Source organism: Anthonomus grandis, chromosome 22, assembly GCF_022605725.1.
Source record: "Anthonomus grandis grandis chromosome 22, icAntGran1.3, whole genome shotgun sequence".
In the NCBI taxonomy this organism is placed as follows: Eukaryota; Metazoa; Arthropoda; class Insecta; order Coleoptera; family Curculionidae; genus Anthonomus; species Anthonomus grandis.
In genome coordinates, this window is record NC_065567.1 from 9,282,487 (window position 1) to 9,416,161 (window position 133,675).

Consider the following 133,675-nt stretch of genomic DNA (forward strand, 5'->3'; position numbering starts at 1 on the left):
ACCTCTTGAAGTTTGTCAGTATATTTTTGGGACACCCTGTATAATATATAACATAATATACAGGGTGTTTCAGAACTATGGGATCAAACTTCTAGGGGTTGTTCAGTGCAGTACAGTAGAATCCATTTGAGTATAGGAACCCATGTCCGGAACAGTGTCACTACGCCACTACGGCCCTAAGACGCGTTTAAATTCAGATATAATTTAGGATCTGATGCATTTATTTTTACCTTTTGTATATGATACCATCACAACAAGTGTTCAAAATGTCTTCCTCCAACCTCAATACACCAATTTAAACGCCGCACATGATTTCGGCGGACTACACTAAAAATTTGATGCTCGTTTTGAATGATTTCAAATTCTGCTGTTATTCGTCCAATTAAGTCTAGCTCTGATTCTACTGGAGTTTCGTAGACTAAAGACTTTACATGTCACCACAAGAAAAAATCGAGCGACGTTAAATCAAGTGACCTAGGAGGCCAAGAAACTGCTCCACCTCTGGCAATCCAACGGTGCCCAAACCGCTGAGCCAAATACTCGCGTATATACTTGTACAGCAAAATGAGCTGGCGCTCCATCATGCTGAAACCACATTTGCTGTCTAACGTTTAGTGGAACATTTTTAAGGAGTTCTGGGAGAACTTCCTCCAAGAAACGCAGATAAATAGGTCCTTTTAACCGTTCCGGTAGAAGGCATGGCCCAATTAAATAATCATCAACAATGCCTGCCCATACGTTGACAGACCAACGATTCTGATGTTTTCTTGGAAAAATTGCATAAGGATTTTCTTCGTCCCAAACATGGCTATTCCTACTATTAAAAATACCGTCTTTTGTGAAAGAGGCTTCATCGGTCCACAAAACATATCGTAAAAAATTTGGTTGTGCAATGATGTGATCCAGAAGCCATTGACAAAATTGAACTCTAGGATGATAATCGGCTGCAGTCATACCTTGAACTTTCTGGAAGTGGTAAGGATGGAGTTGTTGCTCGTGTAGTACCCGCCAGACAGAAGCGTTACTCGTATTCATATTCTTAGCGACGTCACGTGTGCTATTTGATGGTTCATCGGCAACTCGCTGAAGCACCTCTTCTTCAAATTCGACCGTTCTTACGGTTCGAGCAACACCAGTATCATGCATCTTGGTCTTAAACATGCCTGTCTCAGCGAGCCGCCGATGAACCGCAATAAACTTTTTGTATGCAGGATGGCAGGATGCTATCGTTCGGGATAACGTTCATGATACAACCGCGATGCTGCTCGTGCATTGCAGTTTGTTGCTCCGTATGCCAATTGCATATCCGCCAATTCTTGTTTAAAAATTGTAAGCTATAAAATTTTTAAACATGACATTGAGAATTGACATTGATAAGCGTTGATTTTAAACAATTGTTGTTATGGTATCATGTACGAAAGGTAAAAATAAATGCAGCAGATTCTATTTAGGTAATTAATGTTTTTTATAAATTTTAACGCGTCTTAGGGCCCTAGTGGCGTTGTGACGCATTTCCGGACATGGGTTTCTATACTCAAATGGATTCTTCTGTTGCACTGAACAACCCCCAGAAGTTTGATCCCATAGTTCTGAAACACCCTGTATAACTCGACATTTTACGGTTAACTTCTCTAGTCTGGATGTTGATACATAGGATCGGTTTCTCTATAAGTTATAGATATCCTAAGATAGTATGATTTGCAATTTTAAAGGTAAAAAAATATGAACAATATGAATTAAAATGTTACTTAAAAACTGGATTAGACCAGTTGTGTGGATTTTACTTAAAATATATCTCCTATTTAAATGTCATTTTTATCACAAATTTTAAGATCTCAAAACCAATGGTAACTATATGTTTATGAATATAACATATAAAAAAGCTGCCACCCAAAGCATTTAAGCAAAACATAATTAGACCAAAATTTGCCCGTTTTTATTTTTATACCTGCTAGGTGGCGCCACTTATATTTGAACTAACATAAAGATGACCTGCAGCTCTTTTCTTTCATCTCAGTGGTTGACCGGACGATCTATGAAAAGCACACACTTTTTTACTTTTTAAGATAAACAAATGAAATTTTTTTGTTTAGATAGAATGGCTATAAGCGCATCTTCTGATATATTTAGTTGTTTACCGGTTTAACCGGAAGTGACACTAACTTTGAAATTGTAAATGAGACACTTGGTGTATTATGACGTAGTTCGATTGAAAATAATAAAGACTGCGAATTGGCTACTTTTTGTTTTATAATCATAGAAAAAAATTTTTTTTTTCATTTTTAAACAGGGTGCCATGACTGTGTTAAAGTTTTTAATTTTCAATGAAGTAATTACTAAAATATAGTTTTCATAGTATTTTATTGCTTATATGTTGTATATTACGCCCCTATTTAAAATCTCCAAACCAGTATTTTTGGCTTTTACTTTATTTTTGTAATTAGCGAGTTATTGAGAAAAATCTCCTTTGAAATCCAGTTTTTGTTCCACAATAACTTGATGATTCTTTTTTAAATTAGTTAATGATTATGAAGAGAAAAAGTAAGTCACGTACATAATCGCATTTAATTAATAGAATAAGTTTAATAATCATAGCATAGAAGGCTTTGATTTCTTGAATAGGAGGCTGTATTTTCGAGCCCTCGGTAATTATTTTTTAATTGACATAATACATTTTTTCAAGCACAATTAATATTTGTTATTAAAACAAATTTACTGCAGTTTTTTAACAGCTTTTTAGTGTTCACTAAAATTTAAAATATTTACCTTTCTATCGAAGTATGTAATAATATACGTAAGTGTCCCATTTAAAATAATAAAATTAATATCGGTGACGGAAAACAACTAAAAATGTGAGAAGATAAACGTATGACCATTTTAATAATATACCAAATTACATTTCTTTTTCTTGTGTCAGCCGGTATATGTCCATGTCCATGACTCTTCAAATATTAACGAACCCATAAACCAATGAAATTTTCTAAAATATTTCATGAAACTGAAGATCATTTTTTTCAGATTGGTAAAAAAACAGATGAAAAGGTAAATCTGGTGGATGAATTTGCATCCTTTGGAGGAAACTATTTGCCTAGAAATTTATGAAAAGTTATGAAGTTGAATAACATGCATAATTATTCTTGAATAATTCTGTCTAAAAAAAAGTATGTAAACAAAAATATAATGCAATGAAGCCGCATGTAGATTACGTTGATATCTACTTTAGATCTACCCCAAAGTACTATTATTTTAAAATCTTTTGAACATGTCTTTTGGACATCTTAACATAGTTCCACAATTTAAATTGTAATATTAGGGTAAAGAGAAACTAATAATAAGTTCCTCTTTACTTTAATTTATAAGTAGTTGCAGTATATTAGTGTAATATTATTTAATTTAAATTAAAATAGACGAAATGTATACATGTGAAAATGTTGGACTTCTTCGATAAATTGTCTAAATTATTAAGATCAAATTAAAAAAATTAATAAATTTAAAAAATCAAAGACTCGGTCGGGATAAATGTCGATGTTAACCATCAAGCCAGAAAACCAGCGTTTAGCCTCCACCCCTTCACCTTATTTAATGACCCTACTTTAACCATCAATAACACAATACCATTATATGCCACTTTTTGTAGTAAAAAATATTTGCTGAAGACAATAAGTTTTGTTTAGCATTTTTAACATGTCTGTTTAGGCCTGTTGGGTCTCATATATTATTTTTTGTTTCAATACCCTTTTAAATTTAGATAGATAGAGGCGGGGCCCGGCATATTAAAGCTTAATAGGAAAAATATTACTTTTTATGATATGATTGGAGGAGATGTGTTTTTCAATTTTTTTAATACAAGTTGCATTAAAAATTGGTAAAAACTAAACCAAATTTGTACAGAGCGAAGAAAATATATACATATTATTTTAAAAATTATGTATTATTTTGCTCCAACCCTTTCTAAGAAGATTCAAAAAAAATGTTTAAAAAAAAGCCCTACTGAAAATAGGTTTTTCTTTAACAAATTTTGAAAATACTAGATTTAACTTAACTGAATTTTTTAAACATGTTTCTTTAAAATAAACTTATCAAAACATATTTGCCATATTTTGTTTGCCAGGAACAAACTACGTTTTGCACATTAATGACACTTTTCTCTTCTAGGTAGAACATAATTAATCACTTTAAATAGCTTAAAATCTTAACTAAACAATAATAGTACTTCATTATCAATATTGATAAAATCACCCTTTTTCGAGAGAAACTTCAAAAACATAGTGGTTTTTAATATTTTTTTATATATGTACCAATTGTAGTTTTAAGTTCGTATGGGATTAGTTTATAACGTACATACAATATAGGGTGTAACATAAGTGATGACTTTAATTTTAAGGGGTGATTCCTTGTGATATTTTAAGTAAAAAAGTTCATATAAACATATGTCCGGAAATGCTTCGTTTTCGAGATACAGGGTGTTAAACTTTTTTTTTTAAATCGTTTTTTTATTAATATCTCATAAACGCATTTACCGAATTTTTTGAAATCTTTACATTTTGTTAGTCACTTTATAAGGTACCTTTTGGAATTCTCACATCTGGCCTAGAAATGTCAGGAGCGTGCCCACGGGCTAAGTCGGATGATTTTTTTGTGAAAAAAATATCGCCCGGTACATTTTTTGTAAGTATGATATTTCTTTTGAATAAAGCATCTAAAAATTAAACTTTTTTTTTGTCTCTTAAATTTTTTACGTATAACATAGAATTTTTTGTTTCGTTTAGAAATAAATAATTAAAAATAATATCTCAGCACGTGTCGGGCCTCCATAAAAAAAATGCTTTAAAATTAACTGACAAATTACCAGCATGTTTATTATTTAACAACTAAGAAAAAACCTTAAATAAATTTTTTGCAAAACACATACTTGACCGAAAACAAAAATTAATAAGATGCTATTTTTGATGTTTAAGTTTTAATGCAATGGCGTCGCAAATGGTTACCTATTTAAAATTTATTTGTTGTTTGTGTACGCCACCATTTTTTTTGTGCGAGATATTTGTACAAATTTAAGCAATTAAAAATACGATCGCTTAATTTTTGTGAAAAATAATAACTTACTTTAGTTTTAAATATCATCAAAATTTTATTAAATCAAATGCTTGAAATGAGAACCACGACTGTCAATACAAGCACGCAATCTTCTTCCCATCGACTGACGCACACGTTCGAAAATTTCTGGTGTGTTGCGTATGACATTAGAACAGTTTCCAATCCGGTTTCTTAAATCGTTTTCATCCACAACTGGCGTCGCATAAACAAGCAATTTCAGATATCCCCAAAAGAAATAGTCCAGAGGATTCAGGTCTGGAGATCGTGCCGGCCATAGCTGAGGTCCCCCCCGACCTATCCATTGCTGAAAAGTATCATTTAGATAGTTTCGAGCGACAAGACTAAAATGAGCGGGTGCACCGTCGTGCATAAACCACATGGTATTTCTTGTTGCTAGTGGTACGTCTTCTAATAAATCTGGCAATATTTCTTCTAAAAAGTATCACCATTCAGCCTAGGAGGGAGAAAGTGCGGTCCGATAAGATGATCACCGATAATTCCGGCCCAAACATTCACGGAAAACTGCTGTTGAAATCCACCTTCTTCAATGGCATGGGGATTTTCAAAGTCCCAAAGATGGTTATTGTGGAAGTTTCTGATGGCTTCCCATAAAAAACAGGCCTCATCTGTGAAAAGAATTTTAGCCGTAAAATTTGGATTCTGGGCAGTTTTTTGAAGAAACCACTAGCAAAACTCTAATCGTGCAGGAAAATATGTTGGCAACAGTGCTTGCACCAGCTGAATGTGGAATGGATAAAGTAAATTTGTGTGCAAAACCCTCCAAACACTTTCGTGGCTGATATTAAACTGTAACGATAATCTTCGGCTGCTAGTTGACGGATCGTCTTCCACTGCTTGCAGAATTGCTTCCTCTAGTTGTGGCGTCATTTTGTTACCCTCGGTCTACCAACGCGCTCAGCATGAGCATTGACAGATCCAGTCTCACACAGACGGGCATGGAGTCTTATGAAAGTTCTTTCTGCTGGAATTGGTCTATCGGGAAAGCGTTCATGATAAATTCGACGGGCTTCTGCACCATTTCCATCTGCAAGGCCATAAATGAAATGCATTTGAGCTAATTCGGCGTTATTCATAGTTATCTGCACAGTAAAACACATTCAACTAACAGTACCTAGTACCTGGTAAATGTTAATGTAAGACATAGGAATGTTCTTATCAGAGAAATTTTTATACATACCTGCATAAATAAGTATTATTCCCAATAAAATCAATTTCGAAGCATCTTAGGTTTTTTTTTATGGAGGCCCGAGACGTGCTAAAATATGGTTTTTTCAATTTATTTCTAAACGAAGCAAGATACGATTTTTAGATGCTTTATTTAAAAGAAATATCATACTTACAAAAAATGTACCGGGCGATATTTTTTTTACAAAAAAATAATCCGACTTAGCCCGTGGGCACGCCCCTGAAATTTCTAGGCCAGATGTGAGAATTCCAAAAGGTACCTTATAAAGTGACTAACAAAATGTAAAGATTTCAACAAATTTGGTAAATGCGTTTATGAGATGAAAAAATCGATTTAAAAAAAAAAATTTAACACTTTGTATCTCGAAAACGAAGCGTTTCCGGACATATGTTTATATGAACTTTTTTACTTAAAAAATGACAAGGAATCACCCCTTAAAATTAAAGTCATCACTTATGTTACACCCTGTATAGATGAAAAAACATATAACTTCAGCGGCCGTCACCCTACTGATGCGAGCCTACAGAAAATACCAAAAAAATAAGGGAAACAGAGATGTAGCGATTGAAATAAGTATTTTAAAATCTCTAGTTCAGTTACATTGATCCTTTTACGATATTATTTCTGTTCTAAACTAAGTTAACTTACTTTTATCACTCACTTTCTTTTGTTTGTATCTTGTCTTTTATATCTGAGGATATAAAAAATTAATAAAATTGTTCAAAGAAATATCAATATCACATAGCAAGGCTTGCAATAATAACAAAACTAAATGATATATAATTGATTGCATATCAGACATAACATACCTTAAAAAGAACAAAGTATATGTAAGAGACTATTTTATTTTTTTTTATATACCTCCTAAGAAACACTATATTATAGTATGTTTTATAAGGTCATTTATTAGAACAATGCAGTATACACACAAACACGCCTTAAATTTGTGTTTTACATGTGAAAAATAATGATGTACCACTGATGCCCTATAAAATGACAAAAGAAACGGTGTTGATATTGCGGGCGTGTTTTGTTCACTGTTCACTCAATAAACAACGTAGTAGGTATTGGCCAGGTGTACCCAATCATAAATTAAATAAGCCGGAGCTACCGGTTACTGCAAATTCGTACCATAAGGCTATCCCCATAATGTTGTAGAATGGCATCTAGACACTTGGAAGGATACGTATTAAATATTAAACATAATATTAAACATATTAAATATTTATGAAGACATTTATGATTCCCTATTCTCTTTAAATGTTTAGAAAAGCGAAAAGCATACATATAAATATAATCAGTGATATTCGCTTATGTTCCAATTCAAAGAAAAATAAAAAGTTTTTCAAAGGGTATTTTATGAATTCTACGCCTAAAAATATGTTGCTAGCGTTCATAAGGTTTTAAGTCTTAATCGATTTAAATAAATTTATCCATTATAAAATATTATAAAACTTCTTAAGCAGTTAATTTAAGGACATCGTATGAAGCTAAAAGGTTTTATTCAAATTTAAAGTCAATTAACGCGGAGTTCAGTACAGGCTGTGTAGGATTAACCAATAATATACCTAAGATATTTTCAATAAACAATGCCTAACCGATAAAAGGGAGAAAGGTTACATATTAAATATTTTATTTAACAAAGAAATAAACCCTAATTCTAATAAAATAAAGAAAAAAATTCTTGAAAAATGCTTTAAACTCAAGATAAACTGATGCTTTCATAAAATATATACTAAGGTTTTTTTTTTAAAGTTTGTTTGTTACCATAATATATTTCGATAGAAGTTTATATAAATAAAACTAGAAAGGTTGGTATATGGGCATTAAAAACAGCACAAGATGACACTATTAGCAAGATAGCTACGCGTCGGCTCCTCTCAGAACCGGTGTGAGCAAAAACTAATTTATACACAGACAAGGAACTATATGAGAGTATATTATACTATGTAAGAAAGAAGTAAAACGCATATTTTAGTTTATTTTTTTTCTAATTAGTTTCATAGTTTTACTGTACTAATTTCAGTTCTAGTTTGTGTCAACTATTTTTAAGAAATGAAAAAAGGATAATCTCTTATCTGTTAACACGAATAACAGCCCAAAGATTCAGTGAGCTTTGGCTTAGTGTTGATGACTAATATAAATTTGATTCCGTACTACGATAACATCGACGTCTACCATAACATAAATCTATAATATTAGTAATATGAGCCCCAATATAAAAACAGACCAGTATAAGCAGTCTAACCTTTTTTTTTGGAGACTATTTTTCTTAATCCACTTATCTTTTCTAAATTCTCGTAAATTTAGAAACTTTAGACTCTCGAGACTTATAATCTTAATTTATTAGTTTGGTGTTATAAAAATTATCCACAATTTCAAGTTTAGTAAATTTTTTGAAAGAAACAAGGAGTTTCCTAGCATAAATTTGACGCGAATAGCATATACAGTACTTTCATTTTAAAACGTACCACCCTTAATAACTTTCTTAAAAAAAAGTACGTTAATTTTTATATTCACAATTTATTTAGTTCATAAAAGTTATTTTGTTAAATGGTCTTAAATGATCGAAAAGTGAGTCATTATTTGCGAGACAATAATAAAGCCTATTTTGAAATTCCTTATGAACATTGGCAAGGCTTGCGTGGTAACACCTCTATATTTCAATATTTTCAGATGGGGTTTTATAAACGTTGCTTTTTAAATATTCAAAACCTAGTGCACCCAATCAGAAGTCTAGTGGAGTTCCTGGAAAACATGCGAGCCATTCAACACCCACGTCTCCGTCCCTGGAAGGCGCCTATTTAGCAATTTCTGTGCTGAAGAGCTCCATCCTACTGAAAATGCACATTACTTTCATGTTGTATTATAACCCTACTTACATCCCCTTGACTTCCTAAAAATTGACTGATGGAAAGGCATATCATAAAAAAAAATCGTAATCCTGTAATGTGTGTCCTGAAGGAAAAAAACGTATCTGTAGGTATCACCTTTTTTTTCTGCTTTCCGTCCTACAAAGTATCTCGACCAATCTATTATTTTATTATTTAGCTTTGTGCTATTATTCATTTTATTAAATATAATTTGTAAAATTTTCTTTTGTATAATCTACACTTACAGTATGTAGCAGTCAGAAATATAGCTTTAGAATAATCACTCTAAGTAATTTTCATAGTTCATTCATTCGACCAGATAAAAATCGATATTTTTTAGCTTTGATATGCTTAATATTTCCTTAATTTTTCTAAAATTATAGATTTATCCTTGTGGAATAGAAATTTACCACTTTACATTACAACATTTAACGTGAAAATCTTACATTAAATAAATGTCTAAAATAAGCTCTAAAGACTTATAATTATTGTAATTTTGACTGTTATATCTTATATACATTATTCGGGGTAGTATGTATATTAATAAGTCTATAATCCGGTAGATTTATAATATACATAAATATAAGCGAAGGATCTTTATTAAACCGAACAATTACCTTTTAAATTCGTTCTTGTTTTTTTGCAAACCTAATAAGTATTTATAACTTACGTAATAGACTAGTACTTAGGAAAAATTAGATTTTTTTAATCCATATTTTACTGAGACCCAAATAATATTTAACGTTTTAAGTTTTAATTAGCGTAAAAGCTTTAAACAAAGACCTTACGACAGGCGGTAGTAATGGAAATATTTAAAAAATAGATTTTTTTTTTGTAAAAGCAACATATTGATACTAAGTAGCTATATAAAGTTTTACCAGGAACTTCAGAGTAAAATTTGAAAGTATAATAAAATTACTATATGACGTACTGATTAAAATCTTACACTAAACTTACTTTGCCACATTTTTCATGATTACTTTATTATTTATCTAAATGCAAATACAATTTGATAAGCCGGCATCTTTATAACTTCTGTTCTCTAAAGTGTTTTAAATGTTAACTTTATTATTGTTTTAAGCCTTATTATTTACATTTTGTATTTAAAAATCCATCATATAAACACCGCGACAAATGACTTATTGCGCTTGTTTTATACGTTGTGCCGCAAAATCCTGAAACACCGTGTATACATAAAATAACCACAAGATTTATAAAAATTGATTTTTTTTCTTTATGGGCAATAACTACATATAAATATTTTCTTCCTCGAAAGTTATGACTTATTTTATGTTAACAAAATGCATATTTTTATGTTTTAGATTCTTATGCAGCTAATGGAGAGAGAATTGATGTAATCAGTTTGGACAAAGTATTGAATAACAGCAAAATTGGTGGGCCTGCAAAATTAACATTTAACCTCAAGCTTTTTAATAAAAATCCAATAATAGAGGATGTAAGCTGTTTTGATTTCAAAAATTCAAAGAGAGTATATGGAGGTCAACAATCATGCTACGCATCTATTATAATAGCATATTTATAGCAATATTTCTTCTACTGTACTTCGAAACGGTGCAAAAATTGTACGACTTTTATATTCTGCTGTTTTATATTTAACTTAAAAAAATATGATAGGATTCCACATAGAGTCAATGAAATTTAGTGGCTAAGTATGTCAAATAGAGGGCTCCTTTACCTGGGTATATCTTGTATTAAAATTATGAATTGTGAAAACAATATTGCTTCATCTGTTAAAATAAAGATTATAACCACCTCAAATATCCCTTCTATAAATACCAGAAATAAGGATAAGTTTTTAAGCATTTTTCAAAAAAAGCTTTTTATATATAGTGCTATAAAGCTATACAATTCTCTACCTTCTAATATACGGCAATTTAAACCAAGCAAATTTAAGTATGCATTAAAGTCATTAAAGTAAAACACAAGTAGAGAATTATGATTTGACCCCTCACTAGCTCTTTTGCTGAGCCAAGGATTGAAATATATAAAGAAGTTTATACGGGATAATTAAAGACTTTATTACTATTTTTATTATTATGTAGTTTCTATTATAGAACTGCTAAGTTATAGTGTTTTTCTACATGCATGTTTTTAGCGCAACATAGCTTTTTTTTGCAATTTAGATTGAAATAATCTATTGGAGGTTGAGTTTGAGTAGCCATTGGCTAGACTTCGCCTTCTTGGAATATTATTATAATCAATTTATAAAATTTTATAATGTTTAATTTGATTTAATAAAAAACAATTATTACTATTTTTTTTTTTTTTGAAATTGTAAACACAAGCACAAGAGGAAAGTCCTATGTCACTCTTGGAGTGGTGCTTGCGCGAAGATATTTGTGGGCATTTATTTTGAATCGCTGTAGGTTGTATGGGTCGGGAAATATGTGAGATGGAAGCCCATTCCACAAAGAAGATGTTCTCCAGATGAATGAGTCCCGATACAGCGACGTCCTTGGGGTAGGCAGGTGGACTCGATGTTGATGAGCCGCAACTGCTAGACGGGTCCTTCTTGCCGGAACAGCCCTGGGTGGAATCAGGCCTGCCAGCTCAGAGGAGTACTTACCGTGATAATAACGGTAGAATAAACAGAGATCATCCACCTTTCTCCTGTGCTCCAGACTATCCAGACTCTTAGTCAGTTCTGGTTTGTCGATAAGATGAATAGCTCTCTTCTGTATAGAATCCAGCAGGTTTAAACTATGCTTGGGTGCAGAGCTCCAGACATGCGAGCAATACTCGAGGGAAGGGCGTATTTGAGCCTTATAAAGAGTCAGTAGCTGTTCTGGTGTTATTATTATTATTAAAAATTCAGTTTTTGGTTTACCGTGTATGCTGTTTGCAAAGGATCGTGAAGAGTCTGTTAAAAAAATTATAATAATAATAATATATTTGGAAAAATCCTAATAGAATTGAAAAGCACAAAGCTTATCAAACCTTAGGCTAAATAGATACAGAAATGGAATAACTTTTAGAAGAAAAAATTCTACCGGAATAAAATTAGTCATAAAGTAGTAATAGGTGTTTTTTTTAGAGGCGGAGAAATTTAAATTGAAATTAAACACAAAATATTTTATTGATATGGACGAATTTGCTTTTATATTAAAGAATTTTTTTTGGCATTAATATTTAAAAATGATTTCGGGCATGTGATCCCCACGGCTGGCACGTACGTGGCGTAATCTTGAGGTCCAATTTTCACACACTCTTTCCAGTACTGCAGGCCGTATTTTGGCAATCACGCGTCGTATGTTAGCTTCTAAGTGCTCAAGTGTTTCGGGTTTATCAGCGTAGACATGCGACTTAACATAGCCCCAAAGAAAATAATCTTATGGCGTCAAGTCGTACGAACGAGCTAGCCAGTTTATACAGGTCCATTTCGTGAAATTATATTCGTTGCTCGAATGTCTCTTGGAGTAAATTAATTGTTTGGCGCGCTGTATGGCACGTGGCACCGTCCTGCTGAAACCACATTTCTGCAACGCCTGCAACGGCTTCCAATTAAGGCACAAAAAAGTTGGTTATGATGTTTCTGTATCGCTCACCGTTTACTGTAACGTTCTGACCATCAGCATTTCTGAAGACATAAGGACCAATGATTCCACCGGCCCATAAAGCGCACCAAATGGTTAGTTTTTCTGGATGTAACGGTTTTTCGCCAATAGCTCGTGGATTCTCATCCCCCCCAAATTCGGCAATTCTGCTTGCTTACATAGCCATTTAACCAAAAGTGTGCTTCATCACTGAACAAAATTTTCATATGAAATCGTGGATCAACAGCAATCTTTCATTCCGTCCATTCAGCTAATGTACGGCGCAAAAAATGATCCTGGGGTTTCAACTCCTGGACAAGTTGAATTTTATATGCTCGCAATCCGAGATCTTTGCGCAAAATTTTCCATAAAGTGGATAGACATAAGTTCACTTGTTGAGAACGACGACGAATTGACACATTTGGATCATTATCAACACTATGCTGCACAGCAGCTATCGCTTGTTGCGTGCGCACTGTACGGCGTCTTACGGGATGCGAATTGTCGACTAGAGTAAAAGTATTGCGAAAACGATCAACAGTTTCTCGAATTAATCTCTCTGAAGGACGATTATGAGCACCATAAAACTCACGAAAGTTCTCCGCCTCTAAAAAACACACCCTTTATATACACAAGAAACAAAAAATAAGAGAAAAGACAATAGCAATTGTTTAGGAATATGATCCATTTTTGAACAATCACATTCAAAAATATAGAAGACCAGAACTTAATTTTTTTATATTTCTAGAAGAAAAATACAATTTTTGTTCGACTTCTACAAATAAGTCCAATATTCCCAATGCTGTCGTTCCGTAAAAATGATCTGGAACACAATGGTCTGCTCACGTGGATTAGATAAGGCAATTATTTTAGTATTTTCAGCATTTAGAAAAGCATTAGAAGTGGTACGACAAAAATTATATACGACACAAGCGAACAGTACAAAAATTGAGGCAATTTTTTCTATCATATAAATGCGATACGACGAATTAGAATTTGGGATTTTGATAAAATTTCGGACAATATTATAAATGGGTTTAATAAAGTAAGCAAGTCATTACAATGGATATTTTCTTGGTAGTCTCTTTGAATAATTCACCAATTAAGTTGATGATACAACAACGAAAACGTTTCGTGTATTGAGAAGAATGTGGTCAAAAACTTACAAACTATTCTAAATTTAAATTAGATAATAAAAAAAAAAAGAAAAACCTTAATTTGACGAAAATAAAAAGATAATGAAGTTATTTTCAGTGGAAAAGATAATATGCTTATAAATACTTTCTACGTTTTAATTAATATCACTATAGTTGAACTTAAAAAGTGTCAAAATGCTTATCATCTTAAATATGATTGGATTTTTATAATTAGAAATGTATTCTGATGGGGATATTTTACTTTTGCATTATCCATATAACTTTGACCAAAGTTGAGGCTGAATGTATTCGCTTTAAATATATTAGCTGGAAATGAAATTCGAAAATATAATTCCAAGGGAAACGTTAAGGTTTATAGGGCAAAAAAGTAATGTCTAGTTCCCCAAATGTTGATATTTCTCATTAATGTTGATATTATCCATAGCAGGTATAAACTGTAGCGGAGAAATATCTTTTTTTAGATTTCAAAGGGTTAAAACTTATACGAGAAATTCATTAGGTGTTCAAAAATCAAAAGTCTTTATTTATTTTGTTTTTTTTTGCATTTTCCTTTAAATATTATATGTATTGTTCATCTATTCTTTGATTTTTAGTGCTTTTTTTAACTCGAAATATTTTTTTATGATAGGTACCTAAATTAAAAATAATAATTATGTGTCTTTAAAGAGTGCAGCTTTTTTATTACAAAATTCATATTAGGGTTCAAAAAAATTTTTAGCGTAGGGCCTCTTGAATTGCTAATCAGTCTCACTAATATCAATAATAGTTAATTATTGTATTAAATATTATGTTATATATAGTTATTTAATTGATATATTGCAAAATCAATAAAATATCTCAAAAAGGGTTAATCGTAGCAAGATTTTTGAAGTGTATCTTTTTAAAGCCAAACTGTTTATTTGCACAATGTTTATTTTAAATAAAAAATTAAATTATGCCAAGCCTATGAAAGTTACAGAGTTAAAAAAAATAAAAATGTTGCTGGTGGCGACTCCTATCACATAATTGTAAAAAAGGTTAATTTTAGACTAGCAAAATTTAATTTAACCCAATTCTTTTTTTTAAGAGGAAGCTGCTATTGAATTATTTACCATTACTTATGGGACACCCTGAATATATCCTTAAGCGATTTTACAATCATATTTTTGTGTTTCATATTTTCTTTTTTTTTTTAAATATACCTGTACTCACATTCTCATATCCTTTATAGGTGACATTTTTTGTTTTTTTTTTTTTGGTGATAGAATTCTCTTACTGTCAGAGTCTTTCCTGATCTTATATATATATATATCTATAATAAAATCATAAACTCTTTAAACAATGACTTAAGAACCTCTTAAGCTGAAATACAAAGTTTTATATTTTGTATAATACCTGACTCAAAAAAAACACAATACCTAAAAAAAATCCGTTAGAAATCTATTATATTCTAGAGACCCTTATGAGGCTCACAAAAATAAAACCTGCTTCTCGTTTTCTACTGTATAGTGCATACGTGTTCAGTGGCTCTCCTACAGTACAGTAACCTGTCTTGAAATTTTATATTTAACTTGGCAGATGTTTTTATATGCCAAATCAAGCGATTAAAAAATTATATTTTTAATATCTTTGTAGATCAATAAACACAAATTTTATTTTATTAATATTCTAAAGATATGTAAGGCAAATGGTGTTTTTTGATTTAGAGATGAAAAATATTTAGATGTAGTTTTAAATAAAACACCTCTCGAAATTTTAATCTTTCAGTATTATAAACAAATGTTTTAACCAAAAAAACTGCAATATTTTTAAAAGAACAACAAGTCTTAATTATGACTAACAAGTACAATATAAAAATGTTCTAAAACCTATAAAGTATTATTATAAAAATTAAAATGGTAATTATTTTTATAGCTCTATTGTTTTAATCAATTTTTGTCGTTTAGATTTACTAGTTAAGAGTATTTTGAGCTCTATTGACATTTAATTTACCAGTTTCACCTAAAGGAACTACTTTCTAATAGTTCATGTAGTCTAAGGGCATAGGCGTTCAAAAAGAACCAAGCTTTGTGATATCTGATTTTTTTATTTTTTATCTTAATAATTTAAATGTTCATAGATAGTCACGCGAGATGAAAGTTTTGTAAATTGAAGTTACGTGTTAATAATATAAAAAGTTTCTGATAGAAGAGTGTTTTTTTAGTCGTTTTAGATTTAATTATTCTACATCAAAAAAACTTTTAATAGATTATCCTTCCATAAGATCATCGTTTTTTAGATACCGTTTTAAAAAAAATCACCTAAATGTTTATTGAATATGTTTAGAGGATTTAGTTTAAAAATAGATAATATATTGTAGCTGTTTCTCTGGGTATACGTATACCAAAGAAACATGAGAATTATTATTTTTTCCAAAATTTTTCACATTCACCTTAAAAAGGATATTTTTTTTTAACCAAAAAACACATTTTAAAACGTAAATTCATCAAATATAATTTTTAAGCTATAAATATAAAATTAGTACTCTTAAGAATAAATATTTTCAATAATTTACTTAAATTATTTTATCTTTTTTACCTAATATTATTGTTTTTTTGGTTTAAATGTCTTAAGCTGTAAATTTTCACCATTTAAGTTTTTAAAGTACTATAATAACATATAATTTATTTTAATTTCTTATTATTTTTTTTTGTCATTTTAAGTAACTTTAATAGTATATCAAGTATATTTAGCCTACTTAAAATTTTTGTCTTGTATTTTGTCTGTTTGTATTTGTCTCATTTAGGTGCCAATTTCGCTTGTTTACTTTTCAATGTTTCAGTTGTTTATATTATTCATACATTTTGGAATTGTTTTGCCTGAAATTTTAGATATTGATTTAGTTTTTAGTTTTAGATACCTATATTATACTACAAAGGTATAATATTTGAATAAGCTCGTACTAGTCCTTAAACCTCAGGGATTCTCCGTTTATTTCGTTTTATTTTCCAAAAGCTATAGGATTAGATTCTTATATACATATGTATACCGGGGGGGGGCGTCGCCGAGCGGAACATAGGAAAACCCATGTAAATTTTAAGGGGGTCAATTATTGACTTTTATTGACCCTCTACATTTTATAGAAAAAATGTAACATAACTTTTTGAAGAGACCAATCTGGCAAACCCTTGTGCAAAGTTTCAAAAAATTTTAATAAGGGAATCTGGAATTATTCAATTAAATGTAATTGCAAAATAACCAAATTTTCGGTTCAGGTAAAACCAAACGGGCACCAGTAAAACGAATATTGTCACTGACGTGAGGAAAAGTGTCAATAAATCAGTGACAGTCAAATTTGAAACAGTGATATTTGAAAACAAGTACGAATTATTCAATCGACGAAAAAATAGCCATAATTAAGTGGCATTATGCGGGAATTATATTAAATAAAAGTTTAGATAAAAAAGTAATGTTAACGTGTCTTACTTTGAATGTATGGTTGTGAGATTGATAAAACAAAAAAAACATTTCTTGTATTCGGCTGTACGTCAGATTTAACAAAGCCTTATAACAAATTGTTTGCTGGTGGCTGGTGTCTGGTTTTACCTGAACCGAAAATTTGGTAATTTTGCAATTACATTTAATTGAATAATTCAAGATTCGCTTATTAAAATTTTTTGAAACTTTGCCCAAGGGTTTGCCATGGTACTAAACCCGGTATAAACTTTTTGCATTATTAGTTATAGGCTGATCAATATAAAAGATAAAAATCTAAATAAAGATTATGTTATGTTATATTTATAAAAGACGTTTATTATTATTATTTATTGGGTATGTATACGAGATATTATTAATTCTCTGAAACTATAACACTAAAGAAAAATATGTTTTAAGAGTAGATGTTTATTTATTTTTACTTTTATTTTATTTAATTTTTGTTTACTATTTCGTCTAAACTTATTTTAAGTTGCCTTTAGGACGGTTTAAAATAATAATTATGCATATTTTAAAGCTTGCAAAAAAAAGTGTTACGAACTGTCAAATGCTTGCGAATTTGTATTGTATTAAATACTCTTGAAGGAGCTTATCCAAAGAGGTATTATATTAGCCCCAGCCTGCTTAAATTAGTGAAACATGTTTCAATGCTAATTTTCGCACGTTTCAGAACCTCAACAAATTACACAATGCTATTACGTTCAAAAATCTTGAGAACTTTATCTTTTTGAAACTTTTACCTACAAAAATAGTAATTTATGGTTACTTGGACTTAAACCTGTTATTTATTGATATTTTATAAATAAATAGCAATGTTATACCTTCACTAGGGGGTCAAAACCTTTTTGTTTGTAATTTTAATTTTGGCTTCACTAAGAATTTAGAGAAACACGAGTAATAAATTTGGTTTATAATTTGGAAATTAACCTCAAATGTCATTTTATATTTGAATAATAAACGAACAAATTCTTTTTAAAATATCTTTTACAAAAATAAAATAAATAAGTAACTCTAAACCCCTCTGATAGGCAATTAAAATATATCAGTTCCCCTGCCGCAAAAATCGTTCAAAAATAAAAAAAATAATACAATAATAGTTTTTATTAAAGAATGGCCATATTTCTTACATCATTATATTATTATTTAAATAGTGTAAGATATTTTCACCTTAAGGAGAATTAAAGTTATGTTCTTGCAAAGAATAACTTACTTATGTGTGTGCATTATTTCGATCGATTTTTTTTTCCTGATTACAATCGACTCGAGTAGTGACATCATGAATACTTGCCCACGGGTCGGCATTTCGATGGATAAGGTCCAGATATTTCTTAAGCACATTGTGTTTTAGTAGTACCTTATCTTTTCTGCAAAACTTGACCTTACTGTAATATTTACCGAGAGTAAAAAAATTTTAAGTATGTAGAAACTACAATTATCTCTAATGGCAGTTTTTTCTTTGTTAGTAAGAAAAAATATATATAGAAATTTCTATTTTATAAGTTAAAAAGTCAATCTTTGTCTGTGATTTTAAAATAAATTTGTCATTAAATAAGTAAGAAATTTTATTTTTAAAGTATCTACCAAGTTTCTATGCATGTAATTTCATAGTTGTTTTTTTTGTCAATATGAGGTTTATTTATTTTTATATAGTTTCCTCAATATCTTACTGCATAAAATTATTTTGAGATTTACTGCATATTTCTGATAATATAAAAAATATTTTTAAAAACAAGCTTAAAGAGATTTAAATTATTTTACTTAAATTTATTTAATTTATGTAAGTCTTGCTTAAATAAAACTTGCTTAATTTTTTTCGATAATAAACAAAGACCCAATAATAGTCATATGTCCCAAAGATCAGACAGTCATATAATATATCAAAAGAATATATACTTACCCAGTAGTACTTACCCACTTTAGTAAAAAATAGCCTATATATATTATTTTATAGTGTTATATGTAAGTACATTTTTCTATATCTGAAAAAAATATAGAAAAATGTACTTAGGTAGTGTACATATATTTTTCTACTGCCGTGAAAATATGTAAAAAAAAATTAAACTATTACTACGTTATTTACTACAATTAAATGTTAAAAGACCTCTTAAAAATCCCAGAATTCTAATTACTTATAAGATTTGTGCATAATCTAAATGGATTATGTACTCTTTTTTATAAGGTTAAATTTTAGCATGAATTAATTTTTAATAGCATTATGAAAATGATACTAACAGGTATTATTTTAATATTGTTAAAAAATATCATAGAATAATTGGTTAACATATCGACACCATTAATTTATATAGTATTCTATGGCAAACTACTAAAACATCCTATTTAAAATTGGCCAACGTTCCTTTTTAATGGGTAGAAATAAGATTTATATTGAATTTAATTTGTTTTAATTCAGAACATTTCTAAAACAATACTTTTTTTGTGTCTTCATTATTAAAAAAATTAAGTAATGGGTACATAGGTTTATAAAGTAAAACCAATAGCTTATCCGCTTTAATATACGTAAATCATATAAGATTTTATTACAATTAAACCGCTTCTACTATTTAGTTATTCATACTCATATAAGCTAAGGTCCCACTTTTATTTATATTATTTTTTTTAATAATAAAAGAAACCACAAATAAGACTAAACTAGTATTAATAATAGCAGTATAGATTTCAGAAAATTATAAATATCGTTTGACCTTATATGTCGAAATGCCGTGTAATTTTAAATAAATGTTATGTTTGTCCCTAACTCTCTAATTAGTTATTTAAATATACGTCTGTTAATTTGATAATAATTGTGCATAATATAAAGAGGTTTTTCATCCTTTTCGTACTTTAGGGATTCTATTTTAATAGTAAATATCTTGCTTTTTTTTATATGAAAGAAAGAAGTAATTAGAATATAATTTATTTTATCTTTTTATATCTGGTAAAAAATCAAATAATTTTCTTTTTTAAAGTAGTGCTTTTAGTAAGTGTTTTTTACTGCCAAAAAAATATGTTAACAAGTTAAAACATTACTATGTCATTGACTACAATTAAATAAACGTACTAAATTAAAAGCCCTCTTAAAGGGACGAAACTCAAAATCACCTATAAGATTGGTGCATAATCTTAATGGATTATGCACATCTTTTTATAAGGTTAAATTTTAAAGTTAAATGTTAGAATGAATAATTTTTTTATTTACTTTGTGAAAATGATACCTTTTCTAAACGGTATTATTTAATATTGTTAAAAATATAACATAGATTAATTGGTATGTGAAGAAATATTTGCTTTACATAGTATTCTACGGTAAAACTACTAAAACATTCTTTATTTTTCTTTTAATCCAAAATCTTGAAACTCATAGGTCTACATTAATTACTGTTTACCTTACATAAAGAATTATTAATATTATTTATAGATGAATTGATAAGTAGCGGATTAGAAACGATGCTAAAACATCAAATTTAAAATGGTCAACGTTTCTTTTTTACGGGTAGAAATAAGATTTATATTAAATTTGATTTTTTTAATTCAGAATATTTCTAAAACAATAGTTTTTTTGTGTTTCTTTATTATCAAGAAAATTAAGTAAGGGGTACATAAATAAACAAAATAAAACTAATACTTCATAAGCTTTAATAGAAATTGAATCTACTATTGAATTATTCATACAACCTAAGGCCCTAGTTTTATTTCATAGTTTTATTTCATACCTTATTTTTTAGTAAGAAAGAAAGTAATACATAAGAATACACTATTATGTAGAATAGAAGTTTAGATTTAAAAAATTGATAAATATCGTTAATACATGTCGAAATATCGCGTAATTTTAAATAATAAGTTTTATTTGTGTACCTAATTCTTAATTGATTATTTAAATAGGCGAATATTAATATCATAATGTTTATGCTTAATCAAAATGAGTTTTCCGTCCATTTCACCCTCTAGGGATTCTATTTTAATAGTCGATTTCTTTTTTCTTGAATATGAAAGAAATAATTAATCAGCACATATTTTATTTTAGCTTTTTATATCCGGTGTAAGATCCAATAACTGCATTATAATATAACTTCGTACTAATATAAGCTTTTCGAATTCTATATAATTAGTGTAAATTTTTAATAAAATTTAATAATTTTTTATTTGGAAGAGAGATTTAGCTCACTCACCCTTTATTATTTTCACTCAAAAATCACATATACACATCTACATACAAAATCAATTAATTGAGTTTTATAGAGAATAAATTAAACACGAGAATATCATCACAAATCCAAAGTAAAAAACAGGTCTGCAAATCCTTTTTGTTTCAAAACCAAGCCTTCATAAAGCGACAAAAGGTAACAAAGTAATGTAATCAAGTTAAGACGTAAAACTGTCACTGCTTGTGGAGCACCAAACCAATATCAAGCATGCAAGCTAGGCGGGTGCAATTAATGCATTGAAGTGCATCAGGTACTCTAAAGCTGCAACTAAAAAGCAAAAGTCGAATCGGAAGACTGCAACTCGTACTAGGACTGGACTGATTATGTTGACGTAACGACGGCGACGAGAGCATAGCGATGCAATGAGTTTGTTCTGTAAGCACATGTCGACGAATCAGCCAGAGCGGTTAGCAGTTCTTTACACTCGATTTGTCTGTTTCGGAGTCTTACTCCGTAAGCTAGCCAGTACCGGACTTAACCATTTTTTATTTAAAAATTTTAAACTTTTGAGAAACTGAAGTTATTTTTTTTTATTTTTTGATAAAGTTATAAACTCTTGGATAAAATAAATTTATTAGGATATAATTAATTTAAATTTTAGAAAATTAAAATCCTAATAGCTCTTATAAAATATCTATATTAGAAAAATAGCCATAAATTGTTTGTTTAAAAAAAAAATATTTTCCATATAATATTTTCATATATTTTCCTTTTTTTTTACCTAAAATTTATTTAGAGAATTAAAGCATTACACTATTTTTAAATTATACTTTGGTAACACTAATATGAATATTTTATTTCCTCCTTAATAACTTTAACATGCCTGCTTAAGTTTAACAATTACCGAGTTTAATATACAATTAATGTTAGACAATCTTTTGGCGCCCAACCGATGGAACTTTTAATAAGATCATTTCACATTTGTATTAATACAATGCAAAAGGGATATAATCGATATAATCGACATTAAAGTTAAGTCATAGCCTCCTTAAAATTAACACTCTATTTATTCGAGTCCGATTATTTTCTTAGTTTTTTCATAAATAGAAGGTAATAATTTGAAATATAAAGTCATTTCTATCTAATATTGATACATGGAAAATTTGCTTATTATGCAGTTTTCGAAGATGCGTATGTTTTGACGCTTAACATAGACGTTAACGTTATCTTATCCGCTATTTGACAGCTCCCCAAAAAGTGTTTTCGAAATAGTTGACACGTTTCCGCTCACCTTCAGCAAAAAACTTTATCACCAATTAATTAGTTTTCTTTGTGATTATTATTACATTTTCTAACCTCTTTTTTATTGGATATTAAACAAATTGTAGATATTTTATTAATATTTGGTCTTCAATATTATATCTAATTTAATTAAGTAGCCTTACTTAAAAATTGTAAAATACCTAGAGTTACAATATGATTGAGGATTTTAAAGCTCTAGAATGACCACTACTAGGAGACCGCCATTTTATGTGATTGGTTTCTTTCGATGTTGGTCACTCTGACAAATTTCAGTTGTGCCAATTGTAGGGAAACAAAACAATTAAAGTTTTTGAGAGGTTTTGTTTACAAAAATTCAAAATAGAAAGTTACATTTAGTTAAGAATTTAAGATAGTTGCGCGTTTTTTCTTGTACTTCTTTGAAAATTTTGTTAAAATGTATGAAAGAAAGTAAGCCTGACCTAAAATGAGACAAAGTTTCAATTAACTTCAGATAGATGCATGCACTTTACAATATTTGTTTTATTATTCTGATAATCTTGACTAACTTGAATAACTTAAACTTGAATCTCAAAATCTAGATGATTTTATGAGGGTTTGTAATTAGCAAGGGTTTATATAGTAAAAATAAACAACTCTATACAGGGTGATTCATTAATATTGCACGAAAATGAAATGCCGGTTTTTTTGGGTTAAATTATGACGAAAAGTTCCTATAAACATATGTCCGAAAGTGCTTCGTTTCCGAGATACAGGGTGTTCAAATTTTCTTAAAAAATCGATTTTTTATTAATATCTAAGAAATGCCTTTGCTGTTTGCAATGTCATTCACACCATTTCTGGATATCTTAATGATGTATCTTTTTGACATATGACAGTTGATTTGTTATTCCAGGGACGTGTATCTCCCGTGTATCGTGTTCGTATCTCCCGAAAACGGAGGGAGATACGAAAAACACCCAAGAGTTAAAACAATTCCATCTTTAGTTGCGTCATCCAAAAAATGTACAGGAGGTTCAAAAAATCTACTAGGTGCTATTTTTTGTACAAAAAACCTAACCCGCTTACCCCGTGGGCACGTCCCTGGAATAACAAATCAACTGTCATATGTCAAAAAAATACATCATTAAGATATCCAGAAATGGTGTGAATGACATTGCAAACAGCAAAGGCATTTCTTAGATATTAATAAAAAATCGATTTTTTAAGAAAATTTGAACACCCTGTATCTCGGAAACGAAGCACTTTCGGACATATGTTTATAGGAACTTTTCGTCATAATTTAACCCAAAAAAACCGGCATTTTATTTTCGTGCAATATTAATGAATCACCCGGTATATTATTCCATCATAAACAGTACAGACATACAATTCACAATAATTCGGTTTTGAGAAACAGTGAACCAAATACGTGTAAATAAGGAGGAAGCTATATCTGCCTGTTGCAGACGATATACCAAAGCGTCGTTTACAAATCGCCAAAAACTAGGAAATCCGCTATACTCACTATTGACAATGTTATTTAAAATCAGTCATATCAAGTGATCGTGTCGAGTCGTGATTTTAGAATTCCAATGATGATTTAAAAACAATGAAAAAAATTAATTTAGTTCATGACAGGTCACACGTCAAACGTCAGCGTCGTCAACTTCATTATCTTTATTTAATATAGGTATTTTTTGTTGGCAATACTAAAAATGTTCATAGTGGCCAACATCAAAAGGACAAGTGGCCATATGCATTAGCAGTCCAGGTATATTTATTAAGTTAGTGGTGTCGGTAGGGAAATACGATAAATAACACTTCAAATGTCATACATGTCAATTAGTGGTTACCGGTGATACTTTTTAATGGTTTCGACTAACTTCACCTTAAATACAAAATACAGTAAAGCTTATTACTTTACATAAGGCATATTTAGCAAACTTTTGTCTGTTCAGGTTTTTAGGGAATAAAATTACCTCCATGTTTAAACACAATATAGGAACTTAAAATTGTATTCTAGATTCGGTCCTGAAATAATTTTGAAATCCCGCCGAGTAAGGCTGCGTTGCCGGGTCCCCCACCTTAGTTCGGTAACGCCCCATGGCCTATCGTGACCCGGCTCGAACTAAGGACCTCCCTAGCCCGCCCAGGCCAAGTCGGTGTCGGGCCGAGCAAAAGGTCACTAGTAGAGGCTAGAGATTGTCGCGGGGTCGACCTATCACCTCCACGCAGACCGCGAGCTGAACGCGAAACACGGATCGACCCGACTCGCCGAAAATTGTACGAAAAACAATAAGCTACAGCCTATTTGGCCTAGTGACTGGTGACGCGTTTAGGTACCAGTGATGGTGCTTTAGTGCCCATGGCATCGTTGGTGGCCAATTCGTGGCGCGAATCTTCGCTTGTAAACTCCGTGCTTCCGTCTGCCGGACTAAATTCTTTAAATTCCTTGCCACCGGTCGCGGCTGTACAGCCACCTAACCCTATACAGGGTGTGGGAACCCTACCTGATGGAACTACAGGAGATTTGGCCCTTTTGAGCAGGCAGACTCCGTCTCAGAATAGTACTGGTAGCGCTGATAAAAATCAAAACATTGAGTGTGTTGTGTGTGGAGACAAAAGCTCTGGAAAACATTACGGACAATTTACATGTGAAGGTAAAAATTTGTTTATTATGCCTAAAAATTATACAATGATATTTAAAATGAGGTCATTGTATTAATTTTCATACTCGTTTTCACATTTTTCTCTAATAAATACGAAATTTTATGTATCAGTTTGTTAGCCATTCGTCTTATAAGGAGTCAGCAATTTGTTGTCATGATGACGAAAAAATTATAATGAAGAAACAATAATTTACATACCCAGTAATAAAACAACCATTAAATCTCTGTGACCTTTTCCTTTTAAAATAGGATGTATCAACTCTTATACCTACATAAGTCGAGTGTACAGGGACATAAGAGACGAGTATTTATTATTTTTATAGGATGTTATAAATCCTTTCAGTTATTTAAATTTAGTTAAAATATGAATTATTAAAAATGTACAAATGAAAAAAATGTAATATACAACAATTTGAAAGAATGTATGAAAATGAAGCAGTAAAACTGCCTATTCATTATTATAAATCCCTGTAATAGTAAATAAATTAGTTCTTAGTAATCTTACCATACAAATAAAACAAATTTAAACGAAAAACAACATAAAAAAATAAGATGCAAAACAATATAAAATCATTACAAATGCAAACTTAAAATTAAATACATTTTTAAATGAGCATGGGAGGATATAGTGCTTACTTTTCGGATTTAACATTACAGAAAAATGTTAGCCATAAAAAAAGAAAAAAAGGATAAAAATGTGAGTGAATATTTCTATTCTGTATATATGTTTAAAATATTAACCGTAAAGATGTCCAGCCTTTTTAAAATGAAAAAGGAAACTTTTACATGTTTAGCAGATCATTGAAGTTCTTGCTAAAATTTTTAGTGTTTTTTTTATTTATATTTTTTTTTTCATTAATTATAATTTACTTTTTTATTTAACTACTAATTTAACTACCATAGTCAGGCATCTCTCTAAATCATAATATATAGGCAATTTCGGAATTTGCTTGAAATAGAAAGGGTTCGTGTAATTCTAGCATTACGAGAAGGCGAAACAACCAACTTATTATAATATTAATTACCTATTTTAATCATTTGACCTGTATAGACACATACGTACTCACAATACTTTCATCAAAACCCGTCAAATTCGCAAATAGTTATATATTATTAAGAATTTTGTCTATAATGTTAAAATAAGACTTCTTCTATTTATTATTATAGTTGTTCATTAGAGAATTGCTCAGTTCGCTCAAATCCATGGCTTGCTCGCAATTAGAATGATGATTATTTAATATTAAGAGAAGTCTTTTATAATACATTTCTTAAATATATAGTTAGGAAATAGTAAACAGCAATTTCTATTTACCATATTTTTAAGATGTAAGCAGCTTCGTAATGTGTTATCTGTTCAACGAATTTAAAGTAAATTGTTTATATTTTACCGAACTTTCTTTTTTTATTATGTAATAAAGACTCCTACTAAAGCAATGCAAGCAGAAAATAATGCTAAAAAACCCGACCGAAAATTTATGTTAATGGTATAAGAATTAATTAAAAGCCGATTATAGAACAAATCAAAGTTTAAAAAAATTATAAGTTTAAAGAAGTTGAGTATAACTCTAGAGTTGTAAAACTGCGTATAAATCCCTATATTATTAAATAAATTAGTCATAATTGACAGAAAATGTATTAAAAACGTTTTACCATACCGTAATACAATAGAACTTCAATTATTTAATAATAACTTAGTAAATATTAATCTAACATTTATTTTTCATATTGGAACAAAAGAAAAATTTGTCTTTTTGGTAGAAAATATACAAGGTGATTTAAAATAGTAAATTGCTATGGGTTTTTGATTTTATTGACAAGTCGATATATTACATATGGACTTGTCCAATGACTAATATAGTCCACTTGACTAATATATTATCCATATATTACGTAAAATGTTTAGAGGGAGAGGGAATTTGATTCGACCTTGTAAAATCTTAGGCAAAAATGAGGCGGCTGACAAGCTAGTCAAAAAAGGAGCAGAATCCAACCTGATGGTCCAGAACCACTAACTACAATACGGCAAAACACACAATCGCAACCCTGGTGCATAATAAAGCAAAGCGCTACTGGGATGGATTACCAGGACACAACCATGCCAAGGCTTTCATACCAAACGTAACAAAAATCAGGCAGGTCATTTTCAGCAATGCCTTGCCTAAGACGGAAGACATTAAATGATTCTCCGAGTCAAATTATCGAACTCTTAAAGAGGGCGAACTTGATTGGGGAAGTCCAAGCACCTAGGAGTGAGCAATAGACCTAGGGTCGCAGTGAAGGGACACAAGGGACGCACTCACAATAAACCTAACCTAACCTAACCCAAATATTCTAATATTAAAAAAAAATAGTAGACATTAAAAAAAGTTTAATTACATAGTAAAAACCTTGTTTTATCAGCAAAAATAACCTCAAGAAAAAATTTTAAAACTACCAACTAAAACTAGACTGATGCGATATTAAACTAAAACTTTTAAGCCCGCATAGTGTTGGGCGAAGTTATAACCGCATCAACCCTTGCTGCGGTCTCTAATGTGTTCTACAAGCTCAAGACTCTGAACTGGAGTATTTTATTGTATTATTTGATAATCAAAGTGTTTAATACTATTCAAGTCACTCTTAAAAACCGCAAATTACTGTTGGTATCAGCATAGGTTTGAAACCTAATAAAATACAAGCCTATGCGAATCGCGCGTAGACTTACTGTCAGTTTGAGAAAGATAAATGATACATCCGAATGATTATGCAATAGTTTCTGACTAAGAAGTCAAGTCTTATTACACATTCTTATTGATATAAGATCCTATTCCCAATACAAAAAAACCTCAATTTATTCCCAAAGAGTTTAAGAACCATTGCTGTGAAAGTATAAGGAAAGTGGCTGTTTAAAAGTTGATTTAAAAGACATTCAGAGGTACACTATAGCGAATACAAAATAATATAATTCCAACATAAAATAAAACATTTCTGTATCTAAATTAATACAGTATTTACAGTACTGTATTTTAATTAATACTTAATATTATTAAAATCTAAAGTTTTTGTAGTAATTCCTGAGAAGTTGAGGTGGAATAACAATGCTGAAGTTGATCTCGTTAAGACCTTTCAATTTTCTTTTATATACATATGTATATTAGATCACTTTACTTCGTAATAAAAGATTTTTATCTATTTACAAAATATTTCATAATTTAAAAAGCTGCTAATTAATAATGGAAATAATCAGTTAAAAGAGCTAAATAAATAAAAAACCTGTTAATTTTTTAAATTTTGTTTCTGATATTCAGTAACTTGGGAAACCATGGTGACATATTTTTTTTGAATGCTAAATGTTGTTTAAAACCGCTTAAAGAGTTTTATTGAATTAATGTTACAGAAAAAGAAGAAAATGAAAAAACTTTTTTTTCTTATAAAACTAAAAACTTATTAATAATCGGGATTTATAAAAAACAAATTTAAACTAATAAGTTTATAGTTGATGCATTTGTAATAACAAATTGAAATTTACAATTTCATAATATGTTACAATTTGGAGTGACTATTATAATTATTATATAGGTATATTGCTTCCGATATAATCTCAGTCTATGCCCAATTAGAATTAAATAATTCTATTTTTATGATCATGGAAGGATTTAATAAGATATAATGTATGTTATTCGGATCTAGCATTACAGAAAAAGTTTGAAGATTTAGGAACCATAAAAAAGCAGAAAATAATAAAAATGTAAATAATTATTTCTATACTGTATATATTTTTAAATTATTAACGTTCTTGTTATAATTAAAGTAAAGTTCTTGCTTAAGTTTAGATTGGTTTTTTTTTTTAATATATTAGTTTCTTATGATTTGTTAATCGCAATTATGAACTATTTCCCAAACTACCATAGTCTTACCAAATTAACTACCTTAGTCAGTCATACCTTTAGATCATAATAAGCAAAGTATTTGGAGTTTGCTAGAATGACTAGATTTTGAAATAAAAATAGTTCTTGTGAATCTATCATCATGCTTAGAGGAACAACAAGCTGATTATTATATTAATAACCCATTTCAGTCATTTCACCTATATATACATCTAGGTACCAAAGCACGTCAAATTAGCAAATAATTAGAAATCGAGAATAAATCTCGACTCTTAACGAGAATAAATCTAAATAGTGTATTTGGTAATATTATAAAAATGCACCTTTTTGTAAGAAAGTGTGTCTGACGTCTGTAAAGGTCGGGATTTGTCTATGAAACTAAAATATAACTTCTTCTATTTATTATTATAGTTGTTTATTAAAGAGTTGGTAAGTTCGCTAAGATCAATTCCTTACTCGCAATTACATATGATGAGTGTTTTTATATAAAAAAAGTCTTTTATAATACATTTCTTTAGTATATAGTTAAGAAATAGTATGCTGCAATTTTTATTTACTATATTTTTAAGACTTGAACAGCTTTATAATCTCTTATCTGTTTAACGAATTTAAAGTAAATTGTAAATTTTTTACCGAAATTATATGTAATAAAAACTTTTACTAAAGAAATGGATAATATAATAAAATTACACGTTTGTTCTGCAGTTCTAAAATAATTTTTTTAAATTATTTTATTAGTAATAAAAATATCTGAAATGATATTTATGGTAAGGCTTGTATAATTCTCGAATCTATGTACTATTTTCATTTATTAGTTTGAGATAGCTCAATTAAAAACACAAGTCGGCTCTTCGAACGAAAATAAATCAGTTAAAATTGCGGTAGGTCGGTAAAAACAATTATGGAAAAGTCATTACAAATGGCAGAGATCAAGTAATTCGACCCAGAATGTTATGGTGTGGTTATACACACATTTTTTGACCCTCGGGACATCTCTCTGACCCTTTCATTAATTGTACAGCGCCAGCTTACACAATAAAGCTCTTTAACCTTTAGCAAACCATCGTCATGTGTGATTTGTAAACCGGTAAATTATCTTGCCGATTCAATTTTGCATTCTGCTTTATGCTTTAGTATTTTAAAAATTAGTTTAAACGTCTATAATAGTTGTACCTACTCCTAAGCGAATTGCTATGATTGTGTTATATTAAAAAGAAAGAGTTGAAAAGATACAGATAAAGATAAGAAAATGTTAAAAAGATACCACTTGAGAAAATACACCGGGTAACGTAGCGACAATATAATTAATTTAAATAAAGCAACACTAATTTTTTTATTAATTGTTTTTATTTATTTTTTGTACAATAACTTTTTATATAAAGCTGTATATTTGTTTATACCGCTAGCATATCTTCAGTGGTCAGCACTGGATATTTGAGCAGATTGCTGCCTCCAGTTTAACTAAAATTCAAAGATAAATTTTATTGTTACTTTAAATTTACCTAATGATTCAGTACAACCGAAATTAAGAATTTTATTTATTTTTAATTCTTTGTAAATTGCGTACTAAACCAAAGTTTTTATAAATTGAATTTTTAATACTAAATATTTTTTTAAATGCTCGAATGCAGATACTTAGACTTTAATGCTACAATGAAAATCTAAACAAAGTTAATGGTCACTTCTTGCGTGTTAAAGAGGGTGCACAGTGGTTAAGAAGCGTAACATTGCCGATTGTTATCCCTTCGTGTATGTTTTTTTAACGTGTTCATGCTTGGATGGTTCCCAGAGACAATTGTGTAAATCTGAAAACAGTTCGTATATTGTTCATGCATATCCGACTACCCTGATTTGCTTTGTCAATTTTTTATAACAACTGCCCAGTTATTGTTCATTTTTTTACTAATAAAAGCAATCAGTGCAGGTGGTCTCTAACAAAAGAATTTTTTTTTTGTAATATAGTTTTGCGTGGCAATTAAGTGACCAGTTGTTTTTTAGTTACAAACTATAGAACAGAAGCCATGTGCAAGGAAGTTCTTTTATAGTGTTGTTTTAGGGTACAAAAAATACTAAAGAAGACTTAGATACTTAGTACATTATTTTACTACCTTAAATTATATAATGGCTTTAAATTATGAGTGTCAAATTACGTTTTATAATTTTAAACAAATTATGTATTAAAAATTATATAAGTCTACTATAAGATAATTATTTTATAGTAAAGGGTGTTAAGAACGCAAGATTTTAATTGCGCGCCATGTTTGACAGTCATAATGTCATATGATTATGGCGTGACGTATCCAAAGTTGATAGGTGCGTAGTGAAACCCACGATACGAGCTTGTAGAGATCGTTCAGAACATAACATCACGGCCGTTCGCGAGAGTGTGACAGAAAGGCCAGAGATATCAAGAAGAGAAGAGAATTTACCAATTGGATCCTTAAACAACATGCTGATTTTGTTTGCAAAATTTCAATGATGAGGCCCATTTTCACCTTAATGGCTTTATTATTTGGCAAAACTCTCACATTTAGGATTTCCACGAATAATTCATCAGAAAGCAATGCATCCACAAAGTGTCACTGTATGGTTTACATTATAATCTGGAGGAATAAATGGACCGTTTTTCTTCGAAAATGAATAAGGTAATAGAGTAATGGTGAATGGCGACCGTTATCGTGCTATGATAACACAGTTTCTTGTGCCTCATTTGGAAGCTTTAGAAACGTTGACGATCTTGCACAAGTTTGTTCGTGGTCGTCTCATTTGGTCATCGATTTGGTGACCAGAACTGGCCTCCACCCTCTGGCGATTTAACGCCTTTAGACTTCTAGCTGTGCAGTTACCTGATACCAATGTTACCAATAAGCCTACAACCATCGAAGGAATACCGATGGAATACCACCACATGTATAGAATATCGTAATTGAAAATTTCAAGAAGTCAAAGTCAAAATGGTTCGCATATGCCAGCAGAGCCATGGCAGCCATTTACAAGATTTTTTGCCTTAGACATGATTCCCAGATGTATATTTTCCAAATTAATAAGTATTTCAATACTTAAGTATTTCAATACTTTACTACAGAAAACCACTTTATTATTTATTTTTTATTTTGTTTTATTTCACACTTGCGCCTTGAAATCTTGCGCTCTTATGGAAACACCCTTTAGTTGGTGTCTTAACCGCCTCTCTGGCAGCGCAAAGACAAACGAGTTTCTCGTCTTTCTAGCTTCATTATTGGTTATTATATTAGTAAATTTTCAAGTTTTTCTTACAGGTGTTTTGGTGTACTAGTTTTTCGGTAATACTTGTTCGTATCGTCTTTACAAATTTTGAGAATAAAGTATGTACTAGAGAAATCAGAAGGGAAATAAGACTAGAGAGAGATCGAGATAAAACTCTTGCATGTAATGTAATAAAACTCTTACAAACTTTTACTACAAATAAATTAACAATATCAGCATCCAGCTGATATGTTTTGCTGATATTTGCTGACTGACGAAAGAGGTAATCAACATTTCAAAAATTGATAAAAATATGTGCTTATAAAATTAGATTTTGCTTTTAAACAAGTAATTAATTTGGAATACCATTATTTGCAATGGTAATAAAAAAAGTAATCGTGAATGCTAGATAACAGTTATCTGCGCACTTTACGAATATAAACTTAAACGTTCGAGCCGAGATGAATAATACCGATACTATAAGAAAATAGTAATTTGTTCTAACATCGAGGCATGTATTAAGCCGCGTCCCATATTGCTTCTAATAGGATATGATTTTAACGTATAAATTTCTTTAATGCTTATACGAACCTAATTAAGCTCATAAAAACGTTAAATTACATAGTAATCTTGCAGTATTTATCTCCCCGCGAGCTTGCTCTACTCCAAAGTTGCATTATCGAGTGCATTAGAATTATATAGATTATTTTAAATATATGTCCGAGTACATTGCATATTTGAAATCTTATTTCTTTACATTGCCATTAAATGGTTTGAAATATTGACTGAGTATAAATAATTGCGGGTGATGATTGTTATATTTAAAGGCAAAGCAAAAGACAATTTTAACCCCTATAAAAAGATTAGGAAGAAAAAACGCGACTTGAGAAAAGAATTATTAATCCGGAGGCCGTCATACATGTCTCATCTTTAAGGTTTTATTGCTGAAATGTTTTTAGAAAGCACCATTTGTCATTGTAGGTCTCTTGGGTGTTGTAAACATAGATAGACTTTTGCGAGATCCTTCCCTTTCCTTTTAAAAAAGTATGTAGTAGACAGTAAATAATCGTTTATTTAAAAAATTTCTTGGAAATATTGAAGTAAGGTAAAACGAAAGATTAGTACTAGAGATTAATAAAATCTGAAATTCTTTATTTGAAAAGAAATCGATAATTTTTTCTGCTATTCACTTGTCTTTATGGCAAATATATTCTTAGACAAAAATAAGTAATTATTCAAAATCTTATATTGTCAGTTTTAATCTTATTTTTGGTATTTTTTGTATGATCTTATTCTTAGACCTGATAAGTTATGAAATATACATATGAAACATTTTTAACATATTGGTATTATTGACTTTTTCTTTTGGAGGTGCGGATGATATATTTTATAATTAAACATGGAATTGGTCTTTTTTGGAATTTATAGATCTGTATCGGATTCATCAAAAGAACATATTTTTAACTAACATCTAGTTTTCACACATAAAACATATAACACTGTATACTATATATTACTGTAAATAAATCCTATGTTGTAAAAAGTTGTACAAAGATTACAGAGACACTCCTAAGTGAATATTTATTCCATTTTTTCCTTGTTACACAATTCAGTAACTAAAATGCTTAGATATTATATAAATAATAAGTTACTGCGCTTGAAAAATGAAATATAAAAACCATAATTAATAAATCGTTCCACAAGGTAATTACGAAAAATTCTATTTTGATTCTGAAAGAGGTTTAGACGAATTAGTCAAGGCTGAGTGCCAACCCTTTTCTTTCCTTTGAAGGTTGCAAACTTTTTTAAGTCTGTCTTACTAACTAGGTCACCAGCCCGTAAAAAAAACTGTTAAGAAATTACCGATTTTTAACGTGTCTTTTGTATACACTAAGCTACAAAGTTCTTAAAAAGGGTCAAGGATAGTACGACCGTAACAGTATTTTAGATGTAACCCGTTTAAATATTACTTAAAACAAGTGTTACTTGCTTTATTAGTAAGTTAGATTTCTATGGTTGTTGAGATACAGGCAATCAGTTATTTCAGATCATATAAACATCATATAAGATGATAGCAGCTCGTAATACTAGTTTTGCACGTTTTTAGGTAAGAAAAAGGTTTGAACCGTACAACACTTTTACATACCCTGCATTATAACGCTTTGATGTTTAATCTAAAACCAAGTTACCTATGGGAATCCATACAAAATACATTCATTTGGCATGAATTCCTCTAGACTTTAAATCTTTTACTAATCCCTTCCAAAAGAAAGGTTTCTTACTATTGTACGATTTCTAGAGGTGTTAAATTACAATAGATATCAGGTTAGATCAAAAATCCCATTCCATATTAGTAAAAATCGCCCCTTATTTTAATCAGATTTTTGCTGTGATTTATATAAAAAATACATGACTATGCATTTTCTATTTTAAGTTTACCCTTACTGCATATTTTGCTTTTGAAGTATTAAAAAATGAAAAATGTATTTGTTACAGGTTGTAAATCGTTTTTTAAACGCAGCGTTAGGCGAAATTTGACCTACTCATGTCGAGGTAGCAGAAACTGCCCCATTGATCAACACCATAGGAACCAATGCCAATATTGTCGGCTTCGAAAATGTATCAAGATGGGTATGAGAAGAGAAGGTGAGTATTTTAGTACAAAAGTAAATATATTGAAGCGCAAAAATATACCATTGTATTTTTGAATTAGAAGTTTTTTTTTTTAAATTTATTATTGTATAGTATTAAATTTTAAAAGATAATCCACGGTACCTCATTCTGTGGTCTGGAAGGATGCGATTGCAATATCGAACCAAACACGTAACTTCTTAAGGTATGTTCAATTTTGTTTATTTTTTACTTTGGCCTGCCAAATATCTGAAATTATAACTTGTATAGCCTACTTGCAAATAAAAAACAGTATTAATTAGAAAAATTGACGGCTAGCCAAAATATGTTCAGTGATGGCTACGCTAAGGGATTTGGTTCGACAATGTGATTGCATTCTTTTAGATGACCCGAATGAAAAACACGCACATAGAATGAATAAGTCATTTTTGGTTCGCGACAATGTAACTTTTTCAAGTTGACAGAAAGTTTAACAGACATGTAACCAGTTTGAAAGCAGCTTACGTCAGTTTACTTCCCTTTCCTTGGAATATAGGTGTTCCCTTTTTTAATAGATTAACTAGAACTTTTCCACATATGGAAGCATATTTTTTAACTTTATGCCTACAACTTCTATGTAGTTAGAGCATGATAAAGTTTAGCAATATACTTCTGCATTTTTTGTAATGATTATTGGAAAAACAACATTTATATGGTCCGATGATTAGTTTTTTTATAATACACCAATGCATATTTTAAAATAATATCCCATTGAGCATTGTGCATAGCTCAGTACATTTTATAAACAGAAAAGTATGTCTTCATAAATATCACTGTACATATGTATATATACATATAATATATGATTCTCATCTTCCAAGAAATAGTGGCTATAATAATTAATTTAATGGCTTATGTGCTTTGACTTAATACAATTCTTGACCGCCATTCCAAGTCATATTCGTGTTTTCTACGAAATTCTTTTATGTTCCGTGACGATATTGTTTCTTGTTTGGCCCTTATTACAGAACCGTATTTTATAAAGAAAACTTTTATGGAATATTCTTATGTGATGTTATTTTTTTTTATCTATCATATTTAAAAAAGTAATCTAGCTTATCTTTCTTTTTACATTAATTAATTAAAATTTCACATTATTTTGCGGAAAATATCACCCTGATATAAATTTTAATTACTTTATATTATTTTAACTTTTTGCCTTAAAATTCATCATCCATCTAATTGATCATTCCATTTATCAATTAGTCAAATTTGTTGCTTCATTTGAATATACCTGTAACAGGGTTTATTCAGTGAAATTGGTCCAAAAAATTAGACCATTTTAAACAGTACTTAGCAATACTTTTCATAAAAAAAGAAAGTATTTAAATGGAGATTTTTGACATTCAAGTAGTGTGATCTGCGCATAAAATCTGAATTTAGAGATTTCCAAAGCTTTGTTTTCATTTGTAGTAAATTGATGCGAGAAACTAAGGGAATCGTATCAGGTACTGTTAGATCGTGTTGATATGTAGTAAATCTGTTAAACATCAAACATGTATCAAAATCAGATTAGCATTAAAACCTGTCCTAAAAAGCAGTTATCATTACTAAAAGAATTTCAACTTTCCATGTTCTTCATTAAACGCGTTGAAAAATAGTCCCGATTAAGCTTGAAGCGAGAATCTTACGAAAGTAAGTTATAAAAAGCAGAAAAAAGACGCAAGTCGTACGGTACGGCTCGCGCGGTTGTGGTTTTCTGCTTGGACTATGGTCGGGTCTTTGAAGGCTTTAAGCAAAGGGTCAGGGTCAGCTAAGGTCATTTCCCACGATCACCGCACTCGGCATGGCAACCTAACTCGTCGGAATTATAATACGTATGTTTTACAAGTTCCGCACACGGGATATGTATAACGCCCATTTTATTTATTTCACCTGATGCATGCGAATAAGTCGCAGGAATATAAATGCATTTTTTTATTAATATTTGGATCCCTAGGGCAACGCGATCCAACGCGCGTATGATCTCTTGTAGGCAAATATTAAGTATTATTTTCTTTTGTGAATGTGAAAAGACTGATTCCAACATTTTTAATAAAATTTAATAAAAATCGGTTTCAGCATTTTCTCTCCGATATACATATAATAAAATATTAAAGCTTTTCCACCGATTTTCCTCACAGAGCTCCCAAGTTGTTTATTTAAGATGTTAAAATGGTATTTATATATTTATATATTGATATAGTTTTTTAGTAGAATTCTTGAGAAAGGGTTTTAAAAATGACAAGATCATGAGCGGCTGGAACAACCCTATAATCCCCAGATAAATGTATTTACAAACTTTTTGTTGATTGAGCATACTTATAATAAATATCAACTCATTGCTTGTTACTATCATATTGTCTTGTTAGAACATTAACATAAGGAATGAATTTATAGCTTAAATTTTATTTATAGAATTAAATTTTCATTACGTTTAATTAATTTAAATTTGTAGAATATTCAAAAGCATGATTAAAATGTATGTTAAGTTTTAAACTGTAATCGAAGAAAGTTTAAAATATAATTTTTGCACTTTCAACTTTTGAATATTTATTAGAAATATGAAATTCTCAGGCTGTATTTTTCTTTAATTTAATAACCCTAATAATCAAAAAACTTTTTATTTACAATAAAAAATTTCATTAAGTTAATAAATTAAGGGCTCAAATGGTTTTTTTTCCTTAAAAACCATGTACTATAATACTAAAAGATTTTTGCTTTATAATTGTAAAAATGTTGAACTTTTTACCACTTATAAAAAAAATATAACAACCACAAACGTATCTCTTTTTTTCACTTTACTAAATTTTAAATGACAAATAATTTTTTATTATTAATTAAAATATATAAAAATTTAATAATCACAGAAGTTCTAGTACGTTGAGCACTGAAATATAATAACCCAAATATGTCACTGTCAAATAGATCCTATTGAATGTTGTGACCCTTTACAAAACATTTTATTATCAAACCTATAGTGAAAAAAGAAGACACCTGACTGAAATCTTTTTCATAACGTATTCCGTTATACCTACATCGTGATGGCCAGTGTCCAGCGAAATATTATGTAAATGAAAAAGAGGGGTAGCTTTAAGGGGTTCCGATTTCTTTTTTCGTGGGAACCGGACGAGATTAGTTTTACCCTGCATGTCACATACTCGAGAAAGCCGATTTATTACCGAGCATAAACAGAATTTGCATCGAGGATTCATTCTTAGGGATTTCGAGTATAACAATATATGGAAAAATCGGCATATTTTAAAAGACAGGCTATTTCGGGTAAAATATTTAAAGGGGCCTTTTAAATTTATTAAGTATTCACCCTTCGGGTTGTTTTACCATTTTGAGGTTAATTCTGTTAAAACTAGCGGTTAGACCAGGATCGAAGCAACGATACCTTTATTTAAATTGGATTGTGCTTACTGTAAGAATTTAAATTTATATATATTTATGGTCAGCCGATTTAAAGATTTTGCATACAAATATCTTTAGATAGATAAAAGATCCGCAGATACACGATGAAGTTAATATGAAATTTTTTTAAAGATAAATATATCTGCATATAACCATACAGCCATTTTGGAGAAACGACCTGCATTGACAAATTAATAAAAAAAATAACTAAAAATCATTATTGGATTAAATAAAATTACCAGATTTTTTGTGGTTGTACTTTTTTAAAGGCCCCAGTTTTATTTTATTTTATTATTTATTTTTATAATTTGTAACCAATTTTATAACTTAAAATTAAAAATTAATTAAAAGCTCCAATAAGATGGCTTTAAAACCTAAAAAATTAGATTTAAAAAATTTAATCCTGGCAAAATAATTACTATGATAAATTAAAATACGTTAGCAAGAGAGATATTCATACAGAGCATGGTGACAAAAAATAAAAATATGAACGATCAAGAGATCAGTGTTATATTCTAGTTTAAGCTGTTTAAACGTCGAATGTCATAAAGAGATCAGTGAATAAATAGATATCTCAGATTAGTCGTGGGTGCAAGAAATTGAGGATATTCAGTACTCTAGTAGAGGTTTCTCTTCACTACCCAGTATAAGCAAAACAACGATGCTGCAACAAAACTGCAATGTCTTATACAGTTTATTGTTACACCAAGCGATTGAATAAAAAAGAAAGAATTCTAAAAGACCTATCTATTATTTAAAGCAAGATTTCTATATTACCATCTAAAATTTAAAATTCTTATTATGTTTATCTACTGACGTTATGAAAATGATTTCTTAAATTTTATAACATCGAAATAAAGCTACTTAAGTTCCAAAATTTAATAATGTTCGAGTTACATACCCATAAAATAATTTTAAATCATTTGTTATAGTTGTCGAGAAATAAATTCTGAAACTACCTAGATCTAGTCTTACTACATAGCGATTAGATCTTAGTTTAAATGACATACAAAAAGATTTAACTTGCGCGCTTAAAAAGCCGAGAAGAACCATTAAATTTCTTTTTATATGAGTGTTTTTTAGCTGGGTGCATAAAGATAAAAATAAAGCTTTCTGGAAAATGAAACAAAAGAAAAGACAGATTTTACAAAGGCGCTTGACTTCGCTGCATACCTAATAAATTCAGGTGTATACGCACTTAACTAAGCAATGTATGTGGGTACTACATACAAGTTTAGCTAGATCTAATTTCTGGTGAAATAGCCGTACCATACCAGCTATGTGTGTTAAAAAAATAAAAATTTCAACAGCAATCAATGTTAATTCAAACGTCATTAGCTATATAAATGATCTTAGACAAGCGCGGGTGATTAATGATATGCAACCGTTACAAGTTTTAAGACGGAGATGTATTTTATTCTTTTGATGGACATACCTCTTGTTTAGCCATTTATACGTTCGACAGAACAGTGCAGCACTTATTTAAGCAGTTATATTTGTTTGCTGATCCTATTTAATACTATCAGATATTAAAAATATAAATTGAACACGTAAATAGACATATGAAAATATATACACTTCTTGACACTAGTTAAACTAAACTACTACTAAATGCTAAAACTGTCCAAATATATTAGTACTGTGTCGCTCTATGACCTTACTATTTACCTATTTTACTAAGAAGCAACTATCCACCTTTATATATCTTATTTTATCTTAATAAATAATAGGTATACTATGAACTTGATTAGATTTTGAAGCTCTGTCTAAAATTACTGAAAGTTAGAATTTTCAGCTTTAGGTTCAATAACTATCTAATATAATTATTTCTGGACTCAAAATAGATTATAATATGTCTTTTGCATTAAGATCTAGATTAAAAAATCGTATTTGAGAAAATAAATTACTACTCCTTATAGATATGCTTAAAAAGTGCGTTAACGAAATTCTTTTGAAACCAGCTCCTTCTTAGGTAATAAAACACACGTCGTTCGGTTATAAAATATATTGCAAACAATTTTTCACAAAATTGTTATACTTTCAAAGCTGAAATAAAAAATAATATTTTTCACTTTTTGCACCAATATCCGCATAGAAAAAATAACAAAATTACTCGCAGCGTATTACAATCGTTCGTATGGATTACATCCGTACATACCTTTACTGGAAGGCAAATAAATAAAATCGTACTGTAAACTTCTAGCAACCTTTGGGTCATAATAATTATGACTTGTTTGGGTTAGTCTAAAGTTACATACATCTATAGAATTGTACAGCCGTTAAATTATATTTAAAAAATAAATCAGAGTAAAAAAATGAAATACCATGGCAAGTTAGCATAATAGCATGGCAATATAAAACGCAATTTCGTAGTATGATTAAAGAATAGAAAACCATTAATCTCGACCTGGTCGTTAATATATATGCAAGTAGTAAAACGATGTTTTAGGTAGACGGGCTACGACTTGGCGAGTATAGGGCTGCCTCAGCCTGGGCCCTTTTGTTGGACCTTACGGTCAACTATTTGTATATTAGACCGATCAATCATAAGCAAGAGAATGGGCCCTCTTTTCTCTGCGATCCCATACGCTTATATAAGCCCCTGCATGAATATTTTTAGATATAGTACTATATAGACACATCAAAGATAATACTGGCCCGCTGTCTTTTTGATATTTTTCCAGAGTTTAAGGACCATTACGCATACATTTTTCTGCTCGAATACCCTTGGATAATAAAAAGTGATCATCAAAAAAAATGCGCCCCTTATATACAAATATTGGTAAATTTATATTCATTTTTCTTCCCCTTTTTCACATTTTACAATAATTCTCTATATACGATATAAAGTACTTCATAGAATGAAAACTTCGATAGAGAATACTCTTTAGTGCCTTTAATTCTTTTAGCTTAAATATTTTTAACTTATACTAGAAGATAAATTATGTGTAACATTCTCTTTATTACTAATATATAAAAACAAATTGCTACTGATTTTTAAGTATTTAGCTTATGAATAACTACCAACAATTTATATATGATGCAGGAACTTTGACGTAAAATAACAAGAGCATAAATATACATAAATTGCTCAATATATAATAATATATATAATTAACAAAAATTATATTTCTCATTATAGATTTTTTCTTTAAAACTGTAATATGGCAACATGAATTAAGATGCATAGTCGTGTTTAAAATTTCATCGGCTCAGTTTTTAAATTTGAGATAATTCGAAACATAAAGGCGATAACCCTTAGACCCCAACAGCCATAATATACGCTTTAAGATCATCTTTTATCGTTCCATGAAAATAAATCTTTCATATATTATTGTGAAAGTGAACCGAGATAGCGATAATATTGGGGGGAAATTTTATTATTTTAACGTCACAACGTGTATAATCTATTCCTTACACATTATTTTAAATCCGTCCTATATTGGTTGTTCTTTAAGGCCAATGGCAACTAGTTTTTTAGTATTATTTTCTAGTACTGCATGTTCTATACTCTCTGGTAAATGACGATGAGAAAGTTTAATTTTAATATTGTTTTCCTGATGAAAGGAATCCAGTTCATTAAGAAAAAAATGTTTAGAATGGCTACTACCACAAAATGGCAAGTACCACAATATAGCGAGAAGCTATGAAATGATATTTTAACAAGACATCAGTGATAAAAATATAATATATTAAACTACTAGCCCATTGAAATCTAGAAATAAATCAAAATAATTTTAGCATACATAACTGACAGGTCAATTTTTTTATAGCCTATGGCGGGGTTCTTGACAGGCTAAAATGTAACAGCGGGTCGCCGCCCCGATGGGTGCACGCGTGCTACGAAAAAAGGGTATCGGATAAAAATCTCTTCTTCTCAGGTCAAAAGATTCATCTGGGCTTTTTTAACACCAAAGAAATCTAGGTACACCATGCTGAGGTTTATTTCTAAGGCGACCAAAACAAATCTATTGTGTAAAAAGTGTTGTTGGGTACAATTGGATTAATAGAGCACACGAGCCGTACCCCTATTGTAAGAGATAAAACCATTAAAAAGATCTGCATTTAAAATGATGTAAATGGGATACATAAGGGCATCTATCTGTCAAACGACCACTAATTGTTATTAATGTTAGTATTCTCTTTCATATTGTGTATTAGTATGCGGCTCTCTTAACTCGTCAAAGGCTCATAAATACAAATTTATTTTGAAGCGTTTTTTATTAAACGAACATTATTAAATAAATAAGTAAATTATATCTTTTTTATTACAGCTGTTCAAAGAGGTAGGGTGCCACCTTCTCAGCCTGCGCTTGCAGGATTACCAAACCAGTTTCTTAACTCATCGGATCCAGTAGCGACCTCACTTAGCAACCATTCGTACCTCAGTAGTTACATATCCTTACTTTTAAGAGCGGAACCTTACCCTTCAACTAGGTATGGCCAGTGTATTCAACCCAACAATATCATGGGGATTGAAAACATTTGTGAACTGGCTGCAAGACTACTTTTTTCAGCCGTTGAATGGGCTCGAAATATACCTTTTTTTCCTGATCTCCAAGTTACCGATCAGGTAGGTGTAACTAAAAATCCAGGTGTCCCAAAATTAATATTTAAAGTAAAGGAATTAGTGTGGATAATTAATCAATGTTCTTTAACTCAGTAAACACTAAAAAAATAAGGATGCGCGGAAATTTTAAGATCAAGATGTATCATACATATATCTATTTAGGTAAATCACAATTATATTACACAAATGTCTGTCATTACTCATTTTAATTGAATTGCTCGCCCTACTAGATCAGTCAATTCGTTTACAGAAAAAGTACAACTTTTCTTTAGACTGAAAAAAAAATTGTACATTGGAATGGAGTTAAGAAATGTTTAGAAAATGAATATTATTAATATTAGTAGCGGATTTTATCAATTTTCTAACATTTCATTTTTTTTCTAAGCTCCAAAGTAACATTTTATTCAACTCTAACTGTCATTCTCAATAATAATATAGTATTCTAATTTGGATATGTCGCCGTATGTCGATTCTATCCGATTAGGGAATTTTATAATTAGTCCTCGACTTAATTCAGGCTTGGATGCTTATACAATGGTGTCACATCTCATCAGCCTTTCTAGCACAGTTTTCTTCATACCTTTCATTGTATCATCACTTCATTGGTTTGTTGCTTTTATTGCTATAGTTTACTTTTTACTTGCTATAAATGCAGCTGTACTTACTGCTAATATTATTTTTGAGCTTAGAAGTTATAATATCCAAACCATTGATGAAGTTATTCAATAGGTGCGTTCATTGCAGCCACTTTCCCACAGCCTGAAATATAACTAAAGAACTTCTAATTTTTAAATAAATCCAATCATATCGAATTAATTGTTTTTTATTTCATGTTGTCGTCCATGGATAATTTTTAGAATGAGTAAAAGATACTTAAAATTTTTTTTTTCGAAATCAAAGCCAGATATGAAGATAATATAAGATACGAAAAAGTTGTATTTTTAGTTGCTTAAATACAAAAATAAATAAAAAGCTGCAAAACAATTATTGGCCTTGTTTTTTTCTCAACAATAAGCATGTGGTGCCCACTGACACGCCACTGGACCTAATCATTTCAATCTAGTTACAGCTAAATAAGCGTCTTATAACTTCAAATAACTGCACCAAATTTCAACCAAATCGGTTTAAGGATAGTTATAGTATTTTTAAAATACCGTTATTTTTTTGAACCTTCATCGCCCTGTATCTCAGAAACAAAGCAACTCCCGACATACGTTCATAGGAACTTTTTTTCATAAAACGACCTAACGATTCACCCTGTATAGTTTCATACCGTAGAGTTAGGAAACTGTACAGGGTGAACCCTGTATATATATATATATATATATATATATATATATATATAAATGAGCCTCCAAAATGTATGAAAAGTAAATTAGAAACAAAATACTCTATGTCACAGATATAAATAAACATCAATTCTTAGCAAAACCGATTTTATTCAAGCCAGTCATTCTAGTTTAAGCAAACCTCATGCTACTATTTACATGAAATAATTTACTTGTACTAAGTGATATATGCAAGCCAATAGAAGTGAATTGCGTATGCGTGTAAATCTGCTTTAACCTTAATAACTTAAACTAATTTGTTTACATTAAAATAAAACCGTGCAAATAAAAAATATACAATGAATTATTTGTTCTAATACACTAAATTGCTAGCCGATATTTTTAAGTAAAAAGAAAATAATGTATTTACTTACCTCTTCTGAAAACTTAAACAAGTTATATTTGTAGTTTATCCATTCCCATTTGTTACGCGAAAAAATAATTAATTCAAAGCTATTATTATCTTTTCGAAAAGAATTCTTTTTGATTACAATTTAAAATGAATCCATCAAACTTTTAATAAAATCATTTGAAATATCGCAGGAAGTTTAAAGAATAATACCATGAGAAATGTCTTGAACGAAACAATATTAGGCCCCTTTGTTATAAGCCCTTTGCTTTCGTGATGGTTTATTAAATAAAATAAATAGCAATAACCCACTCTATTACAATTGCTATTAAGATCTTTGTATATAAAAAACGCATGATTACTATATTGTTTTTTGGTATCAGATTTCAAGTTTGTACTAACTATACATTTTAATTGTTTTTCTTTGCAACTTCCAGGTAGCATTACTGAGGTTAGTCTGGTCCGAACTATTCGTACTGAACGCGAGTCAGTGTTCGATGCCTCTTCATGTGGCACCCCTAATTGCTGCGGCGGGATTGCACGCATCCCCTATGTGCGCAGATAGGGTGGTGCAATTTATGGATCATATAAGGATATTTCAAGTAAGTTTCTTTAATCCATAAACAAATTCTTTGAATTAATTATTATATTCTTCTAGGAGCAAGTGGAAAAATTAAAGGCCCTACATGTCGATTCAGCAGAGTATAGTTGTCTAAAGGCTATTGTGCTATTTACGACTGGTAAGTTTTTCTTATATGGTACACCATCTATATCTGAATTCAAAATTTTCTTAATTTTAGTACCTTGCCTAACTGTTGAACCTAAATCTAAAATTATTATTGTTTTATTATTTTTCGGTTTTTCTTGCTTCCAATATTCTTTTTTACATTTTTCATAGAAAAATCAACTTTTAGTACTTTTCCAAACCGTCGCATTTATTACCCTCGTAGTAAAAGCCAGAGCAATTTGAAAGATAGTAAAAAAGCACCATCATCATTGCCACGGGCACCTACTATGGTACGGTATTTCATTTTACAATGTGAGCTCGGCTTCGCGTGTGTGAATTTGGGAAGCAAGTTGGGTTACGAAAGGTCGTGACTCCGCGGTGGTACGACGCTCGAGGCACATCGCCGGCCAAAAGAAATACCTACTCTTAATGCAGAGGCGCACTCTGATAGTTTCATTATAAATATTTGTATTATATCTTTTGTAACTGAAGAAAAACAAACGAAATGTCTGCAAACGAGAGAACTCATATTAGATATAAATTTAATTTACTTAAAAGTGTCCGACGTCTTTTAAAGACTTTCAAAAACGCCTATATGATCATCTAATTAAAAAATAAAAATTAGCAGGAAAAGAGCAAAAGCGCAAAAAGACAGGTTAATTCAGGTTAATTTCATACTCCGTAGACACTCTGTAAGTCTGAGAGCACTAAAATTAAGTTATATAATAATAGCAAAAAGTAACAAGTTTTTTGGATGAACGATTTTCAATTCACTTAACATTTCAGCTCTGTGATCATGCAAACAATACACATCCTGGTAATTTTTTAATCAAAATGTGATGACATAGGTTCTTTTAGTTATTAGATGGTGGTAATTTTTTTTTTAATTTAAAATAATCAACTAAAACTTACTGGAAGCTCCTGATAATAAGCTTTATACATTAACAACATTAACAGCAACTGTTAAGAGAAGAGTGCATATATACATCCCGCACGATAAAAAATATCAGTGTGTGTGTATTCAGCGCTTTAAATAAATGCTATTAAATTGGCAAGCAACATATATGTTAAATTTAAAGCCTTCTATAATTTTTCCGAAAATAAAAGTTTTATTCAGTCATAATAATATGTGAATTATAAAGGGAATTATATAATTTATAAATTATGCAGTTAGATATATTCCACGGCACTGAACATACGAGTTACAGTTGCAAAGTAAGACTGCCATTACTTCTCTCATTCCCCCACAGGCAAAAGACGGAGTAAGAATAAAAAAAGAAAGAGGATAAAGAAAAGAGTACCTGCAGATATAAACTGACACAGTAAATACCGGAACTGTTATGGTACTAGAGATCGTGCTCGGTGCTTCGATAGTTCAGATGCTGAACGCTGGTACGGCCTGTGACCTGTACTTCCGAATAATGGCCAAAGATTACGTTTTCGTAGACGTACTGCGTAGTATGGAAAGATTGATTATCAACTACGCTCTGCCTTTCGAAGTGCCACGTTTTAGTGAATAAGTGTTTGAAAGAGTGGTTATGGAAGGGTAATAGCGATGAGAATTTATAAAACATGAATCAGATTTTTTTTCAACTCGGTAGATTTAGCGTCCTACACCAATACAATAAACAAAAAAAAAGGTTGCGGTACTGGCCTATAAATTTTTATCCATAAATTGAGTCAATTAAGCGACACGACTTTTCGACAACCAATTTGTATTTTTTTTAAGTTAGAAAATAAAAGAAAGAAAGACATATTAGAATAATAAATATTAAAATTTGTTTATAACTTAAGACTTAAGAAGATATTGTTATTATAAAATAATTGAGTGACTATAAATAGTTACACTTACAATTGAAATTACTGCTACAAAGTGACAGATTATATGTAATCACAGACTGATACTTAATGATAAAACAAATTCAATTTTTTTTAACATTATTTTTTTAAACGCAGAAACAGCTACTTTATAGACACTAAAATAACTTACCCTTAAAATTTGTTGGGGTGGCCACAGATTTTAAAATAAAAGACATGTCAAATCAATCTAGCAAAACCAAAGAAAAAAATATTTCTGCTAACCTTGGTTTTAATTTTGTAAGTGTGTAAGCAAATTAAATGCTTAACAATAAGCACAGATGCACTGATGATGAAAATATTCCATTCTCAATACTAATTGGGATATAATGTATATACAGTGTGTATCATAGACCATAGATAAATTTTGAACGTCCGATCTTAATTGCAGTATTGTCTGCCGCTTTATTAGGATTTTTTTTTAATATTTTATTTGTAAATAAAATTGACTTTATGGTTTATTATTCAACCTGATTAAAGTTAAAATTGCGTTTAAAATCGAAGTGATATATAAAGGTCTTTATACATATATCACTAAAGCATTTTTTCGAGTTTTGACAAATTTTTTGCCTGACAGTCGTTGGTATGTTGCCTCTATCGACCTTTCAAGTTTTGTTTAGTCTATCCGACGTAAACGCTACCATAAAAACACGAAATCTTATATATATATTGATATATATATATATATATATATATATATATATATATATATATATATATACAGGGTGTTTCACTTTTTTGTGGCAGGACTTTAACAGTATTTAGAAAAATTAATTTTAGGGTAGGTTTCTCATATAAATATTGATCGTCAAACTTTTTGTTTCTGAGATACAGGGCGTCAAAGTTTCCCAAAAAAAAAAAGTTTTTATTTTTCAATATCCGAACTATCAAAGATATTGAAATCAAAATTAGTATAAACAATTCTAGGATGAAGGGTCATAATCGTAAATAATGTCATGTTTCTACGTTGGCCAGTGGCGGAGATATGACTAATTAATAATGTTAATGTGACTAAAAAAGTAGCACGCCACTAGATTAAGTCGATTAAACGATCATTTCTAAATAGTGCATTTAATTGTAAACAAAAATGCCCTCTTGATATTTTTTCGTATCTGACTCCGTTTTCTCCTCAAATTGGGTTTTAACTTAAGATTTCACTTAAGATTAAGAATCATAAGATTTGAAGATAAATTTATTTCAACCGTCTAATAAATCGCAACATAGAACAATACCACAAATACTTATAACTTATTTATAACAAACAACAGATTACAAGAACACAAAAAAACAATTAACAAATTTAAAGAAAAATGCCCTCTTGATATTTTTTCGTATCTGACTCCGTTTTCTCCTCAAATTGGGTCTTAAAAATCACTTAAGATTTGAAGATAAATTTATTTCAACCGTCTAATAAATCGCAACATAGAACAATACCACAAATACTTATAACTTATTTATAACAAACAGCAGATTACAAGAACACAAAAAAACAATTAACAAATTTAAAGAAGGTGTTCGAAATGTGAACCATTTTCTGCAATACATAATTCACATCGACGAATAACCGTGAAATGTTATTTATATTAATTTATTTTAATAATTTGAATAGTGTGCCATGAAATAAAAACAGTGTCATAAAATGTAAATGTCATATTAGTATTATCGTGTCAAATTGCAATTGCGTTCTCAAAAAGTGTTATTTGTTTATTTCTTCTTATCGTTTTTGTGTCAAAATGCCATTTATGTTTTCAAATCAAGAGTTAGCGGATATCCACTTTATTTATGGGGTTGCAAATGGAAACTCCGCAGAAGCAGCCCGGGAATATATGCGCAGATATCCGATTAGAAGGCATCCACATCCTTCTGTATTTGTAAGAGTCCATCGACAAATTATTGAGAATGGTTTAGGCAATGTACGAGGAAATGAAAATAATGTAAATTTTCGAATAGAGAAATAGGCAACAAATTTTGCGTGAGTTCAACAGAGATCCTACAACAAGTATTAGAAGAGTTTCCGCTGGTTTAGGAATTTCAGCTTTCCGTGTTTACCGAGTGTTAAGACGAGATCATAGACGTCCTTATCATTTGCAGCCTGTTCAGGGATTACAACCAGGAGATGAAGAACAAAGAACTGCATTTTGTCGTTGGATTCTTAATGCAGCTAATAATACTCCAGGTTTTTTAAATAACGTGTTGTGGAGCGATGAGTTGTGCTTCACTCGGCGTGGAGTGGTCAATTTCCATAATCAGCACATTTGGGCGCATGAAAATCCACATGGAATTCGACCAAGAAACTTCCAGCATGAATTTAGTGTTAAGGATTGGTATTAATGACAATCAACTTTTTGGACCATATTTTTTGCCACCACGGGTAAATGCTGCAGCCTTCTTGGAATTTTTAGAACGGGAGCATGCGAATATGTGGGAAGATATTCCTTTAAATTTAAGGAGACGGATTTGGTTCCAGCTTGACGGTTGTCCTGCGCATTATGGGAGAATTGTGCGAAACTGGTTGGATACCCATTATCCAGAGAGGTGGATGAGTCGTGGAGGGTCAGTCGCGTGGCCTTCACGATCCCCAGACTTAAACCCCTTAGACTTTTCAGTATGGGGATTTTTCAAAGAAAGAGTGTATGCGACACCTGTTGCAACAAGGGATGACCTTATAAATAGAATTAGGATTGCTTGTAATGAAATAGTATCATTTTTAAATAACATTTCACGTTCGGTTATTCGTCGATGTGAATTATGTATTGCAGAAAATGGTTCACATTTCGAACACCTTCTTTAAATTTGCTAATTATTTCTTGTGTTCTTGTCTTAGAACATTGAAAGGCTAGAAGTAGCATGCCGTGGAACTATGGGCAGGTTTGTTTGCTTGCAACATCTCTGATGCAATGATGCCAAATTCTTATAGAGAAATGGCAAAAATCACTTTATAATATCATAAAAATTTTCAGTTGTTTCCGAAGGCTCAAAACAATACTATTGTTCTCCTTTAATAAAATATCAAGCATTTTTTTTTAAATAAATTTTATAAGATACTCTATATCGAAGTCAATATACGATAAATAAATGAAAATAAAGTACGAAGAAACGAGGAAAACGGTAATGGCATCGCAACGCCGCTCGATCCCATTGTTTATGCCACCGATACAAGCACTCTCTACCAGTGACGTCGTCAACAAATATTTACCTGTTGAATTTTTATTAATTATAGAGTTTGAGTATAAGGAATATTACCATTTATGAGCTATTTATGTATTTTTTTAACGGACTTCGTTAGAGGAAGGTCCTAATAAAAGGCAGTATTTTTGTCAAAGCATTTTTATGGAAATTAAATATTTAATTAATATAATATTATAGATTTCTTAATAAATCATGTTTTAAGACATACATTTTGAACATTTTGCAAAATTTTATTGTTATTATTATATTGAACAAAACTCAGTTTTACATCACTTACTTTATATCACATAATATATACTTCTATGGTGCTGATTTTTTCAAAGGGACAGTATTGCTTCAGCGGAAAGAGTTAAAACTACAAGAATGTTCAAATTGTGAAAGAGTTGCAGGTTCTTTATAGGTTATAAGATTTTTATTATGAGTATTTAGCCTGTACAATGGTTTTGAGACATTTAACAGTGATCTATATAATACCTAATACCAATTATTATATCATATTAATTTATACTAAAAAACAAAGCTTACCTAAGAATAAAGACTATGTACAATAGATTAGATTTGATAGTTTATTAGTAGTAATATACAAACAAGTACTTTTACAAGTCAAATAAAATATGTAGTATGTTGGGCTTTTTCGAAAATCATGTTATTATTTCTTAAGTATTTTAATAATGACTTGAGACATCTAATTCAATTTCTTTGGCGCAAACTTGTTTGTTGCAATCGTCGAATTTTAATTTTTTGTTCTTTTTTTTTCCATAATTTGGTGACAAGTGATTTAGCTTTTGAAACGGTGGAATCATCAGTGCTTGGGTCCTCAGGATATCATTTTAATTTTACCCTGGAATAATATACATAAAAATATAGTATTACCAAAATTAAAAAGAAAAAATTTCAAAATTTATTATGATAATCCAATTGATCAATAAAATGTATGTTATTATAAAGAATCTTTGTAATATCATACATTTGATTTAATTAAACAAATATAACACAATAAAATACTATATCACTTTTAAATAAGATATAGAATAGGATGATACATGGCATAAAACTAGTAGTCTATTTTGAGTGTATTTTACCTTTTCCTTGGCAGAGTCAGGGAATGTGTAGCAGTTAAACAAAAACGGCTTGGATGAGAAATAGTAATTGTTGACCTAGACCTAGACGGTAACAATTAATCTCAGATGCAGTTATTGTTGATGAATGATCAGATCTGTAATTATACAAAATTTGGTGTATCAAGAATATTAATCTATTTTAATTATCCATACTTCTGTATATTAGCTTCACTATTTGTACTATATACCATTTTGGAATCTAAAGTTTTTGCACTCTTCAAGAAAACTACCCCTGCAGCTTTGAAGGGTAAATCACTTGATAAATTAACTGAATTATCGGCTGCTGTGTTTTTAACCAGTGCATCAGAAATCCTAGTAAAAAAATATAAAATATAAAAATTTTACACACATACCTAATTTAATAAGTATTAGGTATAAATAAAGCTTATATGAGTAACACTAATACTTTTTGTGACGATTTTTTTATACTAGAAAAATATATTTAAAAAAAAATTACCTTTAAGGTAGAGCTGATTTTTTTAATAAAGTCTGGCTACTGATAATATTATCTCCCTTATATAAGAAATCACTTCCAAGGATGTGGTCTGAACAAACAAACATGTTCTTTTTAGTTGTGTTGATTTTCATTAATGAAATCCATTGTTCCCGTTGGGCATATATTAGGCAATCTATAATAAGTATTTGATATTTAATCAAAAAGCAAAAAAATTACAGTAATAAATTAGTATGTGGTGCCAATTACTATATATATTATTGTAAGTTGCAATATGGTAAAGCAAAAAAAATTATCGACCAAATTTTAGGCAAAGACGAAATTAACTTTATACATAGATATCAATATCTAAATAAATTTCAAAATTCTTTAAAGGCAATAAAAATTAGTAATTTCATCTATTTACCTAATGTCTATATTAAAAAAACATAACTATATATAGATAGGTACATGGGTATTATGCCTTATTTCTGCCAAAACAACAAAAAAAACCTAAAATCCTGTAATAAAACCAGGGACAAAATTCTAGTTTTATATTTTTTATAGCCTATTGGTAGATGAATATGTTCAAAAAAATATTTAGATTTAAAAATATAAATATTTTGGTATTTTAGGCACACTTTCACATTCAAGTTTTTATTAGGTTTATATCTATAAGATCCCCTATTCTACGTTTATGATGATGGTTACCCCATGATGTGATGTTATGAAAGTATCGGTACTTACTTGTGAGAGGATCGGCTTGAATTACCTTTTTATCATGATGCGGCACAAACGACACAAGTTTTTGCCATCCTAGCAATTTAAAAAAACACTAAAATGTGGCCTTTTTCCTTTTTAAACTAAAAATTAATGAAAATACACGAATCCCCAAAATAAACAAAAAGCCGTTTGACAGATGACACTACGCGTATGGCTCAGGCGCTAAAGCTCCGGTGTTGTCGCTTCAAATTTTTTAGAAGCAGTTTTAGGGATAAGAATGTTAATAATTTTGTTTATTTTTTGCTTAAGGATATTATATTTATTGCTAAAATAGGTTAATTGTAGTATTTATACTTTTCATTTTGAATTTTCCTATAAAATACAACACAAATAAGTTAAATTAACATTATAATGGTTGTTAAAATATAGCTAAAAATTTCCTCCGTTGGAAATTTGCGTCGACTTGACAACAGAGAATCGGCAAATATGTTTGTAAACAAAACACCCCTCTTGCCCCTGTGCACATGTTGGACTCAAACAAAGTTGTTGTTTACTAATTCTAGCCTTTCAATGTTCTAAGGTTCTTGTAATCTGTTGTTTGTTATAAATAAGTTATAAGTATTTGTGGTATTGTTCTATGTTGCGATTTATTAGACGGTTGAAATAAATTTATCTTCAAATCTTAAGTGATTTTTACAACCCGAGTACATTACGAGTCAGATACAACAGTACGAGTCAGATACGAAAAAATATTAAGAGGGCATTTTTGTTTACAATTAAATGCACTATTTAGAAATGATCGTTTAATCGACTTAATCCAGTGGCGTGCTACTTTTTTAGTCACATTAACATTATTAATTAGTCATATCTCCGCCACTGGCCAACGTAGAAACATGACATTATTTACGATTATGACCCTTCATCCTAGAATTGTTTATACCAATTTTGATTTCAATATCTTTGATAGTTCGGATATTAAAAAATAAAAACTTTTTTTTTTGGGAAACTTTGACGCCCTGTATCTCAGAAACAAAAAGTTTGACGATTAATATTTATATGAGAAACCTACCTTAAAATCAATTTTTCTAAATACTGTTAAAGTCCTGCTACAAAAAAGTGAAACACCCTGTATATATATATATATATATATATATATATATAAATATATCTATGTTGGGTTTTTTAACATGGATGCTCGATATTTTAAATTTCTATAAAGGTCTTTCCTTGTTTCTATATTATAGAATACCAACTTTTATTTCATTAGTTTAGATTTTTTTTTACTTTTGAAGATAAACGCTGAATAAGAGAAAAATGATAAAATCTCGCATTATGCAAGTTTAAAACTTTGAGTTGAGTTGTATTACAAGGTTGAAATGTTCCTTGCTGATGGAAAGAGTTATACATTCTGTTTTAAAAATGCATTGGGGAGTTATTACTTTTAAAATATTTCTAATAATATTTACCATGCTAAGTTATATGAACTTATAATATGTATACGGAAAAATAGAAAAGAAAAGTTTTTAATTGTATCAATCTCATGGTCAGTGTCCTGGTAAGAGTCATAATTTAGGATTGTATTAGAACTTGTTGGCTTTCTACCCCAGTCAGTATATAATGAATTTTGTTGTGAAAATTGACCATTTTTTTATATTTCTTATTTATTATCTTAACAATAACTTTTAAAAAGGTAATATATTGGTATTTTCAGTTTCCATGATGAACTGCCCTCAGTAACATTTTATATATAATTTATTTTTAAATGTTTTGTGATGTTGTATTGATCTAAAACTTACACAAATAAAAACAGCATATTTGGAGTAACAATAATCATCAGTTTATTTGAATAAAAAAACCATCGCATTTATACCCGTTTTTCGGAAACTGGAGGTTATACTAGACGACTTGGATCTGGTCCCTCACGAAGCACTAACGCTCGTGATGATCGCTTTACCATCTTACAAAGTCTCCGAGATCGTCAGGCTACTGCTGTAGGAATCAGTAATCGACTTCATAACGTCTGGAATACCAATCTAAGCAAACGGACTGTTAGACAGACTTGGTAAAGCCAATTTTGCTAGTCATAGACGCACGATAGGTTCAGAGCTATATAACAGTAGATACATTTATTTTGATACAAGATAACACCAGGAGAATATACCGTAAGGATCACTAAAGAATAATTAAACCAATTGAACATGTTTGGGTCATGCTTGGGCGAAGACTACGAAGTCGTATTCCTACTTCTTTAACCTAAAATGAATTATAATATGCTCTTTTAGAGAAATCGGACCTTATTCCTCAAGAAGACATTCGTCACATGATTTAAGGCATGCCAAGAAGAATTCAAGCAATCAGTTGGGCACGTGGAGCCTATACTCTATATTAAGAATGCCTTTTTGTAGTTTTTGCTAGTCATATGTTTCATTTTCAGGTATTCAATAGGGTTGATTGTTGTTAAAAATCACTTAAAACGTATTGTTTTATTTGTGTGTAAGTTATTAGAACAATAAAATATCATAAAGCATAAAAAATATAAAGAAATTATATATGAAATGCTTCGGTTTTCGTTCCAGTGACTGTATATTTTTGTATTATATTGGTTGATATAGTTTAATAAACAAGAAATATAATTTTTGGAGGCATTTACAAAAATATTATCTACATAAACAAAATAGCATTTTCAATGATAACTGTTTTAAAATAGACTACATTAACTACAAAATTTGATAGAACAAGGCTAGCAGGATTACCTATAGTACTGCTATCTAGTTGTTGATAAAAGTTTTCTTTAAAAGAAGAAAAGCTAGTATCAAAGCAAAGAGATATTTAATTAGATAATATTGGAGTTTTTTACGTTCATATTACAGGGTATGAAGAAAGTTTAAATATGTTGCAGAGTTTTTAGCACAGAACTATACCTGTTTTCCTGTTTTACTTTTTTCGAGAAATATAAAATTTCTCAGTTCGTTTCACTTCATTTCTCAGTCTCTCTTTTAAGTCAAGATGTTAAAATATACTTTTATATTTATTAGTTCGATACTGTTTTAGTTTTTAACAGGTCAATGTATCTAAAAGCATATGTAGCATATTTTCGCCATACTCATTTTAAACATAGGCACTCTAACTTTATCTAAGTTATGAATTTTCTAGCATTGTGTGTTTGTCTGTGATTCTATATGTATAATCTATCTTTTTGTAGTAGTAACTTCAATAAACTTTAGATACATTTAATTGTCATTTATTTATTTTATAATAAATATATTATTTTTAAGTTATACGGTGTGGTGATTTTAAGTGGAATAAATTCAGTTAAAACTAATCAAAATTTATCTCGCAAAATTCCTGAGACCCGTCGATTTTTGTTTATTTTTTTTCACATTTCAAGATAGTTTTTGTATTTTTTCACCTACAGGGGGGTGGTCCAAATTAACCCCAACTTTTTTTTTTTGAAATGGAAAGCCACTTTTTTTAAACTCTCATTGAAAAGAGCCCTTTTTCTTGATTAAATCGCCCTATTTACTTTTGTGATTATCTAAAGGAGAAATACGAAAAAAAAATAAAAACCATTAAATTATTAAAAGTTGCGTTTAATGTATAAGATGCGCAAAATGAGCACCATTTACTTGTTGGCAAAGCCCAAGACGATAATAAAATTCGTTTCGACATTTTCTAACACTTCTGGAGATATTTGTCGGATTTCTTGCCTAATACATTCTTTGAGTTCGTCTAGGTTTCCTGGTTTGCTCATATAAATTTGACTTTTCAAATGTGCCCACAGAAAAAAATCAAGTGGGGTGAGATCGGGAGAACGTGCCGGCCACTCGATTGCCCCCCTTCTACCAATCCATCTGTTTGGAAAATTGTCATCTAAATACTGGCGTACATTACGGGCATAATGTGGGGAGCACCATCTTGTTGTATCCAGATTCTTTTATCATACAAATCTGGATCGAACTGACTCGGATATAAGGCACGTAAGACTGGAACTAGTTCATGTTCAAGAAATTCTAGATATCTTTTCCCAGTTAAAGTATCATTGAAGAATATGGGCCCTATAACTTGCCTGCCAATTATGCCAGCCCAAACATTAGTTTTCTGGGGATATTGTGTATTAGTTTCCCTTACCCAGTGTGGGTTCTCGTCAGACCAGTAGCGACAGTTCTGCTTATTAACATGGCCATTTAGGGTGAATGTAGCCTCATCAGAAAAAAGGATCCACTCCGAAGATATGCGATTTTCATCAATGGCGTTCATCATGAATTCACAGAACTGAACTCTGCGATCTGGATCGTCTTCCAATAACTCTTGAACGGGTTGCATTTTATAAGGTCGTTTGTTTGCACTTTTTAAAATTTTTAGCACATATTTATGATGAATAGAGTTTTCGCGAGCTACTCTTCTGGCTGCAGTTACCGGATTTTTTTCCATCGCTAACAATACATTTAATTGGGTTTTCATCGATTTTAGAAGACCTTTGTCTTGAAACATTTCTCACGTGCCCAACTTCTCGAAATCTGCTTTCGATTTTACTAACCGTACCTTGGTTAATAGGTGGCAAATCTGGATATTTCTGCCTGAATAAGTGGACAACCTCTAGCTGAGTACGACTTCTGTTCCCATAACCAATCATCATTAAGATTTCAATCTTGCGGGATTCGGATAAATAAGGCATTTTTTCAATATAAGTTAACTTATTTAACAACTGGTTGAAATTCACTTTAACAGTGACACTACAACAATGTCAGGAATTGTCTCGATACCAATAAAATAAACAAACACGCTAAAAATTTACCAACACAAAATATTTCGAGGCTTTTAATAATTTAATGGTTTTTATTTTTTTTTCGTATTTCTCCTTTAGATAATCACAAAAGTAAATAGGGCAATTTAATCAGGAAAAAGGGCTATTTTCAATGAGAGTTAAAAAAAAGTGGCTTTCCATTTGAAAAAAAAAAGTTTGGGTTAATTTGGATCCCCCCTGTAGGTGAAAAAATACAAAAACTATCTTGAAATGTGAAAAAAAATAAACAAAAATCGACGAGTCTCAGGAATTTTGCGAGATAAAATTTGATTAGTTTTAACTGAATTTATTCCAGTTAAAGTCACCACTCTGTATACATATTTCTAATATTTCTTTTTGTTTATAAATCTCCTTGTTTTTAATATATGTATGTCTTCCTTTTTTTCTTTTTTAACTTGAAAAACACACTGAAAAATTGGTTGCCGAAATGTCGCCTAATTAAATAAATATTTTAATGAACACTTAAATGAACAGGCCAGTTCTTGCTTTCCCGCTATCTTTCTTTGCTTGTTAAAAATATTCATATTAATAATTTTTTTTAAATATTTATTCTTACTGCTTAAAAATGTTTTACACTTTAAGTTGTTTTTAGCTTGTGCTGCTGTTTTTCAACATTTATGAGTTCTAAAATAAACAAGCATTCGATTTCAATTCGTATTTTTTTCTTATTTTTACTGGTGTTTTTAGATTTGTTGTTTAGGCTTCGATTTTTCCCCATACATTAATATCTATTAATAACATTGGGAACTTTAATTTATTAATAAATAAGTTATGCAAATACAAACTTCCTGAAAATCGCGTTGGCAAATCCGGACACACGTTCAAATCATAAGGTAGCGGAAATATTTAACCCCAGATGTTTATAATATATTTAATATTGCGAAAAATATTCGGTAAATACTCATAAATATCTGTACAATTTACAGAAAATGGCTACTGGTGTCAAATGCTGCTTCTTCTTTTAAAATAGACGTTCCTTATGAAATATGTCTTCTCAGAAAATAATCTCATGAATGTCACTTTTCATGTACACAATGTATCATTTGGTGTGAAATGGCGGAAACGCTTATAAAACTATTTTTTGTATATTTAAAAGACAATATAGTTTCTAATAAAAGAATAGCTCTATCCGTAGTCAGTGCGCTAATATTCATTTTTGCCCTTATTTCGGATCGAGTACCTGTTGGTGCCACCTAAAAATTATGCTTCAAAACATAATTTTTAGGTGTATATCATATTTAGTTACCTATTTTGTTGGGTCACTATTTCAATAAATATAAATTTAAAAACACTCTTCTTAAAAATGAACTTAAATCTTTAACCAAATATTTCGTGATATTTAATTCAATCTTAGTCTAATAATTTTTGCATATAAGAATTTACTTCAATTACATAATACTTACATTTATATTATTAAATACATACTTTTGTATACCTATAGGAGCTGAGGTTTTATCTATGGTTATAGCTCTTAGCTCATTTTATCTTGACTTAAACAGTATGGTCTATACTTGCGGAATTTTGCTTATCCCAAGTTTGTTTTAAAATATACTATTTCAGCACGGGGTGTAGTAATTTTACTTTAAAGTGATCATTTCATCACTTTCAGGTCATTTTAGGTTTCCACTTTCCCTAAGGCAGCGATAGATAAAAGCAAACAAACAACACAAGCAAACAATTCTGGTTTTTGGAACTGAAAATAATAGTTTAAGTAAAAATACAGAATTAGTGGTGTTTAGTAATATTAAGTAAGAATAAATATACCACATTTTATTGTTCTACAGTTCAAATGGCTACTTTATGGATATTGTATAAATAAAATATCTTTTCGCCATCATTTAAAGCTTATCTGGATGCTTTTGGAAAACCCTGTATTTATAAAAGTCGTGTTAAGTAAAGATTCTATGTTTTACAAAATTCTTTAGTATTAAGGTCATTTTCCTTATAAAAAGTAAAGATCATTTAACGAGCATTTCTTAAGTAAAAATTCACGTAATTTTACATCGTGCTTCAAACAATTAAGAGCAAGTGTTACTAAAGGCATGGCTAACTAGTAATTAAAAATATTTCTTATAGCCATTCTTGTTGTTAAAACCATGCAGCTGCCTGCTTGTCAGCCCGTTAAAACTTACAGTAAATACAAACGTTAAATTGCGTAACAACTATCGCTCATTAAATAATTGAACTACAATCCTATCTACTTTTGTCACGATGAATCATAACAATTAGAAGGCACCAGAAAAGTGCTTTGAAATACGGCGCTGAGAAAAAGAAAAACATGCTTAGTAATGAGCAAGGGCATTATTTGGACCAATGGATTAATCAACGCCCTACGGCTTTGGAAATGAGAAGATTTATTCACTTTAATGATAACCTATTTGGTTAACAGCATTTACAATGTCTAGCTATTTATTTTAATCTGGGAATTACATGAGGGGTTAACAAACCCAAGTGGATTGAGTTTTCTTACTATACAATCATTATTCTTTATTAATTTGATGTACAAAGCAATATTATTTCTGCAATTCCTGTTTCGTTTTTATTTTATTACATTACCGCGTATTATATGTATTTTTTTTAAATTTTAGTATACATATTCATAGTGCCAAACGCAGTGAATATTATTACATATTTTGTTTTCAGTGCTTAATTTAAATATATGCATTTTGCTAAACATTAAATGATTTTTCTTAAATAATTTGAGAAAAAAGAAACTTGATTAAAGAAGTTCAACATTATTGCATAGTCGTCTTAAAGATGTAATTATAAAAGTTTATAAGTGGTGTATCTACTTCACGACGTACTTTAAAATTTAGTTACCTAGCTGAGGCACTGAGAAAACCACTAATTTAGCGCAAAATATATCTATCTATAAAATTTTAGTGCCATTATTAAAACTGTTCACTAATAAAGTATCTGTGTTGGTAAAGCACGAGAATTTACTTCGTGAACACTATATTTTTATAGCTGTAGTTCGAGATTAAAGTCCCTGCAAAAACCCGTGGCAGGTAATTTTGCCATACAATTATATAATAAACTGTATAACTAATGAATATGGCAAAATCTTGAAATTCCTTATTCATTATATTGAGTACAGGTTTATTTTATTCTGCTACTAATCTTATTTTATATAAATGGGCGTGGCTTCTTACGCGGTCTTCGCATCGGATCTTTTGTGTCCTTTGAAAATTGATATATTTCAAAGCGTAATTTAAAAGTTGAGACAGGTCATTTTCTGCATATCTGATTTTCTCGACAGGGGAATAACATTTCTAAAATTTGAAAATATAAATTATAAATTAATTTAGAAAGATCTCATATATCAAGTTTCCAAATTCGAATTACATAAGAAAAAAATTTTACTCTGGGGGTTAATAAACCTGTGCAAAAACTAATATTTTTAACTAAGAAATTTTAACTGTCGCACCCATGTATGCACGCATCAAAATCACGGCCAATCAGTAGCGTGGCGTCGGAACGATACCTGGTGGGGATAGAGTATTTTCTTTATCATACCTTAGTAGTTGGGTATACACTGTATGTACTTCCTTTTCTAATGCATTAGTCTCCTATCTGTAATATTAATTTGCCAATGCTGTATGAGTACAGGGTTTTTCCTGAGTGGCTGCGACTGGTCAACGATTACTGTAACAGCTATGGCTAATAAGCCAGCAGTTAACATAGCCTACTGATCAGATCTGCAATCGAAGAAAAGTGAAATAGACAGTTGAAATGTCAATGTCGATTGGTCAATTGTCAAAGTCAAGCACGAGATTCATCATTATTCGAAGAAAAGAAAACAAAATGAGAAATAGACGATATCAGAGACAACCAAAGAAACGTGCAACTAGATAGAAATGTTTATCCTATTGTTGCTCTCTTTAATCTGTATATACCTATTGTATTTCGTTGTAATTTCGTTTTTAATTTTCGTTGTAGTTCTATTGTAATTATCAGAGCAGTCAAGAGAAAACATTCTTCCATCTCCGTCTAAATGAATGCAAAAATACGGGATAGCTTATGTCCAATTCTCTAGTATTTCTAAAATTATAATTAAGTACGGCAACAGTGCAATCCTTGCTCAACATGAACACGTGAATTTCAATATGGCTGAATAGTTGTTGTTGCTGATTAATTTTGTTTTGTTTTACATCATTAGTTGAGATTTTGGACGAGTGCTTAAATCTTACGTATTTTATTACCTACCGGATTTAGGTGAACTTGGTTACAGTAGTTAGTAGTTGTAGTTTTTTGTAGGATACAGATTTTAATGTTTTGACTTGTGTTAGGACAGAAATATCTTCATTAAGGTAATTGTTAAGGCTGTAGTTAAAATAGGTATTCCATGGAGGTTCAAAAGAAAAAATTAAGAGATTTGCAAAAAAACATTTAAAAAAAATTAAAAAACTAACATAAATAGTCAAATAAATTTTAATTTTTATAATATAACTTAAAATAATTACAAGAATAACATTTGTTCGGACTATCTGTGCTGACTATTTGCTGCTATTTTAAATTTAGCTGTAATCTTTCTGTTTTATTCTTTTAATTATTTTTTATTGATTAAAAAAATACTGCATCATAAATAATGAAACATGTGTATATGTATTTCATACACATACAAATTTAACAGTATATTCATTATTATATAATAGAAGAGACTTATCTATTCTTTACTAATTAGTGGAAAAACAGTTTTACCACTTTACCAAATCAATTTAATTTATTCTTGATACCTGTTTTGTTAACGATATTAGCATCTTCAGCAAAACATTAAACTTTTTTTATTTTAAAAGTGTTACACCAAAGGATATATTTTTTGGAATATTATTATAGTACTGTGATAATTAAAATCTTTCTATATTTTAATTGCATTTATGTATATGCATGTTACTGTTACCGTCTCAAATTATAAATTATAAAAATAATTAAGAAAATGCATGCATAGTTATACCATATACTGAAAATACAATACAAAACGTTTCAGAATTATATTTAGTTTATTTAGTTCCCCAATTTAAATGTTATTAAATTGCATTGTTTTAATTAAAGTGCCATCGTTCTGAGCAATTAAAAACATATCAATAACTTTTTATTTGTTTTAATTAAAATCAGTCGTTCTACCTCAGAACATAATTATGAGGTTCTGACTTCTGAGACATAACGGCTGATTTTCATTAAAATAAATCATTAAATGCTTAATAGACGAGGTTTGAATTATGGCGGCAAACGCTATCTGCGCCATCTACCTTCACCTTTCACGAAGAGAGATAAAGATGGAAAATAATCGGATATTTTATTAGCCCACAGTTGCGCGTCTCTTTGGTTGTCTCTGACGATATTAACATCATAAGATGCGTTAAGAACGTGGAATCGAGTAGTGGTGCCGTCAGTGACAGAATGCAAAAACAATCAAAACGTAATCTTGGTTTACAGTTATTACGAAGGGAAAATAGTCAAAAACAAAATTTCAAATAAATATAGGGTGCTATATATTTTTCTTATTCTCAAATCTAGGTATGTTACGGGGAAACTTCCAACCTGTTGAAGTCGTAAGTTTAGGATGTATATGAAATTGGTTGTTATAAATAAACGGCAACTTTCTGGAGAAACACTGAAAATTTATAAGTTACTTCTCTAAAATATTGGAACACAAGTAACGTTCCGATAAGAATCTCCTTATCACAGAAACCAACAATAAAAGGAGTCAATCAGGCACCAACGTATTAAAAAAAAATACTTAGAAGCAATACTGACAAGCATAAGGCCCTCTAAGAATCAAAACAAACGACTATAAAAAATCTCTAAGTCAAAGTCTACCGACAATTCATATCTACGGACCATCCTTATTTGGCAAAGCTCATGCCAAACACTCTGTATAATATATAAAATAAGTTAAAATTTTAAGAACATATGTAATAATGCATTTATACAAGCTAAAACATTCGTCAATTTAAGGCACGTCTTATTTATTAAATGATCATTTAAAAATTGAAAATTTAAAATAAATCATTGACAATCGCAAATTAATGGTCCGCTCAGGTTTTGTAAGAACAGTCGCCAAGTTTATCAAAAACATATGAAAACTTGAAAGAAAATATAAATTCTATAGCATTAAAAAAATTGTTTTCGCGGTGACAAAGTTGACCTAAAGTTGACCCCAAAGCAGTATATCTTTCACAGGCTCCATCTTGAAGTAATGCTTGATTGATTTCGACTAGTTTTTTCGATTCTTTTACCGAAGTGCAGATAAATCAGAATGAAATAGTGCCAGAGTTAAGAGCTGCTAGGGTGCATAACAAAACAGGCAGGCAGTTTTTCCTTTGCCACGGATCAGATTTTTAGTCCTCATCAGTTTTTTGCCACCCTGACTACGATAAGGAAGGAAGGATTTAATAGCGGGAATCTTCATAATTTTATAATAACTCAGATGCCAGGTCTATTAAAACATGCTTATTTTGAATTGTAAATATTTTTGTTTAGGTATTAATAAATTCCTAAAGCGGAGATAGAATAATTTGGAAAACTTCTAAATTTGCATTAAACGAACAGAATTAAAACACAATGGTACCGGAAGAAAAAAGCCGCTTTTCAATTGTTTTAACCATTTGCATAATTTTATGCTGAAATGCTTAATCACGATGTCACAAAAAATATCATTTAATATGCACCTTTTGACGTGTTAAGCAAAAACTCCAACCTCGCAAAAGGTTTTTTATGCTTTATTAAAATTTAATAATAGGATTCTATATCACTGATTGTGATATAATCGCGTTTTTAACTTAAGACAATGAACTAATTTACATTGCTTGGTTTAGGTTTTATTTCTGACACGCTTCGTCTAAAAGATAACAAATATAAACCAGGCTACAGAAAACTTTTTTTTTTGGACTGAAAAATACCAACACATTTCCAACAATGTAAGATAATAGGCAACAATAGCCGTAATTGTTTACATAATATTCTATATACGCATACATCTAGCTAGCCTTGTATGCCCTGTCACCTTTTGACGCGCGTTTTGTACGTAACTTCATTAGAATAAATACAGTTCAGTCATTGACTAGGTTTAACATAGCCAATACAATTTCCTGGCCCTGGACATCACGTTTCAATCAAAGATTTTATTGAAAAGATATGCCAGAATTAGAGATAAGCAGAGATTTACAGATATAGGATTAAATAAGGATAGCATATTCAAATACATCAATTAACTTTTACCTAATAAAAAATGAGATTTATAAAACTTTTTAAAGCAATCTGGTACATGTTGCGCTAAATAACGTAAATATCGCAAAGATAATAAATATGGAAGAATATTAGAGAAGTTTTGTGCAATTCATTAAAATGCGATGTTATAAAAGGCAAAATGGAAGGATCTTTGCCGAGAAACTTTTGAAAACGCGGACAATTGAAAGGCTTAGTAAAGAACTTTGCTCAATCTGCACCGGTATAAAGCACAACCGAGAACATAAAATGTTAGAAGTTTTAATTGTTCGAATGGCCATTAAAAATTGATGAACAGGGATTAGCATAGTCTGTATTTCTAATTAATTACATCAGTTACACAAATGTTTTAATAATTGAGAATTTAATAACGGAGCTTGTAAATTAAATTCAATTGCATCTTCGAATCGGCCACATGGTAATAATGGCTACAGTGATGTAACTTAAATAATTAAAAAATAAGTAATTTTTAAATTATTTAAGTTACGTTTAACATTGCTTTTTTGATGCTTTAAAATAGCGCTAAAGCTCTCTTCTTTAAAAAACAATTTCGGGTTTGTCGTCCAAAAAAAGCTGGTCCATTTTACATTACAATTATTGGACGAGAATATGTATTTTTTAAAATTAATAATGCAGAACATTTAAACAAAAAAAAAATATAGAAAGAATTTAAAAAATAAAGGTATTTTGTAGCTTTTAAAGTTTACCTTACTTAAAAAAATCTCCCGGAGCGTGTTTTTAAAGTAGTACCGTTTTTAAATAAAAACAAGTAGAAATTAAAAAAAAAAAAATATTCGTATGAAAGCCTATATTTATTCTACGTCTCGACATAATAATATTAGTAAAATGATGTTCTTTACATAAATAAGATTTTTTTTTACTGGTTTTGTTTTTATTTGAAAACCGTTTACTTTAAAAACACGTCTGGTATATGCGACATTTTTTTAAAAGTAGAGTATATTTTATATACAAGGTGTTCATTTGAAAACTTCCCATCACGGATTTATCGAAAACCCCTGTTTAAAAAAAAAAACGCCGAAATACGTCAAAAGGTTTGTCAAGGGGAACAACTTTCTAACCTAAAATTACTTCACCCCCTTTCACCCTCTGCCCCCCACGGTCATCCCCTTAAAAATTTTAAATGGCAAGGAGTATCGAGTAATAGCTTGTTTAAAAGGTCTTTCGAAGTCTTTTATTTTGACGTTTGATTTTTTTTAAATCGATCGATTCGTTTTCGAGAAAATTAGAAAAATCTTTGTTTATATTAATTTGTTCAGATAGAAAACAAAAACATAAAAACATCAGTTTTTATTTCAATAAGCGTTCAAAATATTGCCCGTTTTTGGCCAAACAATGATATAGGCGATGTTCAAATTCCTGACGGACATTTTCAAAAACATGTTGTGGGATATCATGGCAGCTGTCGATGATGCGTTGACGAAGTTCATCCAAACTTTCAGGTTGGGGAGTAAACACAATAGATTTCAAATGATCCTATAGAAAAAAGTCTAACTGTGTTATATCAGGAGATCTAGCAGGCCATTCTATAGGCCACCTTCGCCCTATCCATTTATCTGAAAACTCGTCGTCTAGCCATTGCCGAACGGGAAGAACATAGTGAGGAGGAGCGCCGTCTTGCTGGAAATATATTTCAGACGATTTTATTATATTTTTTCAACATAGATAATTCTGGTAGTAAAAAAATACCAAAAAAAAAAATTCACCACATTTACAGAATCTACCTTCGAACAATACGAGATACAATGAGTCAGTTCTAGAGTTAAAAATTCCGCGATACTCGGTTTAATAAGTTTAAATTTAAAAAAATAATTACTGTCTCTATACAAAATTACATTCGAAATAAAAATAAAGAAAGGTACGAGACAATTGCACTTTACATACGCTTATTTTTAGAAGTTGCAAACGATTAAACTCCAGGTCAGGAATTTTTCAACCTATTCTTAGAAACAAAATGTAATTAAATTGTCTTATGCTATGTTAATGGCATTTATTTGCCCTTTGATTTTTAATTTTTTTGATCACATTTTGGCTTAAATCTGTCCTTCGCTTTTATAAGCAGGTACAAGTATTTGATACATACTTACATACATATAAATAAGTTTATTTAGCAGCTTTGTTTTGGACTTAACCTCTTCACTTACTTCACAAATGAGTAACGGTATTAATACAATTAGGGATTGAAGTTAAGATGCCATTATTTAAATATATTAATTATATTAATTTTTTTTAATTATGTTGAATGTAATGAAAACAAAAGCATACGGGATTTATTTAAAATTTTTACATTTAAAATCGTAAGTCTGGGCTGTTTTTGATGGGCCATTGTGTTACCGCAATTATTCAAACAATCTAATTTTTAATCAAGTTTAAGTTATTTTAAATTCCAGTAGCTACCGTCTAAATATCCGATGCAATTTTAATTTTTCACTTGTAAAAAATAGGCCAAGTTTACAATTCAAGATATTTAACTAACCAAATAGGTTCGAGTTGATTGGTTATGATTAAAAAAAAATTAAATATCTGGAAGGTCGTTTTTGTGCCTAACTAAATTAGATATTCAACCACGAAATATTTAACTCTATTTAGGGGTGAGTTTATTACGTTCTAAATTTTACCGGTTGGTCTTAAGTTAACTAGAACGTTCGACGCATTAATGAGTGCCACCGATTTCTTAATCAAGGTTGGGGCATTGTTCTAAATTTAAATAAGAGGACAAAAATACGGAAAAATAAAAGTCAATATTCAATATTTTACATCAGGCTAATCATTTAGTGTCACTGTCCACCATTAAAGAAGCTCCCGTGCAAAATAGGAATCACAATGAAATTACTTAATTTGTTTGGTTTGCATCAGAATGATTTACCCAGTATAAGTATCTCTTAATAATAAAAAAAGAAAGAAACAGTTTAATTATAAAATGTTACTTTGTTTCACCCCTTAGTAGCGAAGTATGGTACGTGCTTTATGGGTAGTATCAACAACTTACCCAATTTAAGTACAGTCAATAAAGCAAAAATCTATGAGGTGAGTAATCAACTAATGAGAGATTTAAATGTAGTCAACAATATTTAAAACAAAATAACTAAAACAACAGATGTCTATTTACTATTGAAAACTAACCAATCAGTTTCCACTCCTCTTGTAAGGGGTTCAAGTCACTACAGAGGTAAGATATTCCAAATCAACTCGTCACAATTGAGGGACAACAGCTGATACAGTGGTGAGAATCTAGAAGATGCTAAGATGCAACTCAATTACCGGTCAAACCATGTATGTACGTCAGGTATCGCAGAATTCCAAAAGACAAGAGGTAAATCGGAGTTCGGGATAAATCCAAAAAACAAGAAACTAGGAGAAAAACCAAAACAGAAAATCCTAAAAGAAATATCCTCTATTAAAACAGGATCAACCACAAATAATGTGACGCAGTGGGTTTGATCTTAAATAAACCCCTATAGTTTGTTATAAAATCCTAAAAAAACCTAAAACCTTGTGGTCGAAACTACGGTTTCCAAAAAAGAGTGCCACTATGCCAAATTTTAATGTATTGAACCACTTGAACCCCCCGATAAAAGGTAAAATTTCCAAAAATTCTGAACGCAACGCACAATTACAACCTCCAGCCAACTGAGAACGATCTAGATAACAGCTTAGATCTAGTGGAACTACTAATACTCCACAGAGCTACAAGCAACATGTGTGAAAACCATAATCGGACATAAGGAAGTACAAAACAAAGGACAAGGGACACAAAAATATATACAAGAAAAATGACTGAAGTACGATGTAGCATTTCAATTTTATTTGTTATTTTCAATGAACAATCACCAATTAAATTGGAATATTATTAAGAGCTTAATAAACATATTATACTACAAGAAATGACTACATTTTTAATTTATTATGATGTATATTCAGTGAAACATATACAATAAACCAGACCATCACAATGTGTCAATGTCGATACATTTGGATTTTATTGTCTTTATTTACGGCATAAAATGTTGAAACGAAACCATTTTCCTTTTTCTTTTTTTTTTAAACTTCATCAATAAAAAAAAAACTAAAAATTTAAAATACTATTCACTTAAATGCTACAGTAATGAAATCATTATGCTCACAACGATTTAAAACAACTTGCTTATCAAAATTTTGGACCACATATGTCATATTTTTTTTTTAAACTTTTGGTACATCAGTTGGACATAATTATATAGAAAAGGGCAAAGCTACAAAAATTAAAAATTGGATTTTTGCCGTAATTGATGGATGAATGTCTTATCAGAAAACAGATCTTCAGGAAAGTAGCCAAATCAATGTAAATAAACAATTGTTACTAATCAAGGAACATCTTGCTTCATTCATAGTTTTTTCCTGATTTTACAGGATATGTAAACTCACTTTTCTCTTAATTAAAATCAAAAAAAATATTTGACGCTTAGCTTCCTGCATTATCATCAAGCAAATCCCAAATTTTATAAAAATTGATGTTTAAATTTTTAGTTTGCTATTTTAAGGCAATAAAATAAAATCGTTATTTAATTACTTAATAATTTTATTAATATGTAGTAACAACTAAAGAATTTATAGGTAACTTTTATATGATCTCTAAGCTTATGTGTAGATATGTCAGTAATAATCAAAGTAAAGAAAGTAAATTGATTTTATATGCAAATGTTGTTTGCTATTGTCGTGTGTATATGACCGATGTAAGGGCGGCAGAGCATGATCATTCGTTAGGCCTTGTGTTCATATCATGATGAAGCAGCGGATCCCGGTGCTTTCGCCCGTAAAAAGCCAAAACCTTTCGGTCAGTTGGGCACATCAGCATACAAAATGTGCAATCGCTTTCACTGGAGGTCTAACAAAATTGCTGACAGATCAATCAGTTAAAAAAATAAATGGGATTACCGACATCACAAAAAACTATTTCTTTAATATACACGATACTCTTAACAGCTAGTGAACAAATTCAAGAAATTAAATTTTATCAAGGCCTGTATCATGAATATTTTAGAATGGGTTTTGTAAGATCTGGTAAGCCACGTATTTTTTTGGAGTAAGTAATTTTCAAAATTTAATCTCATTAAATATTGTAAATAAGTCAAATAAATTGTTTTTTTTTATTTTGATATGGGGTCGATATTTTCTTGAACTGAATTTAAAAATAATTATGAACTTGTGGTATTATGGTAAGTCTAATTATTACAAAATATTAAGGGATTTCTATCAACAAAATTGCATATTAAAATCAATATTTTTGGATTACCCTGTAAATAGCAAAATATTTTAAATGTTCTCTTCTTATTCCTATCCAGTGGTTCTTCGTGATGTCTTTTTTTTTTAATAAAAACAAATACAATTTTAAAGTACCTTAAACGTAACAAAATTAGCTATTTTGCAAATTTTATATTATTATTTATTTAAGAATTGAGCATAGCTAAACAAAAAGGATATAATAAAAGACATGTCTATGTAAAAAATCCAGGGAAGCATTAAATTTCTGAATAGTGCTGACATAAATAATTCCGGTATCGAGATCAGCTCACTCGAAACCCGTGATTTGAAGCAAGCCATGCATGTAATATCGTTAGCTACATCAATGAGATTTAGATTTATTAAGTGTTAATATGAACCAGTCGAGTTTCTCCCTTTTTACATTTTAAGCTTAAAATTAAGCTCATAATAAATTTACATTTGCACGATTAAGCCTATTTCATACGAGAGATTTTAATTTTTAATGTTTTTATATTTTCCGCAAAAAAAAACTATTCGGCTTGTAGTTGGCACGTCTTTCTACGACTAGGAAAAAGCATCCCTCTAAAATTATGGTCCAAACAATTGTAATTTGATACCCCGTATACTTTCTAGATAATAAAGATTGTCCCCTCACCCTCGTATAAAAAGCTTGCCATGTAACTAACTATACGCCCCGTCTTTCTCGACCACAAATAAAACGCAATATATTGTTACTTCTTTGGCTTCAGAATATTGGTTAAATTATTATCACTTTAGATGAGCATTTTGAAAATACTTATTAAGAATAGATGCTTCAAGTAGCTCTTAAAGGTCATTTTGTATTGATTTTTTAAGGATTTTAAAAAGCACATCAGCTGCGATATTAGTTAGCACTTAAGTTCTTTGTTATTCAAGGACGTTTTAACAGGCTGAACCGGATTAGAGATCGACCCTTAGGCACGAAATAAAATATTATAGTATCCAATTAAACATTTTAAACATAAAATTATAGAGAAAATTAAAATAAGCAATAATTCAAAAAAATTATCGAATTTTTAAAAAGTCCTTGATATATAATTATTATGGGGTTACTAAGGTTGGGGAGCTCTATACTTTATGAATCAGAACACATTGTAAGAGGGGTAGTTTTGTTATAATAGCACAGTGCAAATCTGCGGCTTTTAATTTTTAGGGCCGCCACCCCCGTTCCCGACTTAAAATTGGTTTAGAAAGGGTGAATAATCTTTTCCTCTTGTCGACGGCATGTCACACTTACGACCCATGATGACTTCTTCTCTTCTTGTTTGATTCAATTTAGTTTTGGATCACACATGCTTGAAAGAGCCCGCATTTTGTTTGATTTTTTTATTCCGATAAAGGGAGATTACATACCATTTCAAATGTGTGGATTTATTTATAAGAACGGTTGTATGTTTATCAGGGTCTCATTTAAATAGTTTTGAAGATAGAAGAACTGAAGAAAAGTTTTGAAAAATATTAATTACTTTATAAAATAACTTTTAATACCTTAATTATCATTTTTTAGTTCCTTTATTTTATTCTCCTTTTAGTTTTTGTGGCAAAGTATTTTGTCAGTGTGCAGTGGTCATTTTTTATAGGCAATACATTCAATCACTGTTATAATTGAAATATTTAAGAACAGAAGATCAAAATAATACAATTTTTTATAATAGGATTTATACCAACCCACATACAGAGTCCCACTACATCAGTTCAAAAACTCGCAAACGAGAGACTGTATTATTTTAGTAGGTCTATTGGTAATAACCAATACAATAATTTTAAGCTATTTAACATTATATGAAACATCAGCAGACCTTGGACATTGCTTGATCGGTACTACTATAAGTAAAGTAGTGCAACTAAATTTAAGCTAAAATATTTCTACTTTGATTTATAAGCACTATTTCAAATACCGCCTCAACTTAATTTAAAAATTAGTTATATATTTATATCCATTTTCTAGTTCAAAAATAAAATCGTAGTTTTCTTAAATTAACTAAAATCGTCATTTGTACAAATAAGTGAATGCAAGATAAAGAAACTCTTGTAAGCAGCGTGTTACTACGATGACATTTGCAAATGTTATATTAATAACTAAACTTATGCATTTCGACTTTAAAACGAACTTCTAAGATGCTTTTTAGATAAAATATGCTTTTTGTAAAAGCGATATTTGCTTAAAATAAAACGTTTTGAAATTATAAGTATCGCTACTCTTTCAACCCCAATAAGAGAGTAATAAAAGCAATTTGGCGTAACTTTTTGCTTTTAGCAGCTTTAAAACCAGATATTAAAACGCAAATGAACAAGGGGTTAGACGATTCAGCTTTTTACATTTTTGTCTTCTTGATATTTTTTTTTTCACCGCTAAAAACCGTTGTACAATAAATTATTATGGTTTTTTAAATTTCTTTCGAAACCGGTCATAGTAAGGGCAGCTATCGCTTTGTGTAGTCTTACTAAATGAGCTAAATGGTCCTTTTAATAATATTCTTTTGTGACCAGCACACGCCTACATACCTTTAAATAGGCCCGCAAAATAACAAACATCTGTACTAAATAGAACGTATTATTGACCATTTTCAGGCTTTGTGCGTTTAAGAGGCGGAGAAGTCATTTCACGCATTTCTCAACTTTCCGGTATCAAATTTCTTAAGCAGGGCGTAACATTTTTCTTTTTGAAAAATATATATCTACATCAGAGAGGTGACTTAACAGCTGCCAAATTATTACCAGAGGATTAGAAACTACGTAACTATCTATAAATTGTAATCTGATTCTTGTTTGTTTAGGTGAAAAAAAATAAGAATATTATACTAATTTGGTGTAAAATTTTAATTTTTTATTGACGTGAAGTAACACAGCAATATTATAAATTTTCTTGCTACTATAGCTTTAAAGTTAAATTAGTAGAATCGCAAAATGATAAAATAATTTAAAAATCCAGTCCGCACAACATTAACAAAAAATAAAGTTTTTCATATGGAGCAACTGTGTATTAAATTATTATCCCCAATCGTTAGATATGTTATTTTCCACTACATAAAAAAATATATTTAATTTTTAATATTGAATAGTTATTAATAAAGCAAATGTCATGTATATAAAAATAAGAAAACTTTTAAGAATTGATTTTCTATTTGTTAAACTGTTAATATTAGAAATTTATTAATTTATTAGTTTTAATTAAGAAAACAACTAAAATGCTTGTAAAAAACTTTATTAGTCTTAAGACTTTTAATATAGGGTTACTTTTTAATATAAATGAAAGTTAACAAAACACTGCTCTGGAAAGCATGTCCTAAGCATATCATACACTTTTATAAAAGGTAAAAACTCAAAATCTACAGCATCACAAATACATTTAATAAAACGACAAAGGTTACATGTTTCGCTCGACTAGAGCATCATCAGACCTAAATAATAATTAAATGATGTAACCTGAAAAAAGGAAAATTCAACAAAAACTTACCATAACATACACAAAACACCTAACATATAAATAAACAAAGCTTACAATAAAGTGGCACTATCTATGTACAAAGAACTCAACTAAACAATCAAATCACCTTATACATTTCAGAAATCTAACCATCATTTGAGTCTAGATCTATTTAAGGTTATTAAAAACTAGGTGGCCATCAAATTCAAACCTTTCATTAACACAGGACAGATCTGGGCTTTTAAAAGCTTTACTAATTTCCATTGTCTCCAACAAGTCTAATTTTTTACTAGATTCTACTGATGAAGTATTTTTATATTTTGGCTGTCAGGAAAATTATGTTTGGAGTCGAGGAGGTGATTAGCAAAAGCCGATCTGGTGACTGTGATATCGGTATTTTTAAATTTATTATATTGGGCCTTGTGTTCACTAATCCTAGTATAAATCTTCCTACCAGACTGGCCGACGTACACTGCAGGGCACTCTTTACACCTAATCTCATAAACTCCCGGAGAAGATAGTGGGGGTAGTTTCTCTTGTACCTCCTGCAAAGGGTGGTACGGGGTTTGCATGCCCAAGCTGGGCCATCCAGATGGGCAACAATCTGATTCTTAAAAATGTGAACAGTTGTGTGTGAATTTAGTTTTGTAATTTATCAGGGTTACATTAAAAAAAATCTTAAGAAATTAAAAAATTTGTAATATAGTTCACATTTCCAAAATAATAGTATCAATAAAAAGAAAGTTAAATGACATTTTGACATTACCTAGAGATACGTAAAATTACATTAATAATAAGTTCTTGAGGCAAATCCTCCCAAGCAGGTTCAACAACAAAAGAGAGCCTATGTCTATATGTCTCTCTCCAGACCCGAATTTTTCCAGTATCAAATTAAAAACAACAAAATCAAGATTCGTAAAAGAAAATATAAATATAAATTTTGTACGTACTTATGTAAATTTAAAGAATTAAATATTTTTTTTAAATTTTAACGTTAATTATTTATTCGCGTTGTGAAACTTTTAGAAAAAATGTGATGTTTTAATAATTAATATTCTACGTAATTTCTTGAATTACGTTTTTTTTTTTTAAATTGATTCATTATTTGACCCTGTAGAACTCCAGTAACCCAGGGTTTTCTAAGGTTTTTAAAAAATCGAATTATCTTTAATTGCCAGTATCTTGCTATATTTCTTTTCTTAAATATGCCAATATCTCGCCCTTCCAAGCGGTACAACATATTATAATACCTCGATTCCCGATGTTAATGGGCGGAACCGACTCAGCATGGATTGATTAAATTGCATTATTGCACATTCACATACATTATCGAATCCCATTATAAAGCTATAGAGTTCATTAAAGTAGTAAATTTGTGTACTTTTTAATATATTCTATTTTGAATATTTCATATTAACAAAATAGCGAGGCGGTTTTTTTAAAGTACACATTCTAAACTACCCCTGATAAAGTAAAATGAATTGACCTACAGAAAGGTTATACATACTATAATATTAAGGCATAAGTTTTCCCTTTAGGGCCGTAAACGATAATAATTAACCCCAGGCGACCTTTTGGGGATCAGAGCAGAGGTAAAAATCACATTGTGCCGAATCTTTTTAAATGTCAAATAGATTCGGAAAATATCACTCACTATACGGAGCTGCATGGTCTGCTATGCCAACCGGAAAAAAAAGAAATAAAAGTGGATTCGGCACTTTATTCGATTTCCATATCTCCCTGGGTGTAACACTTATATTGCATTACGCTCCCAATATAATATGCCCCGCAGTTTATTGTGGTATATGATGCGATTTATAACCCAGAAAAGGAAACTTGAATTGCGTTTCCCCAAAAACTGCATATTGTATTTTCCTCTCAGTGACTACAACAGATTGTACAATTTTAGCAATTATTTTTCTTTATACAAAATGTATCATTCTTAAATATCATATTACGAATTAAAGACAATTTATAACAGTCTATGTTAAACTATCGCATAGGTATAAATATTGTTTTGCAACACGAACCAAATGTTCCTTATTCCCAAAGTTGAATTGTTATTCGTGCAAGTTCAAGGCGTGAAGATTCGTGCCGTTGTCACAATAAATGTATTGTCTTGCACTTTCATTATAAAGATAACGGTCGATCGGCCGGTCGGGATAAACAAATACATTGTTAAAATTGTATTCTGGCTGCGGTCACCATTGTGCCCGCATGCCATGGCCGGCTATTATCTAGTTCAGGTCCATCCTCTACTCGACTCTTTCATTTTGTGTCACGGCCTTAGTTTTATCTCTCTAACACCGGCAACGGTGAATACATTCGTTTTCCCTATTTAATTCGCTCCTTCGCTTAAATTCATTATAAACCGACATTATATACGGGCGGTCTTTATGGATCTGACCCTTTATTTAAAAGTTATTAATGCGCATGTACTAGTAATTGTTCACACAAAATTGTTGATACGTTTTTAATATAACTTTGGTAGTTTAAGACCCTAGTTAGGAAAGGCTGGTTATGTTTTTAATTCGAACTTATTTTTATCAACCTTAAGAAGTGTTTTGATATCTTGGTTTTCTCCAACTTGTTTAATTTTAGTTAAAAAATTTACTGAATTGGTTTGGCTAAGCATGTCTCTTAAATTAAACTCCAAGGCATAACACCTGCTAATATCTACTTCATTCTTGCTCCTAAGTCCTGTATGCTAGCAGTTCATAATTGCACCATACATGCATGCGTTTTCTTCTTCCTCCTGGCTTAGCTTACTAAGAAGTTTTTTTGAGATATTTATTACTTACAGGTGCTTGCTTAGTGGCTTGTGAGAAGACCTACTATTATCCTTACAACTGTTTTATTGTGGCTCAGACGGTTAGCAGTAAATTCAGACTTGTAAGTGTTTTCAAGGTCTCTTTCCTCTATTTTCCAGGGCCCAGCCTATTTTTGTCCACTTTTATAAGACTCTTATGAGGCTTTTTTGAGCTAATATTTTTTCTGCTTATATATATGATACCTTAGATCGATGCATTAGCATCTCCAGTGCTAGTGTCAGGACAACTCTGACTACAACAACATGGCTCCAGTAATGCACAGAGATGCTTGGAATGGCCTGATTTCCTTGCGCAATTAAACCGGATTTCATTTTCTAATAGCCTAATTTTTTAGATTTATCTCCCAGTTTAACTACATAGCCTTCAGTAGCTTTGGAGTGATGTGTGATTTCCATGTCGTTTAAATCATCTAATCCATAATATAATTAAATATTGTACTAAGGTATAAAAGATCCAAGTATTAAAGCCTATATTTACATTTTCTATAATTGTTATTTTTAACAATTATAGAAATATTTAATTCTTGAAATGATTTTCTATATTTTTGATAAAACCAGGATGCCCATTAAAAAACTGCTCCAGACATTGTCATATAATATTATTTATCAATATTTAATTCTTCAGATGTCTTACAAATATTAAGATTGAGTCAAGTTTAAAATAACCTACTGCTAAAACTATTAAAAAAACTAATAAAACTGATCTTCCAAATCCAAAAGTGTATTTAACCATTACACTTTAAACACAATTTCTCGTTAAAATAACCATGATTTACATTGACAAGTGACAAGGTTTACTAAGTGCTATATTTTATTTAAATGAAAATCTGGACAAAAATAGTTTTAACAGTTATATTGGGGTGCTTTAAAAGTCTGCCTAATATAGAGTTGGGAAAAGACCGGACAAGGTTCGACTGCGTTACGATTGCTATAAATCCTTGCTAATAGCTCGACAACAATGGCATTGCTAGTCGTCGTGCGGTTTTAGCGGTACGCCTTTTCAATGTAGTCCACCCACATGCGCTACGTTTACCTAAAACTGTGCCAACTTACATTATTTATAATTTTTATTTGCCTATTAGCTACTATTGTATGTAGCTGTTGTTTTGTTGCTGATACTTTGTCGTTTAATTTTTTGTTAATGTGCATAATAAGGGCTCAATTAAAAATATTTTACTACAGTTTTATGAAGACCGCTTATCGGATTCCGTTTTAATTCAATTTTTCGGTTCAGTGTCGGCCCTTAACCTACCGGAAAAAGACTTTAAGATAATATTGAAATTTAAATAATAATTATGTATTTTTGAAAAATATATCTTAAACTATTATTGTTCTCTTCGAGCTCGTTAGTCGGGTTTAAGAAGCTCTGGAGTATTCCGATATTATTGTACTTATTTATTGGGCAAAACCTAAAATAGGGACTCGAGATCATGAAAATTGATATCTTATCTAAGGGCAACCCTTGCTCCGTTTGTTAGCTGGGGTTTCCCTGCTAGCAAGTGATAATTTGATTTATCTCTTTTAACGTAAGATGTAACCTTTTGATCAATGGTCAGAATTAATTGCAACAAAAATGGTTGGATTTTGGCTTTTCAATAAATAAATTAAAAGAAATACAGCCACATTTTGACAATATCTAGCTGAAGCATCTAAACAATAGAAAAGTTAATTTAAAGAAAACAATAAAATCCCGAAGGGAATTTACGCGTCGCGTCGGTTCGACGTATGGGCGGTTATACATATAATTTTTATTGGGGTGTAAAAGCCAAATCAGTAGCTGTACTAGCGGTTACCCTTGAAGATGTATCCTCAATATATAGGGTGCATAACAAAAAGCGGATTATATCCTATGCAGAAATTAATCACATTGCATAGTTTGTGCGATTATATAAATAGATTGGGCGTAGGAATTTTATTTTTAATCGGCTATATTATAATGAGAAGTAGACAATGCTTTAAATTTTTAATTTTTTAATTTAAATTCTTCTACCAATATTTACAGAAAATAAATGACAGACTATGAGAGATGTTACTGGGTTCGTTCATGGCTAATTAGTTTTATCATTACCACTTAGGAGAAAATTGATATTTTTACAGAATGATAAGGGACATGAATTTTTTAAACCAATTTTATAACTTTTTGTTAAACTGTAGACTCCATAGGTGAATACAATATTACTGTGGTGTTACACTATTGAGAAATGCCTATGACAGATAGTTTCTGCAAAATATATTTGATATGAGTGCTATTTTAAAAAGGCTAGATTAAGATGAAGCGAATGGACAAATTGACTCGTATAAAACAGAGAACGTAGTTTACTAGACCACGACAAAATTTTCTTGATTTTATCAGTATAGATTTTAAAAACAATATCGGGTCACATAACTTTAGAAAGTAGAAAGACACCTCACATGAAGTCGACTGAAGAAAACCTCAGCAACATCAAAATTATATAGTATCAGAAAATAAGAAAACTAATGAACTACTTCCCCACTATTACATTTACTGCAAGTACAAAATGCACTAAGACAGCATATAATTTACTGCTCATAGATGAAACAATTGAATATAGACAATATGTTTATAAAAATTTATTATACGGATAACCACGTGCATACTATCACATATACATATACAGGGTGTCCCGAAATTCCATCGCAATATTTTACCAGCCGCATCTTTGTCTAAAAATAAGACAAAAACTTCATATATAGGAATCTTGAAAAGTGAATCGTTTTCCTTTTGAAGATGGTTTTTTGTTAATATTTTTGAAAAGCCTGGTCGTTGTTTTTTGAAATTTTTATCGTATACTACTGTTATTTTTGCTAACTGATGTTATAACATTTTATGCTAAAATTTATACAGGGTCGTCTAAAATTAGTGGTCATCAAAAATAAAAATGTCATAACTTTTTTTCTGGTTACTTTTTAATTATTTGGATAGTAAAATTAAAAACAGACAGCAATTTTACATAAAAAAGGTATTCTTGTCTTATTTCGTTAGAAGCCTCCGGTTTCAAGAAAAATAATTAATAAGTTTGAAGTAAATCATTTCGTGGTATTGAAAGTTATGTATAAAATAAAAAATAGTAGTTGGCAGTGCTTGTTGACAATTTGTTTATTGCTTAAATTTTGTTTGACGTTTTGATTGGCATTAAAAAAAATAGATCTTTGTGTAAATTATTTCTTTAAAACTATGGATAGATTTACGAAGTATTGTTTGTGTATTCGCAGCTCGCTAGCTGCTGCCCGTAAGTATCGCCGAAGATTTTCCCTCAGACGAATTCCAGATCGACAAGTTTTTGTTCACATCCACCGTAACTTATGTGAAAATGGAAGTTTTCGAAGAGCTCGTAGACAAGGCAGGCCATAAGCAAATCATAACTTGGAAAACGTCTTAAACTATTTCGAAGAAAATCAAACAAGCATCAGAACAGTGTCACGAGCCACACATATCCCCCGCTCAATAGTAATTATTAAAAAAAAATACTGCAGGCATAGAGAATGCAAGGCTTACTACATCCCTATCACTACCAAAGAGTTCAAGAGTTGGTACGAGATGATTTTGCGCTGAGGGTCCAATTTTGTAAATGGACAATTAACAACCAAAAAAACTTAATCCCTTTTATTTTATGGACTGACGAAGCTACCTTCACTAGAAATGGTTCGTTTAATATGCATGTTTGGGCGGTATAGCGTACCAACTTTCAGAGGAGGTTTTCACTAAATTTGTGAGCGGGATTAATCGGGGACCAACTTATTGGCCCGATAAAGCTACCCAACCATCTTACCTCTGAAAACTATTTAAATATGCTGGAACATAATCTTGGGCAGCTTTTGGAAGACGTTCCTTTTGACATACGACATAATTTATTAATTTGGCACGACGGAGCGCCTGCTCATTTTGGACGTAATTTTCGTCAGTGGATGGATATCCATTTTGCTGAAAGTTGGATTGGTCAAGGTGGTCCTATAAATTGGCCTCCTCGATCTCCAGATCTAACATCAGTAGATTACTATTTATGGGGTCATTTAAACGAATTGGTATATGCTGTAGAAATTAATACCCGTGAAGAATTATTTCAGAGGATTAATTATCTCACTAACCATAAGGGAAAATCCATTGTCTATTTTAAGGGCTACTCGCGCAATAACATGCTCTTAACTTTTTTGCTGCAACTATTTTATCGATATACCAAGGCGTAGGGCAAGATTATGTCACCAACAAAATGGCAACCACTTCGAACATTTGTTATAATATGTTTGCTTTTCTTTGTTTTGTTTGGTATTTTCAGTTTTTTTTTTCTTAGCTAATAAGTTAAATGTTTAAATTTTTATCAAATATTTACACATTATTTACAATTTTGAACTAAAATTTTAAATAATGAAAAAAGTTTTCGATCTTAAATTAAGTATTTCTAATAATCTTATGTCATGTATGTCATTATACCTAATGATTTGTAACATACCTTTTAATTTTATTAAACGTGATCAAAAATAATTTATGGGTGTAGGTTGCAAAACATTCATTTCTGATTATTTCAAAAACGGGCGCTCCTATCGAAATAAGACAAGAGCACCTTTTTTAATTAAAAATATTGATTCTTTTCGATTTTATTACCAAAATTATTTGAAAGTAGCAGGAAAAAAAGTTTTGACATTTTTAACCTTGCTGACCACTAATTTTAATCGACCCTGTATAAATTTTAGCATAAAATGTTATAAAATCAGTTAGTAACAATAACAGTAGTATACGATAAAAATTTTGAAAAATAACGACCAGGCGTTTCGAAAATATTAACAAAAAACCATCTTCAATAGGAATTATAAAACACCCTGTAACATGAAAACGATTCACATTTCAAGATTCCTCTATATGAAGTTTTTGTCATATTTTTAGACAAAGATGCGGCTGGTAAAATATTGCGATGTAATTTTGGGACACCCTGTATATTTTTAGGCTTAGGTATATTCGGAATTATGAACGACCGCCAAAGCTCAAAACTACTTAATTAGGTATTTAATTAAATAGTTTTTCTGAAAGCGATTGATAAAAGCTCCCATAAACCTAAGGACATATACATACATAAAGAGCATAAACTTTTTATTTAACTTAAGTATTAATCAACGTAATATGGAATTAGTTTCTAGATCTTATCTCCATACTAGCTGTACTAAAATTAAATTTAATAATATTTGATAATTTCATTTTTTTAGTTAATATTTTTCTTTTATTTCAGATGCATGTGGCTTAAGTGACGTCGCTCATATAGAATCAATTCAAGAAAAATCGCAATGTGCTTTAGAAGAATATTGTAGGACGCAGTATCCAAATCAGCCAACCCGGTTTGGCAAATTACTTTTAAGGTTACCTAGCTTACGAACTGTTAGTTCTGCAGTAATTGAGCAATTATTTTTTGTCCGACTAGTGGGCAAGACGCCAATTGAAACGCTAATAAGAGATATGCTCTTATCGGGTAGTTCGTTTTCATGGCCGTATATGTGATATTTAAAATTGTACTAGTTTCACTAGTCAATCATTTTTATATGTTAAAGTTATTTGTTATATATGTATTGAAAAAGACAATCCCGGTAGCAGATGGTGTGAACAAAAGACTCACATATCAGAATATAGTTATTGGAGTCTTAATCTTCAAATATTTAATCGACTAAGCTGAGACTCAGAATGAAATCAATGTTCCTTTATATCACAATGAAATTACTAACAAAGAAAATCGTTTAGCCCCTTTTGAAGGTGGGAGCTAATATATATTCTTATTTCAAAAAAATAAAGATATCTAGTGTGAATTAATTTGGACAAAACATACAATATGTACAAAATCTGTAAATAAGTAGTTTCCTACAGGTAGAATATTATAAAAAGCCATTAAATATAGATTAGATAATAAATTTGATTAAGTATTCCACAGTTTGGAAAGTGATTAAATATCTTAATTATCATTAAATATCTTGCCATTATTTCATATAAATAAGTTGTGCCAAAATTAATTTTTATTTGTTTTAATCATTCATTTTCTCCATTTAAGTTTAAACTATCAAAAAAGCCTAATATCAGTTATAGCTTATTAACACACTTATATTGTCGTTTGGGGCAAAACTGAATATTAAGTAAAATTAGATAAATTGTTTGTATTTAATGTAATTGGCACTTAAAATTGCCTAAAGCCGAAAGGGCTGCTCGATTTAATATATTTTATCATTTGAATGTATAAATTCTTTGATTTTCCCTACTCTTCTAGGAGTAGTAGAATCATTAATCATAATTTTAGCATAAACGTTATAATTTCGTAATCTATATTGCCTTTTCGATAACTTATTTTTTAAAAACAAGAAAATATAAGTAGATTGATATTTGTAAGTAAAAATACTGAAATAAAAATATTATCTATTAGATTAACAAAAAATTGGAACCAACAAATTCTATTTAAATTACTTCAAATTTTCTATAATTAGGGTTTTCCTCCGAAATCTAAGTTTTGTAAAACTTATATTACTTAAGTTATTGTAATTAACTGGCTTATTCAATATAAATAGTAACAAGTTAACGGAACTGTATATCCAATAGATCTAAAAATCTATGACAAATAATTTGTTGAAATAGAAAATTCAAACAAAATAAATACGCTGTTTAATTATTCTAGTCATCACAGGACATATATTTGATGAGGCTATAATAAAGCGGGTTAAATGTACTAAATCGTACAAAACCATCTAGTCTAAGCTATAACTGGTATTATCTAATAGATTAACTCTTGGTATACTATTATAATGTTACGACTACGTAACCTATCTTTACTGGTTACCCCTTCTACTTTTCAGGAAAGCATCATATAAGGGCTGAAAGTAAAGGGTAATTTAAATCAAATACCCATTAATATATTGTTTTGTAAAGTTGTTTTATTATTGTTGTTATTTATATTCTTATGTATTGTTATTGTAAACAAAAGCTATATTATGTAGGTGTAAGTGAATGTCAACATTTTGGTGGCCAGTGTTTTTTAACTATGTTTAATCTTACTTGATTATAAATTAAGATGTGTTGGTCGTTACAGCATAATGCATATACGTACTTATTTTGTTCCGGCTTGAAAGGCCAATTTTTGTGCACGTACTCTTGCGTTTTATTTTTTTGCAACTTTGAATCACATTTTATACAATATTTTTTAAGATTTTTTCCTTTATATTATGTAAGAAATATTATTGATAATATTAGTTACAGATAGTGCAATTTCAATGGAAAAACAAACTTAATTGTAACATTTGCTCGATATGTCGCCTACAATGTAATTCGACAAAGAACTGTGAAAACAAATTTAACACAATAGTAGTTTTAAAACAGTGCCAAATATGATTCGTTTGTGTCACAAGAATTTTTTTTATGACTTTTATATTTGATAAACAAAACCATGTACATAGCATAAATATTAACAAAATAGTACCTATAAAAATAAAAGATTGTATTAATTACGTGATATTTTATTCCCCTTAACTGAGGCCCTATTAAATTGTATTTCTAGCGAATACAAGAAAGTAATAAAAGGGCGTGTCAATAAAAAAATGCTCTCCGAGGACAAGCTAAAAAAAACACATTTCTTCAATTCGTATAAATTTATAGGGAAGGGAAGCCCTTTGCTGCGGTGACATCTGACAATTTGGTCCTTAAGAGCCTGTCACTTTTAATCTGGATTGGGTTTTTACCGCCAAAATCCTAGCTAATAAAACAAAAGGAAAATACTTACCTAAAATACAAGGAAAATAGTGAAGTAGACTTTTAAGAGATAATAATAAAGAACTTGTACTCTACTTGTTTTAAAAGATTATTTTGTTTATATAAAGTTAATGTCTACTTGAAGATGGCAATTTTATTTTAGAAGGTGGATAGAAAATAGTTTCGTCATAAATTGACAATTAGACCTTAAAAAAGGAAGAGGTGTATAATATAAAATTTATAATAGCAAGTTTGACTGAATGAGTATAAGATGAGAAATGCATATATATACAGGGTGTCCCAAAAGTAGACGTCCAAACGAAAGGAGGCGATAGAGGAGGTCAGTAGCAATCAAAAAAGCCCCATATACTATTATTCGATTGTTGATGGTTTACATTTATTACCGTTTTTCTATTTTTTATAAAAATAGTGTCATCAATTCTGTAAAGAACTCATAGAAAGAATATCCTCACGTATTTTTCGTGGTAATTGTTATGAATGTTGCCTTAAATAGTGTACTTTTTCATGGGTAATAATTGCATGCAAAACAATTGCCTCTGTCACTACTTAGAAAATGATAATTTCGCAAACCGTTTAAGTTTTACATACACATTTGTGCGTTTGAATTGATGCTGCTACAAAGCACGTGTTCGACCAAAAATAAACAGCTATCAGAAAAAGTTGCTTTATTTATGCAGATTCTTTACGGTCAAATATTTATGATAAGAAAACTAAACATTCTTTTTCAAATAATTTTTAAGATCAACATACCGTTTCCCTGTCGCGAATGTAGTTAGTTTCTTTCTGGTTTTTCAACAAATTAGGCTTTATTTCTTATACTTAGACTGTTTGCTGTTTCTATTTTCGGAGTTTTTCGTGTTTTAACTCCTTGGCTACTATTACAAGTAAATCTTCACAAATGGCTTATAGTTCCCACGAATATGCAGAAATGCACTATGTTTATGGGCTTTGTGATGGAAATGCTCGAGCTGCTGCCCGAGAATATGAAAGACGCTTTCCCGGTCGAAATCGCTATCCTGACCATAGAGTTTTCATAAATGTGCATCAGAGTTACTTGGAAGGCATCATTCCTGGTCAGCCACGGAGAGTAGGAAGACCTAGAAATGATAACGATGAAGATGATATTATGGAATTTGCAACAGAAAATCCAACACCAAGTGTTCGTCGCATAGCAAGACGTTCGGGACTTCCCAAATCCACAGTTCATCGAGTCTTACAAAGAAATCTGTTATATCCTTATCATGTGCAACGTGTTTAAGCACTTCTGCCCACTGATTATGAAAAAAGGATTCAGTTTTGTCGGGAAATGCTGCAGCGTAATAGAGAAGACTCTAATTTTTTTTTAAACATTTTGTGGAGTGACGAAAGCAGTTTTAAAAGAACAGGGATATTTAATATACACAATTTGCATTATTGGGACTATGTTAATCCTAATATAGTGAGAAATGATCGTTTTCAGCATCAGTTTTCAGTCAATCTATGGGCAGGGATCATTGAAGGCAAATTAATTGGACCATTCGAGCTACCAGGAAGACTTTATTATTATTAAGAAAATTATTTACATTTCTTGCAAGTTAACTAGAACGATTTACTTGAAGACGTATCTGTAGCAACACGGCGAGACATGTGGCTGCAACACGACGGAGCTGCTGCTCACTTTGCCTGAATCCTGAAGCAACATCTTGATACTACTTACTACTTTTAATAATCGATGGATTGGAAGGGGAGAAACCATTAAATGGCCGTCACGTTCGCCTGACCTGAACCCCTTAGACTTTTTTTTATGGGGATATTTCAAAGATGTTTTTATCAATGAAAGCCAGACTGAAGTAGAACTGCAAACAAAAATAAGACAAGCAGCCAACGTTATTACCAACAATGATAGAGCCTTTCGGCACATAAAAAGTAATTTCATCCGCCGTTGCCGAATGTGTATTAGGGCAGGTGGTTCGCATTTTGAACATTTATTGTGATGTTTAATAGCAATAAATTCATTTTTTTTCATTATTTAGAATTAGATTATTTAGTATTACAATATTTAGATTTTTGTCCAAAAACGATTAGTTTAATAAAAATGTCAATCAAATAAGACTCGTATCACATATCTGAAAGTATTTCACCATATGAGAATCTTCATTAAATAAGTAACTTTTCCTGATAATTTTTAACTTTTTGTAGTAAATTTGTTTCTGCCAGGTTCACTTAAACGGCAAATAATTTTTAAATAAAAATTAAACATATTGAGAATTTTTTTTTACTAGTAAAAAAAAACAATTTTGCACCCAAATCATATATATGAAAGGGTGCTCTCCTTAGGGTTACACTCGCACTAAATACTAAGTAAATAAATTATGATATTTTTGTAATAAATTTTGTGAATAATGCATGAAGCGATTTTTACAAAAATTAGAAAAATGGAAATAACTTTTAAACCATCAACAATCGGATAATAGTATATAGGGTTTTTTTTGATTGCAAATGATCTCCTCTATCACCTCCTTTCGTTTGGACGTCTACTTTTGGGACACCCTGTATATATAAATATACATATATGATGCATATATATATATATATATATATATATATATATATATATATATATATATATATATATATATATATATATATAAATATATGTTTATTTGAAAACTTCCCACCAGGGACTTATCGAAAACCACTGTTCAAAAAAAAAACGCCGAAATACGTCAAAAGGTTTGTCAAGGGGGACAACTTTCTAACCTGAAATTACTTCACCCATTGCCCCCCAGGGTCATCCCCTTAAACATTTTAAGGCAAGGGGTATCGAGTAATAGCTTGTTTAAAAGGTCTTTCGAAGTCTTTTATTTTTACGTTTGATTTTTTTAAATAGGTCGATTCCTTTTTGAGAAAATTAGAAAAATCTTTGTTTATCTTAATTTGTTCAAATAGAAAATAAAAACATGAAAATATCAGTTTTTATTTCAATAAGTGTTCAAAATGTTGCTAGCGTTTCTTTCAGCGTCTGTGGAATGATGGGAAACATGCCTAGTTTATCTGGATGGTGTCATTGCAGTGAGAATAACATTTGAAAAATATTTAAAAAATATTCATAAATTATTTGTTAAGCTCCGAGAGGCCAACCTCAAACTAAGTCCTAAAAAAATATTTCTTTAAAAAAAAAGTTTAAAAGTTCGGGAATGCATTATCATTATAATGGTGTCAGATAATGATCCAGAAAAAGTACAAATAATCGAAAATTGTGAACATCTCCAAAATTAACGTATCCAATTACTGGACAAACATTTATTTTAAATATAGACAGCAATGTTTCAACGCAAAAATATTTACATGCTCAAGGATTTAAGTACTAACCATTCTTCTCTGAAATTATTGCTTCAGTTCAAAAGCTCTAAAAACAAATCGTAAGGTGGTTACAAGGCTATGACTTTACAATAGAACACAAAAAAGGTGAACATCACCGAAATACCGTTGCTTTGTCCAGGAGACTTTATATTGACACTAAGTTAAGCCAACAAGCAAGAACAACCTGAAATATTTTCTTCTGATCGTATTTGCATTAACAGTTTTAAAGAGTGCGGCGCAACTAGTATAATCCAGGATTAGTATAATGACCCAGTTATTGTCCTTATTTATGAACTAAAGTTTTAAATAATTTTAAATCCAGAGACATCTTTGATAAATGTCCAGAACTAAACTATTACTGGCCTTCATGGAATTCGTTGGTTATACAAGACGATTTTTAAAAAGAATTTGGAAAATTGTGAATTGCAAAGCACCCGCATAGGGTTATCATGATTTAAGTACCATCTTTGATCTCAGAGGAGTTAATTGATCGGACGATCAAACTTGAGCGGGGATTAGTGTTATAAAAATGAAAATACGCTAATTACCTCATATTTGTTGTACTTTTTTGTTATTTTATCATTTATGTTGTAATGGTAGGTTTAGTAAAATGTTTTCACCTGTGTGGTCTAGTTTTAAGTAATTCATCTTGTTTGAGGGCCTCCATTTGAGTTATTTAGTTTATTTTATAAGTCCTGGTATTATGAATCTTTTTAAAGAGATTTTATGTACTTGCTTGCTTTGACTGTCAGTGTTCAGTTGTCAGTGAGTTCTTAAAATTATTGATCTTAATAATTTATTGATCTTAAAATTATTAATTTTATTCTTTATAGAGGTAAATTATCGGCAGAAAAAAAATTAAAAATTCCCAAGCATTTCCAAATTGTTCCAGGGTCTTTAAAAGAAATCTTAAAATTTTAAAAAATTTATTGTTTTTCTTGCAAACTATTAAAGGTTATAGTCATCGCGAGTCAGGTGAAGGTTTCGTAATATAACTTTGCTACCCCAATTTTTTTGTAAACAATACTCTTCGACTACGACACACAACTTGTTAGATCCCGAGTGACAAGTGATAAATTTCGTTAATTCTTTTTCTTTATATACAATTGATCTTTTTAACAAGATATCACCTGAAAGTAAGCATTCTTCAGTCGGTGATGCTTATTGCAATAAGAAAAAGTCTAGAACAAACGTAAGTCTTAAGTTATTTTAGAAGGTGGCTAGAACTATAATTGATAGCATGAATTTAGATTTGAGTGGTGGATAGAAAATAGTTTAACGTCATAACTTATTAGCAAATTGACAATTAGACCTTAGAAAAGGAAGAGGTGTATGATATAAAATTTATAATGGCAAGTTGGACTGAATGAGTACAAGATGAGAAATGCATATGCTCGAGGCCTTTTTTTTACATATATATATGATACATATTAGCAAGAAAATATAAATACGGTAATTATTCTCGTAGTTTCTATAGGCTAGCTTAGTTTATTTGGGGTTCTAAGAAAAAGTCTAGAACAAACGTAAGTCTTAAGTTATACCGCAAACAAATATCAACAAAAGTACTTTAATAAAGCTCTTAAATTATCCCCATCTAAGTCAGCAATTTTTCTTTTTAGAGAGCATAGAGTATATCATAAATATAGTATAAATAGCGCATAACAGCTGAAAGTATGTATATTTTAAATATCTTTTTATTATTTTAACTTTCTGTATCAATTAATAACATACTAACTGTATCTTCTATTTAATAACTCGATAACTAAATTCGAGTCATAGAAACTTCCACCGCAAACTTCTTTAGAAAAATAGTAAAAAATATTGCTAAAGTAACTAATAATAAAAACGTACTTATACTTAATTTACAATTCTATGATGTATTTCCTCACCTTAAATGACTATTAAAAGCAAATGAATATAAAATTTGTTAAAAATCAGTCAGTAACAGTAAGTTTTCTATTAAGACCAATAAACAGCTTATTTCTATGCGTAAAGTGTTAAAGATACCATCGATGGTAAAGTTATTACACTACTTACACTACTTTTACACTACCATCCTGACCTGGATCTTAAATTTGTCCCTTAGATTAACCTTTTGCACACAATGGATTTAGTACATAATAGTTCAATACCTTTGCAGCAACTCAACTGAAAATGATCAGGATTTGTTTTCAATTACATTTGAAAATAGACACATTGCGAAAAGACGGTTTAAATGTGTGGTTTTGAATTATGAGATATTAGAAGAACGACTGGAAGAAATGGTTTGTGGTCATCTAGAATCGGATTCAACACGATCAAGTAGAAGGGTTCGAGATGAACTGGGTATGGGCTATAAAACTGCTGCCATTATTTGGAAAAAAGATGAATAAAAATATTTCAAATATTCCAAAACTCATATTTCCGACGACCAGTGAAGAATGAAATTTTCTGATACCATTATGGAAAAGGCATATGAAAATGAAAACTTTAAAAAATTTCTATTTTCAGAAATTTTTCATTTTCATTACATGGGAAACACAATTTTTCCGTAGTTCGATATTGGTCTCCAGAAAATAAACATAGAAGTGTTTAATTCCGTACTTAGGATCTTTAAAAATTGAATGTGGCGACCATATTTTAAGTTAATTTTTTATTGATGGTACTTTAAACACCTTCCGGTCTATGTAAGCCTTTTATTTAAAGAATTAATTTTGGTTAACTTTATTTTTAAGAATATATATTTTATTTTTATTAGACTAACGCTTTAATTTTTATTACGCAATACACAGCATAATAAACGTTTTGAGATTACGATTCTATATGGGTTGTGTACTGATGTATGTAAAGCCTGCATTAGAAAAATACGTACTAATAGAAGTTCCTGAACTTTCATGTACTTAATATATTCCGAAATTTTAATGCCAGTAATACAACTACCCCTATCAAAGTCTCCATGCGTAATCATCGATTTAACGTGAATAATAAACTTAAGATAAATTTAAGAGAAACTAAATGTATCTTATTGGAACAAAATATAAAGTAGTTGATTTATGTTAAATAATTTACCACTAGAATATTATTTCTATTAAATACTTATTTCTAAGCTTATTTCTATTCAATACTTAGTGTTAATTGTAAATGAAAAGAATTATTGAAGAGGGCCCATTTCATATATTTATAATAAATTAACGCCAATGGTCGCAGCTGTAGAAGTTACATATCTCAGAAAAATAAAGTAAATATTTAAAACGCAAGTTAATTAACTATGATCGCCTGACGCATACAGATATTTTATACAGGAAACTAGGAGTATTGCAGTTAAATAAATTAATAGATTTTAAGAAATCTCAATATGTTTAGAGCATAATACATAATAAAGAAAAATCAAGCTTAGAAATCTCATATACCGAATGTATTTATAATCACTTTACAAAAAGCCATTGCCATATTTACCATAAAGCTAACAAGGGTTTTAATAATTCTGTATATAGCTTATAGCTGTATATAACTTTAAAAGAATATAATAAATTACTTATACATATAAAACTTATATAAACATTTCCAAAATTCAAAAAAAATTTGCAGAATTATTTGATTAGTGTTCATTATTATTATTATTGTTCATTATTTATTTATACTATATATAAATTATAGAGTCAAAAACATAAAATTATGATATTTTAATAATTGTGGAGGTTTTGATCGTTTTTGTAAATACTTAAATGCCAAGAAAACAAAGAAACTAGAGGTAGTGTATTCAAAAATCTCTAGTCTCCTTGCAAAATAACTAAATATTTAATAATGTTGTTTCGGAAAAAAGGTTTTTTTTTTTAAATTGTTTCTACACCCATATACTAATATGCATTAAACTTACATATATTGCGATTCACATTGTAATCACAAATATTTTTTTCATATCTTAGCTTTAATGATGTAAGTAAACAAGTGTTCTATTTTAATTTTATGTATTTTAATAAGATTTAATTGCGACTATTTGTGAGTCTTATACTAGTTGATTGTTTATTAGAAATGTTAATGTAGTATTTAGCCATAAGTTTAATTATTAATTATAGCACAAGACCATGGAGAAGGAGAGACATTTTTTTATACCAATGAACTAACTTGAGATGAATGAAGAATGAAAGTTTTTCTTAGAGGACTGTAACTTGCAGCTCACTATGTACAACTTTTATAAGGTCCTAGTTTAACGAAATCCGTTTGTACGAGATACTAATGTGGACTCTTGTGAAACTCTAAATGTATAAAAACAAGCCAAGTTTAATCAAAAACTTGTCCGACAATTTATGTCAAAATGTAGTTGTCCAAATAGATATTATTCTGATAGAAAAATGGGCCTTTTAAGAAAATCTGATTTTTGGTCAAAAAATTTAAAAAAATGTAATCTAGCTATTTTTGATATGAAGTTTGAAAAAATGTAGCATATTTTTTAGTAGTTTTCAAATATTGGGTACAAAAAGCGTGCTCAACTGGACAGAGTCCAACGTCTTGCATGTCTCAGCATAACGGGTTCCATGCGGACGGCGCCAACTAGAGCGCTCGAGGCTCTGCTGAGTCTTTCGCCTCTGGACTTCGTTGTGCAATTCGAGGCAATGAGGACTGCGTACAGGCTATGCGTCCTCGGCGAACTACGTGCTGGCGAGACCGGCCACGCAAAAATTTGGTTACGGGCCATACAGGAATGTCCTCTCCTTCTGATGGGCAGTGACTGCATGGCTCCAGTGACTGTGGACTGCGAGGGATTCGTGACGCACATTGCAGGTAAATAGGAGTGGCAGCATTCCAACAGACCTGCATTGCTAAATAGGGGAACCATCTGGTACACAGATGGCTCCAGAATGAATAACAGAGCTGAATCAGGGCTTTGTGGTGGGATCCCACATACCAGTAGGGCATACTCGCTGGGGGAGCACGCCACTGTCTTCCAGGCCGAACTATTCGCTGTATTAAAATGCGGACAGAAAATCCTAAGCTGCGGACACCGCAATACAGTCCCATTAAGGCTAAGCTCCAAGCTTGTACTAGTTTGCATAAAAGTCCTGAAAAAACTGGTGCAGGGTCCAGCTCATCTGGATACCCGGCCACGCAGGCCATGCAGGTAATAAGGAAGCGGACTCTCTTGCCAGACTGGGATCCGCGAATGTGCCGATGGGGCCGGAACCCATAGTTGGTATCGCCAAATGCGTTGTGGTCGCGTCAATGAAGGGTCTGCTGGACAAGTGGACCCACCGAAGATGGACTGAGTCCCCTGGTATGAGACAGGCCAAAGCGCACATAGGTGGGCCCTCTGCCTGTCTCACCAAAAATCTCCTACGCCTAAAAAGACGCGAAATTTGGCTAGTGACAGGTCTTTTAACCGGTCACTGGCACTTAAGAAGCCATCTCCATACTATCGGTATTGCGGACAACCCGGAATGCCGATGGTGCTGTGAGGAGGATGAAACCGTTGACCATGTAGTCGGGGAGTGCCCAGCACTCACGCGCGCCAGGTTCAAATACTTGGGTGAAACACTTTCAGTGTACCGAGTGACATTAAGTCCTTTAGACCAGAGAGCCTTATCGGTTTCTCTAAGGCCGTTGGGCTCTGGTAACCCTCGGTGGGGCATGACGGGTCCATTAGGAGACCTATATGCGTAACTGCCTTGGCAGCCCACGGTTTCGACAATTCAATTCAATTCAAGCAATTATCAAATAGTTTTCTACATAATAGTTAAAAATTTTGTCTCTCAAAAATAAACTTACTAGTTAGTCAATTATTATATTTATTTTTGTACTAACTGAATTTTACTATAAAATGTGTATGCGATAACAAAGTGTAGGTAAATATACCATGCTTTTCTTTGAAGTCCCCCCCCCCCCATTTATTTTTTGAACGGGGTCAAAAAAAATTTTTGAAACTTGGCATAAGTAAATTGGTCTATAGATACTATTTTTCACTGTAAACTAGGTAGTTGTAAATTCCAAGATGGCGGCTGGGCGACATCTTGAGAAAAATTTTTAAATAGAAAGGGGAGTCGTGTAGGGTACCTCATTTTAAAGATCTCAATGAGTACTTTATAATGCTAGACCCATATCTTAACTCTTTTCAAAATGGCGGCCCTAATAAAAAAAGTATTTTTTTTTTATTTTAACGTTTTACATTTTTATGATTTTTCAATAGGTAAAAATCAGTGTACGAAAATAAATGCGTCACTATTTTATTTTGACATAAAAAACGACAGTTCTAAATGTCAAAATAACACATAAGCGCCATCTTGAATGATTGCATTAAATAGAAATCTTGTGTTACCTCATTTAAAAGGTTTTATTGAGTACTTTTAATATTTATTACATGGACTCGGTGGACTCCGTTTTGGCCTGTCTAAAAGTAACAGCCAAAAAAATACACTATTGCGATTTTATTAACGTTTTTAATAATAATATACAAATAATTTATAATTTTTTGAATTTTGGATTTAAAGATTAACTTTTTGGTTTCTAAAGACTTACTGAACCGCCCTCGTATGTCACATTTCACGTTAAAGGTTATTGAATTATTTAGACATTCCAAAAACCAAATAGCTATTAAAAAAAACTCGAAAAAAAATTTTAAGATATTTTTCCTTAACCGGTAAATTACTCTTGTATCGGTCATTGTTAGATATTGTTTAGTGTGTTTGGCAGTTTGAATTTATTGTTTTTTTCAAAATGGTTAATTCTCGTCCATTGGAGGAAAAAGTAGAAGCAATTTTTATTTATGGAGCAACGCGTAATTTTCATGAGACTGAAAGGGTTTTTCAACGAACGTTTTCCTGATCGTCCTATTTGCCGTAATATTTAAGGGAACTTGTAAATAAATTTACAACTACTGGTACTGTCCAGGATAAAAAACGCCCAGGCCATATGTCTATTTCAGAAGAAAAGCAAGTCCAAATAATTGGCGAAATAATAGAAAATCTCCAATATTCTACTCCAACTGTTGCTGATATCTGTGAAGTTTCAACTTCGACGGCATGGAGAGTTTAAAAAAAAAATAAGTTTCACCCATACAAGATCCAAATCGTCCATCAACTGACTGAAGATGATCCTGACCGATGAGTGCAATTCTGTGAAATTATGGCAGAGAGAGTAGAAAGGCAACCTACGTACGTGCGCAACATTTGTTTTAGCGACGAATGTACTTTTTTTTTTTAAATGGTAAATGTCCACAGACAAAAATTGTCGATATTGGAGTGATATCAATCCACACATTTTTCGTGAAACCCGATCTCAGTATCCGCAAAAAATCAATGTATGGGCAGGAATATTAGGGAATCATATCGTAGGGCCACTGTTTTTAGAAGAAAATTTAACAGGTGAATTGTACTTAAATATGCTGGAAAATGCTATCGATCATCTCATAACAGAAATTGTTGAGGCTAATGTACATGAATTTGACATGGAAATTACATTTCAACAAGATGGTGCTCCTCCGCATTTTGCCAGGAATGTGAGAAATTATTTAAATGATAATTATTTTGGTCGTTGGATAGGTCGTCGGGGTCCTATTGAATGGCCAGCTCGGTCACCAGATTTAACGCCGCTAGACTTTTTTTGTGGGGATACCTAAAGCAAAAGGTATACGAAACAGAACCTGCCTCAATTTTTGAGCTACGACAAAGAATCACTAACATTTGTCAAAATATTGAGGCAGATGTATTTGAAAATATTCGACGTGAATTTTCAGATAGGTTATTTATGTGTCAAGAAGTACAAGGAAATCATTTCCAGCATCTTTTAAATTAAATATTGTTTTTCTTTTGATAAATTGTTTATTTGCTAATTGTAAATTAGTATTTCATTGTATTCTATTAAAAACGTTAATAAAATCGCAACAGTGTATTTTTTTGGCTGTTACTTTTAGACAGGTCATTGAGACCTTTAAAATGAGGTACCACACGACCCTCCTTTCTATTTAAAATTTTTTCTCAAGATGTCGCCCAGCCGCCATCTTGGAATTTACAACTACCTAGTTTACAGTGAAAAATAGTATCTATAGACCAATTTACTTATGCCAAGTTTCAAAAATTTTTTTTGACCCGTTCAATAAATAAATGGGGGGGGGGGACTTCAAAGAAAAGCACTGTATATAAGCTTTGAACAATTAGGTTTAAGAACCGTAACTTTATTTTATCTTACACAGAAACTGTTTTTTTCTAATATATTTATTTCTTTTGTAGAAGAAACAGGACTGGAAGACGTTGTCAAAGTAAAATGATTGACGTTGATTAGAAAAGTTGATAAAATTTCCTTTTTTAACATAATAATAATAATATACAGTATTTCGTTAAAACTCCTTTCGAAATTATTCTAACAAAATACTTTAATAATTAGTGTTTAGAGATTTAGGGTCTACGAATGTTCTGGTCAAGTTTAGCAAAACCATAAATTTCGAAAAAACTAAATAATTTATACTAATAAAAAATAGGAAAACATCAATTGTAATGACTGTTAAAAAAAAATGCAGGATGTTCCAAAACTATTGTGCCAAAAATGTAATGGTGGGTACTGGTTTTTTACTTAATAACCCATACGCGCATGCGCATGAGTTCAGTGATAATACCGCATTAAGTTCCGCGCAGTGATATCCAACCTCAAACACGGGGGAAACGTGTTTGTATCGGAAGCCGTGTTAGTAAATGACAACACGGTGCTGACACGGTGTGACAACACAATGTTGGGAGAGTTTTATTACAAAAAAACATGTTTTAATTTAAAAGATGTTCAAAATTCTGACCACCCGCTTCAATGCAAGCGTGACAGCGTCGTAACATATCCTCCTGAATTTTTAGCAACAACCGCAAAAATCCTTCCTACCAACTCTTCCTCTGTTCGAACCGGAGTGTCGTACACAAGCGCTTTTATATAACACCCATAAAAGGAAGTCGCATGCGGTCAGGTCTGGTGAACGTGGACGCATTTGTGGTGCGCCAATTCGGGCAGCGTTTCTTGCAAAAATGTCAAGTAAATTTTCTCCATTTAGTCGTGGTGGTAAGAGATACTGACCAACAAGAGTATTATGGACTAGTTCTGCCCAAACGTTCACCACTCTCACGAGAATGTGTATCTCTCTCAACAACAACCAACCAGCCCAAAACGTAGCTGTTACGACTGTTAAAAATCTCTTTGCGGGTAAAGGCGGCTTCACCCGTAACCATCACTAAAGATTTGGAATTCGGATAGGAAATTTGGCATCGCGTCTCGTTTGTTTTAAAAACCATTGAGCGAATTTTACCCGACGGTAAAAAATGAAATGGATGCAGTTGTTGTTCGTGTAAAACCCGCCATACTCGAACATGGTTTATTCGCAACGAGTGCGCTATAGTTCGGGTAATTATGAAAGGAGATTCGTCAATTTGCCCTAAGATTTCCTTTTCCATGCCTGGTACATGCACTGTGCGTGGTCTTCCCCCCCCCCACACTATGAGGCTTCTGCAAATTAAATGTTTCGTTGCCATAAACAATAGGGATGGAAGACATTGGACACTTCGGACACTTTATTTACAAATCTTACCCGTAACGTGCGCCTTCCCTTAACATCAGCAGTGCCTTAAGCCAGATGTAGGTTTGCTAATTTAGCGAATGTAAAATTCTCCATTTTAAACTTTTAAACGGTCGCACTATAATTTAGGTTAAGTCAGGTTTTACACACTGCCACGACGCAATAATAAATGAGTAGCCTACGCAATGCGAGTGTCCGGCGCGCAGCGATTGGTCTCGGCAAAATCGGTAGAGCTGGGTACTCGATATCGATATTATTTGTATATGTACAAATAATTGTCAAAATTGTCAAACAATTGTCCCAAAAGATTTTGAAAGAGATTAAGTCTAAGCCATTTAGTGATCATAATTGAATAGGAAGAACATTTAAATAATTTTTATTTTTTAAATTTGTTATAATTATTACTTTGTAGATATTCTTTAATCCTTATACAAAAAAAATACATTTTTTCGCTAAGTTGATCGCTATTGTTTGATTACCGTAGTGATCTCAAGTTTGTCTCTTGTCTCTCTGAGATTTTTCGCTTCTTAAAATCCTGCACTATTAATTTACATATATTAAGGGTTAAGATCATTACATTATTAGCGAAATACGGGTGTAGTGTTAAAAAATGGAAGTGATGTTCAAAACTATTAAAATTTAAAACATCTGTGCTTTAAATCTTACTATACTTCTGAAAATGTAATCGTGTCTTAAAATTTTTAGTGGAAAAATGCTACAAATAACATTAGGATAATTAAATATGAATGATATTATCTTTATATATGTATAATATGCAATTTTGTTATGGATAATGAAATTATAAATATAAAGTATATATGTTGATATCAGAGATCAAATATAGCACAATTATTAAATATATTTAATTTATCGCGTTTGTATAACTTTCTACAAGAAAAATGGTTTAAGAATTTATTATAAACTACAGGAAAAAAGCATTTTATGATTACCCCGTTATCTCGTACGCCATTGAGGGGTGAAAAGGAGAGGAGAGAGGTGAGAGATAAAATAAGAAGCGGGGCTCAGCTGGCCGGAGCGACCGAGCAAAGTGCGAAGTTTCTAAACAATAAACACCCCGTCACACTAATTACTCCAGAATACTTCCCAAAAGGTCCTTAATCTACTACGAGCCGGTTTTTTTCCACTCTTCTTGCAACTTGCTTCACCACCACCACAATGATTTATATCAGCTTCGTGAGATATACAAATTAATAAATTATCAGTGTGAAGCTTTCTTACACTTAGATATATAATACTTAAAAGGTATATTTCTTGCCAGAGTAAAGTATTATATAATTGTGAATAACGTACATTAAGCGCATATATATGCATTTTAACACCGAGTAACGTCTTAAGTCCTACTGAGTGTTTGACAATAACCATCTATAATATGTATAACAAAAATGAGAGAGAAAACTGATATTCAAGTGTCGGTCATAAAGATTTTACAAACTGGCAAAGAAAAGAAAAAAAGAATGACATTGTTGACATGCTGTATTTCTGTCCTAAGGACTTTTAATTGAGAAGAGATATCTGTGACAAATATTCGATGTACGAATTATGGAAAAGTTTTGTTTCATAATACGTATAGCCTATTTTCAATTAAGTGATTCAATGATTTAGAAAAGTTCTTAGTTAAAATGGCCCAAAGATATTTATTAAAGCACCCTATTGTCAAAAAAATATATTTCAGATATACTATTAGATATAATAATCATTAGATGGTTTGAGACATTGGAATTTATTACGAACAAATCTTTATTAAGCAATCGTATATCCGAAACTTGATGATCAATATGTTACGGAATTATTTAAAAGTAATTATTTTAATTAAAATACTAATTATTAGTTCACATTAAATCAATCGATTTTTGCATGTCTAGAAAACATTTCCTTATATAATATTTTTTTACGAACCACTTCAAAGGACAGCAATTGCTGAACTTCAAATAAATTGTTTAAAGATATATCATCCAATATGTCCCTAAAGCTTTGCTTAAGTTAGTGTAATCTATATTGTTTTACAGATCTAATAAGTACTTGGTTCACATTTATTAGATTCTAAGAAAAACCAGTAAAAAAAAGAAATAAATATAATAAATAATAAATATACTAGAACTTAACATCTGTATATTTCTTCTTAACATAAGGACTCTAAGCATTTTTTAAAAATAACAAGTTGTACAATAAACAAACGCGATTAATCGGATTTTGTGATATATTACGCAGTAATGTGCAATAATATAATTATTTATTTAAGTATTAGTATTCAGTAGTAAGGCTTTTAAAAATATGTATATTATTTAAAAAAATATTTTGAAAATCGATTTTGCAAATAATTTAATAAAATTAAAGAAACAAGACGAGTTTTGGCATTTTGGTACGTAAACAATGTACCTTTACAACTTTTTTTCCTTATTCCACAGGTAAACAAAATTAATCATTATTATCTATTTTATTTTTAATAAGTATTAAAAATTTTTGGTATAGAGATTCTTCAATTGTAATGATAAGTAAACTCTGTAATTGCATTGATAATTAAAACTTATCAATTGCATGTAGTTCATTTTTTTGCAAAGTAATTTTTTAGAGCAAAATAGTATCTTAACTCTACCTACGATCGAATACTACCTAAGGATCTTTTTTTCAGAAACCAAAGAAATAAGTTACAATACTTTTATTCGAATCTATTTCTACTAGAGCCACGTAGAAATAGTGCTTTTACGTGGCTTGAGAGTTACTCTGTATAATCGTGTCCATTATGATTAATAATTTTATATCTGCATCGGTTTTATCATTATTAGAAGAGAGAACATTACACTATTCGCTTCCATTTAAGGTGTTTATCAACGACATATAAAACATGGCTCATTAATCTCATAAATTCTACGATCAATCTTAAATCGTTCAACTTACATTCACTTGTTAATAGAATTATATATATAATTTATTGGTTTCATGAGTTAAACATACAAAACTACAAAAAAACAATGGTGCTGATTTATATCGATAAATAAATATAAAATTATGTAAATTGAAAATAACAATATCCGATAAAAACTACTTTTGAATTCAAAAAAAATCTAGTTGCGTTATTGGCGCCTCTGGCACGTATAACAACGCGAAAATGTTGTGGCATATTTCTAATCAATGTTCCTAAGTAATGATGGTCAAATTATGTTTTTTTCATTCTGTAACAGGTATTCAAGATTATCTGAGTGGCTGTTTCCAAATCTTCTGTAGACCCTTCTGTATAGTAGGTCCCAATATGCTCTATCGGATTTAAATCCGGACTGCATGCTGGCCGTCTATAAAACTCTGATATCGACTCTGATATTAGAAGTAAATATACTCAGTAGTTATTGTAACTAGGTGGAGGCGTGCATTATCATGCATTAGGACAAAATCGTTACCAATAAATAGGGTACAAGGCACAACATGTTGTTCAAAAATATCTCTAATGTATCTGTTATCGTCATTACCATCCTATCAAGCAGCACTTTTTTATATTCCGTGTGGCTCCTTAAAGATATTTCGCCCCAGAGCATAATAGACCCTCCCCCGAAATTGGTTGAAGGTCTTATGTTATACTGAAAATAGCATTCACTGACTCGTCGTAAACAGATATTCATCGATCTGAGGAGTATAAACAAAATCTTGACTTATCTGTAAAGAACACGTTACCCTAATCATTTATATTCCAATTTAAGTGTTCTATTTAACTCCTTTACCTAACTCAATTTAACTCCTCTGGTCCGTATTCAAGATTACCTCAGGGTATATATTATGGTTGATAATATACACCCTGAAAACTATATATACCCCAATTGAAACTATTTGTACATTTAGAGTGGCAACTCACTCATGTTGAGCTGAGTTGCCTGTCTTTGACAAAGAGCTTGCAAAATCAAAAATCAATTATCCTGGCGCAGTTGATACCGACTGACCTGTCGCACCCTCCTGTCTACTGGTACCTAATCAATCCTCGAGGTACCGTGAATTGATTAACGCCAACTAAATTAGCGACATATCATTGACTTCAATAGGAGAAATTATTCTAATCACTTGAGCTCTTGTTAAATTTGCATGTGTTTGCACTACGATCCATATTCTATATTTTTAATATTTAATATTATTATGGAATTCATGATTTAATGGAAAATTAGAAAATTGACAAAATTGTTTATCTGCTTTTTTTTAACACTTAGTATAGTAATGTAAATATTCACGACGAAGAAAATTAATAACAAATGTAAGGCAAAAAATGAACGAAAAAATCATCAAAGGTAAGAAAATGAAGGAAAAATAAGTCCAAGAAATGTTGAGACATCATGAGCATTGTTCATACAACTGCGTTTCTGCGTTCAAATTATTATTTAGAACTACTTTTGGAACAAATTTTGCCGAGTTTAAATGATGTTGCCGGGGAAAATCAAGAGGTTTGGTATCAAATTGCCCGGCGCATACTTCGCTTGTTGTTCGGGAATATCGAAATAATTTTTTCAATGGGAATGTTATTGGCCTGCGACACGTAATAGATTGGGCACCAAGGTCTCCTGATCTCTCCCGCAATAATTTTTTTCTGCGAGGACATTTAAAAAATAAAATTTACAAGGATAAGAATTATCCAAATCTCAAAGAGTTAAAAAATTAGATTTCAAATTCGAAATGTAACAAAATTTCAGTTTATCAATTAGCGAATGTTAGAAAAGAGTTTTACGACCGTTTGGGTCATTGCTTAGCGGCTTACGGAGGAATATTTGAACCTTTGTTGTAATATTTTTTTAAGTTAATATTTTAGGTTTAATAAATTATTCTTAAAAGTAGTCTTAAAGTTTACAGGTTTTTTTTTAATGTTTCATGGTTTATATTATAATAATTTGTGTGCATGTGTAGAACTGTACGAATTTTCAATAATAATTTAATTAAAATCACAATTTTATTATGACAACTTTACCTGGTAGTTTACCCTTATCTAACTTTCTCACCTTGAGCACCTGTAAGTACGGGGCCACAAAAAAGACAAATTTTCACCAAGATTTTCGCCAATAACTTCTAAATGGGCAAACCTACAAAATTAAAAGTTATCTTGTTGGTTGTAGATTTTAGTGCTCTTTAAATGACCTAAATACATTTTTCCTCTAAAATAATTAGGAGAGCCAATATTCGACCCTATCAAAAATTACATGGTACAACACCCTGTATGTATGTATATATGCACTTTAGGTGTATTAAATGCTTTCCTCTTGAAATTTTTTATCAGTAATTATATTTTATATATAGTGGTAAACATTATGACTTTTACAATACGATTAAATACATTATTAATGTAACATGAGGCTTTTCCATTAATTTAATAAATAAATGTATAAAAACAAATAAAAAACAGTTAAGAGAGAAAAAAAAATATTGTTTTGACTAGTCAAAGATAATTTAAAAATTAACGACTTAGTAAAACCTTTCAGTCTATATATTATACCTCAAAAAAAAATACTCAAAATATAAAAACGGAAATGAATATTTTTTATCTCTTCGAACCTTTTGACACGGAATACAAAACTTTGTGTGGTTGAGCGATATTTTTCGTATGCCTTGATTTCAATTTAAAAATGAATACGTTCGGGAAAAAATCAATGAACGTGGCCACTTTAAAACGGAAAATGTTTTTATTCAGGACTTTAGAGGGATGTCCTGATGTCTATCAACCATTTCTGATATGTTTAAAAAGCTTTTTTATTTTTATTGTGACTGCATTAGTTTGACTTTACAAACAAATTTTGTATCAGGCTTTTTGTATTTGGTTAATAAAGCCCTTACGGTTTTATAACATAACAGCTATAAACTAACACTTTTTAAGTAAACGTTTATATATCTGCTTTAAATCAGTTGAAACAAAAAATTATTCAAGAAAAAGTATTTGAACAAAGGCTTTTAAAATATATGCCTTCATTAAATATGAAACCTAAAACGTAATTATACATGTTTCCGTAGTAGATAGTGTAAATTAAATTAAATAAAATAAATAAAAGTTTTTAACTAAATATTGTAGGGTTAGAAAAAGCAGAATATAAACCTAAAAGATGTTAAGGAACTCATGAAAGGATGTTGAATAGCAACATCTTCTCCGAAGTTCGCCAATAACATCTGTTGAGAAGGATTTTTCAGTCCTTCAAATAGAAATTAGTTTCCCCGCTCTCTTATAAATTGGAATCCGCCCTAGTAATGTACATTAGTATGTAACATTCATTTGACGGTCATTTGACCCATACACCTGTAGTGGGAGATCATTCACAAGAATGCCTTTGCATTCTTGTTATCGGAAGAATCCTCTTATCGGACCTTAACCGACCTGAAATATAGATCTATAAGCCTTGGAATGCTTCTGGTACTTATAAGTAGAGTTGCGCACTATATAGTTTTAAATAGATTGCCAGCTTTCAGTAACTTAACCAGAGATTTGTAACCAGAGATATATATAACGAACTTAACCAGAGGCCAAATACCGACTAATGGTCCTATTTATGCTTTCTACCATGCCATTTGACTGCGAATGTCATGCAGTAGCTCTCCTGTTCTTGATTTCAAGCATCTTACAGATGGTTCGAATGTAGCTTCAAACGTATACCAAATCGGCAGATCCATTCTTTTATTAAGGCGTTGGCGTTTGTAGAGGCTTTCTGGTTTGATAGAGGGTACGCCTCAACTTAGTTGCTGAAGGAGTCCATCACGACCACGATGTACCTCTTCCTTGCTTCTAGTTCAAGGAACAGTCAATACCAATCTTTTGAAAGAGACTTCCCACGTTGTACTGGCGTATCAAGGCCTTCTGCTTCCTCTGCGGCCCATTACTTGCCGCACATACAAAGCATTTTCTGCACCATTATTTTACATCAGCCTTACTACTGACCCAGTAAAATTTTTGCTCACTTTTTCGTTGGCTTCTTCCACTTTTTTATCCAGGTTAGGTGGATTTTCCTCTTGGTCTCATTTTTCCAAGTATCATCGACGACGGTGGTTCTTAACAATTAAGTATCTTCCCCCTCGGCCCACTGACAATGTTTGCAGTCCTCTAGACAGGGTCTTTATGATAGGGCATCTGGATTTTCTTGGCTTCTTCCTGCTTGGTATTCAGTATCAAAGCCAAACTTCTGAAGCCTCTGTATGCATCTTATCACTTTACCCTTCGAATTTTTAAACTGAAGGAGCCATTATAAAGCTATATGGTCAATTCGTAGAAGGATCTTTCTCACATAGAGGTACTTGCAAAAATGCTCCATCGCTTTCACAACAGCTAGCAACTCTCGGCTAGTGACGCAATAATTACGCTTTGGCTTGGACAGTATATTACTAAAATAGCCAATGAGTTTTCCTTTTTGACTATCTTGAATTAGGGACAGCGCGGCTCACATGCCCGCATTGCTAGCGTCAGTGTCTAGTACAAATTTTCGTTTAGGTATCCCCTACCTGGGGATACAGGGTGACTGCTCAGGATAGGTGCGCTTGTCAGAGACTCTTTTAGGTGATCGAAGGCCCCCTGACTGACGGTCTTGGGAATTTTTGTTCTTCTTCTTGATCACAGGATGTGCAAATGTGGCTTTTCCTATGGTGAACGTGACGTTCCTCGATCCTTGTTCATATACGCCATTTTGATTGCCGAACCTTAGCTGCAGATTGCACTATGTCGAATCTTATAACTGTCTTTGCACCTGTCGCACCTCATATCCAGCAGCACAGAAGGGTTTCATCCACTCACGTGTCGACAAAAATACTGTTGGTATGGTCCTGAAACGAGGAGACCTGAGGGGTATTTATTTTTATTTACTAGGGCTTTCTGAATACAGGTCGACCTTCTTTACTTTTCCGGATTGGCGAGAGTGGAACTAGCGCCTTCTGGACTGTGTCGTCCCTTGTGACCTGCCTTGCCACATTTCCAATCCTCGTCCTGGCGATTACGTCCTCCAATCGCGTCCCTTATCATCTGCTTGACCGATTCCTCAAAGTTGTCTTATTCAGGAATCACTTGCCAGATACGAGCTTGCCTCTTATACGTGTTTTTGGCAGCCTCAAATCCAAGGGCTCCTGTTAATGTATCTACTAGCTTAAGTGGATGTGCTAGTAGTAAGGCCTGTCCCATTTCACCATCGCAAAGTCCATCCAAGAATGCTTGAATTGCCAAACGTTTCATGATTCGTTCCTGAACATCTGGATACGCTAGTGGAGCCAAACGTACTCTACCCGCCTCAAATTCTTACAAAGACTTCACTGACTTTGGCACCGATTTTTTAACTGCGTGTGCTAAACATGTTGCAGGCGTGATTGGTTGATATTGACTTCTTGTTTTTCAGGATAGATTCGTTGTTCTTTAAATTGACGCTGATAAATATTTCATAATGTAGTACCATCAAATTGAGGCAGGTTGAAGCGCATCAGCCCAACGGATTTCGCATTACTACAAACTTCGCTCTTGTTGTCCGCTGCTAAAGGTCTAGAGGGAAGCTCATCGATAGTGCTTTAAGTAAAGAAGATTTTTCCAGAATTTCTTCTTTTAACTCCTTTGTTAAATTAGCATTTTTTTCCAAAATCTGTTCTTCCAACCTGACAGAATTTTCTTTTAGCTTTTCCGCAAGCTCACCTTTTAAATTGGCGAGTGTGCCAGAGTCTTCTTCCTGTTTTGCAGAATTCTTCAGCAGTTTAAATTCCTGGTTGGCAGAATTTTCTTGCATCTTTCAGTATTTTCTAGCAATTTAGCTTTCAAACCTTGCAACATTTGAACACTTGCACCAGCAAAAACAAAATAGTCTAGGTCATCGTCTTCCGGAAGTATTGCGTTACGAACCGCTCATGCAAGTTCGCTTTATTTTCCGTCGTATCGTAGTTCCTTCAGCTCCCTTTTAGCTCAGCAACTTTGGTATTTTTACAGACTTTATTTTAGTCCACTATTATTTATTTTTCACCAATGTCCACTTGACTGTCGTCTTGACGTCCAATTCACACCTCATCCCTGACACCAATATAGTGTTTTTATCATTCGTTAGGTGCTACTTAAATACTCTATTGCACAAAAATAATCAACCGATTTATTTACACATTCTTTCACACGTCCCACAGACATCGTGCGGTGTGCCACTTGTCTCTTTCCGGAATGGTGGAGAATCAGATGGTATTCTCGGCGTTTCCAATATCGTTACAGTATATTTTGAATTGGTAAGATTTTTTCCGCCATCAATTGAATGAATGCTGTCATCTTTAAAAACCAATTAATTTTTAAGCATTTTTAATTCATTTAATTCACTGGAGCTATCTCTTGTACTTCCAGCTAGTAGGCGTTTGGGCTATGGTCAACTATCTTTTACTCTTGACAATTTTTCAGAAACCAGGTATGGAGCGCCACCATATTTGTTAATGGTTTTTAAATTCCTATAAAAAAGTTTCTGGCTTCGGTACTAAGAAAAAAGTCTTTTTTCTTTTGTATTAAAGTTTATATCGCTTAACTCTGCTATTAATTGTTTTCTGTGACGCAGATATTGAAGGAGTTCTGATTTTCAACTGCCAAATTTCATTTTAGCTTCTTCTAAATAGTTTTTATTTAACTGTTCAAACTAATAAAATCTCTGTTCTGTAGTTTACTGTATTTTGTTGGTTATGAAATTGATTTACACCTGCAGAAGTATATCTTTCTCATCTTTTTCCTTCTTTTACTTAATTTAAAATATTTATATTATGCTTTTATACTGTATTAAGATTTCATAATTTTTTTAAGTATCTTGTCTAAGCTCATTAATGATGTCTTTTAAATAGTAAAAAATAGTTTTATTTAAGGGTGTACTACCTAGCTGTATTAATAGATTCTTATTTAATCCGATAGTGCGTTTGCCTAGACTGGCAAACCTGCTTGCGCCGACCCTGCATATATTAATATAATTAGTATATATACGAACAGAGGAAAATATAGACGAAATGTAATTCATTTAATAGTAAGAACAAATGACAAATTATTTAAGGCAATTATATTTTTGTTTTATATTTTTATACGCATAGAAAGCCTGCAACCATAAAATAAAAATTGAATAAAACGTATATAGGGAATAATTAATAAAGGCAAAAGAGCTCATTAAGTTAAACCTCGTGGAAATCCTTTATTAACAAACACCCTTTTCGAGTCCGTTCAATTTTGGCACACAATATTATCCTTTTTCAAAGGAAGTACACCCGACGAGACTCCTTTTCCAACTTACTGTAATCTCGATATCTCTCCGTGGAAATGTGGGAGTGTCTATTGACACTTTTCTAGTAGCCAATCCGGGAAGGTCAGTGGTTACCTTGGAAACCATCTTTGTGTGATAAAGCTTCTCAGATCCTTTCTTTATCCTTTATCAGCCAGGACGGATTCTTGAGTATCCTAAATCGACTCTTTTCAGATTTAAACTAAAAACAGCTCAAACACTCTCAGAAGAATGGAATCAACATATTACACGATTACGTTCAGGGTTTTTTCATCCAATTCAGTGTGTAGAAATTTTGCATGAATAGATTTTATAAATGGAGGTTTTTTATTACATTAGTCTCTATGCCACAACATCCATATCACTTAATTAATTTCTTATGAAGGTGCGATATTCCTAAAACTTATTCCACCGGTTATCTACTGCTACAATTTTTAATCGAAAGAAAAATTTGTCGCAATAAAATAAAATAGGTAAAACCTCTGCTTGGAATATAATAATGTAGTCACAATATACTAGTATATACAGGGTCGAATTTTTAACTGGAATAAATTCAGTATTAGGAAGCCCATTTATTTGTTGAAGAAATGAAGGAATACATCCCTTTATTTTCAGTTTGGCACATTTTTTTGGGTCTCTTTATAAAATTTACCCTCTTTTAAGGGTAGAAACCACCCCCAACTTTTTTTTTCACATTTGAAGCTATGTTTTCAGATAGCTCGTTGGAAAGGGAATAAAAAAAGAATATGATATATGAATACGACCCACTATTTATTTTCGCATTTTGATTTTGATAGGAATTTTTCGACAAAGTTATTTTATTGTAGTATCGTTGGAAATGTTGCCCATTTTTTTCTTGGTAAAACCCTAATCTAAAATCTAAAATAGAGTTATTTGGCGAATTTCATACGTAAGTGGTTGCCTAAGTTCATCTAAATTTTCTGGTCTTGTTACGTAAACTTTTTGTAGGTGACCCCAAAGGATATAATCCAGAGGATTTCCGGCGATCTTGTGGGTGCCAAGATCATGTTCCTGTGATTCCAATGATACCTGTTGTTCCTATCCAACGGTTTGGAAAAACTTAACTCAAATAGTGTCTCACGTTTTGGGCCTAATGAGGCGGAGCACCATCCTGCTGAAACCATATTCGATCATCATGAAGATCTGCTTCTGGTTGATGAGGAAATAAAGCAGTCAACGCTGGAATAAGCTCTTGTTGCAAAAAATTCAAATATGTAGTGCCATTTAAGTTAGCTGGAAGCTATATTGGGCCAATGACTTGGTCGCCAATTATGCCTGCCCAAACATTAAGTTTTCGCGGTCGCTGAGTGTGTGTTCCTCGTATCCAGTGAGGGTTTTCTGTGGACCAATATCGACAGTTCTATTTATTAACTTCACCATTGAAAGCAATCCAATCCAAATCTGCTAAATGCTGATCATTTCATCATCACTTCACAAAACTGAAGACGGCGGTCCAGATTATCTTCGAGTAAATCTTGTACGTATTGCATTTTATAAGGACGCATTTGACATGATTTTACTAACTTTAATGCAGGCGTATGGCTTATGTTGCATTCTCTTGCAACCTGTCGAACTGAAGTATTAGGATTTTCTTGGAGAGTCAGTAAAACATTTAATTGCGTGTCTTCATCTATTACTCGAGACTGCCTTACTCTTGGTATGTCTCTCACGTGGCCCACTTCACGATAACGATTTTCAATTTTGCTGATGGTGTTTTGGGAACTTGCTGGAAGATTACGCTGTATTTCGTGAAATAAAGCTGCTACTTCTGCTTGAGTACGCGATCCGTCTCCAAAGACAATCATCATTAAAATTTCAATTTTTAGTGATTCAGTTAAATAACCCATTTTTGTATGAAAATACTTCTTATTTAACGTAATAGTTCAAACTGCACTAAATACTAGAACAGATAAATTATTTGCTTCTGCCAAACTAAAAATAAAGTGGCCATTGGAATGCGACAAGTAAACAAAAACCCTTATCAATTAGATTTTTCCCTTTTTATTTAGACATTCCGCGCAGGCAAAATCCACTTGCTAAAATGGCAACAATTTATTATTTTTCTGGCTTTCTAGCTTACCAAAATGCAAAAGTAAATAGTGAAACATATTTTCTTTAAAACGAGCTATCACGAAACATACATTTACATTTGGAAAAAAAAGTTGAGGGTGGTTTCTACCCTCAAAAGAAGGTAAATTTTATAAAGAGACCAAAAAAAATGTGCCAAACTGAAAATGAAGGGACCCGTGTTCCTTTATTTTTTCAACAAATAAATAAGCTCCCTAATACTGAATTTATTCTAATTAAAAATTCCCACCCTGTATAAATGCGATAGACGCCCCCATTACAAGAAGCTTAAATTTTGCGTATTGATAGTTGGGTATTAGATGTATCTATAAATTATAATAAGTTTCAGTGGTTTCTGGTTGGATTTATTTTTGCCTATTGACAGTTTTCTTTGATGATATCGTCTTTATTTATAAAAGTAATAAATGATTGCTTCAAAGTGTTTTTCTAACTAAACCATAGGTAAAATTATGTATACTATTTTAATTAAGTTTTTAGATTTCTTCCCCTGGTGAAGATGGTCTGTGTGGTTTGCTATCCAATTTTAATTATTTATAAAATTGTTAAATATTTGCACCCAAAAAAGTCATACTTGTTACAATTTTAATATTATTTCATGCCTTACTATACAGATAAATACATTTTAAAACGTTTCCACGCTTAAATAACATATTAGTTTGATAAATGATCTCCACTCAAAAAAAATCGATTCGATTCATTAAGGAATACAGGAAGTTGAATTTTAATTTACAAATTACAAAATCTTTCACAAGCATGATCAGTTAGATCTGTAGATATTAATGACTAAAAGAGTGACACATTTTGCAAATAAAAAAAACTATTTTTATTAAAAAATACGCATCATAAAAAATTATTTCAAGAGAAAAAAATTGTAAGGTACATTTTAAAATAAATTAATATTATTTGATGCATTTCTGAAGAATAAAGTTCTCTTTAAATGATTAAATTGATGAAGAATTATTGGCACGTGATATCTGATGGTATATTTCACGCTCCAGCATATCTTTGAAAACATCTTGTCGGACTTGCATTGTCTTATTTATTTATTGTAACACGACGTTTCGGTTGGTAAGTATCTCCAACCGTTATCAAGTGTAAACTGAAAGCAAACTACTATTCTATAGGCTTATATACTAGATGTGTGCAGCGATATGGAAGGGAAGGGAAGGGAGGGAAAGTCATCCGTGAAAAAGAGTTGGAGGGGGGAAGGACACGCGTCTCTCTAGATCCTACACTGTCCTGAGAGTAGAGGCTTCCAGATGTTGGGTATATCGACGCTTGGCTGGCTGAAGATCCTCTGATTCTGTGAAATGAAAGCTGCCTCTACGAACTTCCTCTTCCGCCAGTGCTGTTCCTTGTGCAGAATCTTGGCTTCTGACCAATGGATATTGTGTCCATTATGCCACGCGTGCTCTGCTATCCCGGATTTGGAAACCTCTCATGCTGAACAGAAGGTGTTAAACAGAGGATTAAACTTCGCTATATCCTCAAAACCATCCTTTATAGACATAGTGTCCTCAGTAGAATCAATCCACCTACCACGTCCTGTGGCCGATGAATTTCGACACGAGGTAAGGGTTGCTCTAGACTCACTTAAAAAACAGAAACCTTTGCAGAACATCAGCAAAGAAGAGGAAACAGCTCTCAGGAACCTCAGAAGTGAAAAGAACATCAAAATTCTTCCTGCAGATAAGGGCAATGCAACTGTGATTATGGACCTGGAAACCTACGAAAACAAAGTTGAGGAAGTTTTGAACAAAGGCGAATACAGGCTACTATCTAAGGATCCGACGACAACCATAGAAGGTCGAATTTACAGAGCACTTAAAAAGTACTCCTCAACATTGTCGGATGCGGTACGCTTTAGGCTGACACCACATTATAGCAAACCTCCACACCTATACGGACTACCCAAGATTCATAAGGAGCAAATGCCTCTGCGGCCCATCACGAGCTCTAGAAATTCGCCGACATCAGAACTCTCGAAATTCCTTTTGGAGATCATTAGACCGATCCAGGGAAATGCAGCGTCTTTCGTGCGTAACTCTGCCCACTTTGTAGACCTTCTTGGAGGGATCGAAGTCGAGACCAATGACAGATTGGTGAGTTTTGATGTCGAAAGTCTCTACACCAATGTACCCATAGGAGAGTCTCTTAACATCATCCGAGACAAACTAAGCAAGGATGCAGCTTTCTCAACTCGGACCACACTGCCTCTGGACGGGGTGATGGAACTTTTGGAGATCTGTCTTCGTAATTCTTACTTTCAGGTCAAGGATAGATTCTACGCCCAAGACGAAGGACTTCCGATGGGTTCATCTCTTTCCCCAGTAATAGCAAACATCTTCATGGAATGGTTTGAGGAACATGCAATAGATGCCTCCCGGTGCAAACCGAAGCTCTGGCTTCGATATGTGGACGACACCTTCATCATCTGGGACAAAGAGGAAAAAGCACTTCAGGAGTTTCTGCTTCACCTCAACAGTTTCAGACCAACAATCAAATTCACGATGGAGACAGAAAAGGACTCAGCTCTACCTTTTCTAGATGTTCTCGTTAAAAAGGTCGGCGGAAATCTACGAACTTCAGTTTATAGAAAACCAACACACACGGGCCAGTATCTGCACTATGAGTCCAACCATCCTGCAACCACCAAAGTAGGCATCATAAGATCCCTCTACAATAGAGCTCGAACCATCTGTAGAAACGACGAGGATCTCAAGACTGAAGTGGATACCATCTACAAAGACCTACAACAGAATGGATATCCAAAGAAGCTAATAAGTAGGACCATCCAAAGGACGCGTCCAAATCAAATCAGAGACGAGGCCACCACGACAACCAGACTTCTACCCATACCTTACATTAGGGGTACATCGGAACAAATCCGACGCATTGCCAGCAAGTACAATATTAGAACTGCCTTTAGATCTAGCACCACTATCAGAAGCGTGGTTTCAAAGACCAAACCAGATGGCATGGTGGATACCAAAAATTGCGTCTACCGGATCCCATGTGAGTGCGGTGACTCATACATAGGTGAAACGAAGCGCCCCCTAGAAATCAGAGCGAAGGAACATCGCAGCTGGACCCAAAGAGGAGAGGTTTCCAAATCCGGGATAGCAGAGCACGCGTGGCATAATGGACACAATATCCATTGGTCAGAAGCCAAGATTCTGCACAAGGAACAGCACTGGCGGAAGAGGAAGTTCGTAGAGGCAGCTTTCATTTCACAGAATCAGAGGATCTTCAGCCAGCCAAGCGTCGATATACCCAACATCTGGAAGCCTCTACTCTCAGGACAGTGTAGGATCTAGAGAGACGCGTGTCCTTCCCCCCTCCAACTCTTTTTCACGGATGACTTTCCCTCCCTTCCCTTCCCTTCCATATCGCTGCACACATCTAGTATATAAGCCTATAGAATAGTAGTTTGCTTTCAGTTTACACTTGATAACGGTTGGAGATACTTACCAACCGAAACGTCGTGTTACAATAAATAAATAAGACAATGCAAGTCCGACAAGATGTTTTCACTGTACCATTGTCCACCACCTTCAAAACCAGCATATCTTTCTTAAATGAAAATTTAGAATAAATAAAAATCCATCTAATTTAAATTGTCCAAATTTTATAGAAACATTGTGTCCGAACACAATTAGCTCAGAAGCCACTGTGGGACTATTCTTCCCTTCTCTATGGAAGCCCCATGTAACTGAATCCCTATGTCAGATCCCTTAATTATAATTATTAGAGAAAAATGCAGTTATGCAGATATGCATTTCTTCCATTATGGCATAACTTTCATGAAATAGCGAAGTATTCAAAGATCGAACAAAATATAGGGACCACAAAGGATATTACTAATTAAGCCCCTCCAGATATTTACAAAGAACTTGAACTGAAAATCATGCGAAAGAATATCTTACTGTTTAAGCTTCAGGTTACTTCATCGGTCTACCAACTGTTATTTAAAAGGTTAAATAATTTTGGTTAACTATCTCGAAACGACGAAATGTTAACTTCCTCAAAGGGTTTTATGACTATAGATTTTAAACGGGCTGGAAATAGTATAGTATTTTTAAAGGCTGTGAAAAAAGTTTTCTTCTTCTAAAATCTGTTGGTATTGAGTTCATTTCGTTTTCCGTAGTACAAGTTTAACAAAATTTATAGGATGGTTTATGAAAACTTTTACATAAGGAAATCTTCTCTAGCAACATAAACTGACAATAGTACCTTAGATCCGAAAGAGTGCATACATAAACAAATCACAGACCTACCGGCATTTGACTTATTTTCAAAAAAATGTGTTTTAAGTTAAAATTGAAATTCATTAAGGTTATTTAATCGAAATTCATCTGGAAGTGAGTTGAGTAAGTTTATTGGATTGTAGGAAAAGGAGCAAGTAAGAAAACCACAATAGTCGCAGTGGAGGGACACAAGGTGCCCTACTAACAACAAAACTAGTATAAAATGTATGGAATGATGTGCTTTAAAGATATTGCACAAAATATTAAAATTGGGATCATGATTAGCTAAAAGTTTGTGGGTGAAACTGTATAAATGATATTTTATCGAGATCGACAAATTATTGTAGCAAATTATTATTGAATATCTATAAACACAAACAGCTGTATTGTGTATATAGATATTCATATTTGATTTTACCAGCTCAACATTTTTATTTCCAAAAGCCATTAAGTTCAATTTTTTTTTTAATTAAATTTAAATTATTTTCATGAGATAACTCGCTTAATAATTTAAGATCATCATTTAAAGAGTCAGAGTAAGTAGAGCAGATTTAAAAGATACGTACACTTCAGTGTCAACAGTATAAGCCATGATATGGCATTTTTCAAAGGATGTTAGAATATCGGAAGTGTAAATTATAAACAGCATCCAATATATACCTGTAAAGCCACCGGATAAAATATCGATTTCCAGAAAATTTATCTATAAAGCAAATTTTTCTGATCTCTCTGGGATAAATATAACCGAATCAAAGAGGCTGACTCTTAACTCCAGAAACCCAAAATATTTAAACTAGTTTTTAAAAGCCTTTACATCGAAAAAACTCAACAGTAGGTCTTGGTTAAACCGCACTCTATAGTGTCAGATATTATTATTATAAATGTTAATATTTTTGTAAATATCCTTTGTTATTAATAAGTCTGTGTATCGATTTGACATTAACTGTATTAACATTATTATTATAAATTCATCAGACTCAAAAACTATCCAGGCTTCATTAAGAATATTAAATAAGGCATTATTACATTACTGTATGTTTTACTTGGGGTAAAAGGGTTACACTTTATCAGTGACAGTGATCTATCAACAACAATGTGAAATTTTTAACGTCAAAACATAAAAAAAATCAGCCTTGTAAAAAATGGCCGATCAAGGGAAAGTGTATTTCGTGCTTTACGTACACTTTTTGGCGTACTAAATCGAAACTTCTGGGACGAGAAATTAGAATTTGGTTCACAAACTCTGCAAACTGGACCTATGGCTAACATCAAAATCCCTCAGTATGCTCGTAGGTGTCATTTGGAATACAATATTGATCGAATAGGTGGCTGAAAATCCAACAACATTTAAGAAATTCGGACTAACCTATTCCATTAGTGGTTTTATTTAAAAGGTTTATTATCCTTACCTTAGGCAATTAGCTTTTAGGCAATGCTTAAACGTTATTAGCCTTATATGATGATATAATATCAGACAATATCTTTGTAGATTCTTCGATTAATTTTTTTAAAAACCTTTTGCGGCCTTTTAAATATTTTTTACGGTACTATTATACGTTTGTGCTAAAATACTGTCTCTTAAATAGCTAAAATACGTTAATTTTTTTGATGTTATCGAATAAAAGTCTTTTTTTCAATTTCAAAACGGCGGAGGGTTATATTCTTCATTTTTTTTGCAGAAGAGCCAGCCAGCATATTATGTATGGTCATCCTGCTAAGTACCAAGACCTGATGACCTCCTCCACTCTGACGTCAGTACCGGTGGTCTTCACGTTATGAAAAGGAAAGAAGCAAAGGCCAGTGAATTGTTTCCCAAAATTGTGTGGTAGATATTTAAATTAAAAAGCGCAAGTATCTAATATTAGACAAATTAGCAACGACTCCTCGTCCTGTAATGAGATAATACATAATCTATTAGAGGAGGAAAGGATAAAAATGTAACTTATAATATTATTAGACAGTATATTTAAATAAGTTTTTTTATAATATATTTAAACAGTTAAAATTATATTTTTCATTATTATTTTAATAAATGTTTAAAAACATTATTATTATTTTCAGCCAAAATGGCTCGCACTCTCTCAGAGGGGAACATTCACTTATCCCAGATATTCAAGTATCAAAGGGAATTAGCTCTTTGGGGGCCCTTATCAGGTTATCGGGCCCGTGATGACGATCAATGGTGTTGGTTCCCAAAAATTTCCTTACAATTCGGGCTGTATTTAATAGCACCAAGCACACACTAGTTCTCTGTATATATGTTGATTGAGTTCTTCAATGCTTCTTTCCATGTTCTTTGGTATTGGGACTCCCGTAGTCAACATTATAATTGTTATCGGTCTAACAATATTCATTTGCCATTGCCTCTCCGTACTTCTAGGTCAAGGTACTTTGTTTGGTACCTATACTATTTTTGTTTATTCGTACCTGAACAAAATTGACAAAATATTTTTTCTATTCAAGTATAAAATAAATAGTGTAGGTAATAGTGATAAATCTAAAAAAATTTTTGCTAATATTATTCGGCTTTGAAAGGTATTTTTGTCTTTCTAATTTTACTTTAAGAGGTGAAATATTACTGTTATTAAAATTCTTACATGTGATTTTTTATTTCGATACTGTTTGCCCAAGAAATAGCATTTATTTGCAACAATCAGGATTTATTAAGCCAGCTCCAGTATTTAACTAGAGACATCCGAAGAGAAATGTACGTCACTTGGCCATTCCGCAACAGGTGGTAAACTTTCAAAATATTGGTACTGTCAAAAATAAGAAATAATGGATGAACCAAGATTACTGATTGCCAATTTAAGTACTGAGACAGTTTACAATAAATTTTACTTTATTTGTTAGGCAGCTACAGCAGCCGGTTTCATGTCGTTTCAGAAAGTTTTTAAATTACAAAATTCATCTCTATAAAATGCAAAATATTTAGGAGCTTGGTGACAATGACCCCAACAGGAGTTCAAGTTTGTGATATTGTGACAGCCAAAATTAATGCAGAACCTCTACTCAACAAAAAATCCTGGAAAGTCTAGAAGCCAGGAGTATTTAGATGGCATGCGCATTACTCCGATATTCTATGAAATGCAATTCTTGGTTACTGATCTACGAAATTAAATTTGAATGGCGAAATATATGCTGACAGGCTAAAAAGATCTATCGAACTTAGTTTCTAAATATTAAAGACTCAGAAAGAATTGAGAGGTATGGATCCTGAGGTACAATTAATAATATATACAGGGTGTCCCGAAAGTAATGGAACATAGAACAACAGTAGATTCCTTACGTCAAAATAATGTGATTGAGGTCAACTTGCTTTATCTTAACTTAATAGTAACTGACATACAGGGTGTCAAAGTATTATTTGATTTATGGTTTTTTTCTCTTAGGTCCTGAACCGATTGACATACTGCCATGAAATTTAAAACATACGAGTCTTTTAAAAAGAAAAATAAAATTTCGTATACAGTTTTCGTGTTTTCAGTAGAAGGCGCTCGCGTTAGTTTTTAATTTTTTAGAACCCCTAATTTTTTTTCAGTCCCGTATATCGGTTTAAAAAGTATCAAAATAAATTCCTTTTTTAATTTTACATAAAAAATATATATTTATTAAAATCACTAGGAGCAACCATTTTCGACATAGTCATCATTTTTCAAAAAAATGTTTAGAAAAATATTTATTTACTATATTATTTAAATTGCATTTTTGGCAGTTGGCATCGGAGACAAGTATATATAAAACTCTTAAAACGAGTTAAAAAGTTTTTCTCTTAAGTTTAATCATTTTAAGTAATGCCTAGGCATAACTTGTTCACCAATTTGGAGATGCGTGATGTGATATGCTTTGTGTTTACGCGCAAGTAAATTTTAAAATCTTTAAAATTTACTTGCAAGACGCAGGTATCAGAAAATATTTCCAGATAGACAACAACCAAACCATAAATTATTCCATATTTATAGCCGACTAGGAGAAGCTGGATCATTTCGGCCAAAAATACCTGTTTTGAGCCACCCAAAAAATATGTAGAAATGTATGTAACAAATGTTAGTCCGCGTAGCAGAAAATCCCAGGTTAGGCACTAGGCGAATAGTGGCAGCTACGGGTGTAAGCAAACCATGTGTTGGTAAAATACTTCAGAAACAAGGCCTCTATCATACCACTTTACACCAGCTCAGTGTTAGATTCCACCAGATTTGCCAGCCAGAATGCAGTTTTCTCGTCAGTTTAAAAATACGCAAAACGCAGATCCAACGCTTATTAGCAGAGTGTTATTCACAGACGAATACATTTACTAGACGCGGCGTATTTAACTTTAGAAATGCTCATATGTGGGATACTGAAAACCTCAGTTGTCAGTCGTCATTTCCAGCATGAATTTAAAGTTAACATTTGGTGTGGTATTATTGGAAACCATATAATAGGCCCCCATGAACTACCACCTAATTTAAACGGAGACTCGTACTTAAATTTCTTACGAAATGAACTTGTAGGTCTTTTAGAAGATATACCATTAAATGTTAGGCAGAATATGTATTTTAGGCAAATTTGGGCGCCAGCGAATTTTTCTCGACAGGTACGCAATTACCTTGACGAACAATATCCCAAATGTTGGATTGGCCGTGGAGGACCTTTGCTTTGGCCTGCACGTAGTCCAGACTTAAAATCCATGGACTTCTGTATTTGGGGATATTTGAAATCAATTGGTTGTGATAGTCGTATAAATAGTATAAATGAACTAAATGTTAAAATTGTAAGTTCTGTAAATATGTTAAAAATAATGAGGATTTTCTTTTTTTTAATAAGGGCGTTTAACAGTCATTTGTTAAACGTATTTCAAAATGCATTGAATTTTTTTTAGAGTACCTCCCACTCCATCCTGTTGGAAATAGAATTGTTGCCGTCTCTCCAAGTTAATGTTATCCAAATAATCTTCCATCGCACCAGAAATTATGAAGTCAACATGTCTCCTTCGGGTCAAAGTGTGATCATAAAACACAGGTTCTATTATTTGGCTTCCTATTACGCCGCACCAAACCTTTATACCAAATTGACTTAAGTTTAAACGTAGCCCAGAAATACAATCTGGGATCAGTAAGGAAAAGATTTTCTTGAAACCAAAGACCCGCCATATTGTTACTAAGGTCGCACTGGAAGCTCTTTTAAATCTCGAGTTCTCCATGTGAGCTTCAAAATTTGCCAAAATAGAAATTTCAACATCCTCGCTTACTATAAATTGGTTCCATCTTTGAATTTTTTTTTGTTACTTCGGAATTTTCTCTAGAAAAGTCAAAAGTAAATTTGGTTTGGCAAGTTTTTTTTGACGAGTCTGAAATCTCTGGCGGTACTTTTCTAGCGCTATGTTACTATTTTTTCGGCATACAAGGTAACATTCTAACATATCACATTTTTCAATATGCGTACAAGCTATTTTACTAATTTAGATTTGACAAAAATCACAAACTTTGCTAACGCATACCTGTTAGTATTTATTGATTTTATTAAATCTGTATAGTAACTGTGATTTTATTATTCAAACAATGATTTATTTGTTTTGCTCTCAAGTAGACAATAGTTCAAAAACGATATGCCTAAATTTGGCAAAATGTTTAGGTTTAGGCTATTAGAGTTTACTTACTACTACTAGAGTTATTAAACTTTTTTATTAGGAAAATTATTGTAAAAATATGCAAGACATTCCCTTTAACAAAGTTACATTTTCTCAAAAACGCGATGTTCAATATTTTTTCTGTTTTCTGATCCTGTGTCTTAAATATTAACAAAGATACCAATAGAGCTCGAGTTTTAATCGGAGGCACCCTGCATAGGCTTCTAAATCAAAAATAATTTTTTTTTATAATAAATAAAAGTTTCTTTGATACAGCAAATTAAGAAGATAAATTTATTAAAAAATAATAGAATCCTAGTTATTTGAGTTAATTAAAAAATTGAAAATAATAGAAAATGTTGGGGCTTCTTAAATAATGCATCATTTTGAATTTTATTATTATTTATCTTATTGGTTTGATGCGATGCCTCAGAAGTCTTCAAGGGCTTTACAGTATATTGATCACATATTCTAACTAGTTTAAATGTTTATTCAAGTAATATTCCTTGTATAAATAAAAGATATTTTGGTTCAATTCTAAGAATTTACCAACTAAATAAATCGGGCTGTTTAGAAAGTTTATAGTCTCTTACTGTGAAACTACAAGAAATAGTTAATTACAAAATGTATAATTTATAATGTTTTGATACCAAATTTCTAACCTCTAAAGCCACTGAAACACACATATTTAATTTCTACCCGACACAAGACTAGCCAGCCGTTACGGATTGCCAAATTTTTCAATTGGAAAAAATATGTGTAGTAGAAAAATATCATTAATAACTGACATGTCAAATAGAACTACTAAAAGGCTGAAATGACAAATTTCACAGGGTGCTACGTACAAAGAAAAACCATTAGTTGCAACACTATTAGTTCAAAAGTAACAATGAATTAAAAGTAAACAGTTAACAGCTCAAAGCCTCTCTCTCATCAAAGTTAAGCGAACTGATTTTCAACCGGGCACACAATTAATGGACATAGCTTTGTGCCATATGTATAACGGTCCTTTATTACTTAAAGCATAAAATATCATTAGGGCATTTTAAGTTATAAACTAAGGAGATAAAATTGCCGATGTGGCTTCAATAGAGTGGCAGCTTTTAAAGTTTAAATTTTTAATAAGGGACTCCTAGCTAATCCGATAACTTATTCAGTGTAGTCATTAAAGACTTTTGTTATTTCGAAGGCAAAACTTGTAACAGAATAACTTATTATGCTCTCAGCACACACCACATTCGTAATCACTGTACTCTAGAGGGTAACCGTAATTATGCAACACGTTACATTCAATAATTAATCATGAAAATTATATTGATAGGCAATTTTTTAATATAGAAAAATAATTAAAAAATAGTTTGAAAGAGTCAATAAAATATAATAATTGTTAGAGCATTAATTTATTTCTTTATGAGTATTTTCATAACTTTGATAAAAAGACATTAATCAACATACAGGATATCAATGTTTTAGAAAAAAATATATCATCATAACTTCTAAACCACTCAATGAATTATCATCAATATTCGTACACAGAGGAATATAGTACATCGAATTCGAACAATTAGAAGCCAATAAAGTATGTGATAATCCATCACCTTTAAAGGAAGTTCACATTACAAGCTCTACCACTGCTCCTGTAATACTACCCTGGTTGGACAAATCTCAGTTTAGGTATATTCTTATCTTAGGTGACCAAACTGTAAAAAAATCTGGACAAACCACTACGCCGATGACTTGGAGACCACAGTGGATCCAGTGACCTTGGCGCTGGTAATTACCGTAGTATACGTCTGACTAATAGTCTTATTAAACAATGTTTAGATACCAATCTAATATTTTTATCTTGTTCCGTTTTAGCTCGTAGGTTTTCAGATAAAGTAGCGTATTTTAATTGTAAGTTTGGTGGGTTTATAAATTATGTAGATCGACTTATGGAAAATCATATTGTACTAGTAGACATCTGTCATATAAAGAGCGCCAAGTTGAAAATTTTAAAATTTCCGAATCCTTGTTGAGCATAATGAATAACTCAAAAATTAAAAAATTAAATTTGATCACTTCTTCAAGTGATCAAGAAGTGGCAGAGTGTCATAACTTATCCTCAGCTTCCCAAGTGATCTCGACTTCCATTAGTAATAATCTAGTACGATCTTGGGTATCCAACATTATTATTAATTACAGAACATTGGTTAAAAGCTAATGAACCAATACATCTGTCAAATTAGACTATATCTACTAAGTACTGTAGAAATATTTCTTCAGATATTTGTTAAAAATGATTTACCAAAAAAAAGTTTCATGGAAATAAATAAGTATAAGTATATTTGTGAGGAGCTAAATTTTGAATGTTCTATGATAGCTTGTGAATTATTGAACTTATTTATTATTTATATATATCGTTCTCCAAATTCTTGTTGAGAGAGTTATTTCTTTTAAAATTAGAAATAGTCTTAAATTCCTTACCACCTCATTCAACTGTAATTATAGGAGGTGATTAATAATTTTATTATGTATGTTCAAATTTAAATGGTGTTGTGTTCTTCTGTTCCGTATTGAATCCTGGTTTGTCAGATCATGACGCCGTTTATTGCTAAGAGGCGTGGACGTATATTCTCTAAAGGAAATTTTAAGGCGTTCTCTCAGTCTTGCGCTAAAATTATTTGAAAAACACTGTGTGATAACGATAAACCTTTAATAATCTTTTACCTTAAACTTATTGAAATCTTTAATAATAAATTTGTGATGGTGCATATTAAACCTAAAACTAAAAAACCTTGGGTTACAAAGGGATTAAAAGCGTCTTCCAAAAATATGAGATGTTTGCACACACTACGTAAATTTTTGATTAGCAATAGAGTTTTTCTGCATTATTTTAATAACTACAAGCAAACTACAGGGATATACTGCACTTTGCTAATAACAAGCAGAAGGAAACATGGCGAATGTTTAATTCTCTACGGGCGTTAAAAAATCTAAAATTCATGACTTTACGTTGGATGCCAGTAAAATAAACTCATTTTGTTGCTCAGTTGCCTCTCAGCTCACTCAGAGCATTCGACCCACTTCGTCTGATCCGTTATCATTTGTGAATGGTGGGTCTGGCGAGCCTTTTTACTTTATCCTTATCACAGCTAAAGAAATCATGGAAACCTTAAGAGAGGTTAAATCTAAATGTTCTTTAGGTTGGGACGGAATTTCAATAAAAGTTCTAGCAAATTTGCCTCCATCCGGCTCCTCCATTCCGGCTCTATTAAAGCAAGCTATAGTTACTCCCATTTTTAAGCAAGGAGAGGATATCCCTGCTATATCTATACTTTCTTCACTCTCTAAAATTGTGGTAAAGCTGCCTAAAAATGGGATGAATGCATTCTTAGAAAAAAGTCTTTCTTAAATAAAGCTCAATTTGGTTTTCAGTATTTCAAGAATACAAGTTTGATGCAGTTTTTCATATATTTGAGAAGCTTTATCTGAGCCTGAATAATGGGGATGCAGCAGTAGTAGTGTTCTGCGATCTCGCAAAGGTCTTTCACTGTGTTTCACATAAAATACTGTTGCAAAAATTACAAATTTATGGCTTTAGAGGTCCGATTTTGAAATAATTAAAATCATTTTTATCTGACAGGTGTCAAAGGGTTCGTTTTGCTGGTTCTGAATCAGAAAAGTCACAGCAGGTGTGCCGCAGGGCTCTGTTCTTGGTCTCCTACTATTTGTGATCTATGTAAATGACTTACCATCTGCAGTGAAGCATGGACAATGCACATCTTTTGCTGATGATACTACTGTTCTTTGGCATAATAAAGATATAACTATCCTCCGATCTCGCTGATACTAAAAGATGGTGTGACAGTAACTTATTATCATTTAATGTTTCAAAATTCAATATTTTAAATTTTAAATGTATTTTAGATGTTTCTTTGGGTTCACAAATCGTTGCTATTAATAATACTAATAAATTCTTAGGTATACTTATTGGGAGTAGATTAAAGTTCCAAGATCACATTGAGCAGCTCTGTTCTAAGTTGGCATCTGGATGTTTTGTTATACGAACAATTAGAAGTAATGTAGGTATATTAGTAGCTAAAGATGCCTATTTTTTATTGGTAGAATCAGACTTACGCTATGGGATTTGTTTTTGGGGGCACGCATCCGGAAATGTTATTAACTAACAAAAGCGTGGCCTAAGATATTTATGTCTTCTTAAATATCTCTCTTGTCTCTTCTTGTCTTGCAAAGCTTACTTTATTATCTAGAAAATTTTGATTTTTATCATCTTTATTTATACTGGAGACTGTATAAGAAGTATTCTTTAGTTATCCAATCGGAAAATCCAAATAATACTCGGTCCTCATATAATTTACCAATCCCTACATCTTCCCTAAACAAAAAATTTTTAACCATCTTCCAGGCCTCTTCGTAAGACAGTTTCTTATAAGTTATTTAGGAGAGAGGTAAGAAAGATGTTAGTTGTAAAAGGCTACTGCACTATAGATGAATGGACCATTTTTTAGTTTATTTGACTTTGACTTTATTAGCTTACTATAGGAGGTTCAGATTTGGTTCAGAAAAAAAGTTGATTTAAGGTGGTTTTTACAGTATTGCATGATGAATAATTACGGTACAGATTTTGACTAATTTTAGTTACTACTATTTTGAAAGTTTTTATTATGCTTTGTTATGTGATATTTAAACGTTTTATAAATTCTGATATATTAATTTTATTGATCAATTTATTTTTTATTTGTGTTCCCATTATATGTGTATATAATAACGCCTTAGCGTTATTATATACATATAAGAAATGTTAAGGCACAGGAGATTAGAATCACATCAAAACTTTATGGTCAATAAATCAATAGAAACGATTCTATGGAGTGTTGTGTTGTCCAGATTGCTCCAAGTGAAACCGGTATCGTCCGCGAAGAGACAAATTTTCCCGCTAATATTCAGGTCAGCAATGTCGTTGATAAACAGAAACAAAATAGGGCCTAAAATAGATTCCTGAGGTACACCACATTCCATCGGCTTGCAAGAAGACATCGTCGAATCAACCGTTACAAGCTGACTTCTGGTATTATCGTAGCGTAATACCAGAAGTCAACTCAAGCAATTCAAGGGGCATACCTCTGAGTGCGTAATATTGTAACTTATTAATTAGGATATTGTGATTTTACACAATCAAATTAAGCTGGAGTACACATTATTACAAAGAGAAAACATAGCGTCATTTGAACATTTGTTATTCAAAAATCCAAACTGAAGATTTGTTTTTAATGTCTTTTTTATACTGCTACGCTCTGCTGTTACTACGGGTGTGAAGAAGAAACTATGCAAGTTTTCATTAGAATTTGAAAGATATGTGGTATTCATTAAATTTTTAGCCACATTTACTAAGTAATCGTTACGCTGTTTGGTGGAGTAGACGTTTTGCTAGATGTGAGAGCCTTGCTTCTTTAATCATTAACAACAGGCCATGTTTCTTTGGCAAGATTACCGAATTTACCCAACCTCCTATTATAACGTAAAATAGGAGGTTCTTTGCGGGTTTTATAGTCTTATGGAAGACTTTTCTATTTACGAAGAGTTTTACGTAATTAAGAAAGAAAGTGCTGTCTTTGATTTATAATGATCCCATGTTTTTAGTTTAAAAAAAAAGGCTTAAAAGAAAAGATTTAATAATAATAAAGAGTTCTTATTTACCAGCATACAATAAAAAACAAATATTTGGTAAATAAGGGAGTATTGGTAGGCAACTAAGTGCCAATTAATATACAATATGCTATTAAACTAGAAAAAAAAATTAGACAAAATAGAATAACTATTATAAGTAGCACGCCAAAATAATACATATATACAGGTTTAAAACGTTGTTACTTAAAGACAAAAACAAAATTAATTTATATAGGTCGAGAACAGAACAAAACAAAGATAAAAACAGAAATAATTAAAATAGTTTCATTCGCGACCATTTCGATATTTAGATCATACTCGCCGAATCTGACTTGAAAACAATATATTCCACGGGCTTTTCCTATACCAATCAAAGGAAAACGAATAGTCGACAACATTATCCATAGCCACAGCCACATTGTAAGTAAAAGACCTTTTAAATAATTCTTTCCTATGTCTTGATTTAGTTATGGTGTTTCTATGTCTTAAATTGTGAATGTCGGTTCGAAATGTTAGTCTATCAAAAAGATACTCTGGAATTTTCTCCTTTAGGATTTTACAGAAGAAGCATTTCTTTTGTAGAATAAACCTGTTCTACATATTTAGCCACCTAATTTCTGTAAGCTTATGTGAAATCGGGTTTGGACGAGAAATTTTAAAGATTAACCTAAGGCAGCTATTCTGAACCTTTTGTACTCTGTTTCGATCAGCATAATCTAAACATGGGCTAAAGATAGGGCTACAAAAATTAAATTGAGATAAGACTAGAGACTCGCAAAGCATGGTTTTTAATTTTTTTACTTAAGCAATGTCTTTGTCCATAAATAATTTTTAATGATCCATAGGCTTTCTTTAATAATAATGAAATGTGATCTTTGAATCTCAGCTTTTTATCTAATAAAATACCTAAACTTTTGCAACTTGTTTTAGAAGGAATCGTATTGCCAACAATAGATATACTATGGTTACTAAATGGAAGATACTCCTCACGCAATATTACCTCCAAGCCAGATTGTTTTGCAGGTAATATCGCAAATTTTTGGAGGTGACTTTTCCAAAACTTTTGAAAATGTGGGTAATATACTGATTGACCTTTAAATTCTACAGGAGATGAGTTTTTCGGAATTGGTACAACAAATGCGTGTTTCCATTCTGTGGGAAAAAAAAGGATTTAAGATGCTACAAGTAATAATATGTGTGATATAGGTTATTATTTTAAGGGCAAAACAATAAAATAATATCGATGTTCAGTTGGTCTATACCAACAGACTTAGTTTTAAGTTTTAGAATAATGGAAATTACATCATACTCTGTAATAGCAGCAAAACGCTGAACTAGATAGTGTCTTTATAAGGCAGAGAATTCGGTATCAACATCTCCAGAAAGAACATTCCAGTCAGTTGTAAAAGGTTCTTGAATTTTTCTTTCAATTTTTATTGTTAAAATATTATATAAAATATTGATATAGTTAGGATTATTTTCTTGGTTTAAGGAGTGAGTTGGTGGCTTATGGTTTAAAGGCCCTGTGACTTTTAAGGTTGTGACATTTTACGTTTTTACTTTATTTGGTTTTTATATGTTTTTTTTTAATCTACGGTGAATATTGTTAGTCTAACCTAACTATAGATTTGTTGTTGGTTGTAAAATGTAATTGGTGTAGGTGAAAAGTTTTTATCATATTTTATAAGCGTTCTTTTTGCACAATTTTTTACTTTTGTTTTGTTCGATTTCTTTTATGTTTCCTTCGTTATTTCATTTTATTTTACATGTACAAGAGAATCAGTAGTGTTTGGCGGGCAACAAAAGACTAAGTTGTATTTTTCGAGACAAACAAAAGAAATCAATCAAAAGAAAATATGTTTTTTTAGCTTTATATGATCTATTTCTATATAATCTTATGATCTTTATCTATGTAACTGTAATCTGATTTAACTCTTTAAATCCAACAAAATTTCAAGTAAACTCGCGATATTTCATTAGGTTTTAATAAATCTTTGGGAGTTAACCATGTAACGCGTTTTCTATGCATTTAAATAAAATTTAGCAATATCTAGCAGTCCTAAATATTAAAAATTTTTCTCAAAAACTGACATGATAATCAACATAATATTTTCATATACATAGATTTGACTTTATATTATTAAATTTGTTTTATATATTTAAAAGTGATTCAATAACAGTAAGTTCAATCAAATTTACAGAATACTTATACCACACTCACTTTCTTGTCGTTTAGATGCGTTCGACTTTAAAAGATCTAATAGAATTGAAAATTATAAATATAACACCATACCAGTGTACTACCATACATTGTTATAAATATAACACCATACCACCATACTATTTGGATCGATTTCAGTCAATTTAAAGAATTGAATAAGATTCAATTTTGATTGAATTGATTGTTGACAGAGGTTATTAAAAACTCATATACCAGAATTTAACTCTTGTGTTTAAAGTTGATCATAAATTTGAAGACATTTTATTGAAATTTGAGAACCAAGAGCACCATACTGCAGCTTTACAGACTGCAAAAATATATTAAATCCAAAAAGTGTCTATGCCTGTTATTACCATAAATAAAATAACGTAAGAGAAATTGTAAAAGGGCAGAAGTAATTAAAGTCAATAATATTTAATATTTTAAAATTGTTGACGTACATAAAATTTAAAATAAATTAGAGGCGCCAAATACGCTCCTTGTTATACTTCGTTCATTTAAGTTTAAAAAAATAATGTGTGTACTTGCTTCTTACTTTGAGACATTAATTGGTGTCAATTAAGGGTCAATTTATTTTATTAAAGATTGGGAATACGACAAAATGCCAGCAGCGATTACGTCAGCGTGCTCCAGATATTTTCTGATTTGGTTTTTATTTAATGTGTAACAACAGCGTCTGATGTTACCAGGATTAAATATTGTGTAATTGCATGCTCCCTGCGAAAATTAGTATCAGTTAATATGCTTATGATAAATTACCAACATTTTCGACTTAAAACAATTTAACAAAAAAATATATCATTAGGATTCATGAGAAGTTCTTACCATATCTACATGAACCTAGAGCAGTTTATTAGTACTGCTATAATTGCTTTAAGGTAAACACCAAGGTTTGGTGATACGCAAAATATTTTATAAGAAATAGATCTATAGATCTTCAAACTTAAACGACATTTAAACATTTTATGAATTGTAATTGCTAGGTTAGAAAGTTGTCCCCCTTGATAAACCTTTTGACATATTTCGGCGTTTTTTTTAAACAGTGGTTTTCGATAAATCCGTGGTGGGAAGTTTTCAAATTAACACCCTGTATATGGTATGTGTATATTTTCCATATCGATAGGTACCATCTCTAGTAAGATTGTTTTATAGTAAGAACAATTTCTTTCTATAACCTCCGCAGTTCATTCCAGCAGTTCATGGTGTTTGCTATACGACATAGAAATTTCTGTGGTAAGTTAAAGTTTTCAATAAAGCGTAAAAAGTAAAATCTGAGCGAGATTTTATCATTGGTTATGGAACTGAGGTATGCGGTTGATAAGGACATTTGGCTCATACCTCCAAGAGAGTCATTGTTAACTTGTGTTGGATGTAGGGATCACCACACGCTCGGTACTATATAGGAATCTGTGGATTAGGTTTAAAGAGTAGGAATTGTAAATCATAATTTATTTAAGTTGTTTTAACGCAGTGTCCTTGAAAGCCAAATGGTTTAGATTTCATCCCTTTCAAAAGATTTTTGTTGTCATTGGGTGGTAGGAGTGAAAACTAATAAATCTATTAGAGCAGTTTGGCTTTCTATATTAGTTGATTTTGAGAATAGTTTTATCACTTCTTTGTGTGTTCCCTCTCTTGACTTACTGTTTCCAGTCACCAACAAGTCAAGAAAGGGAACACTGTTTTCATTTTCTGCTGTAAATTAGATATGGGGGTTGTTATTGTTAAAAACACTTAATGCTTTTTCTGCTTGTCCCTGTGCGACTGCTAATAAAATGCCATCCAGTATCGTCTTCACAAATGGGCTATTTTGCAAGGAATCCTCATCAGATCATCCAGAACAAAGTTAACCAATATAAGAGAGATAGGAGTTTGTAAATAAGGAACCAACATGAAACCTTTCCATTACATGATTGTTAGGTAATTTATAGTTGTTAAAACTGGAAAGAGTCTTTTACATAGTTGTGTGGACTATGGAGAGCGTAAGATCTGAGTGCTACTGAGCAGCTACTTTATTGGGGAGTATTAGTCTTCATGACTATTTATCGAAACAAAACGTCTTTTTAGTTACAGGATTTTATTTAGTTTCAATAATGTTTAATATTTTCTTCAGGGCTACAACATTACAGAAAGCTTATTTGAATACAATAAGTATCGATTATAAGTATACACTATTTTGTAAGTTTACTATCACGCAATATTTTATTCGATGTAATCGATCGATTACATTTTAAATGTTTAATATTTAAAATATTATTATATATATTATAATTTATTGATAAATATAGAAACGCAACCATACTTCGCGATTTGTTTCACATTGCGTGAAGCACGAATCAGTTCTATTACTTTCCTTGATAGAGGTGTGTACCAAAAGTCTTAATTCCAAAGCATGAATATTGACACCATCGAGTAGCAGTAGATAAAGTTTTTTTCGAAATCGATTGCATTGCATTGATCATTAACAAAGCAAGAATCATAAGATAATATCTTTTAGAAATCAATTTTTGTAATTTTTCTTAATAATATGGTTTTTTTTCCGAAAAAATTATCGGTAGGAAACATTTTCTTATAAAAAAAAGAACAAAATATGCTGTTTAAACAAACTATGCTTTGAGTTGCGTAAGGATGACAGGTTTTTAGCTCAATGCACAGAAAACTATTTGTGCACTTTTTTTGGGCAATGTAAGGACAGTAGTTAATTAATGCAACTCAGTATTAGGAATTTTTTTATTTATTAACCTCTAAAATATAGCGCCCTACCTAAGAATAAGCGGTCGTACATCAATTTCTGCGATAAAACCGAAATCTGCAAGTAGCCCAAAATAGAGGAGTATGTGTTCTAGTATCCCTTATATTCTACAGTATCCAACGCATTTAACTCTGAGAGCAACAACTATGCACCAGAAAAGCATGCCATTGGTGTACTAGCCGAAATAAATTTCGCAAAAACTTCCTTTAAATAAAATACAATTATTTACTAATTAAAGCGATAAAATAAATGACATTTTGGGCGTTAAAACATTAAAATCGAAGAATTGATTTAGAATATATTGATTATACAAACTAAAATCACAATTAAGCCTTAGTACTTACAGTACTATTTTCTTCTATATTACACGTTTGTCAATTAACCAACCATTTAATATTATTCAGATTACTAACAAATTTAGCAATTACATCACTAAATTATTAGTTATAGATATGGTGCCTGTAAAAAGTCTTTATCACAACTTATCACATTTTCTTCAGATCAGAATTAGCCGATTTGAGTAAACTTACCTTAGTGCAAAATTCATGGGCATAGATTTTTGATTTTGTAATAATTGGTTGTTTGAGATATTTACGCCCACAGAACAACAGGGATTTGGGTATAAAATTCAAATTAACTAAGTCATTTGTCGCAAGAAAGATGCTATTGATAAGATTCGATTGATCTAAAAGTTTTGGAGAAATTTGTATTTTAAAAATTTATAGTAGTTTTTACGAAAAAATTAAGTGAAGATGTCTCTAAAATTGAGAACCAATTATTTTGCCATAAATACTGACATATAGATAAAACAGGATTCTTTCGATCGCTGACAGTAGAACTAAGAGCGAGTTTTGAGGGTAGTTTAAATTAGCCAATAGAATAAAAAAAGGTATTTCGACCCTAGGGTACGTGAATAGAAACTTGCAAGTAAATCAATATTAGCTATACAGAAAGTGGAATCATATCATTTAGACATTTATATACGAAAACACTTCTAAACATTTCCGCGTTGATGAAAGGGAACTCAATTTATAAAACTTTCCTCATATGTAAAAAAAGACGATCCATTAAACCTAGAGTTAGGAATCCTAACAAATTTTCTCTGAACTCTCTGTAAACCATCTGTAAGTTTTTGATACATTGGATTACAGGCAACAGATTAATATTTGAGTATGCTTCTAACCATACTATTGTAGAACAGAAAAAGAGACAATTAATTATTAAATTCAATTGATGTTCTTATTAAGAAGATTTTGTATAATAACATTTATATGAAGCAACTCGGAAGTCAATGTCACTTCCGGATTATTTATAGTTATAGTTAGGTATAAAATAACTGGAACTAGTCGAGAAGAGATTTTTTTAGAAAACATGATATAATGGCACTTATCAACATTAATAAAAAGTCTATGACGTTAGATATTTATTGACATCTAGAAAGTTAGCAAAGTTATTTATTCTGCTTTATAAATTAACAATATCAGAGAGCGCATTTGTACGTCGTCAGCGAACAGCAAGTACTTGATTAGTCTATATGAAAAATTCGTCAATGCCATATAGGAAAATAGAACAGTACCCATATGCGACCCCTGAGGAACTCCGGATGCATCATTAACATATAAGGATTTACCTTCATTTAACATGACACTTTGCTTTTTATCTATTAAATATTGACAAGTCTTCCACACATACTGAAATTTGCAAGCTTCTAAATTAAAATAGGATGGTGAACTTTAATAAACACCTTAGAAAAATCAGTGTATACAGCACAATACCTCTTGCCTCCTGTCATCGTATCATATCTTTCCTGCACAAAGGCATTAGTTAGTAATGATTGAGTGTTCTTTAAAAAACCCATTTTGATTTATACCTGTTTGAGGTCTAATGTCAAAAAAAATGAGACTATAAATTACAAATTCGAAATTTTCACCGAAGTGATTAAATGGAGATATGGGACGGTAATTACCAGATTCATATACTTGTATAATATAAAAAAATAAAGACTTCAGAAAAAATGCCTTGCTTTGAATAAAGAGAGCAGGAAAACTATGTAGACCGCTTCTCTTATTCCATCCAAGCTATTGAGTGCCTTGGTGATGTAATTCTGTGGAATAGTATCTAATGTAAAAGAATTTTTTGTATGAACATTATCAACTTAAGAGTGTGTACCTTTAGGTTTGAAGACTTCACTGGAATATTTAAAAAATAAAGTCACAAATTCTGGTTGGTTCTGTAAAATAATCCTTTATAACTTTTACTTAACGTATTTTATTTGGTAGAAATTTTAGGTTTTTTTTGTTATTTGTGAAGGGCCAGAAATTTTTCGGGTTAGTTTTTAAATTGTTTTCAGTTAAATTTATATTTTTTTGTAACTTAGTTTAATGTTTTGCTTAACCCTCCTTCCCAGATAAGAAAAAGTTACGTAGTTACCTCTATTGTATTTTTCCATGTTTTTGGATTTGGTCCTTGGCCAGAGAGCCAGATTCCAGCATTTAAAGCACTGTAAAAAAGGCCACATTCTTATTATATCACAATCTTTTTCGATTATAAAAATTATTTGTGACTAAGGTATTTAGTTCTAAATTGTGGTTTTTAGTAAATGCAAATATTTTTTTAGTATCCGAGGTAGGCCTTTCTTTAAGTTATATATAAAGAATTGGTGAAGGTACTAACTCCTGTGGAACGCCCTTTTTTGTCATTTTGTAATCTGTTTTTGAATTCCATTTGTTTACTTGTTACAACGCAGCGTTGCCGTAGAGTGACCCAATTTTTAAACAGATGGATAACCTTATCAAAAAAGCCTTAGCAAAGCTTAGCTAAAAGAAGTTCGTGATATATAGTGACCGCTTTTATAAAACACCTTGCTAATTTTTTGATTATTGATTTTGAACTAATGCTGTTAGTGTACTGTAGTGTTTCCTAAATCCTGAATGGCAGTCTGTTATTATCTTTTTTCTTTTAACAAAGCTTTCCATTTGATAATAAATATGCTTAAAAAAATATGATAAAGCAGGAAGTATACTAATGTGTCTTATATTAATTTTTTTTGTGTCATTCACTAAGTTATGGCATTCACTAAGTATACGACCAGGACTAGGGGTGATTTGGGAAAACCGTAGGGTATGTACCCTGTTCGCCGAATAGAAACTTTTACGATGTTAAATCAATAGCTATCAAAGAACTAATAATTGTTTAGATGTGGTCTGCCCCACGATGCATCCGGCCTGGCTACCGGCGTGAAGCCACATTTTTTACTAACGGCATGACTTTATCCCAAAATATTAGGATGTGGAGTGAGAACAATCCAAATTGGGTAGTAAAATGTTAAAGGCAGTATTATTTTGTTATAAATGTCTTTTGTGGTATGTTGAAGGATAAAATAATAGGTCCGTTTTTAAATGGAAATTTCAAACTGATTTTTCGAATGCCATTCACGAACTTATGAACCTTCAAAAGTGGCATTTACAATTGGATGGGGCACCAATTCATAATACAAGGATTGTTGAAAAATTGGCTCAATCGAAATATCCCCAATATCTGGATCGGAAGAAATAGTCCTTTGGTTCATTGGCCGCCTCGGTCCACGGACCTCACACCGCTCAAACTTTAATTTGGAATCCATTTAATTTGGAAGACCATGTAATTTGTTGATACTGAGCTGTTTAGTTTACAATAAATATGTTAATAAATGTGTGAATAGGTGTTTTAAACAAAAAAAATCAACGATACAGGATGGCCCGACAAATGGGTCTAATTAACGATTTTTATTAAAATTAAGACC

At 31.2% G+C, this 133,675-nt stretch overlaps 1 protein-coding gene across 1 annotated transcript; it reads left to right on the forward strand.

The window, feature by feature from the left end:
- Positions 1 to 24,898: 24,898 nt before the first annotated feature.
- Positions 24,899 to 83,941, forward strand: LOC126749006 (steroid receptor seven-up, isoforms B/C). Its single transcript, XM_050458604.1, has 6 exons — positions 24,899 to 25,406; positions 35,003 to 35,152; positions 42,847 to 43,145; positions 45,257 to 45,421; positions 45,478 to 45,559; positions 81,696 to 83,941. The coding sequence occupies exons 1-6, from the start codon at positions 25,112 to 25,114 to the stop codon at positions 81,959 to 81,961; spliced, it is 1,257 nt and encodes a 418-aa protein (XP_050314561.1). The 5' UTR covers positions 24,899 to 25,111; the 3' UTR covers positions 81,962 to 83,941.
- Positions 83,942 to 133,675: the final 49,734 nt, after the last annotated feature.

What these genes read in the sequence shown, in the direction of transcription:
- LOC126749006 (XM_050458604.1), top strand. Translation starts at nt 25,112, where the DNA reads ATGGCATCGTTGGTGGCCAATTCGTGGCGCGAATCTTCGCTTGTAAAC. An exon ending in CGGACAATTTACATGTGAAG is followed by an intron (nt 25,407 to 35,002) that starts GTAAAAATTTGT and finishes TATTTGTTACAG; the next exon opens with GTTGTAAATCGTTTTTTAAA. An exon ending in ATCATATAAGGATATTTCAA is followed by an intron (nt 45,422 to 45,477) that starts GTAAGTTTCTTT and finishes ATATTCTTCTAG; the next exon opens with GAGCAAGTGGAAAAATTAAA.